At 37.0% G+C, this 144179-nt stretch overlaps 3 protein-coding genes and 1 long non-coding RNA gene across 13 annotated transcripts; 3 read left to right on the top strand and 1 right to left on the bottom strand.

Moving 5' to 3' along the window:
• The first annotated feature begins 20761 nt into the window (after nt 1–20761).
• On the top strand, nt 20762–22412 carry LOC126720069 (trans-resveratrol di-O-methyltransferase-like). Its single transcript, XM_050422529.1, has 2 exons — nt 20762–21554; nt 21930–22412. The coding sequence occupies exons 1-2, from the start codon at nt 20775–20777 to the stop codon at nt 22230–22232; spliced, it is 1083 nt and encodes a 360-aa protein (XP_050278486.1). The 5' UTR covers nt 20762–20774; the 3' UTR covers nt 22233–22412.
• A 9759-nt stretch (nt 22413–32171) lies between these two features.
• LOC126719436 (uncharacterized) lies at nt 32172–32927 on the top strand. Its single transcript, XM_050421986.1, has 2 exons — nt 32172–32369; nt 32460–32927. The coding sequence occupies exons 1-2, from the start codon at nt 32172–32174 to the stop codon at nt 32925–32927; spliced, it is 666 nt and encodes a 221-aa protein (XP_050277943.1).
• Nucleotides 32928–55392: 22465 nt separating this feature from the next.
• Nucleotides 55393–135423, top strand: LOC126717572 (trans-resveratrol di-O-methyltransferase-like). 10 transcript variants are annotated; one of them, XM_050419387.1, is made up of 5 exons: nt 70030–70633; nt 122648–122838; nt 123388–123477; nt 126030–126094; nt 126184–126489. In XM_050419387.1, the coding sequence occupies exons 1-5, from the start codon at nt 70567–70569 to the stop codon at nt 126278–126280; spliced, it is 510 nt and encodes a 169-aa protein (XP_050275344.1). In that variant the 5' UTR covers nt 70030–70566; the 3' UTR covers nt 126281–126489. The 10 variants fall into 10 exon arrangements, 7 of the variants coding, with proteins under 7 accessions (XP_050275343.1, XP_050275341.1, XP_050275339.1 ...); XM_050419386.1 differs by lacking the exons at nt 70030–70633; nt 122648–122838 and adding an exon at nt 55393–56232; XM_050419384.1 differs by lacking the exons at nt 70030–70633; nt 122648–122838; nt 123388–123477; nt 126030–126094; nt 126184–126489 and adding exons at nt 55393–56232; nt 85428–85517; nt 135111–135423.
• On the bottom strand, nt 55535–70339 carry LOC126717574 (uncharacterized). Its single transcript, XR_007652655.1, has 2 exons — nt 70245–70339; nt 55535–55651 (listed from the first exon to the last, which is right to left on the bottom strand). It is a non-coding gene; the product is annotated as an uncharacterized LOC126717574 (long non-coding RNA).
• Nucleotides 135424–144179: the final 8756 nt, after the last annotated feature.

Below are 144179 nucleotides of genomic sequence, written 5' to 3'. Positions count from 1 at the left end.
CTTCTGAATGGGTGTGGTCCCAATATCTGCTTTCCTAAGGAATTCAAGCAAAGTACTAGATTTCCACGGCAAAAATCCAGCGAGATGCCACCTTACTTTCACTTCAGAAATTAGGCATCGCTTGCCTTAGGTGACATGTTCTGTGACAATCACACTAGAAGGGGCAAGTAAATATATATATATATATATATATACATACACCATGCACAATGCAAGCACACAGAGTAGGAAAGTAAATACCTACATCCGTAGAGCATGGCCCAAAATATAAGTGCAAGAAAATAAACAAGGGTCGCCATACTCTAGAGATGAGGACGAATGGTACACGGCATGATATACCTAATACAAACCATCTAGGGGAGAAAGGGAGGAGGAAGGAAAGGGCTTAAAAGAGTGCATAACCAAAAGGGAGAAGCGAAACTCCTAAACCTACTGACTATAGCTGCTTGGCTTAACCACATGCTTGTGTCCGCGTCCCTTTTGCTTGAGATTGGGAAACCGTGCCCTAGCTCCATGCGTCCTCGCTCCATGTGTGTACATGCAAAGGCAAAGACAAGAAACCAACGAACAAGTAATGGAAGGAAAAGATGCAAAGAGTATATGAAAAGGCATAAAACAAATGAGCGTGATAGACATGGCAAGCATAGTAGGAAAGTAAGCAAACAAGCAACAAAATGAACAAAAGGTGGTGCCCACGAAGGACAAATGTAGGTTTAGATCGAATGTCCATAACTTCATTGTATTGAAGCATGGACAACTCATGCATGGACATGTAAGCAAGCGTGTAAAGATGCATATAAAACCAACGGGTGGCACAAACAAGCATCATAGCAAGCATATCGTCGCACGGAGCGAAAAATGGGAAAGGTATGCACGAAGCAACCGGCATCATGGTGATGCATCCCAAGTGGTTACATCCAAATAGGGCCTCATGGGCGTTAGATGTAACCACACAACCACACGCCCGCTAAAGGCGTCAAGCATGGCAAAGCCTAGAATAAGAGAGGCTAACACAAGCATAAAGCATAGAAGCAAGCAAACATAGTCGTGCAAATAGGATGATCCAAACCCTTTTATGTGGGCCTTGCTGTATGGACGATGAAAAAAACCACAGAGTCTAGATCGGGTCCTAACCATTAGGCCAAAACATAATAAAGAAAGACAAAGCAACAAAAGGGCTACAATAGCACATGGCATGACAAACATAGCCAAGGTCTAGGCATACAAACATGGCATGGAGCGCACAAGCACATGGATGATGGCATAAAGCATATAGAACATATAAGCAAGGAAACAAGCATGCGGAGGCATAAGCATAGGCATAGGAGCATAGAACATGCATACAAACATGTAGATCTAAGCAAGGCATAACCATAGACATGATATCAAATATGTGAGCATGTAACCCTAACATTAACATAGAGCAAAAGAGGAACAAAACATAGGAAAATACGGCATAAAGCATAAAACATGTAGGAAAGACAAATAGACATGTAAACAACCATAGAAATATGTGGATCTAGCCAAACAACACATGGGAAAAATAGATCTAAGCACAAACACATGGTATGAGACATGGAGGCATGTGGATCTAACAAAAAACATAGGAAAGAGAAGATCTAAGCATAGAAAGCATGAAAACATGTAGATATAAACATTTAGGCATGTAAGGATGTTGATCTAAGCATAAAACATGGCATAATGCATAAAAAGCAAGGAGATTTAAGCTAGAAGCACAAATAAAGCAAGGAACATGCTAAAGAAAGCAATAAATCATGTTATTCAACCAAAAAGAAAGGATAAAAAGCTTGATGAAGCTTTAAAGAAAAAGGGGTATGGATAATAGCTAAAAAGCTACATCCATACCCCTTAAACCTCAAATCCAAGGTATGGAACCAAGGAGAGGAAGATGGAGGGGATGAACACTACCTTGTTTTTTGGAGAAGAGAGAAGAATCAAGAAGTTTTGATGTGTTTTTTGCTTTCTGGGAGAGAAATATGGTGAGAGAGAGAGAGAGAGAGAGAGAGAGAGAGAGAGAGAAAAGGCCCAAAAACACCCAAAACAGCTTCCAAAAACCTAATTTTTCAGTTCTAGTCCAATTTGGGGTGCCAGGGGCTATTTATAGCCCTTGGCATGCTTCTCGAGGCCCTATGCACCTTGTAGGGCCGCCGGGTTGGGTCGGATGCCCTTTAAGGGCCACCGTTGATGTCATTGTGACATCAGCAAATTATTCCTGTAGCACTTTTTCAGTTTTAACTTTGGATGCGCATTTGGAGGTCTTCCCGGACTCAGATTGAGGCAATCTTGTGTCACTGGAAATCTCTTGATGTATAGTTTTCATAAAGCAAAAGAAATTAAAAATCCAACGATTGGATCAAAAGTTACGACCACGAGAAGCATGCTAACGCGCTTTTCAATATCTCAACCGTTTTAACTCCGATATCGACCCATGAATAGTTGTTGGAATGAGAATTTGATTATATTCACAATGGAATTAGTTTCAACCCATTCTGATGGCCAGATCAAATTACGGTTTTTGGGCCCACCCGAAGTCAACTTTGGGTCAAACTTAGTCAAAGTGGCTAAAAACCTCCGAGAAGCTTGAGTTTGATGAAAAACTATGAAAGGTGTTATTTTGTGTGGATTTTGACCTTGTTTGACCTTCAGTCAACCCTAGGTTGAGTAGAGGCATTTTGGTCTTTTTAGCTAGAAAAGGCACTTTGGGTGCTTCGGTGTCCGAACAAGTTGTGCCACGTCATTCTGGATGTTCTCGCGGCCCCATGGAGAGAACATGATATTTTTGGGTTTTTCAAAGTCCGGCACGCAAATTGAGGGAAGACAAAATACGGTATCAACACACACATTCTTGTATCTTAAATCTCTAATTGTAAAATAAAAAATAAGAGAAGAGTTTGTTTTTAGAAAAGAAAAAGGTTTTTTGGTGATGAGATTTGCTTATATATTTTTTGAAATATATGCTCGAATGCTAATAAAGTTAATGATATATATATATATATATATATATGACACAAAAGTTGAATAACAAAAGAAAGAAAAAAGGAGACATTAATTATTTTTTTTTTTTTTTTTTTTGAGAGAGCATCAAAATTTTAGATAAGTGGTCATAACGTAGTAGATTTTTTTATTATCATTATTTTTTAATATAAGGGGGAAAGTTAAGTAAAATTTGCACCTAGCATAAAAATTTAGTATTAAAATAAAGGGTGAGGGTGTTTAGCATCTTGCATCTTGCTCTCTCTTAAGGCATCTCCAATAGATGCTCTATATCTATTTTTTGGAAAAAAAAAAAAAAACACTACTATTCACACTCCAACAGATCCTCTAAACACAAAACTTTTCCAATTTTTTTTTTGAAGTTGCTATAGTCATTCTCTTTATCTAGAGAAGACTATAGCAACTCCAAATGAATTTTTCTACTTAAACAAATCATACAACTCAATAAAAAACAATTCTTTCTCTCTCCTCTCACCAAAGCTACAAACATTCACAACGGCTACAAACACAACAATCCTTTCTCTCAAACCTCTCTAAACTCAAGCATAATCAAAATACAAACTCAAAAACATAATCTTAAAATTAATCAAACCATAACAGTAAAAGCAAAAAAAGAAAAAGAAAAAAAAAAAAAAGACACAAGCCATCTACCATCTGGGCTGCGTTGGGGAGGAAGACGAGTGGCGGTGGTGGGGCGGAAGGCGCAGCGGCATAGAGAGCGGAGCGGGAGGCGCGGCAGAGCGGAGCCATCTAACCCATCTGTTCTTTCTCTCTCTACCTCTTTCTCCGTTTCTTATCACAGAGAGAGCTGGATAATGTTTTGGAATCAAGTAAAAAAAGAAAAAAAAAGTAGAGAAAGAGAGAGCTGGAGAAAGAAAGAGAGAGGGAGGTTCTAGAACCAAGTGGAAAGTAGAGAAAAAAAAGGAGAGGATGGAGATATATTGGAATACGTGTGTGGTGGAGAAAAATCAAGAGAGGAAAAAAAAAAGGAAACGTATGGATGATAAAAAGAAAGAAAGAAAAAAATAATATAAAGAAAAAGAAATGACAATTTAGAAATGCTACAACAATATTTTCACAATATTTTCACAATAAATTTTAAGTAACATATTGTTATTAGCTAATATTGGTGAGTAAAAATATAATTTCAGCGATGAGTTCAAATTAGAACTAGTAACAACTTTTCACATAAGATTTTGATGTGATTCTTGTGAAAGTATTGCAAAAAATGTTATGAATATAACACTTTTCATTAAAAAATATAATTGTTGGAAATGAATATAGAAAGAATAAATGATGATAAAAAAAGAATAAAGAATGAATGAAGAAATAATATTTAAATGAGATAAAGAATGTGATAGAGAATCTATTAAAAAGTGTATTTGAAAAAGTGAGTAATTAAAAGATAAAAGTCACTATTCATTCTCCAAACAGTACAAAATTTTGGAGAATCTATTGGAGATGCTCTTAACAAAATTAGAGATTAACTTAAAACTAGATGAGGAATAGGTGTGGGTGTCTTTGATTGCTAAGGAAATGGACAAGTAGTACATCAAAGAACAAATCGCCGTAGAATTTTTACTTTTAAGAAAGATGTCATTGACATAAATCAAGAAGTAGAGAGTGATGCTGATAAAAGATGAGTAAAGTGTCTTTCTTAAGGCGACAAAACCATAGATGTGAAGGAAATAGTCGAGGTGATGGTACCAAAACCATGGTCTCTTAAAGTGTCTTTCTTAGATATTTTTTTTCGAGAGAAAAACATGATTGGGTTTACTATCCTATCAGCTGAACCATGTGCACTGTTCCATCTAATTGGCCATGAAAAAAAGCATTTTGAATATCCTGCTGAATTTGCCAACCATGCATTACAATAATTGAGAAGACACCATGATTGGTTATTTTAACAAAGTTTTACAAATCTAATTTGTGCAAAATTCTATCTAAAAAAAACTATTTAAAAAATAAAATAAAATAATAAAAAACCCCAAAGATTTAGTATCAAGTATCTACACTAGTCTATGGGGAAATTTTTGGTAATGCCTAGTACAATAATCTAATCATGGCCCTACTAAAGCCCCACGGACAGATCCTTCCCCAAGGATGCAAAAATCCATTCACACATCAAACTCAGGAACCTTACCATAACATGGTCAAAATTTTTAGTAACTCCAAAATTGTATTTTTGCCTAGGTACGTAATTATTGTTGATTTCGTAGGGTTATATTAGTCCTTATCTCATTTTGAAAGTCTTCCTCTATATATATATATATATATATAAAAGGTTTCTCTAAATTATTAATGTTCTATAATGAATTGTGAAAAAAAAAAAAAAAAAAATAAAGCCATTAGTTATTTTTAGAATAATCTTTTAAAGAATTTTCCAAAATTTTCCTACCCACTAACTGTTTATTAGCTACTTTTATAAAAAAAATATTTATATATATATATATATATATCTTTCTCAAGAGGAATTTTCCAAATCAAATAGCTATTAAATTAATTATTAATTGACTAAGAAAGAAGGCTTCTCAAGTATTTATCAAGTAAAAAAAAAAAAAAAAAAAGGTTTTCTAATTTGATTTTTCAATAAAACAAAAATGAAATGTAAGAGACTGCACCCTGGACTCAAAACTTTTTGGGATTCGATTTGGCTAACCCACGTGAATGAGTGAAGTCGTGTTGGTGCTTGTCAAGATTGGAGGTTCTATTAATGTTATTATTCATCCTAGGTTAATAGTTTTACAATGTAGTTGCCATTTATTTAATTGAAAAATAAGAATACCAAAATTGAAACCATACATCTTTATTGTTGAATTGAAATTGTACATCTCATGAAAATAACTAGAAAATAGTTGGCTTTGGTTCTAGATACAATCTAAGAAAAATACATGGCTTTAATTCCTAGTTACGATCTAAAGATTGAAAAGTATAAGGAAAAACATAATCTACTAACCTCTGGTCTAAGTTTGGATGCTAGGTTATAAGATGAGAGAGTATTAGGCACCCACCTTATCTGGTGAAACCGGTCTTCTAGACTTTGGTGACCAATGATCATATCACATTATTCAAATAGTTTATATCATCCAAAAACATGTAATTGATAAGTTGAAATGAGCATTCAAGGACATGATGAAATCCTTTTCTAAGCATGCAAAGATTGATTGAACATATTGTAATTGAAAAACATGTTGAATATGTGTGTAATGTGTGATAAACCCTAATCTAAGAAAATATGAGCATGTTATTTAAATTGAAAATCCTAGAACATACAAAAGCTAATGCTGCAACTTAAATAATGCTCCCAAGTACAGGATTATTGCGAAGTAATAAATTGATAAGTCTAAGGTAAAGTCCACAGGGAAAAGGGAATTGATTAGCAAACCACAAGAGAACAAAACTAAAACAATACAATTATATTAAAGAGAAATTTTGATAGTTTGGTGAAGGTAATTTTGAAGGAGAGAAAATAACAATATATTAAGGCGCTAAGATTTTGGGATCCACATACAACACATCTATTGGTAGTCTTAACTATATTTATTTTATCACTCAACTAAAATTCATACGAAGAATGATCTTAGTCGGATGATTTAACAATAAGAACTCAAGAATTAATTTTCTAAGGTAGTTTCATGAAATTGATTGATTTTAAGCAAAACAAAACTAGTGAATTAATTCACAGGGAATACTAAGCATTTAACAGGCCCGGAGTCTATGATAAATCAAAGAATTATACCAAGCTAAAAACTTTTCTGGATGATTAAATTAATCAAAAACATAAAAATATAAGCATTAAAACCATTAAATAATTGTTGAAAATATACCAATTAAAATGCCACAAACTGAATGACCCCTTGCGATAGAAATTAATTAATTTATTAGCCAAGTTATTTATTAATCAATTTATCATGCAAACGCGTGGTAGCACAAAAAAATCACCAATAAACTAATAATGCAGTGGAAAATAAATAACACGGTGATTTGTTTACGAATGGGGAAAACCTAATGGCAAAAAACGCAGCAAGAACTCTTTTTTCTGTAGGAGGAGGCTTAGGGTTTCAAAAAAAAAAAAACCTTATGAAGCTCTCTAGGGTTTTGTTTTTCTTTTTCCACCTCCTTTAAATAGGAGTTTAATGGGCTCTCCTATTCCAAATAGGTTTATACAAACATTGGGCTTTCCTAGTCCTATAAGGATTATACAAAGTCATAAACAAATAGCCTTTTAGAATAAAACGTTTCTGGCTATAATCTGAAAACCCGTAAGCTCGATCGATTGAGGCATCTGTCGAGCTTTAATGAATCTCGACAGATCGAGCTTCTATTGAGCAGGTATCAAGACTTGCAGATTGCACTTTTCTTGAGCAGTTCTTGAGTAATCTTCATGTCTTCAATTTAACCACTTGTAATGATCATCTTGAACCTACTTAGATTTACCCAAATACAAGTAAAGTGCGTTTTGTCAAAAGATATGCCAATTATATAATAATATGTCCCTAACAATCTCTCCCTTTGGCAATTCGTGACAAAACCACAAGAGTACATTGAATGTCCTAGAATACATTCTACTCAAGATTACAAAATAAATAAGCCTAGTCTAAAAGATCTGAACCTTGGAAATTGCTGTAAGAAGAACGTTCGGAATCTTGACTTGGCTTTTAACTTGTCTTTCCTGAAGGCACTAAACAAAACACATCAAGGTACCATGTGGAAAATAATGACAAGTTAAATAAACAAGAAATATGTGTATAAAGAGAGAAAAGGAACAACACATGTGAGATAAAGAGTGAAACACATACATCATCATCAAATATAGAAACAACACATGATGTATGTAAATGGTTACAAAACCAAAAGATACACAACACAAGAAAAATATATCAATATCAATGTGTATCAAACTAACTCTCCCTAATTTAATTACAACAAAAACTTTCTTCCCTTTAACATGAAGTTCTCCCCCTAAGTCTATTACTCCCCCTGAGGAATGACATTCAATTCTCAAATTTCTCCCCCTTTTTGACACGATTGTCAAAGGGCATAAAAAGCCAAAAGACATGACAGGAGACCGAAAAAAAACAGACATAGAGAGAACGAGGAGAAAAAGGAACCATAGACCTACAAGAAAAAGAGAAACAAGATGCTATGGACACAAAGATAATCAAAAATATGCAAAACATGTGAAAAATAATGCATGCAAGAGGATCTCGATCGATCGAGAGGTGGTGAGACAAGTGTCGAGCATAATAGACGTCGACAGATGCAGCTGTCGAGGATCTGTCGAGGGACAAATCAACAAAAAGCTAAAAAGATCTCAATCGATCCACCAGGTGTCGAGAAACTATCGAGGAGACAGGAGCTTTCTCGATTGATCCACTTGGTGTCGAGAAGCTGTCGAGATTGCGATTAGAAAAGGTTGAAGAAGCTCGACAGACAGCAAGGTATCGAGGAGGTGTCGAGCCAGCATTTAAAACTAGTTTTTCGAGATGTGAAAAACGCAGACATGAATGCAATCCAACATGCAACTCAACCAATGATCCAATTAACATATTAAGCTCTCAAAATCATCTCTCAATGATAATTTTAAGCACATGGATCACAAAAAGAAACACACACACTAAACAAGTCTAACCAATTTTATATTTCAAAACCAAGTCAAGATATTTTAGTGAACATACATTAACACGTGTAAAACCTTGTGATGGCCAAATTACATTGTGCCTGCACATGTATCAAGAATAGCAAATAATATTGCGTGTTGTGTGTGAAAAACATTGCAAGATTGCATAAGTGTATGCATATTATGACGATTTGAGATATGAGAAAATCACTTTAACTCACACACAATCATAATTGCTTGATGGGGACTATCACCTTTGAGGTGTATCCTATAACTCACACATCTCCTAGAATACATGTTTACAACCATTTTTAAAGCATTTTTGATCTTTTTGCTTTTGATTTTTCTTTGCATATTTTTCTTTTAAGCATATCATGCATGAACATATTAGAGAGAGAAAAAAAATACCCAATGATATTTGATATTCCAATTTTGTTATGCCTAAGCACATAAATGTCATTGACACTGCACTTTTGCTATGCTTACAGGTCTCATATTATGATTGGTGGGCAATAATGGTGAGATGGTTATTTATGCATTTCTCTTAGGATTTCTAATCCTTCCCGTTAAAAAGAGTGATATGAGTGTTAAGTATAAGAGACAACTTAATCTTACTCATCATAAACACGAGCCACAAAGCTCACTTGCTTAGTTGTGCATAGAAATGCTCATCTAAGCTACAAATGATACAAAGTTTAGAAGACTTTGTTTCAATGGTCATCCAAGGTACACAAGTACCAATGTACACAAAACACGCACTGTTTTTTTTATTTTTCTGATTTTTCAATTTTTTATTTATTTATTTTTATATCAAAAACAAAATAAACAAAACTGAAAACAAACAAACAAACAAAAACATGTTAAACAAACAACATGAAAGCATGAAAGAAATATGTATATACATGAAGGCATGATTCCAAAAGCAGATAAGAAATCAAGCAAAGAGAGTCCTACTTTAGATAGAAAGAATTAAAGTAGAGGACAAACAGAAAAGACAATTAAGTTTTAGGATCCTTTATCACCCACACAGCACGAGTCTTTGGCCGTGAAGATGAAAAGGCACGTGTCCTAGTATGACTACTATAGGACATAGAGGAATTAGAATTCCCCAAAAATTGAGTTAAAGAGTTCAAAGCTTTTAATAACTCACCAAGAATAGGTACAAAGCCTTTAGACAAGGGATGTGACCTATTTGACACTCGCTTATGAGGAAACAACTTGAAACAATTAGGACGACTGTGACCGGAAGCATCACAATGGTGACAAACATGAGTAGTTTTCGAACTACTATGCTTCCTAGAAAGAGGTCTAACCTTAGAGGTTAACAAATTAGGACAATTTGGCCTAATATGACCAACAATATGACAATGATGACAAGTGGGGACAAATTTAGAATTTTCATTCTTCCCAGGAGGAGTTTTATACATAGGTTTAGAAACTTCAGTGTTAACATCAGAATTTTTACCTTTGTCTATCCTAGCAATATTAGCCTTCAACTCTTCATTATTCCTTTTAAATGGAGGAATACAAAAATCATTTTCTTTTGAGTAAGGCTCAACAACAAGTTTGGCAGTAGTTAATTTTTCAACTTCAGTTTTAGATTCAACTAGTTGCTCTTCCAAACTTTTAATTTTGTCCACCTGAGATGAAATTTGATTTTTAAAATTCTTATTCAAATTATTGGCTTCATCCAATTTTGCAATCAAATCATCTTTTTCAAGCTTAACCTTCTTAAATTTAGCTTTTAATTTTGTAGAATATTCAAGAGATTTCATACAAAAATTATAAAGCTTGCAATAGGCATCTTGAATCTCATCATCATCATTCAACATAAGATCATGCAAATCAAAACAATCAAGAGTTTCCATGACAACAGGGGTCAATGGATCACATAGCAAAGATTAACCCTAATCAGAGTGTGCCTGCTCTGATACCACTTGAAAGGCCACAAACTGAATGACCCCTTTGTGATAGAAATTAATTAATTTATTAGCCAAGTTATTAATTAATCAATTTATCATGCAAACGTGTGGTAGCACAAACAAATCACCAATAAACTAATAATGCAGCGGAAAATAAATAACACCGTGATTTGTTTACAAATGGGGAAAACCTATTGGCAAAAAAACCCCATCGGGTGATTTTCAGGTCATCTCTCCCGAAACTCCACTATTACCACAACAAGCGGTTACAAGTAAAGGAATCCCAAGTACCTTACCAACCTACAGTTGAACCCTTACCCCAATACTCACTTGGACTTGTTCTATAGTGACAGTTCCCCTTTCTGATGCACGGCTCCCAAGTACATGACTAACCAATTTGATCGCGGATCTCAGTACGCGGCTTACTCCTTTGCATGAATCCTAGTACGCAACTAACTCCACAGCAACCCTTTGATTGTTGTAGTTGATTTGTAGCAGCTTCACATGGAAACACCAATAAGATCTTCAATGTTGGTGCAAGAGACTTTGCTTGGTTACAGAACCCAAAGGCGTATAAGAAACGCAGCAAGAACTCTTTCTTCTATAGGAGGAGGCTTAGGATTTCAAAAAGAAAACCTTATGAAGCTCTCTAGGGTTTTGTTTTTCTTTTTCCACCTCCTTTAAATAAGAGTTTAATGGGCTCTCCTATTCCAAATAGGTTTATACAAACCTTGGACTTTCCTAGTCCTATAAGGATTATGCAAACCCATAAACAAATAGCCTTTTAGAATAAAACGTTTCTGGCTATAATCTGAAAACCCGTAAGCTCGATCGATCAAGGCATCTGTCGAGCTTTAATGAATCTCAACAGATCGAGCTTCTATTAAGCAGGTATCGAGACCTGCAGATTGCACTTTTCTTGAGCAATTCTTGAGTAATCTTCATGTCTTCAATTTAATCACTTGTAATGATCATCTTGAACCTACTTAGATTTACCCAAATATAAGTAAAGTGCATTTTGTCAAAGGATATTCCAATTACATAAAAATATATTCCTAACACCAATAAGCCGTTGGGTTTCACCCCTTACCTTAGCAAGGCTTCTAGCAAGCCATAACACAAATAAAATTCTAAAAATTGTGAAGAAACTTTAAGAAAACCTAAATTAAGTTCTATGGCAGCTCTCCCTCTTGAATTTTGCCCTAAGGGGCTTTTAAATAAACCTAAATTGGACTTTTGGTAAACTACAAAGTTGTAGCCCTTTAATTTAACTTTCCATCTTAAGTTAAATTATCTCAATTGGATATCTGAGCCAAAAGTTATACTCAAAATACTAATGTGTGCGCAAGCTGTAATCCTAGTCCGAATTGGACTAGGATTTGGTGCAAATTTCCTTTGATTCCTTACTCCAATTAGACTCAAATTTCATTGGGTTGGCCTTCTTTAACTTCATTATGGCACTTGTAAAAGTAAAGTGTATTAGCTTTCTTCTTTACACAAATCTGCTCATTTAATTCTTTTCTCCTACAAAAGACAAATTCACATATTAAAATTCAATTAAACACAAAATTGATTATTCAGCATTATTCCAAAAGCAAACATATAAAATGCATGAATTGACTCAAAATAAGTATGATAATGCTTTCTAATAATGATAAAAATATGCAAAATTAAGCTATTATCAGCTAAGAAAAACCTAGATCTAACATGCTAACAATCAACATATGAAGAACTTGAAAAGAAAATATGCTTGAATCTAAATAACTAGGGCATAATTAAAAAAAAAAAAAAAAAAAACCCTACCTGCATGCACTACCACTCCCAAGCACTCCAAGTAAGAAAGCTTCTCTAAAGTGGGGCTTCATTAACAGCAAGTTGATAGGTTGGGACAAAGAGAACCAAGCTACCTCTTCTAGTGAGTTGAGACCAAAAGGACCAAAACCATCTCGGAATTATATCCTTAACCATCTTGGAATCCATCTCAGATACAAATGAATTTCAACATTTTTTGTTGACTACCTATGTTCTGAAATTTAGCAAATTAATTCCAAATATATCCAATTAATTAACTAATTTTTACCAATTTTTCTTGGAATAAATTAATGTTTTGTCTCTAGATTGAATTACGTGCACGCAACCTTGACATAAATTATATCCTTAACCAATAATATTATGACACATCATTTAATTTAAATTGGACTAAAAATAGACCAATTAGAATTAAGAATTCATGATCACGTATGGTCAGGACCCAATTCATACAAATTCAATTTACTGTTAAAACTTGATTTTTTTAATCTCTTTCAATCTGCTTGTCCAATTAAGGCTCATGAACTACCTTTTTTATCGTTATGACTTCAAGATTTATATCATGCAACTAAATTAGAAATCCAACAGTCAAAATGAGTCGTATCATGTTGGGTGGAACCAAGAGAAAGAAAGAATGGTGGGCAACCATGCATTTACAACTTTTCCCTATAATGTGATGTGCACTGGCATACAATTGGTGCAATACAAATAAGGTTAAACGTGAGTTGCAAAATGCAGTGTCTACATGAAGATTGCCAAAACCCCTTTAAGCTTTAGTTAATCTTCAAAGAAAAATGAGGGAGGATGCCATAAATGAAAAAAAAAAAAAAAAGATTAATTAATTAATTGATTACTTTATCTGTCTGGGTCAACCATCCCAAACCAATTTTGAGTCAAATCCAAATTGATTCATCTAGACCTAACCTAAGTAACATCTATGCAAGTATATTTAGGCCCAATTTAGTTCATTTAACATGTAAACTTAATCCAAAGCCCAAAATGAAAGAAAATAATATGTTATTTTTAAATTCATTTTATTTTTAGAGTTGTATTTTTTTTTTCCTAATGTGACACTTTATAATTTATTAAAATGCTGAGTGGCATTTTTTAATATTAATTAAAAAAAATTATTAATAATTTAGCCAAAATGGAAAACCCACCCTCTAAGTTTCACCACTTTTTATTTCAGTCCTCTAAATTTCATTCATTCTCAATTGAGTCATACATTAGTGTTTAGTTCATTTCTACCATCATCTTACCAAAATGATACCATTTTAGTCTTTAGTTAATACTAGTCGCTAACCCATGCGATGCATAGGAAAGGTATTGAGTACAATATAAAATTTAATCTTGGTTTATTTTGCTACAACACCAAAATTGAATTTGTAAAATAAAATCATGTAGCTAAAACATTTGCTAACAGCTATACATTTCAGACATTTATCAACCTGATCAGAGATCTTAGATTTAGTGGAAATCTCACCAGATCTAGCGAGATCTCACCAGATCCGGTGAGATCTCTACTGGATTTGGTGAATTTTTGCTTGGAAAAAACGATTTTGATAGATTTTTCCACTATGGACAACCCGACCGTGCCCGATTGCTTTCCGATGCCGATACAACTCTCTCGTCGATTGGTGGTGGGTTTGAACTTTCACCACTTGATTCTATCAGGTTAGTCGCGAGTTAGGTACAAACCCGACCCTGACTGACCCGTGGACACCCCAACCAAGAACCATCTGAAAGTGACAACATTGTCTCAACACATATAAACGTGATGAATATATCATCGTTCATTATAAATAATGTGACCTATAGGCTACAACTGCAACCCATAATGGAGGTCAAGAGGGCTATGAGTGCAAGGACAGAGAACCAGTGCACAAAGTATAGGATCACCAATTCAAATAAGCAAATCCAAAGAAAATTTAGAAAATATAAATAAGATTAAACCAGAAGGCATGTTAGTTGTAGGGTTCATATTGAAAATCTCAAAGAGAAATTTTAGGCAGGGTTAACCGACCATAGGCTAAAGCAATACAGGCCACAGTAAAAGGTTTTTTTTTTTTTTTTTTTTTGGAGAAAGGTTGAATGTTTCAGTAAAGCAGACCATGCAAAATCAATACATCAAGTCATTTTGGGTAGCCCATAGTGAAAAGGTTAACTTAGTAGAACTACCAGGGAAAGAGAAAAAAAGAGCCATTAAAACCAGACAGTGGACAAGTACAGGCATGCATCAAGAAAGCTTCCACAGCTGAAAATTGAAAATACTATAGCAAAATAATTTTTAAATGTGTGAATAGTACCGTGGGACCCATTTTTAATGAAAAAGTTGCTGAAAAGTGAGATTTGTGGGTCCCATGCACTGTGCACGGGACCCACTGGTGTGCACTATTCATACAGAAAAGTCAACAATCACAGCTAAAAAAAATAAAGAGGAACCACGAATGCAAAATGCGGTGCCTTTTTTAGCTATCCAAACCGCACCGTATACAAAACCAGTAACACTGCCAAAAACATGAGAAAACAACAAGTGGACAATCATGCATCCATCAAATAAAACCAATACAACAGGTGGACAATCATGCATCCATTAAAGAAAACCAATACACACGTAGACAAAACCAATAACATTGCCAAAAACATGAGAAAACAACAGGTGGACAATCATGCATCCATCAAATAAAACCAATACACGTTGAAAAAAAAAACCCAAATTCTAAGAATATTTAACACCAACTATTCGTTCATCACCTATTTTGTAAGGTTAGCTGTGTATTCTCAACAGAAAACAAAACACCTTCTAATGGTAATTACATTATTGTAAGAAAAGTTTAAATAATTTGTAACATAAGCTTCAACAGATTAAAGGACTCTTTGTTTCCTCTTCCTCTTTTGTCAATCTGCAATAGGTGTGAGCTGTACATCAATTGCATCATTTGTAGGATTAGCATCTTCTTCACTTGGTAAGTTGTTGACAGAATCATAAACAAAGTATTTATAGAAGATCAAATCATAACTATTTTTGTATAAATCAAAGATAGCAAATAGACGTTAAAAAATGGAATATTCTTTCAAGCATGTATTTATTGTTAATTAGCATTTTTCTGGAAATTTAAAAATATAGTTATGTGGACTTTAATTGCTTTCAGTAATAATTTTTTATGTTGTAAATTTTTGTTGAAGATAACATTAATAATAATTCTGAATATGTAGAAAAGAAATGCAACGTAAACTTAAAAAAAAGAAAAAAAAATAGAGCAATTGTTAACAAACCTAGAGTTGACACGGTTAAGTATGCAACTCTTTATCCAAAAATGAGAGGACCTAAAAAATAAGTTTTTTTTTTTTTTTTTTAACTTTTTAATTTTAAAATTTAAACTATCAATTAGGTTCATAAGCCATGTTCACCCAAATCCATTCATGTTCATTTGATCTGCTTAGAAACAGCCATTTGCTTTCTATCTTTAATGCATTATAGATATGACATGGCTTCAAACCATTGGTAGGAAGAGTCACATGTTCCAAAAGAAACTCATTTACGAAGCATTGAAAATATCAATATGAATACCAGGCTACTGCATTATTTGGAAAAAGAAAAGAAGAAAAAAGACTGTTCAATGCATTGAATTAAATACCTTAGAAACAAAGTTCTACCAAGCACCTATCTAAATTTGAATGCTTGAAAGTTGAAAGTAATGTTCACAAACTACGCTTTGACCATAAGGCTGTTATTATAAAAAAATTTGAAAAGAACAACAATCCATCCTTCCATTATTTCTATATCAATTGAAAATCTAGCAATTGAAATCAAATCTACTGATTAAGTGCATTGTCTATTTAGCAGAACTGACATCTAAGAGTGTCTTCATCCTTTAATATAGACAGCAATGACTTGGGCAAACATATTTTTTTCCGGTCATTGGGTACAAATAGAATATTTTTGACATCATCATAACTTATGATTGAATGCACAAACCATAAAGTGGCTACAAACTAATGCAAGAGTAAGCAAAGTATTTTCTCAAACACATGGTGTGCACAAAATATTTCAATGCCTTAGTTATAAAAATTAAAAATTAAAAGCAGAAAACAATAGCATGACTGTGAAGAAAAGAATTACCAATAGATGTAGCGTCAAGGGTACTCTGTTTTTTTGTCCACAACCTTCGCTGGGTTTGTTCTCACATAGGGGAGGGGGGGGGGGGGGAGAAAACGAAAAAAAGAAAACAAAAAGTCAATAGTGTATATAAACAGTAATAAGTAGTTACCCACTGAAACGGTGTGGGTTTGAAAGAGTTTGACCAACGGTGTGTGGATGAGGGTTCTAAGAAATTATTGGAAAGACACAATTGTTTTCGCAGCAGGAAAAAAAACAAAAAACAGAAAAATGGAAAGAAGAAAACAAAAAGTAAACAGTGTATATAAACAATAATAAGTAGTTACCCACTGAAACTAAATAAGCAAACCACCAAAAAGACACAATTTTTTAGTGTTTTAAAGTGAACATGTCAGCAATTTATGTAGTCACGTGGCGGAATGAGAAGTGGTCAACGAAAAGTCAAACGTTTTGGCTATTAGTTATTACTAGTATTATGTCTGTGTGATGCACGGCTTAATAAAAAATATTTTGATAATATAATTAAATTTAACAACAAATAAAATGAAAAAAGAATTAATTCAAAATTTAAGATTAAAAAATAAATTGTACTTGTACACTTAAAAGAAATTTAATTTTTATTTCTTATTTTGATATTTAAATCATTTGTTTTAGTGTTGATTTCATTTAAATGGTTATAAGTTATATTAACCCTAAACCTGCATATGTATCCATATGTAACATTCTAAATTAATAATAAATAAAAATATAATACTCTAACTTAATGTAACATTCTAACTTACTAATAAAGAAATATAACACCCTAACTTAAAGTAATGTTTGTAATTGAATTGTGTTTTAGCCTTTAAGAACACATTTTTTTTTTATTATAAAAAAAAAAAAACACAGATATTAATATTACACAAGAAAAAATAATGAATTCAATAATTGAAACGGTTGAAAACAAAATTAAGCCAAAACCTCAATTCATTAATGAAAAAATATCCAAATCTTTGAACTTAAAAAAAAAAAAAAAAAAAAAAGGTTAAGTAAAGATAGACTTACATAGAAATTTGGATGGATGGATTCTATTGTATCCAATTTCATGTTTGACAACAAATTTTGCTTTTAATTAAAGAATATAGATTACATGGAACAAAGCACCAAACAAAAGCCATTACAAAATAAATCCATTATAAAATATTGATGTCAACAACAAATAATCATGTAATAAGAAATTAAAAAATACAAATATATTGCTTGCTATATTGGCTTCTAAAAAAAAATACTAAAAGGTGTGATCAAACATAGAATTTCAGCCTATCTATAAAACTTGTTGATAAAAATCATATTATATGTAATAAAAAAGCAACAAATACACAAAATCTATTCAATTTGATGAAAGAAAAAAAAAATTACCTGCAAGGTTGTAGGTAGGATAGAAAGGAGAAAGGAAGAATATACCAAATAATTGTAAAGTACGTAGTAGAAATAATGAGACACCAAAAAACTGTGAGTATATATAGTGAGAATTTTAGGTTGTGAAGAAGATGATATAAACAAAAAGAAGTAGTTTAGGTGAAACTCAAATACCTTTTTTTTTTTTTTTTACTTTATTATTAGGAAAAAGATGACATAAGATGCAAATTTATCCACCAAAAAAAAAGGGGGGGGGGGGGGAAATGCAAGTTCTATCTTTTTTTCCTTTTATGTTTTTTAAAGAAACGTAGGAAAAAAAAATGCAAATTTGTTCTTTTTTTTCTTTTACGTTTTTTTTTTTCTCTCTTTTTTATTTAAATTCTATCATTAGGTAATTCTATTCTATTGATTTTAGGTTTTGTTGATAACATTTTAGATAGACAGAACTGTTATAGTTGTAAATTAAATACTTATTTCATTACTTGATTTGTCATATTTATCCAAAAAATATGTATATGTCTATTCTTAAAATCTAAAAATTTATTAAAATTTACAAAAAGAAGTAGTTTAGGTGAGACTCAAATACTTTTTTTTTTTTTAACTTTATTAATAGAAAAAAGATGACATAAGATGCAAATTTATCCACAAAAAAGAAAATAAAATAAAATACCTTAGGGAAAAAAAATGCAAGTTCTATCTTCTTTTTTTTTTACGTTTTTTCTAAAAAAAACGTAGGAAAAAAATGCAAATTCGATCTTTTTTTTCTTTTACTTTTTTTTTTATCTCTCTTTTTTATTTAAATTCTATCCTTAGGTAATTCTATTATATTGATTCAAAGTTTTGTTGATAACATTTTAAATAAGCACAACTGTTATAGTTGTAAATCAAATATTACTTTCTTTCATTACTTGATTTGTCATATTTATCCAAAAATATGTATACATCTATTCTTAAAATCTAAGAATTTATTAAAATTTCTGCAATTTGATGAAGCCACTTGGTGCAACCACAACGTCTAAGCCAAACTTTTATTATATATAATATGATATAGATTTATTTATATATTTTATTTCTTAATTTCACAAAAACGTTAATTAAAAAAAAAAGCATAAATCTATAGAGAAAGAGAGAGAAAGAGAGATCGGGAGAGGCCAGGTTGGTAGGGTGCATCTGAGGCCGAAATCTACTTGTTCCCTGGACGAATTTGTTCACTGTAAATTTGGCTAGCTACTTGAAGATTAATGGTTTCCACTCCCTTCCATTTGACTCTATTCTTTGTGGAAGAACCAGGTCCATAATTTTGGTACTCAAAGTAAAATATGGTGCTTGGGGCTAATGTGCCTACCCATAGGCCATGGTAACCATCCATTGGGGTTGATTAAGCTCCCTAGATTGCTTTGGAGGAACACTGTTGTTGAGTAATTCTTCCACGGACATCCAAGGTATGTTTGGACAGAACTCAAGTTCCCATAAGGAGATATGGTGCAACCTCTCTCTAATTGTTTTTCAGTCATGGGGGAGGGAACATTGTCGTTCACCTCCAATTTAATTTCTGTTTTTTTTTTTTTTTTTTGTGTTTATTTATTTAACGTTTTTGTGAAATTAAGAAATAAAATAAATAAAAAAATATTAACTAAAGACGAAAATAGCTTTGTTTTGGTAAGTTGACGGCAACAACTAATAGAACACTAACAGGGAGACTCAATTGGAAATGAATGAAATTTAGAGAACTAAAATAACAAAACCCAAATTTAAATGACTGAAATGAAAAATTATGAAACTTAAAGGATAGATTTTGCATTTTGGCCTATTAATTTATAAGTCATGTTAGTTTTAAGTGGGTCAACAGTGCACGCATATTGTTTGCCACACAAGAATTTTTTGTTATTAAGTTGACGGTGGGGATTAAATTAATTATTAGTTAAAAAAAACAGGAACTAAATTGATTTTTATCAAAATGTAAGGATCAGATTAATTGTAACTCTATAATAGTAAGATAGAATTTCTACTCTAACCTAATGTAAATGTATATGTGTGTAAAGTTCCCTCCTTTAGACTTGAATCTCGACTCTTACCTCCCACACCCCACAAGTATTTATACTTATGAAGTAACCATCGCATTAAGGATATGCGGTGGTAGTGTTAGGTATACTGAAATTAGGTTGTATTCACCCCTTTTTTTTTTTTTTTTTTTTTTTGAGAATTGGTTGTATTCACTTTTAAATAGTACACTTTTGATCCTCAAATTTGGCTAGATTGAGAAATAAGGTTGGCTTTTTATTCCTTTTGTATGCTGAGTTGCTTGAGATGACGAAGAAGCACGGACTGTAAGGTCTTGGTCGTCAAGTCATTTCATCAATGTGGCGGAAATGTCAGGGGCTTTGAAGTGAGCATTTTGCAAATTATTTATATTTAAAACTTATTTTATATAAGGTAAGACAAAAAGTTAAAAATGTAGTTTATTTTGTATAGGACATATTAATAATATATTATTTAAATAAAGAATTAACTTATGATCTGTTGCTAAATGCACACATAAATTTCAAAAATTTTTTTTTTTTTAAAGTTCACAAAAATTTGAAAAATAAAATTCAATTACACTTATAATTTTTAACATTATTGATTTTTTGGACCTCATTCAAGCAAGTGAATAGTGTTAGAAAACTTACATGTGTCTAACATGGAACATGGTCGACAAACCCAGAATGGGCCCCCTGCCCCCTCCCAAAGGCCCAAACCACGTTTCCATCTAACTCTTGTTAATTTGTCCTGTAATGAATTGGGCACGTGTGTACTGTAATCTAATCTACAGCCATCTATAAATAAGAAGCAGCAGCTGGACCTCATAAAGAAGTGAAATAAGCTTAGAATTGAAGAGATAAGCACTAAGATGGATCTCATTCATGGTGAGGGAGTGAGTGAGTTATTTCAGGGTCAGTGTCATTTGTTCAACCACATTTTTAGCTACATAGATTCCATGTCACTAAAATGTGCAATTCAGCTAGGCATTCCTGACATAATCCACAACCATGGCCAACCCATTACTCTCCCAGAGCTAGTCTCTAAGCTTCATATTCATCCCAACAAAACTAGCTGTGTGCACAGGCTTATGCGACTGTTGGTGCGATCTGGCTTCTTCACTAAAACAATAGTTCATGAAAACCAAGAAAAAGAAAAAGAAGAAGAAGCCTATACTCTCACACCTTCTTCTAGGCTCGTCCTCAAGGATAATGGCCCTAGCTTCTCAACATATGTTCTGGCAATGCTTGATCCTGTTACTTTAAGCCCATGGCAGTTCCTGGGAGATTGGTTTCAGGGGAGTGAGCTCACACCCTTTAAGAAAACACATGGGAAGGGTTTCTGGGACCATTGCAACCAAAGCCCAGAATTCAATGACTATTTCAATGAAGGAATGGCCAGTGATTCCCAAATGATGAACTTGGTTATTAAGGACTACAAGCCCATTTTTGAGGGTTTAGGTTCATTGGTTGATGTTGGAGGTGGTACTGGGACAATGGCAAGGATTATTTCTGAGACATTTCCTCACATGAAATGCACTGTGCTTGACCTCCCACATGTTGTTGCAAACTTGCCAGATAGTAAAAATCTGAAATATGTTGGTGGCGATATGTTTCAGTATATCCCTCCTGCAGATGCTATTCTATTCAAGGTATATGACATACTTTTTTTTTGAGAATGTGGTATATGACATACAAATGTGTCTTTAATATTTGGAATAGCATCATCTCAATATCACTTAAATTTGAGAGAGTTTAATTAGTTTCATGGTTAGTACTCTACTTTCTGGGTTTGACAGACTAAAATGTATCATGTTATTTAAAATTTTATGATGTGACAGTGCATACACTTTTGGATTATATATAAAGAGGTAATAGGTAGGTAACTGCATGTGAACGCAATAAATGATAATTTTCCAGACTTCCATAAGGATATTTTGAGGTTAGCTAAATTTAAAAGAAGCTGAAGTCTAAAGATATGAAGTTCTCAATTTGGATTGTTATAAATTTATAATACTTTTTGGCAGTTTATTTTACATAATTGGAGCGATGAGGAATGTGTCAACGTACTGAAAAATTGCAAAGAGGCTATCATGGGCAAAGGTAAGGAAGGAAAGGTAATTATCATGGACATCATGATAAATGAGGAGAAGGATGATCATGATGTTACCACAACAAAGCTCCTCCTTGATGCAGTAGTGATGGTTTTGCTCACTGGAAAAGAGAGAAACCAGAAAGAATGGGAGAAGCTGTTCTTGGAGGCTGGCTTTTGCCACTACAAAATTGTGTCATCATTTGGCATGAAGTCCCTCATTGAGGTTTATCCTTAAGAAATAAACACATACATGTGTACGTTAAGCTGGCAAAGATTGTTGACATATAGTTATTATGTGTTAAGCATGATGCCTTAGAATAATGCTTGCGAGCATAGGAATTAAACTTCTATCAATCTTGAATCTGCCTATTATGGTAAGATATCATAATTAAGCATAATAAATTGTGCTTTAGTATCTTCTTATTATCTTAACTAGCATTTGACACACACTATGTACGGGTAACTTCCTTTTATATTTTTTTAATTGGCAAGAATTTTCACCAATACAAACCACACAAATAGATGGTAGAAAACTAAATTCATAGTACATGAGCTATCGTTTAGTTGTGTTAAAACTAAGTACAATAATTAAAACAATTTTTTTTCTTAATTTAAAATATTAAATAAATGATACTTGAATAAAAATTATTAAAAAACATGTTTAAATACACTTTTATCTCAAGTCCTGAACTTCCACAAGAAGTTTTAACTTGAGATTCATTTTATATAATATCTGCCATGCATGATGTATTCAGAGCTGTGTGCAAGTGACTTCTACCCACCTATGAAAGGATATATGAAGATCACTGAACACCTAGAACATAACAATCCAAAACATAGAAAGTATTAAACATCCATCATCCCAAGCTTAGAGTATGAATGATATGAAAGATTAATGAACATTAAAAATAGCATCAATCATAAATTCATAATAATCAAAATTCAAGAAAGCATGCAATACCAGATTATCATTAGCTAAAATCCACAATCATGATTTTTATTACAGTCATTGTCGTTCAACAAAAAGTTTTTTTTTTTTTTTGGTAAAAGCCATTCAACAAAAAGTTAATTGCAAGGCTTAGGACATATTCAATATGTTAGAAATTTGACGTAACCAACTTGACTTATGGGCAGATCTAGCAGCAAATATTGCTCAGATAGAAAATACATACTAAAGTAAGAAGTTGTGTTCTAGAACCGCATATATATATATATATATATATATATATATTTACTAGAGGACCATCCTTAATGAATTTTGAAAAAATCTTTTTCTTTTTCTTTTGATAGATGTGAGTGTTGAAAAACTCTTTAAAGAGAGCTTCCAAATAGATGGCTTTGCAGGCATTGTACAAAATATGAAGAACCTAAATGGCAAGTTCTTTCCTTTGCAAATTAGTTTTTTTTTTTTTTTTTTTTTGAGGGGGAACCTTTGCAAGTTAGTTGCCTTATTATAATAGCAACCTTATAGCAATACATAAATTATTGTTTAGTAGCTCATGTGATATTAGAGCCAAAAGCGTAAGTCATATCAAAAGTCAAAGTGATTAGCCAAAAATATTACTACCATCTAAATCTTTATCAATAGATATTTCACAAACTATAAACAAAGCTGAATCGAAAAAGATAACAATGAAATCCCTTAAACTGGAAAGAATTAATCAGAAACCTGTTTTCCTATAACTAATTGATTAGAAATATACCCCATCCCTTTTCATTTTAGAAAAGCAAGTCTTCTTCAATAATGACAACGAGGCCCCATACAAATGTTTCTTCTAAAGTATTCCAGGGATTAATATAATAAATTCCCCTTAGTTAGACTAAGCCTCATGGCATATCCCATGTTAGAGAAGGAAAGCAGAGAACAATGTGCCCAAAATTTTCCATGATCAACGTATCATAAATTCATAATGCCTAAAAAATGACATGAAAGAAACAGATTTTTTATAATTGTCACCGACCATAGTGGGTTTTTTTATGTGCCCTAATCGCATAGCATTTTTATATGTATAAATCTATTTGTGTCGACATGTGTATATGTAAATTATGACACATTTCGATAAATTTCATTACATAAGATTAAAGGTGGATTATAATATTTAAAATATTACTACTGCCATCCGAAATTCATACTTTGGGAAATGATCATATGTATTTGTACAATGATCATCTATTCTTCATGGAGGAGATCGATTAATTGCCTTCTGTCAAGTGGAATGTTTAATGACACTGTTGCATTGCCATTTATTTCAAAGTTTTATAGGACATTAAGGAATTCATGAGAATGTGCACATATTTAGACAATATGGTGGAGAAGCACGTGGATATTTAACACTTCTAAGAGATATAAAAAACTCAATAAATCTTCATACTGGTCTTGGAAAACATAAACAGAGAAATCAGGATTTTGAATCAGGAATTTTTTTTTTTTTTTTTTAATCGCATATCGGAATTTCGATTTCCAAAAGACAAGAATTCAAAAATACTCCCTGTGAAAAAATTACCCAAAACCAATCTAAAACAAATCCAAATCAAAACAAATACTTTAAATAGAAACCAATTCTAACCTAGTAATCATAATCAAATCCAAATCTAATCCAAATGTCTAAATTGAAACCTATCCAACCAAACGACCAAACATAAATCATAGTTCTAGCGAAATTTAAAAAATTAAAAATAAATAAATAAATAAAACCTATACCTGTAGCTATTCCAGATGTATAACGGTGGAGGGTGGCCATATTTTCGACAGTTGAAGACCAACAGTGGTGCCTGCTCATAAATATCTTTCTCTTTATATATCTCTGTAATTGAAAATTGAGAGAGGTCGTGAGGAAAAGAGTGAAGATTTCCTTGTACCCATATTTCCAGCCCCTAACTTCAAAATTGTGAGAATGCATCCTGGTTTAATGGGCTTTTGCTCTAAAGTTTAATAACAAAAGTACATAAAAACAATAGGTCCTTAAACTTCAAACCACGGTCAGCGAGAAGAGGAAATTAAGAGAGATCGTAAGAAAGAGAGGGAAGGCTTCCTTGTATCAATATTTCCACCCCCTAGCTTCAGAATTGTGAAAATATTAGCTAGTTGAATGAGTTTTTGCTCTAAAGTTTCAACTATGTGGGTAAAATGTGGTTAGCTTTGTTTTGAGCTGAAGGCAAAGTTTTATAGCATCCTTTAGGTGTCCTTATTGACTGGTTTTTAGGCTAAAGATGAAGCTATGGACCTCCTAAGAGCCAAATTTATGTTTGGTTCAGATTTGCTTTAGTTGGGTAAAAGAGTTAACTTGCTTTATGCATAATTTGGAAAAGATTTGACTAAGCCTTCATTAGCTCCTCATTTATAGTAGTTTCGGACTCTTAGGAGGCTCACCTAAGTGGGGGCTAACAGCTGGAGTTGGCCAATAAGAGCTAACTATGTTTTAAAGACAAAAATGGCTTATGATAGAAACTTTGGATCACAGTTAGGCAGTGCATAAAAGTTCTTTTGGGGTAAAAATTTAAGGTACAAGACCTCCTCCCTAAGCTTGAGGTGCTACCAATGTCCCTTACCCACTTGGTAGCATGCATGGACTGGACTCATTCAAAAGTCTCGAAAGAAACCCACACATACCCTCCAAATCACACTTCCTTAATTTCCCTAATATGTTGCATAGGCTTGGGTCATGCTCAAAAAGAATAAAATATAATATAATATATAAATTAGGCCCACAAGAAGGTTGGGATTGGTTAGGTCAGGCTTATAAAAAATGTATTGCAAAAATATGTATCATTGCAAAACTGATAATATAAAAAAGTCAAATGGCTAATTCAAGTAGCTAGACTACAATAAAAATATATATTTAGTAAATTAAGTTTAACACAATCACTTTAATTATCTTAGTCGTGGGAATTCTCCTAAGAAGTTTCTCCATAATATTTTAATGGACTATTTCGTGACCCTTACCGGACTGATTCATCTAGGCCCAACTCGAGTAACACCTATACACATTTGTTTAGGCCCAAGGAAGTTCACTTAACAGGTAAACTTGATCCAAATCCCATAATTAATAAACAAAAAAAGAGGCCCGAACCCAAAATAGCAAAACAGGTAAACTTGATCCAAATCCCAAAATTAATAAATAAAAAAAGAGGCCCGAACCCAAAATAGCAATACCCAAAGGTCCCAAACCTAATCTGTAAATACCCAGGCCCAGTACGATTCACACAGTCACCAAGCCCATGGAAATTATAGAAAATAAATACACTAAGCCTAAAATGCAACCCAATTTGTCTAGACTTTAGCCTGACCCATCTATAAAATCCACAACGTCCCTTCCCTTTTGAATTTACAAAATTACCCCTCAACATTGTAAAATTTTGAAAGTAGCCCTAACCTTTCCAAAATATCAACATTTCCCCCAAAATTTTTTAAAATATCCAAATTATCCAAACTTTCCAAAATTCCCAAGTAATAGTTTTTTTTTTTTTTTTTTTTTTGGAAAAAAAAGGTAAGAGGGGGATTAAAGTGACTTTTCTACCTGAGCATTACCATAGTAAAACCCTACTTATTGTGCTATAATTGTTATACCAACGACAAGAGAATACTAGTGAACATTGAATAATAGAAGTGGTGTGTAATAGTCTCTACTTGAAACTTATCCTAGATCACATAATACAAATGTGGAAAGTGATTAGAGTGACTTTTCTACATGAGCATTACCATAGTAACACCCTATTCATTATGCTATAATTGTTATACCAACTATTGGGGATTTCACCAAATTAAGGAGTAATAGTGAAAGAACAAATGAACACATCAAGTAATTAGAAATTAGTGATTGACTTGGAGGCACAATTGAATGTTATCCTAAGACAATATTTGTTTTCATACGCAAGTTGCTAAAGGATTTCTACAAACTTGTCCCTAGGATACAACCAAGTTTATTGGGTTCTACAAATAGCAATTTTGGAGAATACCCACAGGGTTATAATTTTCAAGTGAACATTGATCTCTATTTATACCCATAGAGTTATAACCCTTCAAAAGGTACATATGGAGAGTTACGATGCCTTAAAAAATCGTTTACAAGATTTAAAACCTTTCCCAACGTTCAAAATGGTTACCACAATTCTACAAAAAATTCTACAAAACGGTTTTTACGATGCTCGATCGATCGAGAGGAATCAAGCATCAATCGAAGGCTCTTTTCAATAGATCAAACAGGAATTGAGCATCAATCAAGTTAGGTAGAAGCTTTAGATCAATTTTCTTGATCAATTCGATCGATCGAACAAAAGTTTTGACCGATCAAACATCTTGAAACTTGAATTTTCACAAAGAAAATTCCATATCTCGAAATTCAATTTTATTCATTTTACAAATGAATACTCTCCAACCTTTTATCATTATTACAACCTATCCTTGTATATACCTATATATACAATAGTCCCACACTAGGTTGTAATAATATATGGCTCACTTAATTGATGTTTTATCATGCATAATGGAAGGTGTCTTTCAACTTAAACCTTCTTTTAGTGTAATTGCTCAAGAAATCAACAAAGTTAATGTTGGCTTAGTGCTTAAACCAAAACTCTTATGTGTTGAAATCGGAAACAACAAACACATGAGAATATCCATAACACATTTATAAATCCAAGTTATTAGTACTATTATGGTCTTATGCTCTTCTCGGTTTAGTGAACATGTACAAGAGAAAACTCTTTTACTCTTGCTAGAAGTGGCATCACTCCTATGTTCACAAAGGCAAAGTTCCTTCTTATGTCCCTATTACACAGACATTTATGATTTATGAATTTCATTAAGAGTTTAAAACTTATCCTCAATTTCATCATAACAGTCTGCACTAATCCATCCTGAATGAGACACAAATTTTGGTGCTCTTATTAACCACGTATCAATAGCTTATTGTTACCCTTTAAACCTCTTAGATATAATCGGTTCAATGTTGGGTTCCCACTATTTGCGATTCTCTTAAAAGAAGGGTTTTAGTCCTATTCCAATGGATGTTATCCTTACCAAGTCTCGAGACACACTTTGGTAAATGACCTATTTTATATAAAGAATTACGTAGGCAATAGACTAGTCCAATCACATTTGACTTGCCTTACGTATTCTTGTCTTAGACTTTTAAGTCTAAGTTCACTTTGTATACAACTTATGCATACCATACACATTGTGGTTTTACAACTACAGTGTAAGGAATGGCTTACTATGGTTGTGGCCATGACACTTTATCAAAATCTTAGCCAATTTCTTTCCTTGCATGTTACCATTATAATCAATGCTCTCAATTTAAATCTATAATAGAGTAAGAAATACATCTTATTTCTTTAATGCTTACACATAGCACCCTTACATGTAGTGATTATATAACTAGACATAAATATTATCACTCACATCAATAATAGAATTAAACTTGAATATTCTATGTAATAGATATTCATCATAATTAAGTACTTTCTAGTGATCAACCTCAAGTTTTAGAAATTTTGAAAGTCTACATACTGTGAAGGCAATGTCTAGTTTAATTCCATACATGATACGCAATATATACTGAATTCACTAGCAAACTTGAGCTGTGCATCCACCCTTCTAGTAATTTCTTTATTTATTATTGGGATCAGAGTGTATTTTCCTCTTTAAAGATATTAAAATCAAAGAAGTAAGTTCTCAACATTAATCTCAACACAATAAGATAACACAATTCCCAATAGATTGAGAAATCACTAATCTTAACGCAATGAGACTACTCAAATCTCAACAAAATGAGATAACATAAATCTCAAAATGAGATTAATATAGTTCACATCTCCACTATGTTTCTTTACTTGATTCTCATTCATAAAATACTTTTATTTAATTAATTAAGGAAGTACAAACCCATAGGTCTTTCAAGCAAACTTCCTTACCAATATCACTTTTTTAAGAAAGTCACTTCATATCTATATGATGCATACTCAAATTATATGGAGACACAATCCAATATTTCATTATTGATCCTTGAATGTTCAATTAATGAACTCACTTGTACTCTCTTTATTTCACAAAGAGATACTTTCAAATAGGATCACCATATGTGCTTGTTTAAACTTGAGACATCTACCACACATGGCAAAATTTAATAACAATAAATTTAGCATCTCTAGATGTTAATTCTCAATACCTTTAACAAGCACATCTTTGATGCATATTTGCATTCTTATGAGTCCATGACTCGTTCAAGGGTTATACCCCCACACTTCTTAGATATCATAATTCCACAATTTGAGTTTTTAAACCCCACAATTTGGGTTCTCAACCAATCCAAAATTCACATATATACACATATTGTAATTACATATATCAAACGTAATAATTAGACATAGTGAATTTCTTTAAAATTATATGAATGATTTTAACGATACAAACTAATAACACAAATAGTTACTAGTGTATAAATATCAAAATTCTATCATTTCCCTTTGTTTCAAACCTTTTACTAACCTTAAACCAAAATATTTTATATCTTATTCTAATACCCACTCACAACCAATTGGTTTTGAAACTAAAAATAGATCCACTAAGACCCACTTATTATTAAATAATATCAAGTTTATCTTATCATTAATAGCTTTTACAATAGAAAGTTACATCTTTTACAAGCACAAAGTTTTCTCAAACTTTAGGATCACTTCCCTCAAAAAGTACTATGGGTATTTAATTAGGACTACACTTTTATTACCTTTAACAAGGTAAACAAGAGCTTTAGATTAAATAAAATTTGGATTAAGATCCATTTTATTTCTTACACTTTGACTCCACCTTTGTTCACTTGGTGAACCACATTTAAATCTTCAATATCATTTGATGTGATATTTAACATTAGAGTCATTTATTCGTGTTTAAGTAGGTATTGGAGTATCCTTAAAATCATCTTTGAATTTAAACACTCAATAAATTCAATATCCTTTGATTTAACTTTTATATTAAACATTAAGTCTAATAAACTACATACCCTTAAAATTTACTCAAAACCTATGTAGAAACTCTGGTCTCTCACAACCTACATATACACTTTGTATAGCTCTTTGACTAATTAGTCCTCTTTGGTCTATCATTATACAAAAGGGAAAACACTCCCACAATTTAAAATGATAAGCATTTGGTCACTTTCTCATTTCATAACACATATGAAATATCTTTGAAATGAAACTCTATTATGCACATAGCATACACTAAGCAAATGTTCTTCCCATTGATTAGATAAGAACTTAGTTGATTGCATTGCACTCAAGATTATGGCATTCATCATATCAAATAGAGTTCTCTTCCCTTTTCTTTTGACCAAACCATTTTATTAGGGTGTATTAGGGACTGCACTTTGGTGTATTATTACATGTTCCTCACAAAGAAGAATGTACATTTAGAAATACTCACCATCTGTAGCTAATACACCATATAATGCAAATCATCATGCTTATATAAATTATATCATGCTTTGACATTAATTTCAAGAATTTGAAATTTAAAAGTTTCAATCTAGCATGCCACAAATAAATAATCAACAATATAAGCACAACCAAAACACATTGATAAATAACACTCAGACAATAGCATATCTATTGCCTACTAATATCCCATTCTTAGACAAGACTATTCTTAAATAAAAAATTGGCTTTTCTTTATAACAGGTACACGAAAAATATTGGTCAAGAGAACTTCTTGCCAAAACTCAATTTCACTTCAACAATACACTTTCCATGAACCTTTGCCTTATTGTGGATGCCCACAAGCACCTTTAGTTTTATGGAAGACTTCTCATTAGTCTTGAATTGTGCTTTGCAGTTGCACACATGTAACATTGCACTTGAATCAAAACACTAATTGGAAGGATTTATAATTATAGCCATATGAAATATAGTGATCTTTATTACATACATCACTTATCATAACAATAATGTCCTTAATGAAAATTGCTTCATTGGCATTTCCATCTTCATCCTTCTTATTCGTTAAGAACTTACATTCTCAAATGTAATGGTCTTTGTATGGCACCGAGGTACCCAAACCCAATTAGGCCCCGGGTTCAAGCCCAATAGCACGACCCCATTACTCAAAACTCTGCTTAAAACTATCCTCTTAAACTACGAGTTTTGAATCTCGTCCCCTAACCGATGCTTGGCATAAATTTCCTGAACAACTAAGAAAGTCTTTTATCCAGACGTACCATAGGGTGCTCGGCAGTTCCCAGGAAACATCACTACCGAGCATATTAACTTAAATTAGAACCAAGTTCCAAAGCCATAATCTCAGCATTCCACTCTCGCCTAAACACCCACTTACAATAGATAATATTGGACCTTTGATTGCACTAACAATGGTAGTAATCATGACCTTCCCACTAACTTAGAGTTATAAATAGTAGAAGTTGGGGAAGAAAAGGGGGTTCAGAAACGGAAAGAAAAAACAAAGGAGAAAGAGAGAGAAAGAAGGAATTTCATTTTGAGTCTTTGTGCCGAGAACGACCCAAAGTAAGAAATCTTCAAACCCACCTCGTAAATAAGTTGTGAGCCCAAGTGAAGTTAGGCCCAATAATTTCATTTCCGGCGCACACAATTGGCGCCCACCATAGGGCATTCCTGCGAAGCTGTGGTTCAACTAAGACTCAAACGAGGGAAATGTCCTGAAGGGCATTCGGGAGGCCAAGCCGAGAGCAGATCAATAGGATCTTCTCAGGGTTCCACATGGCGGGAAAAGAGACAGAAAAGGCGTGAGGATAGGGAGCGTGTACGAAGAGAAGAAGAATCTGACCTGGGAGAGGGATCAGACCAGACTCACCGAACGATGTCGGATGCCTCAGGACACGAGCAGCGTGATGGTAGAGACCTAGAACTGGAGCGGTTGCGCAGACTAGCGATGGATCTATAGTTGGAAGCAAAGGGTCGGCGTTAAGGAAGGAACTGAAACAACCGACAAAGGAAGGATGATAGTATGGGAAATCGAAGTGAAGAGGGCTCTAGCCAATCCGGTCCGCAGCGATTCCAGGACTGGTCACTTTCTCGAGAATCACTCCGACGTAGGAACCACTCACACTCCCGAGAGACACGTCATCACTGGAATCGTTCACGTTCACATGGATACGATGACTGAGACTCGGATTCACCAGAGGAACGGTGAACCCATAATGCTGCCATGGATGCCATGAACCGGGCCTTACGAAGAGCTACTCAGTCACCATTCTCAAATGAAATTGAACAGGCCCCTATGCTGAGTCGATTTACATGGCCACCATTCAATTCCTACGACGAGAAAATGGACCCTGTGGAGCATGTTAGTCATTATATCCACATGATGTCCTTACATGCACATAATGATGTGCTAATGTGTAAGGTATTCCCCTCTAGCCTCGGCTCCACGGCCCTGAGATAGTTTAATGGGTTACAAAAAGGTTCCATTCGCAGTTTTGCCAAGTTGATCTAGGAGTTCGACGCTAAATTCGTGACGTACAGTCGAGTGCCGCAACTGGTGGATGCGCTACTTTCCATAAAAATGAGGGTCGGTGAAACCCTTCGGAGTTATGCCAATCGATATTGGGAACTATACAATGAGATCGGTAGGGGAAATGAGAAGATAGTGGCAAGCACCTTCAAGATGGGGTTGCTCGAGGGTTCTGAACTACGGGAGTTGCTGACAAAAAGACCTCCCGAGGATATGAGGCAACTTATGAGGCGTATTAAGGAGTATAAGCGTCTCGAAGATGATCAGTTACAGAATAAGGGGAAGGCCCCATTACTCGGTAGATCCCGACAGGGCAATATTTCGACAAGACCAAAAAAGGATTTCAGGATGCAGGAATTAGAAGCGCAAATTGAAGGGGTGAATGTGGCGTTCAAAGAGTCGGTGCATAAAATTCTAGATCGGATTAAGAACGAGTCGTTCTTCAGGTAGCCGAATAAGATAGGGGGTGACCCATCTCGGAGGAATCAAAACTTGTACTGTACATACCACAGGGATAAAGGGCACACTACTAAGCTGTGCTAAGTATTAAAAGATCATCTGGGGCAACTAGTAAAGGCAGGGTATTTGAAAGAGTTCGTAGTGGATTCTGTTAACCAAGATGCCCGCCAGGGTGTTCAACAGAAAAGGAATCCCCTCTCGCCACCGCTGGGAGTGATCGAAGTCATCCACGCTACCCCGAGGGGTGTGGCCACAGTTAGGGGAGTATTGACAGTAGCTTGTGCGGAGGGAGAATCACCCGAGAAGAGGATGAAAGTTGGTCGGCTGATGATCTCTTTTGACGAGGAAGATTTGGAGGGGACGATCTAACCTCATGATGATGCGTTGGTAGTAATAGCACGGATAAGCAGCTTCTTGGTGAAAAGAGTGATAATAGACCAGGGAAGTAAAGCTGATGTAATGTACCCAGATTTGTTCGAGGGGCTCAGATTAAAGAGTCAGGACTTGGCAAAATATGATACGCCACTGGTATCGTTTGACAGAAGAGTCATGATCCCCGAAGGTCAAATCTCTTTCTCGATGGACATGGAAGGCAAGGAAGTAATGGCGACCTTCATAGTAGTCAGGTCGTTCTCGCCGTACACTGCAATCCTGGGAAGGCTGTGGATTCACGTAATGAACGTTGTTCCTTCCACCCTGCATGTGAAAGTTAAATTTCCCACCAAGTAAGGAGTTTCCATGGTTCGAGGAAACCAGCGAATGGCTAGACAGTGTCTGGTCGTCACGGTCAGGTGGAAGGGCAAACAGGTTGGACAAACAGAAACTACCGAAAGAGAAACTTTATAGCAATTACAGAAGCCCCGAGGAGAAACAGGGGCAGATGTTGCCGAGGAGGTTTTGAAGGTTAGAATTTTTCCAGATACTGACAGGTATTTCTAAATAGGCACGAGCATGAATGACCGAGAGAAGGTAGAGATGTTGTTATTCCTTTTGCAGAATGTGGATGTCTTTGCTTGGAGTTCGTACGAAGTGCCTAGTGTAGATCCTGAGTTCATTGTCCATAAGCTTAACGTGGACCCATCATTCCCCCCGAAAAAGCAAAGACCGATAAGAGCGTCGAAGGAGCATGTTGACGCGATAAACTTGGAAGTCCAAAGGCTGAAGGAAGCAGGAGTGATAAGAGAAATATTCTTCTCGAAATGATTAGCAAATACAATGGTAGTAAAGAAAAATAACGGTAAATGGAAGATTTGTGTGGATTTCACAGACTTAAAATGGGCATGTCCTAAAGATCCGTTCTCAATGCCCAAGATTGATCAATTGGTAGATGCCACAAATGGGCACCTGAGGATAAGCTTCTTGGACGCTTTCCAGGGGTATCACCAGATTGCCCTAGCACCTGAGGACCGATAAAATACAACATTCATTTCCCCGGGTGCAAACTATCACTATGAAGTCATGCCATTTGGGTTGAAGAATGCCGGAGCCACTTACTAGCGGATGATGACGAGGATATTCCGAGAGAAAATTGCGTGCACGGTAGAAGTATACATTGATGATATGGTGGTAAAAAGTAGACAGGAATCATGACATACAGAAGATCTCCGGGGAGTATTCGAGGTACTTCGGCAACAAAAGTTGTGGCCTGAACGCCGAGAAGTGTACTTTCGATGTGGGGGCTGGTAAGTTATTGGGGTATCTGATCTCTACTCGAGCGATAGAGGCCAATTCCGACCAGATAGAAGCCGTGAATCGCCTTAGACCACTGAGCAATCCCAAGGAAGTACAAGTATTAACCGGGATGTTAGCCGCCCTAAATCGATTCGTCTCCAAATTTGCTGATCACTGCAGATCATTTTATCAACTTCTAAAGAAGTGGAAGGGGTTTCAATGGGATAAGGAACGTGACAAGGCCTTTCGAGACCTGAAGGAATACCTGGCGCAAGCACCCATGTTAATGGCCTTGGAGTCTCGAGAAGATTTGTTTGTGTACCTCTCGATGTCTAACCACGCCGTGAGTGCTGTATTGCTAAAGGACCGAGGAATGTAGCAGTCGATGTATTACATAAGCAAAACCTTAGTAGATGCTGAGACGAGATATCTGCCCTTGGAGAAGTTAGTATCGGCACTGGTGCATGCAACGAGAAAACTGCCGCATTACTTTCAAGCTCATACTGTGTTCTTCCTTACCGAGTATCCCCTGTAGTCATTGTTAAAAAGATTTGACTTCACAGGCTGGATAGCCAAATGGGGAACTTGGTTGGGTTCGTTCGACCTAAGGTACAGGCCGTAAAGCTCGATGAAGGGATAGGTTCTTACCGATTTCATTGCAGAATTCACCCCCAAGAATGATGGGAAGATAATTTGTAACGTAAAGAGTCGCCTATGGAAGGTGTCAGTGGATGGCCCTTCGAATGCTATGGGGGCCGGAGTCGGTATTGTCATAACCACCCCAGAGGGCATACGACTAAAGCATTCCTTCAAATTGGGATTCCAAGTCTCTAACAATGAAGCCAAATACGAGGCCTTTCTAGCCGGATTGAGGGCTGTATTGTACCTGGGCGTGAAGGATATGGAGATTTATTCAAATTCTCGGCTGGTTGTTTATCAGATCCTAGGAAGCTTTAAAACTTGGGCTCTCGGATGAAAGCTTATCTGAGTGCAGCTAAGCAAATCATTAGCAAGTTTGGGATAGTGAAGGTGGCCCAGATAGGTCAGGCATAAAACAGACTCGCCAACTCGCTGGCCACGTTGGCCTTGTCGACTACCGAGGAGATTCCTCAGCTCATCAAAATAGAACTTATAAAGGAGCTAAGCATCGATATGGAAGATAATTGTAACCCTGCTGGGGTTGAGGTGGCCGTGGTATCAATAGCCAATCCATGCTGGATGAACCCAATCATAGATTTCCTAACCGAGGATAAAGTTCTGGACGATGAAAAAGAGGCTAAAAAGATTCATCGAGTGACTCCCCGGTATTGGCTATCGGCAGACCGCAAATTGTACCGGAGGTCTTTCGCAGGCCCGTACCTTTTATGCTTACATCCCGAGAAAGTAAATGAACTTCTGATCGAGCTGCATGACGGAGTGTGTGGTGGTCATGTTAGGGGGGGGGGGGCATCGTTAGCACACAAGGCAATGACCCAAGGGTTTTGGTGGCCACAGTTGCAGAAGGATGCAGCGGAATATGTCCGGGGGTGTGAACAATGCCAAAAACACGCCCCTCTAATCCACCAGCCGACAGGTCGTCTAAACCCCGTCACCAGTCCATGGCCATTTGCACAATGGGGGCTGGACATCCTCAGGCCTTTTCCCCGAGCAACAGGTAACCGCCGGTTTGTGTTGGTGGCAGTTGATTATTTCACATAATGGGCGGAAGCCGAGGCCCTGGTCAATGTCTGAGATGTGGACGTGAAGAAGTTCGTATGGAAAAACATAGTCATAAGGTTTGGGGTGCCGGACTTACTGGTATCAGACAATGGCTTACAGTTTGACAACAAAGCTTTTCGAACCTTTTGCAGCGATCTCAGCATTAAGAACAAATATTCTACTCCAACGCACCCTCAAAGCAATGGCCAAGCTGAAGTAGTGAACAAGACGATTTTGAATGAGTTGAAGAGAAGGTTGGACAGGGCAAAGGGGAGGTGGGTCGAAGAGTTACCTAACGTTTTGTGGGCTTACCGCACAACTCCCAGAAGATCCACGGGTGAGACCCCGTTCTCCTTGACATATGGGGTGGAGGCCGTGATTCTAACCGAAGTGAGTTTGTGCAGTGCACGGGTCGCGGGATTTGACCCCATCCAAAACGCCGATTTAATGATAGAGCACTTGGATTAGTTGGAAGAATGCCGAGATGTAGCAACCATACGGCTCACGGAGTATCAATAGAGACTCACCCAAAGATACAACCGAGATATAAAAGGTAGGGAATTCAGCGCCAGGGACTTGGTACTGAGAAAGGTCGTGGGAAACATGCAGGACGTAGGTGCAAGGAAGTTGGCTCAAACGTCGGAGGGACCGTACAGAGTTACCGCCATCGCAGGCGCAGGGGCTTACTACCTAGAAGACCTTGACGAAAGGCCACTCCCCCGGCCATGGAATGTCCACAACCTAAAGAAGTTTTACCTGTGACCATCCATACACGAGAACGTAAGTCCAAATCTTGTACTCCACTATAATCAAGTCAATGATAAAGTTACTTGTTGAAAGTTCAAAAACGTGTACAAAAACACTTTTGAACGTTTAGACCCCCAAAAACCAATTTAATCAACACACGCAATATGTTAAACAACTAGTGTGCGGAAACTTAACATATGTTATAACATGAAATTGATTAAACAACTATCTAAGCCACATCAAAATAAACCACAACAGATTAATGTAAAGGCAGAGATAGAGAGGAAGGAAGATGCAAACACAGCGATAACACCAGATATGTTATCGAAGAGGAAACCGAAGACCTCGGCGAAAAACCTCTCCGCCGCCCTCCAAGCGGTAATCAATCCACTAGAAAATACAGTTGGGATACAAGGACAGCAATAGACCCTCCAAGCCTAATCTACCCAATGCACCTAAGCCCTCCAAGCTTCTTGCTCCAACGAGGTTGCGCCGAACCTTTTTCTTTTCTAGCTTTCCGGATTCCGATACTACACCGTAGCATCCACCAATAAAGATTGGCTCCTTCCTAACTGCTTCCCAGAACTCCAAACGTCTGTCTCACAGAGATGATAATGGTGAGAACCAGGTTTGGTATAAAGGCCTCTCAAGGATTTGACAATGGAGAGGAAGAGAGTGAGGGAATTTGATGAGACTCTAAGGTAGAGATTGTGGGTGAAACAATCTGGTTTTTCTTTAGGGTTTCTCTCTCAAAATTCTCTCTGGAAGCTCTCTTTCAATCGTGGGTTAAAAGGGTATTTATACTAAAGAAGAGTGGAATGCGAAACGTCAGGTTTTTCCAAAACAGGGGTGGCTCGCGGCTTGACCTCGCGGCTTGACTAAGTCGCGAGTTCCAGTCGCGAGATAACCGTATGGCCAGTTGTTCCTGTTTTGTCCTGTAGTGCTCCAGCTAGCATGACTGTTCATCTTCCAGCATGCTTGGCACGTGTGCATCTTCTGGCGGGTTGAAGCCGCGAGTCCAACCGCGAGTTCCAGCCGCGACACTCTGTTTTCTTGCACACTCTTGAGCAATCTTCACACTATCTCACTCACTACCCTTACAACAATCCCACCTAAATACAGGGTTACTAAATGCTGAATTACAAGCAAATTTGGCACGGAATAAAGCCAATTAGATGGTTGAATAAATTCAACCTTACAATCTCCCCCTTTGGCTATTCCGTGACAAAACCCTAAAACAGACTCTAGACTTAACATGTGAGTTGGGAACAGTTGATCAAAACTCACTCACACCTAATTCTAGAAGCTGTGAAGCACTTGAATCATATGAACATAAACTCCTGAAACACAACAATACACCATGATCATTGTAAGCAGAAAATTATAAATGCATATGAAACAGGCAATATAAGATCAAGCATAAGATGGAGTTAATGAACAAACCATGGCTTGATCAACCAAGTGAACACCACAAGGTAGTGATCACAATGTTCATTCACACTTGGAATGAACACAAGGACATACAAGTTAACAAGCACAAGGCAAGACACTTGTATGTACAACACTCAACCAATGCATAGCACACAAGGCATATGCATCTAGGAACAATCCTACAAGGGCACAAGAGTGACAGTACAACAATCACAATGCAGAACATTTAGATTAAAGTATTGATTTCAACATAGCATAAAGGCTGCACTTAAGCATGGTACATACCACAAGGCCTACAAACTATGCATAAAACATAAACCCTCAAAGCTTACAAAAGCATATGGGTACAAACCAACAAAAACCTGAATAACATCATCAAACATATATAAAAGTTTATCCAAGAGTATATGAAAAGATTTAGAAACAGTTATACACCAAAACCCAGTGTATTAAAACCATAAAAACACTAATTACTCCCCCTCAACAAATTACTCCCCCTCAAGAGCTGCTTTTCTGCTTCAATTATCAATGAACTTTCTCCCCCTTTTTGACATGGAATGGCCAAAGGGTCACTGGTCATGCTGAGTTGTGAAGCTGTCAAGTGTAGCAGCCAAGACATCAATCTGGTCTTGCATGGCTCTCATCCTGTCAGAATGCTCAGTCTGGACTGCCCTGATCCCATCAAGCCTTTCCAGAATGATCTGGAAAGCATCTGGAGGTGCATCTGCAGAAGTTGAAGCTCTGGACCTCTTGCCACTCCTCCTTGGTGTTGAGGTGGATGCATGCCCTGCTGCCTCTGCATCAGTCTCCATTGGGACTTCCTCTCCTTCATCACCTTCATCTTCTTCTCCTGGAAGCCTAACACTGATCCTTTTGCAGGTAAGTTTGTTGATTGCAGAGGGTGTGGACATGTGACTGATGTCTTGAGGAATTTGAACACCCTTCCTTCGAAATATCCTCATTAGGAGACTGGGAAAGATCAGTTTTGGTCTAGATGTTGTTCTTGTCTCATCCACAATGATGTCAAAGATGTGGGAACTTATATCTATGAAGTTCTTCTCTTTGAGATCCATCAGAAAAATTGCTCTAGCACAATTGATTGTGGTCAACTTCTTAATAGGATAAAGGTTAAACATCATGATTATGGTTAGAACCCTCATGTCCACTGGAAAGGCAGTGGTATTCAAACACTTCCCTTTTCTCTGCCCACCTATCCTCTGTTGAACTGTTTCAATAGAGACACTCCTATCCTTGAAATTGATAAACTCCTTATCATCCAAACCCTCAAGCCCTAGTACATCATCTATGACATGTGCATCCAAAATGAATTCTTTCCCTCTAACCCAGCAATTTAACTCATTCTCCTTTATCACAGCATTTGAATAAAATTCTCTAATCAGGGGTTCACACACCAAAGGGAAATCACTCAAAAGTTTGTCCCATCCTCTTCCTTCAAAACAACTGGGAATAAAAGTTTGCCTTAAATCTTCCAAATCCACAAATCTCTCTTGAATGATTCCTGCATTCAAGAAGTTATCCTTGTATCTCTCAAAATGATGAACTGACCTAAACAGTCTAGGATCCATCTTAAGTCTTTTGTCAGCTCTTTTAGCAGTAGATTTCTTCTTCTGGGGTGAAGGAGCCATCTGGAACTCGACGATTTTGGGCTGTAAGGATGCAACACAAGAGATTGGAAAAGGGAGCACGGAGTGTTTGGGAGGGAGAGTGTTTAGAGAGAAGATGAACAGTCACAAAAATTCGAGGGAAAAACTGAAAAAGTTTAAAAACTGCTCCTGTTTCTGCAAAACACGCGATTTTCGCGACTGGTTCAAGTCGCCACACAGTCGCCAGCTCAAGCCGCCAAAGCACACAAGAGGAAAATTTTGAAAAATTTTTCTAAGTGTTTTCCGCGACTGGAAGGTCTACCCGCGAGTGAGTCGCGAGCTGAGCCGCGAAAATCTCTGAGTGAATCTCGCGACTGGACCTTCCACTCGCGAACAAGTCGCCAAAACTGACCAGCGAAGATGCGACTGAGGCTCGCGACTTGACATACCCGCGACTGAGCCGCCAAAACAGGGCAAAACTGTATTTTTGAAATTTTCAGATTTTTCCAGCAAAATACTTCCCAAAAACACCTAAAACACTCAAAAATCTTTTTGTGCTTGAATGAACAAAGATTGAGCATGTGAAAACACATTTTATCAAGTACAATCACACAAATGAATATGGCATTTATCAAACATAAACTTGTGTGTTGTGTGTGGATATCAACCATGAAATAGTCCTTTGTCTAATGTGAAGCTTCAATGATCAATTCAACCAAGGCATACACAATTAGCACTAGATCATGTGACCAATCTCAATTATAGAAATATGAATATATGACTTCCCACACAACTTGATAACATAACTAGGAGCCTTTCATTTGACTCCACTTTCAGCCATAACATTTGATCTTTTGAGGCAATCATCTCTCATTGTGAGAGGGATAGACAACACTTTTCTTTGAAGAACAGGCCTTTGGCCTTTTTGAAAGAAATTTCACTTTTGATATAAGGTCGCTTACCCTTTTTCCTAGTCAAATACTAGAATGTGCGACAGGCTTTTGCAGCTCAATATCTCTTTTCATTTGGAGATTTACATTTAGTGAGCTCCTTTTAGCAAAACAAAAAATAAAAAAATGGGAAGAGATATAGACACAAGACTATGCATGTTTCAAGATCAACATAACCATTCACTAATCATTCATGACAAGTTTGAAGATCTATTTACAACAATCACATAGATTTCAAGATTTTTCCCATAGTGATATGAGTGCATGAAGACAAGCAATGCTCGACAATGCACAAAGCCATTAGCACAAAGGTACACGGCAAAACGAGTTTTAAGACAAAACTCAACAAAGCCAATCAAGCTTTTTGATTTTCAAATTTTTATGTAATTTTTGGATTTTTGACTCAAGAAACAAAAAGATTGATAAAACACAATTAAGAGATATTCACAAGTAGACAAACAAACAAACGAAATCAAAACCACCAAGCATACCAAACAAACATAGTCACAAAGCATAGGAAGCATTAATGCATGGACATGTTGTAATGCTTATGCATGAGTACCCCTTTTCACCCACACGACACTTGCGTTTGGGGTGATTTCCTTAGAGGATTGGGTACGGGAGTTAGGGCTTTCAAACCTTCGTGAGAAGCTTTCCAAGCAGTTGGTGAATGCACCAATCATCTTCATCACGTCCATCATTCCGGGATCTCCGTTTTGCTCTCTAGGTTGATCCCCTGCCCACGTTCTCCTATCAACTCTTGGTCCTCCTGACCTTTGAGGAGTAGCACTGTTCTTTGCTCTCAGCTTTTGGCAATTTGGTCGAGTGTGCCCTTGAAGTCCACAGTAATGGCACACATACATTCCTCTAGGACCTCTTTGTGGTCGAGGACGTGACTTGGCACGAGACTCAGACCTGCCCACATACTGATTATGATGATTCAGCATCCGTTGGTCCACCACATTCTTCTTCTCCTCCACCTTGAGCTTCACACCAGTAGAGTCAGCTACAACTGGATCTTTGGCTTTGACAAACTTCACTTCTTTGGTGACATTTCCAGTTGAACTACTTTCTCCGCTATAACCCAGTCCGGATTTGTCTGAGAAGCTCTTTTGAGAAGATATAACATCGTCTAGCTTCTTGGTGGTGACCCTTTCTATTTTTGCATTTGCTTGAACAACCTCACTTTCAAGAAATCTCACTTTAGTGTAAGCTTCGGAGAGCTCACCATTCAAGGTTTCAATCTCGCATTTGGCCTCCCTATACCGGATTAGGAGACTTTTGTAGTCTTCCTCAGCCTTCTTCATCTTTCTCACAGCAGCCTTGGCTACCCTTGTGTATTCACCTGATTTCTCCAAAAGTGAGTTGTAATTTTCTTGAAGAGTTGCTGTGCTTTCTTCTTCTTCAGCTTCAGATTCTTCAGCAATTCCTAGTGAGTCATCCTCACTATGTTCTCCAAGGTCTTGAACAAGCAAATTCAATTCATCCGAAGACTCAACATGAGCAATAGTCATGAAAGCTGAGTAGTTCCCTTCTCCATCACAGCTCTCTTCAGATTCTGAGTCGGACGAGTCTGAATCATTCAAGGTCGTGGCATACACCTTGCCTTTTGATTTCAAATAGTTAGGACATTCCCTCTTGAAGTGTCCATGCCCGTTGCATTCAAAACAAGTAACACCTTGTGTGGATTGGGATTCTTTTCCATCTTTCCTTTGGAAATCCCTCTTCTCCCTTCCAGAATTTTGGAATTTTCTCTTATCATCAAATTTTCCATTGTTTTTGAATTTCAAAAACTTCTTGAAATTTTTAACAAGATAGGCTACATCCTTGTCCACCATATCTTCTCCTGACGAGCCTTGATCTTCCACCTTCTCATTAACGGTCTTTAGAGCAATGGATTTACCCTTCCGTTGATTTGGCAGTGACATTTCATAGGTCTGTAGAGAACCAACCAGCTCCTGCACCTTGATGTCGTCAAGATCTTTGCTCTCTTCAATGGCTGTCACTTTAGCACGGAAGCTTTCCGGCAATGATCGAAGGATCTTCCTTACAATCTTAGAGTCCTCCATCTTCTCCCCCAAGTTAAACTTACTGACAACCACTTCATTCAACTTCCCATAGAAAGAGTCGAAAGACTCATCCTCACTCATCTTGAGCTCCTCAAACCGAGTGGTCAGCATTTGTAACTTGGTATCTTTCACCTTCTTCGTGCCTTCATAAGTTGTTTCCAGAATCTCCCATGCATCTTTGGCAATAATAATGTGAGAAATCCTGTGAAATTCATCTGGAGACACACCACAGAAAATAGCATTTAGTGCTTTACTGTTAGCATTAGATGCAGTAAGTGCTGCCTTATCCCATGTGGATTTGGCTGCTTCAGGTTTGGTCCAACCCATCTCAACAGCATCCCACACGGATTCATCAATAGAGCATAAAAAGGCTCTCATACGAACCTTCCAAAATGCATAATTACTTCCATCAAAATATGGAGGTGCATTAAGGGATTGAGACCTATCCATCTCAAAAAGAAAGGGAGTCAAGGATCACACAATGGTAATGAAACCAAACAGCTGTGTACCCGCTCTGATACCAATTGAAAGTTCAAAAACGTGTACAAAAACACTTTTGAACGTTTAGACCCCCAAAAACCAATTTAATCAACACACGCAATATGTTAAACAACTAGTGTGCGGAAACTTAACATATGTTATAACATGAAATTGATTAAACAACTATCTAAGCCACATCAAAATAAACCACAGCAGATTAATGTAAAGGCAGAGATAGAGAGGAAGGAAGATGCAAACACAGCGATAACACCAGATATGTTATCGAAGAGGAAACCGAAGACCTCGGCGAAAAACCTCTCCGCCGCCCTCCAAGCGGTAATCAATCCACTAGAAAATACAGTTGGGATACAAGGACAGCAATAGACCCTCCAAGCCTAATCTACCCAATGCACCTAAGCCCTCCAAGCTTCTTGCTCCAACGAGATTGCGCCGAACCTTTTTCTTTTCTAGCTTTCCGGATTACGCTACTACACCGTAGCATCCACCAATAAAGATTGGCTCCTTCCTAACTGCTTCCCAGAACTCCAAACGTCTGTCTCACAGAGATGATAATGGTGAGAACCAGGTTTGGTATAAAGGCCTCTCAAGGATTTGACAATGGAGAGGAAGAGAGTGAGGGAATTTGATGAGACTCTAAGGTAGAGATTGTGGGTGAAACAATCTGGTTTTTCTTTAGGGTTTCTCTCTCAAAATTCTCTCTGGAAGCTCTCTTTCAATCGTGGGTTAAAAGGGTATTTATACTAAAGAAGAGTGGAATGCGAAACGTCAGGTTTTTCCAAAACAGGGGTGGCTCGCGGCTTGACCTCGCGGCTTGACTAAGTCGCGAGTTCCAGTCGCGAGATAACCGTATGGCCAGTTGTTCCTGTTTTGTCCTGTAGTGCTCCAGCTAGCATGACTGTTCATCTTCCAGCATGCTTGGCACGTGTGCATCTTCTGGCGGGTTGAAGCCGCGAGTCCAACCGCGAGTTCCAGCCGCGACACTCTGTTTTCTTGCACACTCTTGAGCAATCTTCACACTATCTCACTCACTACCCTTACAACAATCCCACCTAAATACAGGGTTACTAAATGCTGAATTACAAGCAAATTTGGCACGGAATAAAGCCAATTAGATGGTTGAATAAATTCAACCTTACACTTGTCTAAGCTATTTTCGATTTCGCTTTAAGTAAATTGCATATTAAGTACAAATACAAAACTCTAAGGACAGAAACTTCATTCTCGGTTTAATCAAAATCACTGAGCAGGTGGAAACCTTATCGTTCTTACAAAAAACTCTAAGGACAAAAACCTCATTCTCGGTTCAATCAAAATCGCTGAGCAGGTGGAAACCTTATCGTTCTTACAAAAAACTTAAGAATGGAAACCTCATTCTCGGTTCGATCAAAATCGCAGAGCAGGTGGAAACCTTATCGTTCTGACAAAAAACTCTAAGGACAGAAACCTCATTCTTGGTTGGATCAAAATCTCCGAGTAGGTAGAAACCATATTGTTCTTACAAAAAACTCTAAGGAATAAAACCTCATTCTTGGTTCGATCAAAATCGCCGAGCAGGTGGAAACCTTATCGTTCTTACAAAAAACTCTAAGGACGGAAACCTCATTCTCGGTTCGATAAAAATTGCCGAGCAGGTGAAAACCTTATCTTTCTTACAAAGACTCTAACGTCAGGAATTTCATTCTCGGTTTGATCAAAATTGCCGAGTAGGTGGAAACCTTATCGTTCTTACAAAAAACTCTTAAGGACAGAATCCTCATTCTCGGTTCGATCAAAATTGCTGAGCAGGTGGAAACCTTATCGTTCTTACAAAAAACTTAAGGACGGAAACCTCATTCTCGGTACGATCAAAATCGCCGAGCAGGTGGAAACCTTATTGTTCTTAAAAAAAACTCTAAGGACAGAAACCTCATTTTCGGTTTGATCAAAATCGCCAAGCAATTGGAAACCTTATCGCTCTTTCAAAAAACTCTAAGGACGGAAACCTCATTCTCGGTTTAATCAAAATCGTCGAGTAGGTGGAAACCTTATCGTTCTTACAAAGACTCTAACGTTAGGAATTTCATTCTTAGTACAATCAAAATCGCCGAGCAGGTGAGAACTATGCACTAGGTTTTGAGGCACCGTGCCATTTACACTCTCAAGAAAACGAACATACGTGGTATAAACACAATATATTGGGGCATGATTTAACAAACTGTGCAGGCAACTCCCGGCCAAACATGAAAAGAATAAATTGCAACAATAAAAATAGATGAAGAAAGGCAGCACTAAAGATCAAAGTAAAGCACTCATAGGCATGATCCAAATGATCACACAATGAATAAATAGTCATTCAAATAAAGTTAAAAAAAGAATTACTGTCTCATCGCCAAAACTCAACAACCGTTTACGGGTCATCCCTGCGAAATAAGAAAATTGTTTAGTCACCACAACCCGATGACATAGGCAAATTTACCAAGAAAAAAAGAAAAAGAAAATGCAATAAAAAAAAGTAAAAGCATGAGAAAAGCGGTACAGCAGGTAACTTAGTCAAGTGGAGGGTCTAGTCTGATCTGCTGCTGCTAGTCGGCCACGGGAAAGTGCAAGTCCCCACCGAGCTGGTAAGCATTCGGGATGCTGACGGCCTCCATTTCATCTGGCTCTACATGAGCATCGATCTGTTCCACCAGCTCCCTCATACTTGTTGTTTCTTCCTCGTCAATGGGTACTGGGGGATATTGCACGGTAGTAACAGAGCTTGGAAAGGGAATCTGGCTAGGATCTTTTAGAAGGGAATCCTCGGGAACCCCTAAAACTTGCAGAGCGGCAAACCACCCGGCCTCAAAACCCAGCCTTCGAGCTTGGTTCACCACTGGTTCCGCAGAATTCTCGACACCGGCAAACCCTTCATTGTACCATTTTTCTTTGCAAGCCTCCAAAGCTACCTTCAGGTAGGCAAGTTCCTCGGCTTGGGCTGTGTTTTAGCTAATTTCTTGAGCCAGCTTCACATCTGTTTCATTCTACTTAGCTAGGAGCTCCGCACACCTCTTCTCCGCTAAAACTCTATTATTCTCCTCAGCAGCAGCCTTCTTCTCGGCAGAATCAGCTGCCTTTAGTTTTTCCTTCGCCGTTTTGGCAGCCGTCTCCTGTGCCTTCCTCTTACGATCAACCTTCTCGGCAAGATCCTTTGCACGACTAGCCAGAATATGGGCCAATTGAGTAGCCTGACAAAGACAGAAATTAGTATGGCAACGAAATGAAAAGAATGATAAGTAATTGACAAATAAAGAGTTACCACGATAGTATGCCACTCTAACCGACGCCCCACAGACTCCTTCGACCCGTCTTCAAAGGCATGTACGTCATCGGGCAGAAGAAGACCTGTGGTCGGGGTCTGAGCAATGCGACCCCCCTCGCCTTTCTCCCACATCCGCACACAGGCAGTTGAAGGCAAAGGCCTGCCATCTAGTAGAAACTTAGGCTTCCACGCTGGCGTGGCTTGAGAGAAGGATGCAACACCCGGCCCGACCTGGGTTTGTGGCTCGTGAATAACGATACCTTCTGTTGGCCGGGGAGGAGTCTGAGTGGCTACATCTCCTAGACTCGTGGGAGGTTGATCGGTGGCCCTCTGCCTTTTCCGGGCTCGTCCAGCTTGAGGAGGAGGTGGAGGGGGAGGCGCCTAGGTTTGACTCTGAGAGGGTAGGGGCTAAATGGCCTACCGTGCTAGGTACGAAACGATCAATGGTCATGGTTTTCCTGGTCACCATGTCTTTGTCGAGAAGGGGATCGATGACCGATAAGTTGGTTACATCAACTGCAAGATGCTCGACTTCCTCAACAGGGACCTCGGGTTCAATAGGGTTCTCGAGGTGAGCGGGTCCTTGAACAAGAGCTTCTTCTTGGATAGCCTCGTGAGCTAACTCTTGGAGACACCGAGACACACGCTCCGTAAACTCATCCCGCAGAGGCGCTAGTTCGTCCGAGCAGGTGTAATGCTTTCCGAATTCCCTCGCCTCGCCGGTCGTAAGCTTCGGCGGTAGAAATTTGCGTACCGAACATCTATATATGACAAAAGTGGGCTGTCAACTAATAGTGCCTGTTTGAAGGACTGCTAGGTAGAATAAACGGGTTCTACTTCGAGGATCAGATGCGAGGCTCAGAGCTGTCCATCCCAGTGCACAAATATCTTGGAACGAAGGATGAAATTCAAGTCTCTGACGTGGACTGTTCTAATGTCCGAGACGAACAATTTACCGTCTGCAAAAGAACGAGATGCAATATCAACAACCAGTAATAAAAAGCTACTTAAATAAAAAGAAAAGAAGAAACAGTTAAGTCAGAGATTGGTACAAACCCACTTCACGCCGTAAAAGGGGGCAGGGGACCTCCCCAGCAAACTAGTTGCCGCACACCCGGACAAACTCCCCGACAGAGTTCCTATTCGAATCAGGTAGGCATGATATCAGCCATACCCGATTATCCCTAGTTTTTAGGTAATAGTTGGAAGTTTTATTCCTACAAAGACTGTACATGTGGTTAATATCATGGTGATCTAACTGTAAATCAAAAGTGTGATTTAACCTACTAACGCAGCTAACTACCCGGTAAAAATTGGGAGGGAGCTAGTCGAGACACAGCCCGTAGTACCTAAGTGTGTTGGTCAAAAGAGAGTCCACGGGGAACCTAACCCCACCCTCTAGAATTGCCATTAAAGGAAAAAAAGGTTGTACCATGCTTTCTATGGAGAGCAATTTCGCTCTCGTGGCAGTAAGCCACTTCCACTTCACCGGGGATATCAAACTTTTGCCTAAAGGTGGCCAAAGCCGCTGGGGCCTCCAAGAGATAAGAGTAACCTATTTTTGAAATCTAATACTGTGAGAGGGAACTCGTAGAAAGAAGTTGAAGAAACAAGAAAGGGAAGAGAACTTACTTTGGGCTCTAAGGAAGAAAGGGACTCTAGGCTGGTGAGTAAGCGCTCAAAGGAGTGATTCGTAGAGAGTATGCTCAAGAAATAAGAAGTGAAAAAGTGAAAGAATGTTCTAAAGAGAACTATTTATAGGAGCGGAAGAAGACATGGGAACGTTTAATTAGCAATAAATGGGCACGATTCACGAAAGATCCTACAAATGCCAAAGATAACCAACACGCGTGTCGCTTCAGTTTACAAATCGTCAGGCAATAATGACAATTGAACCTGGCTTTCTGGAATAGCACGTCTTTTAAGAAGAGCACCAATGGGAAGCCATAACTGCATGAGTCCCTAGCTGTATGGCTTTCGAAACAAGAAGGCTTGGTCGGTTCCTTAATTCTTCCCGGCAGCCAGGCATGAATCAAGGAGGGGCTAATGTACAGCACCGAGGTACCCAAACCCAATTGGGCCCTAGATTCAGGCCCAATAGCATGGCTCCATTACTCAAAACTCTGCTTAAAACTACCCTCTTAAAATACGAGTTTTGAATCTCGTCCCCTAACCGGTGCTAGGCATAAATTTCCCGAATAACTAAGAAAGTCTTTTATCCAAACGTACCATAGGGTGCTCGGCAGTTCCCAAGAAACATCACTACCAAGCATATTAACTTGAATTAGAACCAAATTCCAAAGCCATAATCTCAACATTCCACTCTCACCTAAACACCCACTTACAACAAATAATATTGGATCTTTGATTGCACTAACAATGGCAGTAATCATGACCTTCCCACTAACTTAGAGTTATAAATAGTAGAAGTTGGGGAAGAAAATGGGGTTCAGAAACGGAGAGAAAAAACAAGGGAGAAAGAGAGAGAGAGAGAAAGAAGGAATATCACTTTGAGTCTCTGTGCCGAGAACGACCCAAAGTAGAAAATCCTCAAACCCGCCTCCTAAATAATTTGTGAGCCCAAGTGAAGTTAGGCCCAATAATTTCATTTTCGGCGCGCACAGTCTTTCTTTCAACAAAGGAAACATGACAAATTCTACTTGTCATTGTTAGGATCCTTGGAGTTGTTCTTCTAAAACCATTCACACTCTTATTCACATTCAAGTGTTTATTGGTCTTACTAGAACTTCCAATTTTAACATTGTTCACATTTACTTTAGAATTGGTGCTAGTTACACCTCTAACCGGACTTTCCTCTTCAATTCATTGATGTTGTCTAAATTGATCTAAAGTGAGATCTTCTGACATGTTATTTAATGTTTTCAAATAATTTAGAAAATCACTTAGGAAAATATTCACATACTCTATCACTTTAAGAGTTTAAGTTCCCATCCTTTAGATTTTCTACTTCACTTTATAACATTTAAACATGTCAAAATTTCATTCTTATATCTCAATTCAAATAAATTCGCAACACATACAAATATTCTAACAAAGAAACTCATCAATCAATTTGAAATTCAAATTGTCCATGAACAAGAAATTTGTACCTTCAATGTTCAAACTATGAACGTGGCTTTTAATGCATTCACAATGTGAAAGAATCATCACCTTGTCTGGCCAACAAAGAAACTTGTTTCTTTAAGCCTTGTTCCATTGAATCTTCATCATGATCGATTCATTATTTGAAGAATTCTTCAAATCCAAGCCAATTTCACAAAACCATGGTTCAACATCTTCAAAGTTGTACCATCATTTACTCCTTGTCTTGTAGCAAATATTGTCTAAGATTGTTAGGGATTTCACCAAATTAAAGAGTAATAATGAAAGAACAAATGAACACATCAAGTAATTAGAAATTAGTGATTGACTTAGAGGCACAATTGAATATTATCTTTAGACAATATTTGTCCTCATACACAAGTTGTTAAAGGGTTTTTACAACCTTATCCCCAGGATACAGCCAAATTTATTGGATTCTACAAATAGCAATTTTAGAGAATACCCACAGGGTTATAATTTTCAAGTGAACATTAACCTCTATTTATACCCATAGGGTTATAACCCTTCAAAAGGTATGTATGGAGAGTTACGATGCCTCAAAAAACTGTTTACAAAATTTAAAACATTTCCCAATGTTCAAAAATGGTTACCACAATTTTGCAGAAAATTATGCAAAAATGGTTTTTACAATGCTCGATCGATCGAGAGGAATCGAGCATCAGTCGAAGGCTTTTTTCAATCGATCGAACAAGAATCGAGCATCAATCAGTTAGGCAAAAGCTTTGGATCATTTTTCTTAATCAATTCGATTGATCAAACAAAAGTTTCGACCGATCGAACAACTTGAAACTTGAATTTTCACAAAGAAAATTCCAGATCTCAAAATTCCATTCTATTCACTTTACAAATGAATACTCTCCAACCTTTTATTATTATTATAACCTATCCTTGTATATACCTATGTATACGACACCAACCACATGAGAATACTAGTGAACATTGAACAATAGAAGTGGTGTGTAATAGTTTCTCTACTTTGAGACTTATCCTAGATCACATAATACAAATGTGGAAAGTGATTAGAGTGACTTTTCTACATGATCATTAACATAGTAGCACCCTACTCATTGTGCTATACTTGTTATACCAACCACATGAGAATACTAGTGAGCATTGAACAATAGAAGTGATGTGTAATAGTTTCTCTACTTGAGACTTATCCTAAATCACATATACCAATGTGGAAAATGCATCCCATAAGATATGTTCTTCATTACCAGGGCGTCCCCCATGGGACGAGTTCTACATGACTCATTATTTCTTGGGACAACAGAATTCTAAGATGCATTTTTTTATTTTTTCCCCCCCCCCCCTTTGATTGATTTGATATTTATATTACTTTATTCTAAATCATACCTACTGAAATTTTGACTATACATAGTGTCTTAATATTCAATTGTATTTTTGTTTTGAGAGATGACCACTAAGCATTAATCAATTGATTGGTTTAAGCACGTTATATTAATTGACACAGTACCCGTTTGGATTCAAATGATTTTGGCGTTTGCATTTTTGTTCTGCGTTTTTCTCTTCTTTTTTTTTTTTTTTGTTTAGCCCGCAATAGTTGACTTTTCCACGGTGAACAGTGCACCCGTGTACTGTTCACGAACCCACAAATTCCACTTTTTAGCAATTTTTTCATTAAAAATGGGTCACACGGCACTATTCACATATTTAAAAATTATTTTACTACAGTGTTTTCAGTTTCAGCAAAAATAAAGTCAATCCAAACAGACCCATATAGCATAAACTTCATGGACTAAAACGATAATTTACCCCAATTTTTTTTTTCTTCCCTTTCTTGATAATTAACAATTTTTTAAATTAATATTGAAACTTATTGAAAAACTTTTTTGTTGTTCTAGAAGAAAAACTTGAGAAACGATTACACGGATATCCTAGAACACATGATAGATATTAGTCTCATAGGATATGCATTTGTGCTGTGATGATTTTTCATTTCATTTTAGTTTCTAATTGGGATTCATTTTTCATTTCTCATATTTCCTTTGAAGGTAAAATCTTTTATGTTTGATTCATAATTTTTTGAGATAAGAATAAGGAATGAACTAGGAAGCATTGGCAGTAGCAAGGGTTGGTTGAAAGAAGAAAGTCGAATCTTAAGCATGTTGAAAGGTCTTGAGGCCTCAATGGGTTTGTCAATTCAAGAAAAAAGCAAGTCATAACAAAGTTGATAAGTATATTGTGAGGGCGTGTGTTAAGTCCTAGCTACTTCCATTTCAAGTGTTTAACAAATTGAACCAAATTATATATGTAATTATGAAATGATCAAATTATAGCTTGACTAGATCTTCAGAGGTATAGCGAATTGCAGACATTATATTATAATATAACTATTATTGAAAAAAAGCGTTTGATTTATTTCACGTTTTCACTTTTCACCACCAGTAGCCAGGTAGTAGTAGGTACACTTGGCGCTTCTAGTGTTAGGTATACTAACTTTCTTAGATTGAGAAATCTGGTTGGTTTTTTAATCCTTTAATGAAGTTATCTTTTTCTCTCTCTTATAATGTGTTTTCCACACGTTATGAACGTGAACGTCCAGAAACATAAGCAAAATAAAGGAAGGTGTTGCTTCATTTTCTATTTCGAGAAGTAGGTAGGATCTTATCAACGGTGTACGTAGATCACTTTTTGCAATTCTTAAAAACTTAGTGCATAAAAATATAGCGATGCGATATTTCTTTATTCTCTGATATAATAGTAGATCTCACTAATTAATTCATGTTGAAATGCAGCGGTAGAGTCAAGATTACAGTTTTGAAGGACAAAATTGAAATGAAAAATAATTTAAATAATAAAATGGATACTAATAACAAAATAGATAAAAATTTATACACTAATAATTTTTAAACAAATCTAATATTTATGTAAGCTTTAATTTATTTATTTTTAATACCTAGTTTCACATATACTAATAACTCTAAGTATTGTTACATCACTCAATATTTTTTAATTAGATATGAATTTTGACAAATCAACCGTTGAATTACATTTTCTTCATATATTCTCCACGCTTGCAAAATTTCAAGGTGTTCAAAGATCAATAATTATGTCATCTATCAATTGTATAAATTTAATTAAGTTTTTGTAGTTTAAAATAATGCATAAAAAATGAGTTTATAGATCAAATGGTAAATAACATCCAATTAGTATGAAAATTGGCATGCATGTTTAGAACATATAGAACATGTAATCCAACAGTGGGATTTTAAACTCACTAATTAATTCATGTTGAAATGCAATGGTAGAGCCAAGATTACAATTTTGAAGGACAAAGTTGAAATGAAAAATAATTTAAATAATAAAATGGATACTAATAACAAAATAGATAAAAATTTATACACTAATAATTTTTTTAAAAATATAATATTTATGTAAACTTTAATTTATTTATTTTTAATACCTAGTTTCACATATACTAATAACTCTAAGTATTGTTACATCACTCAATATTTTTTAATTGGATGTAAATTTTGACAAATCAACTATTGGATTACATTATCTTTGTATATTATTCACGCTTGCAAAATTTTAAGATGTTCAAAAATCAATAGTCATGTTATCTATCAATTGTATAAATTCAATTAAGTTTTTGTAGTTTAAAATAATACATAAAAAAAAAATGAGTTTATGGATCAAATGGTAAAGAATATCCAATTAGTATGAAAATTGATATGCATGTTTAGAACATATAGAACATGTAATCCAATGGTGGGATTTTAAAAATATAAATTTATTAACAAGTTATTGGGCGGTATAACATTACTTAGAGTTACATCAAGTGTAACTTGAACCCAACCCATTTTTTTTATATCATCAAAAAAAAGTAATCAATTTATAATTAATAACAGTCACATTAAGAGATTAATCTAAATATACATAGAATGCTATTAAGAATAACTATAAAACTATTAAGAATATTATAGCAGTATAACTATAAAGTTGTATCTTTACTACCTTGAATGCTATTAAAAAATTATGCATAATTTAACATTTCTTTCTCTATTCTTTTAAGTATTTAAAATTTAACTTCATAGCAAAAATATAGAGTTTGAAACTTTGAAAAAGGGAAAAAGTAGTGTTACTGTTATAAACTTCTTTTTCTTTTCTTTCTTTTTTTTTTTTTTTTTTTTTTTTTTTTTTAAATTTTTTGGAGAATATATTGTTATGAACCTAGGATCTAAGATAGCCCTTTTTTCAAAGTATGGGACGTTTATGTCAAGGGCCAAAATGCTTTGTATTGTAATAAATAGGGGTTATTATATAGGATTTTTTTCCCCATCACACCCCCTTTAGACAAGGTAGTTTGGCAATAAAACTTTCAAACTCCTCCTATAACTTTTTATTAGATGTGAATTTTGAAAATCTAATCATTGAATTGAATATTCTTAACACTTATGTCAAATTTCATTCCAATAGGATGTTATTTAATATTCAATCAATAAAATTAATTTTTATGCATAATTTTAGATCACAAAAATTTGATATTTAAACATTTGATTAATAACATAATTATTGATATTTGATCTTCTTAAAATTTTTCAAGCACAAAAGATATAATAAGAGCATGCAATCAAACAGTCAAATTTTCAAACTTCATATCCAATAAATAGATATAGAAAGAGTTTAATTTTTTTTCTTCTCTAAACTAGTATTTAATGGTGAGAAATAATTTTCTTCAGTTTCTTTCCCTTTTTAGTTGGATGTGTGACATGTGACATTTATAATTAAATTCATTATGGGATTAACCATTCATGTGAAATGAAATAATATCTCAACGAATACTAAATAATTTTCCAAAGTTTTAAACTTATAATATACTATTCTACTCTTTTACTGCAGGTATGAGGTACCTTTAGGAAAATATTGTAGATACTTAGAATTTTATATGATATTCTACTCTCTTAGGGTTCTACCCTTACTTTTACTCCTTTACCTAACTATTTTTGTTAGAAAAAATTATTGCTGACTTGGCTTTTTTGGGTTTCTTGTAATTGAGTAGACAAGTTCCAGAGAGAAAAACTCTTCTTTATTGCTGACGTGGGGTTTTACATTCTAATGAAGACAAGGTTTTAAAATTTGTAACTGTAGTATTACTCTTTTAGTAATCATGAAAATAGTTTTTGTCGCAACTTAAGTAAGAAGTAACATCTTATATCTATTTATTGGATATGAATTTTATTACACACACTCACTTATACATTTCTCTAAAATTATTATTTCCAAAACTTGGAATGCCCCTCTCCCCACCCAAAACGACGTACGTTTCTAACTAACTCTTATTTGTCCTGTAATGAATTGGGCACCAACATACTGTGCATTGAAATGCAGCAGTAATCTACAACCAATCTATATATAAGAAGGCAGTTGGACCTCATGGAGAAGTATAAGAAGCTTAGAATTAAAGAGATCAACACTAAGATGGATCTTATTCATGGTGAGGGAGTAAGTGAGTTATTTCAGGTTCAGTGTCATTTGTATAAACACATTTTTAGCTACATAGATTCCATGTCACTTAAATGTGCAATTCAGCTAGGCATTCCTGACACAATCCACAACCATGGCCAACCCATTACTCTCCAAGAGTTGGTCTCTAAGCTTAACATTCACCCTGAAAAAACTAGCTGCGTGCACAGGCTTATGCGTCTATTGGTGCACTCTGGCTTCTTCGCTAAAACAATAGTTCATGAAAATCAAGAAAAAGAAAAAGAAGAAGAAGCCTATACCCTCACACCTTCTTCTAGGCTTATCCTCAAAGAAAATGTCACCAGCTTATCACCATTTGTTCTGGCAATGCTTGATCCTGCACTTGTAAGCCCATGGCAGTTCTTGGGAGATTGGTTTCAGGGGAGTGAGCTCACACCTTTTGAGAAAGCACATGGGAAAGGTCTCTGGGACTATTGCAACCAAAACCCAGAATACAATAACATTTTCAATGAAGGAATGGCCAGTGATTCCCGACAGATGAACTTGGTTGTAAAGGACTACAAGCCCATTTTTGAGGGTTTAGGTTCATTGGTTGATGTTGGAGGTGGTACTGGGACAGTGGCAAGGATTATTTCTGAGGCATTTCCTCACATGAAATGCACAGTGTTTGATCTCCCACATGTTGTTGCCAACTTGCCAGATAGTAAAAATCTGAAATTTGTTGGTGGCGATATGTTTCAATATATCCCTCCTGCAGATGCCATTCTGTTCAAGGTATGTGACATACTAATGTGTCTTTAATATTTGAAATAGTATCATCTTAATTTCACTTAAATTTGAGAGTTTATTTGATGGTTAGTACTTTATTTTCTAGATTTAATAGTGTTCACAAAGTATCACATTTTTAAAAATTTTATGATGTACACTTTTAGACTTATAATATTTATTCTAAATAATGAATTGGGTGTGCATTTATTTAAGTTGCGTCCAATTGTTAATTTTGGCAGTTAATATTGACTATAATAGGGCCTTTTTTTTTCTTGGCTCGAAGGTGGTAATAGGAATTTTTCTTCATGTGTGCGTGGATGTACCATTCATATGATGTGAAAAAGCTTTTTAACCACAATTACTTTCCATATGTGTTTACAAACAGTTAGAAAGATAATTAAGCAGATATTAGGTAGGTAAATCTGAACAATATAAATGATAAATTTCAAGACTTCCATAGGTGAAAGAATTTTGAAGAATTATTTAACATAATTTTGAGGTTGGCTAAATTTAAAAGATGCTAGAGATATGAAGCTCTCAAATTTGATTGTTATATTACTATTTGGCAGTGGATTTTGCATGATTGGAGCGATGAGGAATGTGTCAAAATACTGAAAAATTGCAAGGAGGCTATTACGAGCAAAGGTAAGGAAGGAAAGGTAATTGTCATAGACGTAGTGATAAATCAAGAGAAGGATGAACATGATGTTACCACTACAAAGCTCCTCTTTGATGCACTAATGATGGTTTTGCTAACTGGAAAAGAGAGAAACAAGAAAGAATGGGAGAAGCTATTCTTGGAGGCTGGCTTTAGCTACTACAAAATTGTGTCATCGTTTGGCATGAAGTCCGTCATTGAGATTTATCCTTAAGAGATAAACAAGTATCTATGTGTACTAAGCTGGCAAAGACTGTTGACAAAAAAATATATAGAATAATGCTTGCCAGCATAGGAATTAAACTACTATCAATCTTGAAACTACCTATTGTAAGATATCATAATTAAGCATAATAAATTGTGCTTTAGTATCTTCTTATTATTTTAGTATGGTTTCGGTGTAAGGTAGCTCAAAATTTAGGAATTTCTTCTAAATTATTTGACCTTGATTTTCGCCTAGCAAAAAAAAAAAAAAAAGTATTAAAATTGTTAAATATTAGCATTGATACACCATGTTGAATATACTAGTATGAATGCGGAAGCAAAAGCATAAAATATAGAACACAGTAACACATGAGAGTTACGTGGTTCAGCCTAATGGCCTACATCCACGGAGGAAACCTTAAAGTGCTACATTAATAATATATTAGAATGTAATACAAATCCTGTATTATAATGAATCATAACATGTGTATATATAGTAAACTAAATCCCAGACTAATAGACTTCTAGTACAAGTAGGAGACTTGACTTGCACACGAAATAGAATTAGGTTTGGACATATGCTAATGAGCTAATATATCTCTAACAAAAATAAAGGGGGAGGGGAAAGTTAAGGGCCATAGCCTGCGTTTGGTTGTGGATTTGGAGTAATCGACATTTTTCTATTACACATACCTTAATAACAACACTTTTGACCTTCTAATCTATGTTTTTTTCTTTTTTTTGGAGAATTAGATAGTCTAGGTGTTTGGATAGACCTTTATATTGCTGAAGGCATATAAGTATTAGAGAGAAGCTCAAGTTTTGATGAAGAAACAAACACGCGTGATTGGTTTTGGATTTGGAGTTATCAAGATTTTTTTTTTCATTACTCATACCTTAAAATCAACACTTTTGGCCGATCTTTCTATTACTTAAGGCATATGGGTATAAGAGAGAAGAACAACTTTTGATAAAGAATCAAACCATATTAAAATAATGGGGGAGGGGAAAGCCAGGTAGCACCTAGCTCCCACTCCTCTCCCTCTCTCGTTGGATGTGTTTACAGCCTTAGCATATGGCATGATCTTGCTCTTTGTGGGAAAATTAGAGATTCACTAAAATCCAGATGAAAAATAGGTGGCTACAATGTTGACAAAATAAAGTGTCTGTCTTAAATAGAGTAATGCTGATAAATGAAGAGTGAATGAAGTCTCTATCTTAAGGCGACAAAACCATAGACGAGAAGGAAATAGTTGAGATGGTGGTACCAAAACCATGGCGACTCTTTAAGCCCATTTAGAGATTTTTTTTTTCAAGACACAAACATGAATGGGTTTATTAGGATCATGAAATCCTGGCAGCTGAACCATGTATACTAGTCTTCCATCTAATTGGCCTTGAAAAATGACGTTTTGAACGTCTTGCAAACATAACCTCTTAAAAATAGAAATGAGCATCCTTGATCAAAGCTTTGTCGTACTCTAAATTGTGTGGGTCGAATTGGATTAGCTTGTGTGAGTGTATGTTACGCGATATTGAATTGAGTTTTATATAGAGAATATACTAGGAAGATTTAAGCTATATAAGTGATTACAAATAACCTTAATTATACTTTCACTGGTAATTTAAGGTATGATTCAAATATGGTTAACACTTTCCTCAAGTCATGAAAAATGATATTAGAACCAATCAAATAACAATTGTGGTTTAAGCCTTGAGGACATTACAGTGCAAGCTTGGCCCTTGACGAGAATTCTCCACTTTAAAAACATTTTCTTCGGACGATTGAGTTTTTTTTTTTTTTTTTTTAACGGATTTGTTAATTATTAGGTTGATTATGTTCTTTTTTTTTTTTTTTTTTAAAGGATTTGTTAATTATTAGGTTGATTATGTTCTTGGTCCGTATTTAAATGACACATTGCATATACCCATACCTCCTTGATTCGTAGCCTGGCTTTAATTTATTGTTAATACCTAGTTTCACGTTTACTCAATTGCAAGATTTGCAAATATACATTGAAACAAGGTTTTTTATTTTTATTTTTATTATTTTTATTTTTTTAATTTGAATTGAAATCATTATTATGATTGGGTTTCTTCATAATCTCAATTGATTGTGTGTGTGTAGGGGCCTTTTTGCACCTTAGGCTAAGGCTTTTTGTAGAGGGTAGGAAAGTTGGGTCTAGCTCTCTCTGCGGAATTCCCCCGGAACCAGTCTTTGCACATGACCAAACACTTCAAAAAATGAGAAATATATACATATATAGTAACAGCAGAATAATTGTTAATCCAAAATGTTAGCAGTAGAAATAAATAGTAATAACAGCAAACATAATGATAAAAGTAAATGGGTTCTCCATAGGATAATACTAAAAAAAGCCCAAATTCTAACTTACTTAACCTTATTACCCTACAAGGTCATAAACTCTCTATCCTTTTGATTGAGATGACAGAGAGTATGGTTTTGTATGAGGAAGGGAAAAGATCGCCTAGTGATGCATGCTAGGTCTATTGTGTATCTACTATCTCAACTCTCTATTCTCCTATATGTATCACTTTCTTTTCCTTTTTCTCTCTTCTTTCACTTTCAACTTACTATTCTAATTCTCTTGGTTACTGGGTTGTTGTTCCCATTATTCTTCCTACCATTGTTACTATTCTCTCATGATTGATGTTGTGTTCTTCTCTCATTCTTGTTGCCATCCTCCCCATATTCATGGATATTGTTCATTTTATCCCCAAGAACAATCTCAGGTGATTTCCCCTTTTGCTCTTACTTTCACCAACTATTTTATCTGTTGCAGGCACTCAACACGTTCTAACCGTATATAGGTGGGTTCACTCCCACTATCTTCTGGCCGTTGGTAGTGGTTTCACTCCCACTACTTGCTTAGTGGAAAACTTCATTTCACTTTTGGGCAAAAGCCAATCCAGCCACAATACCACTATTTCTCTCTTTCTCTTAACGACAAACCCTTATTAATCTCTTCTGTCCTCACTCTCTAACATGCATTAGATGGTTCCCACCAATTTCTTACCCATTTTGATAAGTAAGCTTTCCTAGCAAACCACACCCTCTATTCCTCTTTAGTCGTGGGCCCTGCCTCCCTTGTATTGACTAAGTTATAGGTCAATAGGGCTCCAACTACCCCATTTCCCATTCTTTGGCTTCTTCTTCTTCATGCGTTTTCTGTGGTTTTTGATTTTGTCTTGTTTCCTCTTCACGTGTTTACTACCACTTTTAATTTTCTCTTGTTTCTTCATGTATTTCCTGCTGCTATGGCTTTGTCTTGTTTCTTCATGCGTTTCTTGCCTCTGTGGCTTTATCTTATTTATTTGCATGTATCCTGCCACTGTGGCTTTGCATGGTTTCAGTTTGCTTTACTTTCGCAAAATCAAAATTCATCCTTATCCCTTTATACAAGGGCATTATGGGCTTTCTGCCATATATTGGGTTGGGCTTGCTAACCTATTTTGCTTTCTTTTCTCTTCATTTATTCACTACATTGGCCCTTTTGCTTTTGCTTTTCTTTTCTTTTCTTTTTTTTTTTTTTTTTTTTTTTTTTTTTTTTTTTTGGAGAATATATTGTTACGAACCTAGGATCTAAGATTGCACTTATGTCAAGAGTCAAAATTCTTTTTATTGTAATAATAAGGGGTTATTATATAGGATTTTTCCCTATCACACCTCCCTTTGGACAAGGTAGTTTGGAGATAAAACATTTCATATAACTTTTGATTTGATGTGAATTTTGAAAATCTAATTATTGAATTGGATATTCTTAATACACATGTCAAATTTCGTTGAAATTAAATGTTATTTACTATTCAATTAATAAAATTAATTTTTATGCAAAATTTTAGGTACAAAATTTTGATATTTAAATATTTGATTGATGACATAGTTATTAATGTTTGATTTTCTTGTAATTTTTTAAGCATTAAAGATATAATAAGAGAATACAATCCAATAGTTAGATTTTTAAAATTTATATCCAATAAAAAGATATATAAAGAGTTTAAAAAGTTTCTCTCTAAACTAGAATTTAATGGTGAAGAATAATTTCCTTCAGTTTCTTTTTATTTTTAGTTGGATGTGTGATACGTGACATTCATAATATATATATATATATATATATATATATAACCGAAACCTGAAACTCACACAATTTTCCATGACAACACAATATTTAAATAAAATTATTTTTGTTTAGTCCAAACTTAATAAGGAGTGAAACTCTATCTCTCTAACAAGTCCAACTTAAACTCAAACTCATCATTATCATTTTTTTTAAACAAAATTATTTTTGTTTAATCAAAACTTAACAAGGAGTGAAACTTTATCTCTCTAATAAGTCCAACTTAAACTCAAACTCAAACGTTGATAATCTATATAAAAACAAAAATTCTGATGGGACTCAAAAAAAAAAAAAAAAAAAGGAAAGAGAGAGACTCACGTTGAAAATAGGACTCAAAAAAAAAAAAAAAAAAAAAGTGACTCATGTTGTAAAATAAAAAAGAGTCACATTAGATTAAGAAAAGGAGAGAGAGAGAGAGAGAGAGAGAGACTCCTGTTAAGACTCTCTCTCCTCTCCTCAAAGTCCTAACAATTACTATCTCAAAACCCTAAACTTAACTTCACTTTAGGATTCCCAAAAAAAAAAAAAAAAAGACTCACGTAACCAAAAAAAAAGTTAGGATTAAGAAGAAAAAAAAAAGAGAAGAACTCCTATTAGGAGTCTCTTTTCCCTCCTCAAAACCTTAGCAATTACCACCTTAAAACCCCAAACTTGACTTAACTTTAGGATTTTTTTTTTTTTTTTTTTTTTTAAATACAAAGACTAACATAAAGAAAAACAAAAAACAAAAAATGCAAGCAATCTAATTCAACTTTCTTTTTTGATTAATGAATTTTATGTCGAATTTTTTTATATTTTTATTATTAATAAAATTTCAATTCAACATATGTGGATATTTGTTTATATTTTTCTTTCTATCGTATTTTTTTGTTATGTTTAGAATTGAATTTTTTTTTTTTTGAGTATTTGGGTTAATCTTCATATTTATATTGACATTGTTTTCGTGGGTTTGGTTTTTGGGTTGAAATTTCTACTAATTATATTTTTGGCAGATAAAGCATCTTTATTTTTTTGGAGAAAAATCAAAGCTGCAACCTATGTCTTCCAACCTAGAGAAAGATAAATTTTTATTTGGTATTGTAAGGACTCAATTTGTAACGACTCAAAATGATACTGGGTTCACACGTAAAAATGCCCAAACAATATCATTTGTAGAGCGTGAGTTTGAAAGGCTAGGCCTTGGTCACCGGACAGTGGTTAGTCGAGATGTTTATACAGAATTAAACCGTGTTCGCTCGAGGAGTCTTTCTCCTTGAGGCGGTCTGGGAGGCTCTGGTTCTTGGCCTTTTTTTCCCAGCCCCTTTTCCGAATTGCTTGTTTCTCCTTTTATATTAGTCTGTATTCCTTATCCTACGTCCACGTGTAAGATCGACTTTCCAGGACTGATACTTGTCCCATCAGCCCATACCCAAAGTGGTTGGGGGTGGTTGTAAAAGTTGAAGAGTATAGCTCTGTCAAGTGCAGAGTATTCAATGGCAGTAATGGCAGCTTTCCCTTTGTCCTTGGTCGTTATACTATCCAGCGTCCCCTTCTCTATTGACATAGATATTTTAGGTTTTTCCCAAAACGGTTCCTGTACCGTTCTTGCCCTTTCTTTCAGGGGGACCTCGGATATGTCGAGGACAGAATTATCCTCGGCTATATCTCAAGACTACTTGGACTTTTATTACACGTCCTCGGCTATACCCCTCCTCGACTTGGGTCTTGGGCCCTAATGCAAAAATGGGCCAGGGCCTCAATTTCTTGGGCCCCACAATAGCCCCTCAAAATCCTGCTGTCCGACCTCTCAGTCGGAGAGGAGGGTTTTGGTGATGCCAAGCCTTTATTATAGTCTGTTTAGCTCTAACCTTCATTAGTGTTGGTGTCCCTTCGTCTATTTAGTAAATGCGCCGGGTTACGAGACATTCGTCTAGATTTTCACACGGGGCGTTCCTGCCGTTTCAGTGTACGAAGCGCACCTTTAATAGATTTACACTACAAGACCGATCAAATCTGACGGTTATAGATGACATTGGGGAGTTGAACAGACGCTACCTCATTTGCAAATCTTTTTGGAAATCTATACGGATTAAATGCCACTGAATTTACCTTCCATATAAGAAGTCAAACGAGAGGGTATTCCCTTCGCGTACAGACTCTTTGACCTTTCTAAAGTCTTAAACCTTAAGCTGTGCTCAAAGTCTTCCTTATCAGCATAGCCAAATCTTATAGTGCGACGCATTTGAAGTAGAAGCGGGGATGAAAAGATCACATCCTTCTCAGAAGCGTTATGTCCCTCCGAAACTTAAGATGGCTCGGTCAGGGCAGGGTTGGCAGAGACTCAAGATGCTTCCCATCCTCCTTTAGCCAAAATCCGAAGCAGGTGTTAGTCGCACCAAGCTTTTGGTGCGATTGAGCTGGGGTTACCCATTATTAGTACCAGCCGCTCTCTTATGAGCATAGCTAATATGGCACTAGTGTGTTAGGAGTCAAGGCTGACGCAGGGACTAAGTATCCCTGCTTCCTCCTCTGTTCCTTCACTAGTGCCTCCTTTTGCTTCCCCTTCTTCTTCTTTCTCATCACCAGATCCATCCTGGTGCTTTTACTTCTTCCTTTTCTTCTCTTCTTCTATCAAAAGGGGTTCTCCTCTCAATATGGTAGCTACTAGAACAGAATTTAGAAAGACTTCTTTTTGTTGTATTTTTTTTTATTCTTGTTTTTGTAACTTGTTTCCTATATAGGCTTGTTTAAGCCCTTCATTGTACGCTGTACTATTTCTTTACATTAATAAAAGTTGCCATTGTTTCATTCTATGCATTCTTTCTTTCCTGCAATGGTTATGCCGTGAATGGACATACTACCGTATGATTTCTTTTCATTTTTATACTCTAAACGATGCTTAGGGCCGAAATCCCTGTTAATAAAAAGATCTTATTCTGCGCTTATTGAAACTATCCAGCACTATAATACCGATTTGAACAAATGATACTTAGGGTCGAAACCCTTACTAAGAGAAAAAAAATGTTATTACGAACTTATTAGAGCTGCTCGGCATAATAATGCCGACTTGAGAAAACGATACTTAGGGGCGAAACCCTTATAAAAGATGTTATTATGAACTTATTGAAACTATCTTGCACAATAAGACCGACCTGAAAAAGGGTTGTATACCCCAGACTAAACGAGATGATGGCTGAATGCTCGGTGCTGGGTAGGAAGTAATCATCCGAGGATATGTAACCCAAAATGAACAACCCCTGCAGGTCGTTGAGTAATAAGGCGTTTCGCTATCTTTCTAATGACCTCTATAGCCTTAGTCTTCTCTGGTATTTGGTCTGAGGACTGAGCGACTTAGAATTCTCCTTAAATGGTTGATTTTTCCATAGGTTTAAATCCAAGGACCATGCAATACCTTGGTTCTGTCCAAAACTTAGCTTTTTAAGTAGTTGGTTTCCCTATAGGTTTGAGTCCGAGGACCATGCAATACCTTAGTTCTGTCCAAAACTTAGCTTTTTAAGTAGTTGGTTTCCCCATAGGTTTGAGTCCTCCGAGGACCATGCAATACCTTGGTTCTGTCCAAAACTTAGCTTTTTAAGTAGTTGGTTTCCCCATAGGTTTGAGTCCGAGGACCATGCAATACCTCGGTTCTGTCCAAAACTTAGTTTTTTAAGTAGTTGGGGGAATTAACCCCTCGGCTGTGGCGTGGGACCTTGGTTTAGGGGGATTAGCTCCTCGGCCAAGCCCCTAGAACTATTCGTGCTGCTGACATCACGAAGCGCAGCCCCTAGTGGAACTTTACGCTAGAACACTACAACCGGCTGTTGGAAATGACGGGGGGACTGTCTCAACCCACCGCCTGTGCCAACACACAAGTCTTTCCCACAGACGGCTCCAATTGTAAGGACTCAATTTGTGACGGCCCAAAATGATAATGGGTTCGCACGTAAAAAAGGCCCAAACAATATCATTTGTAGAGCGTGGGTTTGAAAGGCTAGGCCTTGGTCACCGGACGGTGGTTAGTCAAGGTATTCATACAGTATTAAACCGTGTTCGCTCGAGGAGTCTTTCTCCCTGAGGCGGTCTGGGAGGCTCTGGTTCTTGGCCTTTTTTCCCAGCCCCTTTTCCGGATTGCTTGTTTCTCCTTTTATATTAGTCTGTATTCCTTATCCTACGTCCACGTGTAGAATCGACTTTCCAGGACTGATACTTGTCCCATCAGCCTATACCCAAAGTGGTTGGGGGTGGTTGTAAAAGTTGAAAAGTATGGCTCTGTCAGGTGCAGAGTATTCAATGGCAGTAATGGCAGCTTTCCCTTTATCCTTGGTCGTTATACTATCCAGCGTCCCCTTCTCTATTGACATAAATATTTTAGGTTTTTCCCAAAACGGTTCCTGTACCGTTCTTTCCCTTTCTTTTAATGGGACCTCGGATATGCCGAGGACAGAATTATCCTCGGCTATGTCTCAAGACTACTTGGGATTTTATTACACGTCCTCAGCTATACCCCTCCTCGGCTCGGGCCTTGGGCCCTAATGCAAAAATGGGCCAGGGCCTCAATTTCTTGGGCCCCACAGTAATGCAAACCCCAATATTGTTTTTTAAAGCCGAGTAGAGGTATGAGCTTTTCTTATGTTATTTTTTTTTCCTCTACTTTGTTAAAAAAATAAAAATATTTTATGGTTTTTCATGTATTTTTTAAAAAGTAATTTTCGTTCATGAACCACCAAACTCTCTTTAGCCATTTTTTACAAGATAAAAAAGCTTGCAATAATTGAAATTATTCTTTTGAATGTAACTCATCTTTCTTTTATATTTTTTCTATTATTTAATCATATATATTTTGTTTTGTTTTAATAATTTCTAAGTAGTGAATCATCTAATTCTTTAATACTTTTTGGTCTTTCAAAAGTTTTAATATATGAATTTTTGAGTTATTTTTTTGCAGAATCTGAAATTGTCTGACAAATTTTTTTTTAAAACCATTGTACGTTCAAACAATAACTTCTTCATCAAATTGTAACACAAATTAAAGTTATACAAGAACAAATCATGCAATTGTGTAGTTTCTTAATCAATTTAAGATTGGCAAAAATGCACTTTTAGTCCCTACATTTTGGGTCTATTATCAATTTGGTCTCTAAATTGATTTAGCTCCTAGGTCAGTCCTTAATTTTTAAAAATTATTTTTAAAATAATCCCTGTCGTCAACCCAGTGACAAAAAATGCTGAGGTGACAAACGGAATGCACTGTTTGCTGACGTGGCTAATAAAATAATAATAAAAATATATATTTAACATTTTTTAAATGCCATGTCAGCATTTAAATTAATAAAAAAAAGCCAGCCCTGTGAAATTTTTTTTTTAAAAATGTAAATTAAATTTTTTTAAAAAAACCTTAAATCTAATTTAAACTAAAATTATTTCTTAAAAATAAAAATTCATAATTCTTTTTGTTTTTGTTTTTGGTTAACCTCATCAGTTTTAAAAAAATTCTTCTACACTCTCTACCTAATCTCAAACTCCCTCTCTCTCTCTCTTCACCCTACACTCTCTATCCCCACTAAGCTCACAAGCTCAGCCTGCTTCTCCACCAGGCGCTGAAGCTCACAATCTCACAAGCAGATCATGGCGTGAAAATCGGTGACCGCTGCCGCTGTTGGCATCGGACAACGTGATCTGCTTGTGAGTCCGTTGCCGTTGATCTGATTGAGTCGGCACAAAACCTCGAGACGGAGAATCCGCTGCCGTTGTTGGCATTGGACGGCGTGAGAATCTTCGCGAAGGACAAGATTTTGTCCTCACCTGCAGCGGCGACGTCGTTTTGGCTCCTAGAAGGCTCCGATGGACAGTCAACGAAGTTCTGTTGAGCATGAATAGGATGGAGGAGGAGCCTGGCAAAAACCTCGTCAATAACCGGATCGGTGAGGAAATCAAATGTTCTGGGTTTTTTTTCTTTTTTTTTTAATAACGATTTGTATATTTTTCTGGATTTATGGGTTTGATTTCCTAGAGGTTTCTATGTTGATTGTTTTGGAATCTTTTGTGCTGAGATTGATTTTTAGTGGGTTAGTCAATTGGGTTTGTCTTGATTTGGAGAAGAACATGAAGATTGAAGTTCATGTTCTAGGTTGTATGTTTCTGGGTTTGACATTTTTTTGGGTTAGAGGATTGATGATTTTTCTGGGTTGGTTTTCTCATGTGGGTTTGGGTTTGATGGTTTTTTCATGTTCTGGAGGTTTTGGTGGAGGATAGGGATTTTGTATGAAATTGTGCTCTTGTTCTGATTGTTCTTGGATTCGGGAAGAACATGTTCTTTGTGTTCTTACCTCCTAAAAAATAATGAAAGCAATAATAATAATAATAATAATAATAATAATAATAATAATAATAAAATTAGATTTAAAAGTTTGTTTTTTTAATTTAAAATCTGACATGGCTTTTTTAATTCAGAAAATGCTGACATGTCATTTAAAAAATGTTAAATATATTTTATTATTATTATTTTATTAGCCACGTTAGTAAACAGAATATTCTGTTTGCCACCTCTGCATTTTTTGTGACTGGATTAATGGTAGGGACTATTTTAAAAACGATTTTTAAAAATCAGGAACTGACTTAGGAGTTAAATCAATTTAGGGATTAAATTGATAATAGGCCTAAAATGTAGGGATTAAGAGTGCATTTTTACCATTGAGATTTTATAAAATTATTTTAGTCTATTTCACAAATAAATAAGTTTCCGTATATAACACGGGTTAACAACTAGTTAAATTCATTGTGGAATTAACCATTCGTGTGATAGGAAATAGTATCTCAAGGAATACTAATAATTTTTCCAAAGTCTTAAACTTATAATATGCTATTCTACTCTTTTACTGCGGATATGAGGTACCTTTAGGAAAATATTGTCCATACTTAGAATATAATATGATATTTCTACTCTCTTAGGGTTCTACGCTTACTTTTACCCCTTTACCTAATTATTTTTGTTCGAAAAAATTATTGCTGACTAGGGGCTTTTTTGGGTTTCTCGTAATTGATTAGACGAGTTCCAGGGAGAAAAACTCTTGTTTATCACTGACTTGGGGTTTTACTTGTCATTCTTTCTTTTTCTTTTTCTTTTTTCATATGACAAATCTAATAATTTGGTTTCCTGTGTGGATAGGCCAATCACCCGAGTAGAGAAGCGACTTTAGTTGCTCCTCCTCGGCTCCTACTATTCTTGTTCATAATTTTTTTTTTTTTTTTTAAAATGTAGATAGGAAAATTGAAACTCGAACCAAAATGATTTTTTCCGTTTCCTAAATATCTCTATGGAATGTTTCGCAACTCATGAATTTTGTTCAAATTAGTTTCAAATTAATTCCAATAAATAAATCAATTTAGCTGTAGATTTGTTTAGGTTCATATGTAATTTGTTTTATCTAGAGAGTAAATTGCTTTTTCTGTTTGATAAACCCATGATTTGATTAATTCTAGTTCTAATTTTTGTTTTAAAAAATAATATAGGAATTAGTTTCCTATTAATTTTATAAATTTTACCAAATTTTGAAAAATAAAATTCCATTACACTTTCTCAAAAAAAGCATGGTCGACAATCTGTCGTGTATCCTCAAAAAAAGAGCATGGTCGACAATCTGCCGTTTATCCCCAAAAAAAAACATGGTCGACAATAACAGTTCAACCGTCTAATCATATACTTTCAAATTTTAAGTCAGTTAATTTTGTGAACCTGCATGTGAAGTTTTTCTTTAATTATACATCTAAAGAAATGGATATTTTAACTTTACACTAGTTCAACTTTTGATTTACTCTGGGGACAGTTTAAATAGAACTTATTTTGTTGAAATTAAAATTGAAAATACTATAATAAAATAATATTTAAATGTGTGAATAATATCGTGGGACTCATTTTTAATGAAAAAGTTATTAAAAAGTAAAATTTGTAGGTCTCATGCACTGTTCATGAGATCCACAGAACTGATAAAGGGCAAGAAAAATCAACAAACTACGGCTACTGATAAAGGGGAGGAAAAGTCAACAAACTACGGCTACTGTTCATTAACAATAGCATGAACAGTAGCCATTGTCCCCCCTAAACGCGTGTGACAGGGGAAAAAAAAAATACAAACGTGAAACACAACCTCCGGATCCAAACCGGCATCTAAGAGAATTAAAGTAGGATGTAAAAACCTTCTTCTCTCCTCGTATGTATGTTAAAATATTTAGTATTCTAAAAAAAAAAGTGTAAAAATAAAACATAGAAACACATGTATAAAGGTCTTAATTTGTTTTACTTGAGACAAAGTTAGTGAACCGATCATGAGAAGCAAGATATTTTTTATTTGTTCAACTTTATTATTGTATACAACAAAATTTATTGAATGTGGAGATTGGTTATTATTGATAAAAAAAATTAAAAAAAAAAAAGATATTTAAGTAGTGGGTTTAAATGAGACTTGTAAATATTTGTCACCTCAATAGTTTGTAAAAAATGTTATTAAAAAATTTGTGACAATAATATTACTCTTTTAATAATCATGAAAATAATTTCTGTAGCAACAACTTAGGTGAGAAGTTACATATCATATATCAACAGCAATAAAATTATTGCACACGCTCAGAGTCACTCACACTCACACATACGAAACTGGGAAAGCCCCACTCCCACCCAAAATGACGTTTCTATCTAACTCTCATTTGTCCTGTAATGAATTGGGCACCAACGTACTGTACATTGAAATGCAGCAGTAATCTACAACCAATCTATATATAAGAAGGCGGTTGGACCTCATGTAGAAGTAAAAGAAGCTTAGAATTAAGGAGGTCAACACTAAGATGGATCTCATTCATGGTGAGGGAGTGAATGAGTTATTTCAGGTTCAATGTCATTTGTATAAACACATTTTTAGCTACATAGATTCCATGCCACTTAAATGTGCAATTCAGCTAGGCATTCCTGACACAATCCACAACCATGGCCAACCCATTACTCTCCAAGAGTTGGTCTCTAAGCTTCATATTCACCCCAAAAAAACTAGCTGCTTGCACAGGCTTATGCGTCTATTGGTGCACTCTGGCTTCTTCGCTAAAACAATAGTTCATGAAAATCAAGAAAAAGAAAAAGAAGAAGAAGCCTATACTCTCACACCTTCTTCCAGGCTTATCCTCAAAGATAATGTCACTAGCTTATCACCATTTGTTCTGGCAATGCTTGATCCTGCACTTGTAAGCCCATGGCAGTTCTTGGGAGATTGGTTTCGGGGGAGTGAGCTCACATCTTTTGAGAAAGCACACGGGAAAGGTGCCTAGGACTATTGCAACCAAAACCCAGAATACAGTAACATTTTCAATGAAGGAATGGCCATTGATTCCCGACTGATGAACTTGGTTGTTAAGGACTACAAGCCCATTTTTGAGGGTTTAGGTTCATTGGTTGATGTTGGACGTGGTACTGGGACAGTGGCAAGGATTATTTCTGAGGCATTTCCTCACATGAAATGCACTGTGCTTGATCTCCCACATGTTGTTGCCAACTTGCCAGATAGCAAAAATCTGAAATTTGTTGGTGGCGATATGTTTCAGTATATCCCTCCTGCAGATGCCGTTCTGTTCAAGGTATGTGACACACTAATGTGTCTTTAATATTTGAAATAGTATCATCTCAATTTCACTTAAATTTGAGAGTTTATTTGATGGTTAGTACTTTATTTTCTAGATTTAATAGTGTTAAAAGTTTCACATTTTTTAAAATTTTATGATACACACTTTTAGACTTGTAATATTTAATGTAAACAATGAATTGATGTGCGTTTTTTTAAGTTGCGTCCAATTGTTTATTTTGGCCATTTATATTGGCTATAATAGGACCTTTTTGTTTCTTGGCTCGGAGGTGGTAATAAGAATTTTTCTTCTTGTGTGCGTGGATGTTGAACTTGGATGTACCATTCATATGATGTAAAAAAGCTCCTCAACCACAATTACTTTCCATAACATGTTTATAAATAGTAGAAATATAATTAAGTAGATATTAGGTAGGTAAATCTGAACAATATGTTAGTACATTTTAAATTAAATATGTTAAAACTCAAAATAACTGAAGATGAATAAAGAGATAAGTTATAATAAAAGTTGTTAAAGAAAGAGTTGTTAAAGAAAGAGTTACTTGTATGTAAGTTAGATTAAATAAATTAAGAGAAGTTTTCTAAATTAATAAATAACATGTAGGTTATATGAAGGGTTGGAAGACTATATATACGGCTATGCTATGGACTAATTTCATATCAAGAGTGAATGAAGAAAATAATTAAAAGCAAAGTGTATTGTGTGAGAGAGTGAATTCTATAATATTCCTAAATACTTAAGAAATTTCGGGCTAAAGAAAGGTGTTCTTCTGGTGGAGCTTTGGGCTTGAACACTTTGTGCAGAAGTTGTTCTAGTCATACAACATTTGTTGGGCTGTTGTATCCTGGGGGAGACAAGTCAGAGAAGGTCTGCACCGGTTACAAAGTTTAGCCAACCAAGGGCTTGAATCTCCTTAAAGAGAGCGAGTGCCGCGCCTCAGTCCAAATAGTGTTGTGTAATTTTTCTCATTGAATTAATAATATTCAGAAGTACTATTCAGTTTCTCTTTGTGTGTTATTTCCATTATTATTGTGTTTGCACCAACAATTTTAAGGAGATTCAACACATGGAGCCTACACAAGAGAAACCAAATGAGCCTGTTGGAGATCTCAACAAGCCCTTTCACTTTAAGGGAGCCCATTTCAAGAGGTGGAAAGGAAAGGTCCTCTTTTACTTGAGTCTTCTCAAAGTCTCCTACATCCTCACTAACAAGAATCCGTCAAAAGTTCCTACCGATGAGATGAGTGAGGAAGAATATATTCTCCATCAAGAAAAAATAGATAAGTATACAAAAGATGAATATAATTGTCGCTCTTATCTATTGAATTGTCTTGCCGATCATTTCTATGATTATTATGATACAACTTACAATTCTGCCAAGAAAATTTGGAAAGCTTTACAAAGCAAGTATGATACCGAGGAGGCTGGTGCAAAGAAGTATGTTGCTAATAGATTTTTCCGTTACCAAATGGTGGATGGAAAATCGGTGGTGGATCAAGCACAAGACTTCCAAATGATTGTAGCAGAATTGAGATCCGAAGGCATAAAGATTGGAGACAATTTGGTGGTAGCTGGCATAATTGATAAACTACCACAATCTTGGAGGGAGTTCCAAAAGACTTTGTGGCACAAACAAAAGGAGACATCCTTAGAGACTTTGATCACACGCATCCGTGTGGAGGAGGAGGCTAGAGGACAAGATGCACTTATGACACAAGAGAGCAATGGTAATTCCACCACAAAGGTAAAACTTATTTCATCCAATAATAATATGCCCAAAAATCATTTTCCTAGAAATGTTCAATTGAAGCCTAAAAAAAGAGCCTTTAAAAATAATAATAGACCTCAAGGAAGGGGAAACCCAAATAAAAATTACAATAAGAACTAAGGACCCCCTTCACAAGATCAATTTAATAGATCATGTTTTGTCTGTGGCAAGAGTGGGCATATTGCTCGTTTTTGCAAATTTCGGAAACATGAATCTGTCCCACAGGCTAACGTAACCGAAGAGCCTTTAGTGGCTATGATTACAGACATCAATATGGTGCAATATGTTGAAGGGTGGTGGGCAGATTCCGGTGCTAATAGGCACGTCTGCTATGATAAGAATTGGTTCAAATTGTACACTCCTTTTGAAGAAGAAAAAACTGTTATGCTTGGTGACTCTAGTAAAACCAAGGTTCTTGGGAGTGGTGAGGTTGAATTGAAATTCACTTCTGGACGTGTGCTAACATTGAAAGATGTTCTTTACACTCCGTCCATGAGGAAGAATTTGATGTCAAGTTTTTTGCTTAACAAGGCTGGCTTCAAGCAAACTATGGAATCTGATAATTATGTAATCACTAAAAAGGGATTATTTGTGGGCAAGGGTTATGCTTGTGATGGAATGTTTAAATTGAATGTTGAGAATAATAAAGCATCCACCAGTTCAATTTATATGCTCTCTTCTATTAATTTTTGGCATGCTCATTTATGTCATATAAATAGTAGATATGTGAGAATCATGAGTAGTTTAGGATTAATTCCAAGACTGTCAAAAGATTTTGAAAAATGTGAAACTTGTAGTCAAGCTAAGATTACAAAAAGGCCTCATAAAAATGTTGTAAGAAATACTGATTTGCTTGAGTTAATTCATTTCGATTTATGTGAATTTGAGGGAATTTTAACTCGTGGAGGAAATAGATATATTATCACTTTTATTGATGATTTCTCAAAATATACAACTATTTATTTGTTGAAAAATAAAAGTGATGCTTTTGAAAAATTTCAAGATTTTTTAAAAGAAGTTGAAAATCAATTCGGTAGAAAAATAAAAAGAATAAGAAGTGATAGAGGTCGTGAGTATGAATCAAGTGCATTCAACTCATTTGTTCAATCTTTGGGAATTATCCATGAAACTACTGCACCATATTCACCTGCTTCTAATGGTGTGGCTGAAAGAAAAAATAGAACTTTAATTGAGTTAACAAATGCCATGTTAATTGAATCTGGTGCACCTTTACATTTTTGGGGTGAAGCTATTTTAACTGCATCTCATGTTTTGAATAGGGTGCCACATAAAAAGTCACATACCACACCTTTTGAGATGTGGAGAGGACATAAGCCAAATTTGGGATATTTGAGAGTATGGGGTTGTCTTGCTTATGTAAGGCTTACTGACCCTAAAATACCTAAATTAGGTATAAGAGCTACTACCTGTGCTTTTCTTGGTTATGCGATTAATAGTGCAACTTATAGATTTTTTGATCTCGAAAACAAAATAATTTTTGAATCTGGTGATGCAATTTTTCATGAAGAAAAATTTCCTTTTAAATTGAAAAATAGTGGGGGTGAAGAAAATATTTTGTCACAACGTAGTTCTTCTACTTCACATTTACAAAATCAAGAAAATTTTGAAATGGAACCTAGAAGGAGTAAAAGAGCTAGAGTTGAAAAAGATTTTGGTCCTGATTATTATGTTTTTAATATTGAGGAAAATCCCCAAAATTTAAAAGAGGCTTTAACATCACCTGATGCTATATTTTGGAAAGAGGCTGTAAATGATGAGATGGAATCTCTAATTTCTAATAGAACTTGGAAATTAGTTGTAAGGTTGAATTTATTCAACCATCTAATTGGCTTTATTCCGTGCCAAATTTGCTTGTAATTCAGCATTTAGTAACCCTGTATTTAGGTGGGTTTGTTGTAAGGGTAGTGAGTGAGATAGAGTGAAGTTTGCTCAAGAGTGTGCAAGAAAACAGAGACTCGCAGCTGGGACTCGCGGGTGGACTCGCGACTGCAAGCCGCCAGAAGCAGCACACGTGCCAAGCATGCTGGAAGATGAACAGTCATGTTAGCTGGAGCACTACAGGACAAAACAGGACAACTGGCCATACGGTTAACTCGCGACTGGATCTCGCGACTTGGTCAAGCCGCGAGGTCAAGCTGCGAGCCACCCCTGTTTTGTAAAACCTGACGTTTCACATTCCTCTCCCACTCCAGTATAAATACCCCTTTTACCCACGATTGAAAGAGAGCTTCCAGAGAGAATTTTGAGAGAGAAACCCTAAAAAAAAACCAGATTGCTTCACCCACAATCTCTACCTTAGAGTCTCTTCAAATTCCTCAACTCTCTTCCTCTCCATTGTCAAATCCTTGAGAGGCATTATACCAAACCTGGTTCTCACCATTATCATCTCTGTGAGACAGTTGTTTGGAATTCTGGGAAGCAGTTAGGAATGAGCCAATCTTCATTGGTTGATACTACGGTCTAGTAGCGGAATCCGGGAAGCTAGAAAAGAAAAAGGTTCGGCGCAACCTCGTCGGAGCAAGAAGCTTGGAGGGCTTAGGTGCACTGGGTAGATTAGGCTTGGAGGGTCTATTGCTGTCCTTGTATCCCAACTGTATTTTCTAGTGGATTGATTACTGCTTGGAGGGCGGCGGAGAGGTTTTTCGCCGAGGACTTCGGTTTCCTCTTCGATAACACATCGCGTGTTGTCTTTGTGTTTGCATCTTCCTTCCTCTCTATCTTTGCCTTTATATTTATCTGCTGTGGATTTTATTTTGTTATGGCTTAGATAGTTTATAACCAATTTCATATTATAGCATGTGTTAAGTTTCCGCACACTAGTTGTTTGACATATTGCTTGAATTGGTTAAGTTGTATTTTGGGGGTCTAAACGTTCAAAGGTGTTTTGTACACGTTTTTGAACTTTCAATTGGTATCAGAGCGGGTACACTGCTATTGGTTTCATTACCATTGTGTGATCCTTGACTCCCTTTTGAGATGGATAGGTCTCAATCCCTAAATGCACCTCCATATTTTGATGGTAGTAATTATGCTTTTTGGAAGGTTCGTATGAGAGCTTTTCTGTGTTCTATTGATGAATCCGTTTGGGATGCTGTTGAGATTGGTTGGACCAAACCTGAGGCAGCCAAATCCACATGGGATAAGGCAGCACTTGCTGCATCTAATGCTAACAGTAAAGCACTCAATGCTATTTTCTGTGGTGTGTCTCCAGATGAATTCCACAGGATTTCTCACATTACCATTGCCAAAGAAGCATGGGAGATTCTGGAAACAACTTATGAAGGCACGAAGAAAGTGAAAGACACCAAGTTACAAATGCTGACCACTCGGTTTGAGGAGCTCAAAATGAGTGAGGATGAGTCTTTTGACTCTTTCTATGGGAAGCTAAATGAGGTGGTTGTCAGTAAGTTCAACTTGGGGGAGAAAACGGAGGACTCAAAGATTGTAAGGAAGATCCTTCGATCATTGCCGGAAAGTTTTCGTGCTAAAGTGACAGCAATTGAAGAGAGCAAGGATCTTGATGACATCAAAGTACAGGAGCTGGTTGGGTCTCTGCAGACTTATGAGATGTCGCTGCCCAATCAACGGAAGAGTAAATCTCTTGCTCTAAAGACCATTAATGAGAAGGTGGAAGATCAAGACTCATCGGGAGAAGATGTGGTTGACAAAGATGTAGCCTACCTTGTCAAAAATTTCAGAAAGTTTTTGAAATTCAAAAATAATGGCAAATTTGATGATAAAAGAAAATTCCAAAGTTCTGGAAGGGAGAAGAGGGATTTCAAAAAGAAAGATGGAAAAGAATCCCAACCCACACAAGGTGTCACTTGTTTCGAATGTAACGGGCATGGACACTTTAAGAAGGAATGTCCGAATTATTTGAAATCGAAAGGCAAAGTGTATGCCACGACCTTGAGTGACTCAGATTCGTCTGATTCAGAATCTGAAGAGAGCTGTGATGGAGAGGGGAACTATTCTGCTTTTATGACTATTGCTCATGTTGAGTTTTCGGATGAGTTAAATCTGCTTGTACGAGACCTTGGAGAACATAGTGATGATGAATCACTAGGAATTGTTGAAGAATCAGATGCTGAAGAAGATGAAAGCGCAGCAAATCTTCAAGAGAATTATAACTCACTCTTGGAGAAGTCGGGGGAGTACACAAGGGTGGCCAAGGCTGCTGTGAGAAAAATGAAGAAGGCTGAGGAGGACTACAAAAGTCTCCTAATTCGATATAGGGAGGCCAAATGTGAGATAGAAACACTGAATGGTGAGTTGTCCGAAGCTTACACAAAAGTGAGATTTCTTGAGAATGAGGTTGTGCAAGCGAATGTTAAAATAGAGAGGGTCACCACCAAGAAGCTAAATGATGTTATATCATCTCAAAAGAGCTTTTCAGACAAATCCGGATTGGGATATACCGGAGGAAGTAGTTCATCTGGAAATGTTACTAAAGAGGTGAAGTTTGTAAAGGCCAAAGATCCAATTGTAGCTGACCTTACTGGTGTAAAGCTCGAGGTGGAGGAGAAGAAGAATGTGGTGGACCAACGGATGCTGAATCCTCGTAATCAGTCTGTGGGCAGGTCTGAATCTCGTGCCAAGTCACGTCCACGACCACAAAGAGGTCCTAGAGGAACTTATGTGTGCCATTATTGTGGACTTCAAGGGCATACTCGACCAAATTGCCAAAAGTTGAGAGCAAAGAACAGTGCAACTCCTCAAAGGTCAAGAGGACCCAGAAATGACAGGAGAATTTGGGCAGGTGATCAATCTAGAGATCAAAATGGAGATCCCGGAATGATGAATGTGATGAAGATGATTGGTGCATTCACCAACTGCTTGGAAAGCTTCTCACGAAGGTTTGAAAGCCCTAACTCCCGTACCCAATCCCATAAGGAAATCACCCCAAACGCAAGTGACGTGTGGGTGAAAAAGGGTACTCATGCATAAGCATTACAACATGTCCATGCATTAATACTTCCTATGCTTTGTGACAATGTTTGTTTGGTTTGCTTGCTGTTTTTTTTATGTTGGTTGTTTGCTTATCTACTTGTGAATATTTTTAATTTTGTTTTATCAATCTTTTTGTTTCTTGTGTCAAAAATCCAAAAATCACATAAAAAAATTAGAAAATCAAAAAGCTTGATTGACTTTGTTGAGTTTTGTCTTAAAACTTGTTTTGCCTTGTACCTTTGTGCTAATGGCTTTGTGCATTTTCGAGCATTGCTTGTTTTCATGCACTTATATCACTATGGGAAAAATCTTGAAATCTATGTGATTGTTGTAAATAGATCTTCAAACTTGTCATGAATGATTAGTGAATGGTTATGTTGATCTTGAGACATGCATAGACTTGTGTCTATATATCTTCCCACTTTTTATTTTTGTTTTTGCTAAAAAGAGCTCACCAAATGTAAATCTCCAAATGAAAAGAGATATTGAGCTGCAAAAGCCTGTCGCACATTCTAGTATTTGACTAGGAAAAAGGGTAAGCGACCTTATATTAAAGTGAATGTTCATTCAAAAAGGCCAAAGGCCTGTTCTTCAAAGAGAAATGTTATATATCACTCTCACAATGAGAGATGATTGCCTCAGAAGATCAAAAAGATCAAATGTTATGACTAAAAGTGGAGTAAAATGTAAAGCTCCAAGTTATGTTATCAAGTTGTGTGGGAGGTTATATATACATATTTCTATAATTGAGATGAGTCACATGATCTAGTGCTAATTGTGTATGCCTTGGTTGAATTGATCATTGAAGCTTCGCATTAGACGAAGGACTATCTCATTGTTGATATCCACACACAACACACAAGTTTATGTTTATTAAATGCCATATTCATTTGTGTGATTGTACTTGATGAAATGTGTTTTCACATGCTCAATCTTTGTTAATTCAAGCACAAAAAGATTTTTGAGTGTTTTAGGTGTTTTTGGAAAGTATTTTGTTTGAAAAATCTGAAAATTTCAAAAATACAGTTTTGCCCTGTTTTGGCGGCTCAGTCGCGGGTATGTCAAGTCACGAGCCTCAGTCGCATCCTCGCTAGTCATTTTTGGCGACTTGTTCGCGAGTGGAAGGTCCAGTCGCGAGGTTCACTCAGAGATTTTCGCGGCTCAGCTCGCGACTCACTTGCGGGTAGACCTTCCAGTCGCGAAAAACACTTAGAAAAATTTTTCAAATTTTTGTTCTTGAGTGCTTTGGCGGCTTGAGCTGGCGACTGTGTGGCGACTTAATCAAGTCGCGAAAATCGCGTGTTTTGCAGAAACAGGAGCAGTTTTTAAACCTCTTTTCAGTTTTCCCTCGAACTTTTGTGACTGTTCATCTTCTCTCTAAACTATCTCCCTTCCAAACACTCTGTGCTCCCATTTCTAATCTCCATTGTTGCATTCTTGTAGCTCAAAATCGTCAAGTTACAGGTATGGGTTTTCAGTTTTGCACCCTTTTATACTTGATTTTGTGCTTTTCCCTTTGATTTTTCGCATATGTTTGTGATTTAGAAATGGGTTTGTGTTTCGGATTTTACTCCTTGTTCATGCTTAGCTTGCGAATGCTGCTGCTAGTATTTGATGTGATCTTAGTTGTTTCCTTATTGCTCTTCATCTTGTGCTTAGCTAAGTGTTACTTTTATTTTAATCTGATCTTTGAGCTGTTGAGTTGTTTCTATCTGTTCATTTTGAGGTTGTGAGTTTTACTGTACTAAATATGCATGTTTTATTGTGTTAATCTGTTGGGAGCTTCTGTTAGTCTCATAATACTGATTGTGTGTCATGTCATTTTTTTTCATTATATGTCTCAATGACATATATCTGCCTTTAGGATAGTTTCTCCATGTTGTTCATGTGTTTCCTATCTTAGGCTTGGTTTATCCATGTGATTGTTTAAGTAGCTTATTGTTTAAGTGTTCAAAGTTAATTTGTATGAATGATATCTCTTTGTTAATTACATGGTACTGACTGGTTCTGCACATATATTGTTTTATGCTGTTGTGGCCTTTTCTGATTGTTCACAGATGGCTCCCTCACCTCAGAAGAAGAAATCTATTGCAAAGAAGGCTGACAAAAGATTAAAGATGGATTCTAAACTGTTTAGGTCAGTTCACCACTTTGAGAGATACAAGGATAACTTCTTGAATGCAGGAATCATTCAAGAAAGATTTGTAGATTTGGAGGACTTAAGACAAACCTTTATTCCCAGTTGTTTTGAAGGAAGAGGATGGGAAAAGCTTCTGAGTGGTTTCCCTGTTGTGTGTGAACCCCTAATTAGGGAATTTTACTCAAATGCTGTGATAAAGGAGAATGAATTAAGTTGCTGGGTGAGAGGTAAAGAATTTGTCTTGGATGCTCATGTCATAGATGATGCATTAGGGCTTGAAGGATTAGATGATGAAGAATTTATCAATTACAAGGATAGGAGTGTTTCTATTGAAACAGTTCAACAAAGGATAGGTGGGCAGAGAGAAGGGAAATGTTTGAATACCACTGCCTTTCCAGTGGACATGAGGTGCCTTACAATAATCATGATGTTTAACCTCTATCCCATTAAGAAATTGACTACAATCAATTGTGCTAGAGCAGTTTTTCTGATGGATCTCAAAGAAAAGAATTTCATAGACATAAGTTCCCACATTTATGACACCATTGTGGATGAGACTAGAACAACCTCTAGGCCTAAATTGATCTTTCCCAGTTTGCTAATGAGGATTTTTAGAAGGAATGGTGTTCCAATCCCTCAAGACATCAGTCCCATGTCCACACCCTCTGTAATTAACAAGCTTACCTGCAAAAGGATAAGTGTTAGGCTTCCAGGAGAAGAAGATGAAGGTGATGAAGGAGAGGCTATCCCAATGGAGACTGAAGCAGAGGTAGCAGGGCATGCATCAACCTCAACACCTAGGAGGAGTGGCAAAAGACACAGAGCTTCAACTTCTGCAGATACACCTCCAGATGCTTTCCAAATCATTCTGGAAAGGCTTGATGGGATCAGGGCAGTCCAAACTGAGCACTCTGACAGGATGAGAGCCATGCAAGACCAGATTGATGTCTTGGCTGCTAAACTTGACAGCTTCACAACTCAGCATGACCAGTGACCCTTTGGCCATTCTGGTCAAAAAGGGGGAGAAATTATGTCATTGATGATGAAAAGCAGAAAAGCAAATCTTAAGGGGGAGTAATGTGTTGAGGGGGAGTTGTCATAGTTATCAAATTCAGAAACTTTGTTTATATATGCTTATGTTTTTGGGTATTTTGTGTATAGCTGTTCCTAACTCATAACTTATACTCTTGGTTTAAACTTTAATATATTTTGATGATGTTATTCAGGATGTTTTTGTGTTTGTACCCATGTGCTTTTGTAAGCTTTTAGGGTTATTGTTTTATGCATAGTTTGTAGGCTTTATGGTATGTACCTTGCTTAGTGCAGCCTTTATGCTATGTTGAAATCAGTACTTTAATCTAAATGTTTTGCATTTTGGTTTATGTACTGTCACTCTTGTGCCCTTGTAGGATTGTTCCTAGATGCATATGCCTTGTGTGTTATGCATTGGTTGAGTGTTGAGCATACAAGTGTCTTGCCTTGTGCTTGTTAACTTGTATGTCATTGTGTTCATTCCAAGTGTGGATGAGCACTGTGATCACTACCTTGTGGTGTTCACTTGGTTGATCAAGCCATGGTTTGTTTATTAGCTCCATCTTTGCTTGATCACATATTGCCTGTTTCATATGCATTTATAATTTTCTGCTTACAATGATCATGGTGTATTGTTGTGTTTCAGGAGTATTATGTTCATATGATTCAAGTGCTTCACAGCTTCTAGAGTTAGGTGTGAGTGAGTTTTGTTCAACTGTTCCCAACTCACATGTTAAGTCTAGAGTCTGTTTTAGGGTTTTGTCACGGAATAGCCAAAGGGGGAGATTGTAAGGTTGAATTTATTCAACCATCTAATTGGCTTTATTCCGTGCCAAATTTGCTTGTAATTCAGCATTTAGTAACCCTGTATTTAGGTGGGTTTGTTGTAAGGGTAGTGAGTGAGATAGAGTGAAGTTTGCTCAAGAGTGTGCAAGAAAACAGAGACTCGTGGCTGGGACTCGCGGGTGGACTCGCGGCTACAAGCCGCCAGAAGCAGCACACGTGCCAAGCATGCTGGAAGATGAACAGTCATGCTAGCTGGAGCACTACAGGACAAAACAGGACAACTGGCCATACGGTTAACTCGCGACTGGATCTCGCGACTTGGTCAAGTCGCGAGGTCAAGCCGCGAGCCACCCCTGTTTTGTAAAACCTGACGTTTCACATTCCTCTCTCACTCCAGTATAAATACCCCTTTTACCCACGATTGAAAGAGAGCTTCCAGAGAGAATTTTGAGAGAGAAACCCTAAAGAAAAACCAGATTGCTTCACCCACAATCTCTACCTTAGAGTCTCTTCAAATTCCTCAACTCTCTTCCTCTCCATTGTCAAATCCTTGAGAGGCATTATACCAAACCTGGTTCTCACCATTATCATCTCTGTGAGACAGTTGTTTGGATTTCTGGGAAGCAGTTAGGAAGGAGCCAATCTTCATTGGTTGATGCTACGGTCTAGTAGCGGAATCCGGGAAGCTAGAAAAGAAAAAGGTTCGGCGCAACCTCGTTGGAGCAAGAAGCTTGGAGGGCTTAGGTGCACTGGGTAGATTAGGCTTGGAGGGTCTATTGCTGTCCTTGTATCCCAACTGTATTTTCTAGTGGATTGATTACCGCTTGGAGGGCGGCGGAGAGGTTTTTCGCCGAGGACTTCGGTTTCCTCTTCGATAACACATCGCGTGTTGTCTTTGTGTTTGCATCTTCCTTCCTCTCTATCTTTGCCTTTATATTTATCTGCTGTGGATTTTATTTTGTTATGGCTTAGATAGTTTATAACCAATTTCATATTATAGCATGTGTTAAGTTTCCACACACTAGTTGTTTGACATATTGCTTGAATTGGTTAAGTTGTATTTTGGGGGTCTAAACGTTCAAAGGTGTTTTGTACACGTTTTTCAACTTTCATTAGTAGATCTTCCACCGGGTTGTAAGACCATAGGTTGTAAATGGGTCCTTAGAAAAAAGTTGAAACCGGATGGATCAATAGATAAGTTTAAAGCTAGACTTGTTGCAAAAGGCTTTAAACAAAAAGTTGATCTTGATTTCTTTGATACATTTTCTCCGGTAACAAGAATTACATCTATTAGATTGTTAATTGCTATTGCTGCAATTTTTGATTTGAAAATTCATCAAATGGATGTAAAAACTGCTTTTCTAAATGGGGACTTAGAGGAAGAGATTTATATGGACCAACCTGAAGGCTTTGTAGAGCCTGGACAAGAAAGCAAGGTATGTAAGCTAACTAAATCCTTATATGGCTTAAAACAAGCACCTAAGCAGTGGCATGAAAAGTTTGATTCCTGCATGATTGAGAATGGTTATAAATCAAATGAATGTGACAAATGTATTTATTCTAAATCATGGAATAATCTACATGTTATTATTAGCCTCTATGTGGATGATATGTTGATTTTTGGCTCAAATATGCATGTTATAAATGAAACAAAAAATATGCTTAAAAGCCATTTTGATATGAAAGATCTTGGTGAGGCTAATTTTATTTTGGGCATGAAAATTACAAAAACATGTGATGGAATATATCTTGATCAATCACATTATGTTGAGAAAATATAATTTTCATGATCACAAAAGTGTAGCTACTCCTTTTGATTCTAGTATTCATTTATTTCCTGTGAATAATAATGATGAGATTTTTAATCAAAAGGATTATGCTAGTATCATTGGTAGTTTGCGTTATGCTACTGATTGTACTAGACCTGACATTGCATATGCAGTAGGAGTGCTTAGCAGATTTACTAGCAAGCCTGGTAAAGATCATTGGCTAGCTATTGAGCGAGTCATGAGATATTTAATTGGTACCAAAAACTATGGCATATTTTATAAAAAGTACCCTGCTGTGATTGAAGCTTTTAGTGATGCCGATTGGAATACTTTGTCAGGTGATTCTCTCTCTACTACTGGTTATATTTTTACCTTAGGTAGTGGTGCTATTTGTTGGAAATCTAAAAAACAAACAATAATTGCTAATTCAACAATGGAAGCTGAATTAATAGCATTAGCTTCAGCTAGTGAAGAGACAAATTGGCTTAGAGATTTGTTATATGAAATTCCACTTTGGGAAAAGCCAATTCCACCTATATTAATTCATTGTGATAGCACTGTCGCAATTGGTAGAGTTAAAAACCGTTACTACAATGGTAAATCCAGACCTATAAGAAGAAAGCACAGTACCGTGTGATCTTATTTGAGTAGTGGCATCATAACTGTGGATTATATTAAATCTAATGATAATCTTGCAGATCCATTTACCAAGGCCTTGGCAAAAGATAGAGTCTGGAATACATCGAGGGGGAGGGGACTAAAGTCCATAGAATCATGAGCCATGTATGAGGATACCCAACCCAAGGACCAGAGATCCTGAGAATTAGGTTCAATGGGAAAAACGAATCATACGATGGTCGTAAGAAATGCACTATTCATTTTTTTTAATTATTTATTCTGTAAATAATTTTTTAATTGTTCATCCCTATGATGTAAGTGCATTTATCCTGTAATGTGGAGAGGTTGAGTAAAAAAACTCTTAATGAAATTTGTAACTCGTATGAGTGGGGTGTCAGAATTACAGGAGCACCCTTGACAAAATTTCACCTATGTGAGTGTGGGGGTGGGGCCGCTCCCTATGAGATTTGGACTTAATCTCAAATACACTCATGAAACTGGGATCAGCACACGGCCGTAAAGTGCTAGCTATAAAAGCTCATGTCAACACCTGGATCATTATGTGTGAGCATCAATACTTTATTTCCCTTAAGCAGTCATAGTTCAAGTCGGAGACCACTACTGACTCTGGAGTAGAGATTGTTGTTTCACTAAGTGAAGGTTCAATGCAGAGCACACCTTCATGATGCATAATAATCCCTCTTTGCCCGGTAATCTCTCATTTTCCAAATTTAATATTAAAATGAGTGGGGGAATGTTAGTACATTTTAAATTAAATATTTTAAAACTCAAAATAACTGAAGATGAATAAAGAGATAAGTTATAATAAAATTTGTTAAAGAAAGAGTTGTTAAAGAAAGAGTTACTTGTATGTAAGTTAGATTAAATAAATTAAGAGAAGTTTTCTAAATTAATAAATAACATGTAGGTTATATGAAGGGTTGGAAGACTATATATACGGCTATGCTATGGACTAATTTCATATCAAGAGTGAATGAAGAAAATAATTAAAAGCAAAGTGTATTGTGTGAGAGAGTGAATTCTATAATATTCCTAAATACTTAAGAAATTTCGGGCTAAAGAAAGGTGTTCTTCTGGTGGAGCTTTAGGCTTGAACACTTTGTGCAGAAGTTGTTCTAGTCATACAACATTTGTTGGGCTGTTGTATCCTGGGGGAGACAAGTCAGAGAAGGTCTGCACCGGTTACAAAGTTTAGCCAACCAAGGGCTTGAATCTCCTTAAAGAGAGCGAGTGCCGCGCCTCAGTCCAAATAGTGTTGTGTAATTTTTCTCATTGAATTAATAATATTCAGAAGTACTATTCAGTTTCTCTTTGTGTGTTATTTCCATTATTGTTGTGTTTGCACCAACACAATATAAATGATAAATTTCAAGACTTCCATAGGTGAAAGAATTTAGAAGAATTATTTATCATTATTTTGAGGTTGGCTAAATTTACAAGATGCAAGAGGTATGAGGCACTCAAATTTGATTGTTATATTACAATTTGGCAGTGGATTTTGCATGATTGGAGCGATGAGGAATGTGTCAACATACTGAAAAATTGCAAGGAGGTTATTACGAGCAAAGGTAAGGAAGGAAAGGTAATTATCATAGATGTAGTGATAAATCAAGAGAAGGATGAACATGATGTTACCACTACAAAGCTCCTCTTTGATGCACTAATGATGGCTTTGGCTACTGGAAAAGAGAGAAACAAGAAAGAATGGGAGAAGCTGTTCTTGGAGGCTGGCTTTAGCTACTACAAAATTGTGTCATCATTAGGCATGAAGTCCGTCATTGAGATTTATCCTTAAGAGATGAACAAGTACCTATGTATATTAAGCTGGCAAAGCCTGTTGACAAAAAAAAAAAAAAAAAAAAATTATAGAATAATGCTTGCCAGCATAGGAATTAAACTACTATCAATCTTGAAACTGCTTATTGTAAGATATCATAATTAAGCATAATAAATTGTGCTTTAGTATCTTCTTATTATTTTAATATGGTTTGGGTGCAAGGTGACCCAAAATTTAGGAATTTCTTCTACATTATTTTACCTTGTTTTTCGCCTAGCCAAAAAAAAAAAAAAAAAAAATATATATATATATATATAGTATGCGTTTGGATCCGATGTTTTGCCTTTTTTTTTTTTTTTTTTTTTTTTTTTTTACAGGCGTTTCAGCTTTTACTCGACAAAGTGCACTGTTGAACACTAAATTAAAAACTCTTCACGGGACCCACCACCACTTTATTCAAAAAAAATATTAAAAATGGGTCCCACGGTACTATTCATACATTTAAAAATTATTTTGCTACAGTATTTTCAATTTTCAATTTTCTGCAAAATAAACTATATCCAAACGAACCCCTATTTATGTAAAATCAAGCCAATTCCCCTGGACCCAACTCAGGTAACACCTGTTTATGTATTTAGGCCCAACCTAGTTCACTTAATAGGTCCACCTAGTCCAAAGCCCAAACTCAATAAAAAAGGCCGAAACCCAATATAGATATACCCAAGCATAATCTGCAAATGCCCAAGTCAATCCGATTCACACAATCCAAGCCAATCTCTTACCCAAATAAACCCAAAATCCAACCCAATTTGCCTGGCTTGACCCATTATAAATTAGCCTCAGCCAATCAAATCAACCTGGCCCCATTTTTTGTATCCTAAGAGCACCCACATCAGTGGTTGCAAAAATGTGCAAAATACAAAAAACACTCACATCAGTACTTGTAAAAATATGCAAATATACACAACTGCTTTGCAAATGAACAGTAACCATACATATATGCACGGTTATTGTTCATGTGCAAATGATTTTTTTTTTATTCTTTTTTTCTCTCTCCTCTACGTTTACAACAACCAATAGCTTCCCCAATGTCTACAACACCCCAACGCTGCTATATAAGAAGAAGGAAGAAGAAAATATCCACCTAACCACCAAACCCAGCACCACCACCAAACACTGCAACCTAGCACAGAAAATTAACCCAAAATCAATGGAAAAGCAATTAGAAAACCCAACTCAAAATCAAGACAAACTCACTGGAAAACCCAACTTAAAATCAATCAAACCTCACCGAGAAACCTAACCCAAAAACAGTCCAAGCCCACTGAAAAACCCAACCCAAACCATACTCAACGGAAAACTCAAGTGAAAAGCCCAACGAAGCCAGATATGACGCCCGATCTGCTGCCGTCAGGTTTTCCATTGCTATCGTCAGTTAGGGGTGGGAGGCTAAAGGTCAATGGTGGAGGAGAGAGGGAGGGGCAAAGGAGAGACGGAGGGCGAAAGCGAGAGGGAGGCCAAATCGGCAAAAGGCTGAGGTGGCGACAGCGATGAGCTAGATCAGTGGCGATGGCGGGCTAGGTGAGGCAGCTGTGAGGGAGAAAGTGAGGGAAAGAGAGAATCGGGTGAGAGAGCTGAAAAAAAGAGTGGGAAGTTAAAATAATAATAATAGATAGGTATTAATAAATAATAATTAAAGAAAGAATAAATAATATTATTTAAGTAGAATAGATTTATAAAATAGATAAACTGATGTAGGTGTTTTGGAAATATGGTAGTGTAACATAGAAACAGTAGGTTTGTAGTGTAAAATAGATGGAAAAATTTGGCCGGACTGATGTGAATACTCTTTTTTTTTCTTTTTTTTTTAGATACAATAGATTTTCAATTTATGTCATTTACTATATGATAATTGTTCTTTATCATCCCAAAACACATGTTGGACGAGAAAATATTTTACTAGCTAACTAGAATTTACCAATAAAACACCGTTAAGTGAACATCATAAACACTATTAGTCAATAGCAACAAATAACTCTATGGGCGGCACCCAAAAAAACGCGTCGTCCCTCCACTTTTTAGATTTTACAAAATTACCCTTCCACTATAAAATTTTGAAAGTAACCTGTAAGGTTGAATTTATTCAACCATCTAATTGGCTTTATTCCGTGCCAAATTTGCTTGTAATTCAGCATTTAGTAACCCTGTATTTAGGTGGGATTGTTGTAAGGGTAGTGAGTGAGATAGTGTGAAGATTGCTCAAGAGTGTGCAAGAAAACAGAGTGTCGCGGCTGGAACTCGCGGCTGGACTCGCGGCTTCAACCCGCCAGAATCTGCACACGTGCCAAGCATGCTGGAAGATGAACAGTCATGCTAGCTGGAGCACTACAGGACAAAACAGGACAACTGGCCATACGGTTAACTCGCGACTGGAACTCGCGACTTAGTCAAGCCGCGAGGTCAAGCCGCGAGCCACCCCTGTTTTGGAAAAACCTGACGTTTCGCATTCCTCTTCACTCCAGTATAAATACCCTTTTAACCCACGATTGAAAGAGAGCTTCCAGAGAGAATTTTGAGAGAGAAACCCTAAAGAAAAACCAGATTGTCTCACCCACAATCTCTACCTTAGAGTCTCATCAAATTCCCTCACTCTCTTCCTCTCCATTGTCAAATCCTTGAGAGGCCATTATACCAAACCTGGTTCTCACCATTATCATCTCTGTGAGACAGACGTTTGGAGTTCTGGGAAGCAGTTAGGAAGGAGCCAATATTCATTGGTTGATGCTACGGTGTAGTAGCGGAATCCGGAAAGCTAGAAAAGAAAAAGGTTCGGCGCAACCTCGTTGGAGCAAGAAGCTTGGAGGGCTTAGGTGCATTGGGTAGATTAGGCTTGGAGGGTCTATTGCTGTCCTTGTATCCCAACTGTATTTTCTAGTGGATTGATTACCGCTTGGAGGGCGGCGGAGAGGTTTTTCGCCGAGGTCTTCGGTTTCCTCTTCGATAACATATCTGGTGTTATCGCTGTGTTTACATCTTCCTTCCTCTCTATCTCTGCCTTTACATTATCTGATGTGGTTTATTTTGTTGTGGCTTAGATAGTTGTTTAATCAATTCCATGTTATAGCATATGTTAAGTTTCCGCACACTAGTTGTTTAACATATTGCTTGTTTTGATTAAATTGGTTTTGGGGGTCTAAACGTTCAAAAGTGTTTTTGTACACGTTTTTGAACTTTCAATTGGTATCAGAGCGGGTACACAGCTGTTTGGTTTCATTACCATTGTGTGATCCTTGACTCCCTTTCTTTTTGAGATGGATAGGTCTCAATCCCTTAATGCACCTCCATATTTTGATGGAAGTAATTATGCATTTTGGAAGGTTCGTATGAGAGCCTTTTTATGCTCTATTGATGAATCCGTGTGGGATGCTGTTGAGATGGGTTGGACCAAACCTGAAGCAGCCAAATCCACATGGGATAAGGCAGCACTTACTGCATCTAATGCTAACAGTAAAGCACTAAATGCTATTTTCTGTGGTGTGTCTCCAGATGAATTTCACAGGATTTCTCACATTATTATTGCCAAAGATGCATGGGAGATTCTGGAAACAACTTATGAAGGCACGAAGAAGGTGAAAGATACCAAGTTACAAATGCTGACCACTCGGTTTGAGGAGCTCAAGATGAGTGAGGATGAGTCTTTCGACTCGTTCTATGGGAAGTTAAATGAAGTGGTTGTCAGCAAGTTTAACTTGGGGGAGAAGATGGAGGATTCTAAGATTGTAAGGAAGATCCTTCGATCATTGCCGGAAAGCTTCCGTGCCAAAGTAACAGCCACTGAAGAAAGCAAGGATCTTGACGACATCAAGGTTCAGGAGCTGGTTGGTTCTCTACAAACCTATGAAATGTCGCTGCCAAATCAACTGAAGGGTAAATCCATTGCTCTAAAGACTGTTAATGAGAAGGTGGAAGATCAAGGCTCTTCGGGAGAAGATATGGTGGACAAGGATGTAGCCTATCTTGTTAAAAATTTCAAGAAGTTTTTGAAATTCAAAAACAATGGAAAATTTGATGATAAGAGAAAATTCCAAAATTCTGGAAGGGAGAAGAGGGATTTCCAAAGGAAAGATGGAAAAGAATCCCAATCCACACAAGGTGTTACTTGTTTTGAATGCAACGGGCATGGACACTTCAAGAGGGAATGTCCTAACTATTTGAAATCAAAAGGCAAGGTGTATGCCACGACCTTGAGTGATTCAGACTCGTCCGACTCAGAATCTGAAGAGAGCTGTGATGGAGAAGGGAACTACTCAGCTTTCATGACTATTGCTCATGTTGAGTCTTCGGATGAATTGAATTTGCTTGTTCAAGACCTTGGAGAACATAGTGAGGATGACTCACTAGGAATTGCTGAAGAATCTGAAGCTGAAGAAGAAGAAAGCACAGCAACTCTTCAAGAAAATTACAACTCACTTTTGGAGAAATCAGGTGAATACACAAGGGTAGCCAAGGCTGCTGTGAGAAAGATGAAGAAGGCTGAGGAGGACTACAAAAGTCTCCTAATCCGGTATAGGGAGGCCAAATGCGAGATTGAAACTCTTAATGGTGAGCTGTCCGAAGCCTACACTAAAGTGAGATTCCTTGAGAATGAGGTTGTTCAAGCAAATGCAAAAATAGAGAGGGTCACCACCAAGAAGCTTGATGATGTTATATCATCTCAAAAGAGCTTCTCAGACAAATCCGGACTGGGATATACCGGAGGAAGTACCTCAACTGGAAATGTCACTAAAGAAGTGAAGTTTGTGAAGTCCAAAGATCCAGTTGTAGCTGACTCTACGAGTGTGAACCTCGAGGTGGAGAAAAAGAAGAATGTGGTGGACCAACGGATGCTGAATCATCGGAATCAGTCTATGGGCAGGTCTGAGTCTCGTGCCAAGTCACGTCCTCGACCACAAAGAGGTCCTAGAGGAATGTATGTGTGCCATTATTGCGGACTTCAAGGGCACACTCGACCGAATTGCCAAAAGCTGAGAGCAAAGAACAGTGCTACTCCTCAAAGGTCAGGAGGACCAAGAACTGATAGGAGAACTTGGGCAGGGGATCAACCTAGAGAGCAAAATGGAGATCCCGGAATGATGGACGTGATGAAGATGATTGGTGCATTCACCAACTGCTTGGAAAGCTTCTCACGAAGGTTTGAAAGCCCTAACTCCCGTACCCAATCCTTTAAGGAAATCACCCCAAACGCAAGTGCCGTGTGGGTGAAAAGGGGTACTCATGCATAAGCATTACAACATGTCCATGCATTAATACTTCCTATGCTTTGTGACTATGTTTGTTCGGTATGCTTGTTGCTTTTGATTTTGTTTGTTTGTTTGTGAATTTTTCTTTATTGTGTTTTATCAATCTTTTTGTTTCTTGAGTCAAAAATCCAAAAATTACATAAAAAATTGAAAATCAAAAAGCTTGATTGACTTTGTTGAGTTTTGTCTTAAAACTCGTTTTGCCGTGTACCTTTGTGCTAATGGCTTTGTGCATTTTCGAACATTACTTGTTTTCATGCACTCATATCACTATGGGAAAAATCTTGAAATCTATGTGATTGTTGTAAATAGATCTTCAAACTTGTCATGAATGATTAGTGAATGGTTATGTTGATCTTGAAACATGCATAGACTTGTGTCTATATCTCTTCCCATTTTTTATTTTTTTTGCTAAAAAGAGCTCACTAAATGTAAATCTCCAAATGAAAAGAGATATTGAGCTGCAAAAGCCTGTCGCACATTCTAGTATTTGACTAGGAAAAAGGGTAAGCGACCTTATATCAAAAGAGAAATTTCTTTCAAAAAGGCCAAAGGCCTGTTCTTCAAAGAAAAATGTTGTCTATACCTCTCACAATGAGAAATGATTGCCTCAAAAGATCAAATGTTATGGCTGAAAGTGGAGTCAAATGAAAGGCTCCAAGTTATGTTATCAAGTTGTGTGGGAAGTCATATATTCATATTTCTATAATTGAGATTGGTCACATGATCTAGTGCTAATTGTGTATGCCTTGGTTGAATTGATCATTGAAGCTTCACATTAGACAAAGGACTATCTCATTGTTGTTATCCACACACAACACACAAGTTTATGTTAGATAAATGCCATATTCATTTGTGTGATTGTACTTGATAAAATGTGTTTTCACATGCTCAATCTTTGTTAATTCAAGCACAAAAAGATTTTTGAGTGTTTTAGGTGTTTTTTTTTGGAAAGTGTTTTGCTGAAAAATCTGAAAATTTCAAAAATACAGTTTTGCCCTGTTTTGGCGGCTCAGTCGCGGGTGTGTCAAGTCGCGAGCCTCAGTCGCATCTTCGCTGGTCAGTTTTGGCGACTTGTTCGCGAGTGGAAGGTCCAGTCGCGAGATTCATTCAGAGATTTTCGCGGCTCAGCTCGCGACTCACTCGCGGGTAGACCTTCCAGTCGCGAAAAACACTTAGAAAAATTTTTCAAAATTTTCCTCTTGAGTGCTTTTGGCGGCTTGAGCTGGCGACTGTGTGGCGACTTGAACCAGTCGCGAAAATCGCGTGTTTTGCAGAAACAGGAGCAGTTTTTAAACTTTTTCAGTTTTTCCCTCGAATTTTTGTGACTGTTCATCTTCTCTCTAAACACTCTTCCTCCCAAACACTCCGTGCTCCCTTTTCCAATCTCTTGTGTTGCACTCTTACAGCCCAAAATCGTCAAGATACAGGTATGGGTTTTCTGTTTTTCACTCTTTTCTACTTGATTCTGTGCTTTTACCCTTGATTTTTCGCATTTGATTGTGTTTTTGAAATGGGTTTGTGGTTCGGTCTCTGCTCTTTGTTCTTGCTTTGCGTGTGGATGTTGTTGATATAGGTTGTGTTAATGATAGTCTTATTCCTATTGCTTTTGTGCTTAGCTAAGTATTCCTTTCATTTCAATCTGAACTTTGAGCTGTTGATGTTACTCTTGGTTCTGTTTGAGGTTGTGAGTTTTCCTTTGCTAGATTTGCATGTCTTATATTGTTAATCTGTGGGAAGATTCTGTTAGGCTCAATATATTGTGTGTATGTCATATCATTTTCCATAATCTGCCTCAATGTCATTTTTTTGCCTTCAGGATAGCTTCACCATGTTGTTCATGTGTTTCCTATCCTAGGCTTGGTTTATCCATATGTTTGAACTAAATTGCTTGCTGTTTAAGTGTTTGAAATTCACTTGTTTGACTGATATCTCTCTCTGTTAACTACATGGTACTGACTGGTTATGCACATATATTGTTATATGTTGTTGTGGCCTTTTCTGATTGTTCACAGATGGCTCCTTCACCCCAGAAGAAGAAATCTACTGCTAAAAGGGCTGACAAAAGACTTAAGATGGATCCTAGATTGTTTAGGTCAGTTCATCATTTTGAGAGATACAAGGATAACTTCTTGAATGCAGGAATCATTCAAGAGAGATTTGTGGATTTGGAAGATTTAAGGCAAACTTTTATTCCCAGTTGTTTTGAAGGAAGAGGATGGGACAAACTTTTGAGTGATTTCCCTTTGGTGTGTGAACCCCTGATTAGAGAATTTTATTCAAATGCTGTGATAAAGGAGAATGAGTTAAATTGCTGGGTTAGAGGGAAAGAATTCATTTTGGATGCACATGTCATAGATGATGTACTAGGGCTTGAGGGTTTGGATGATGAGGAGTTTATCAATTTCAAGGATAGGAGTGTCTCTATTGAAACAGTTCAACAGAGGATAGGTGGGCAGAGAGAAGGGAAGTGTTTGAATACCACTGCCTTTCCAGTGGACATGAGGGTTCTAACCATAATCATGATGTTTAACCTTTATCCTATTAAGAAGTTGACCACAATCAATTGTGCTAGAGCAATTTTTCTGATGGATCTCAAAGAGAAGAATTTCATAGATATAAGTTCCCACATCTTTGACATCATTGTGGATGAGACAAGAACAACATCTAGACCAAAACTGATCTTTCCCAGTCTCCTAATGAGGATATTTCGAAGGAAGGGTGTTCAAATTCCTCAAGACATCAGTCACATGTCTACACCCTCTGCAATCAACAAACTTACCTGCAAAAGGATCAGTGTTAGGCTTCCAGGAGAAGAAGATGAAGGTGATGAAGGAGAGGAAGTCCCAATGGAGACTGATGCAGAGGCAGCAGGGCATGCATCCACCTCAACACCAAGGAGGAGTGGCAAGAGGTCCAGAGCTTCAACTTCTGCAGATGCACCTCCAGATGCTTTCCAGATCATTCTGGAAAGGCTTGATGGGATCAGGGCAGTCCAGACTGAGCATTCTGACAGGATGAGAGCCATGCAAGACCAGATTGATGTCTTGGCTGCTACACTTGACAGCTTCACAACTCAGCATGACCAGTGACCCTTTGGCCATTCCATGTCAAAAAGGGGGAGAAAGTTCATTGATAATTGAAGCAGAAAAGCAGCTCTTGAAGGGGAGTAATTTGTTGAGGGGGAGTAATTAGTGTTTTTATGGTTTTTATGGTTTTAATACACTGGGTTTTGGTGTATAACTGTTTCTAACTCTTTTCATATACTCTTGGTTTATTCTTTAAATATATTTGGATGATGTTATTCAGGTATTGGTTAGTTTGTACCCATATGCTTTTGTAAGCTTTGAGGGTTTATGTTCTATGCATAGTTTGTGGGCCTTGTGGTATGTACCATGCTTAAGTGCAGCCTTTATGCTATGTTGAAATCAGTATTTTAAATCTAAATGTTCTGCATTGTGGTTTATGTACTGTCACTCTTGTGCCCTTGTAGGATTGTTCCTAGATGCATATGCCTTGTGTGCTATGCATTGGTTGAGTGTTGTACATACAAGTGTCTTGCCTTGTGCTTGTTAACTTGTATGTCCTTATGTTCATTCCAAGTGTGAATGAACACTGTGATCACTATCTTGTGGTGTTCACTTGGTTGATCAAGCCATGGTTTGTTCATTAACTCCATCTTATGCTTGATCTCTTTTTGCCTGTTTCATATGCATTTATAATTTTCTGCTTACAATGATCATGGTGTATTGTTGTGTTTCAGGAGTTTATGTTCATATGATTCAAGTGTTTCACAGCTTCTAGAATTAGGTGTGAGTGAGTTTTGATCAACTGTTCCCAACTCACATGTTAAGTCTATAGTCTGTTTTAGGGTTTTGTCACGGAATAGTCAAAGGGGGAGATTGTAAGGTTGAATTTATTCAACCATCTAATTGGCTTTATTCCGTGCCAAATTTGCTTGTAATTCAGCATTTAGTAACCCTGTATTTAGGTGGGATTGTTGTAAGGGTAGTGAGTGAGATAGTGTGAAGATTGCTCAAGAGTGTGCAAGAAAACAGAGTGTCGCGGCTGGAACTCGCGGCTGGACTCGCGGCTTCAACCCGCCAGAATCTGCACACGTGCCAAGCATGCTGGAAGATGAACAGTCATGCTAGCTGGAGCACTACAGGACAAAACAGGACAACTGGCCATACGGTTAACTCGCGACTGGAACTCGCGACTTAGTCAAGCCGCGAGGTCAAGCCGCGAGCCACCCCTGTTTTGGAAAAACCTGACGTTTCGCATTCCTCTTCACTCCAGTATAAATACCCTTTTAACCCACGATTGAAAGAGAGCTTCCAGAGAGAATTTTGAGAGAGAAACCCTAAAGAAAAACCAGATTGTCTCACCCACAATCTCTACCTTAGAGTCTCATCAAATTCCCTCACTCTCTTCCTCTCCATTGTCAAATCCTTGAGAGGCCATTATACCAAACCTGGTTCTCACCATTATCATCTCTGTGAGACAGACGTTTGGAGTTCTGGGAAGCAGTTAGGAAGGAGCCAATATTCATTGGTTGATGCTACGGTGTAGTAGCGGAATCCGGAAAGCTAGAAAAGAAAAAGGTTCGGCGCAACCTCGTTGGAGCAAGAAGCTTGGAGGGCTTAGGTGCATTAGGTAGATTAGGCTTGGAGGGTCTATTGCTGTCCTTGTATCCCAACTGTATTTTCTAGTGGATTGATTACCGCTTGGAGGGCGGCGGAGAGGTTTTTCGCCGAGGTCTTCGGTTTCCTCTTCGATAACATATCTGGTGTTATCGCTGTGTTTGCATCTTCCTTCCTCTCTATCTCTGCCTTTACATTATCTGATGTGGTTTATTTTGTTGTGGCTTAGATAGTTGTTTAATCAATTCCATGTTATAGCATATGTTAAGTTTCCGCACACTAGTTGTTTAACATATTGCTTGTTTTGATTAAATTGGTTTTGGGGGTCTAAACGTTCAAAAGTGTTTTTGTACACGTTTTTGAACTTTCATAACCCCCTAACGCTTCCATGAATATCAATATTTCTTTTGAACTTTAAAAAAAATATATATCCAAATTACCCACAAACTTCCTTAAATTCATGAGTAACAGTTTCTCTTCTTCTTTTTTTCCTTGAAAAAATGGGTAGAAGAGGATGATTAGAGTAACTTTCCTACCTGAATACAAGCATAATAGCACCCTACCTGCTCGATATAAGCCTATAAACAAGGAAACAATTCATCTACAAGTCTATAACTATTAGAGCATCCACAATAGTTGAGCTATTTTTTTTAACTATATGGCACCACAAAAAGCTATTTTATCTATTTTACAAAACATCCAGCAGTAATGGATCTATTTTAGCTTTCAACACAATAAAATAATATAAACATCACAATAAAATAATATATCTATTATAATAAAATAATACATCTCACTACCAAAAAAACACCACAAACCAATCAATGGCACAATCCACAACCACTGCCAACCAAGAACAACCACCCAACAACAACTAGCAAGCCAACAACAGCCACCCACAACCACTGCCAAAAATCCAAATTAGCCAAAAACTACCACACAAACCACCACCCAAAAAATAAATAAATAACTTTCTTGTATTTCCCTTCAATTTCTCATCAACCAAACAACAAAAAAGAGCTAAAAAACCAAAAATGACATACCCAAAAGAGAAGAGAATACATCTGGCTAAAAGTCTGGTGATCCACATGATTCTAGACCTCCAAACGAGCATAGGACTTTGCTTATCTTTCAAACCATTAAGAGTTACATTGGTGGCCACAAAACCAATCAACAAGCAAACCCCAAAAAGGACGAGCCTAACTGCCGCAATAGGTAAACAAACCGCCAACTTCAACCATTCGTATAGCCCTTCGATCCAACCCGTCTTGTTGAAGAATGGGTCAACTGTGGATGACCCACATACCTCCAGACCCTTAGACCCTAGAAACTCATATGGTTTTTCTCTACTACTAACAATAATACTGTTGCCATTGTCGTTGCCATTGTCATTGTTGTAGTGAGAGTTTTGATGAATGTGATTTATAGAACTCTCTCTATTGTTGTTGTTGTTATTGTGAGAGAGGGAGTCGTGGATGGTGAGGATTAGATTAGGGGGATCGGAGTGGGGAGGTGAGGAGGCGGCGTGGAGGACTGGGCGAGATGGGTCTCGGCGATGAGGGAGAGAGAAAAAAATGAGAAGGAAAAAAGGAAGAAAGAAGTGAAGCCAGAGAGAGAGAGAAAAGAAAGAAAATGTATGAACGTTAAGACCCCTAATTTACAAAATACCTACACAAGCTTATAATAAAAAAATGTATGTGCGAAATATGAAAATAAGCTAAATCAGAATTGGTAAGAGAATCTAAACCGAAATTAATCACAACCACAGCAGTAATTAAAAGGCAAAGATTAAGGAAAGAGAGTGTAAACACATAGACAACACAGCGATGTGTTATTGAAGAGGAAACCTAAGTCCTTGGTGAAAAACCTCTCCGCCGCCCTCCATGGTGAAAAACCTCTCCGCCGCCCTCCAAGCGGTCAATAATCCACTAGAGAATAAAGTTAGGATACATGAATAGCAGAAGACCCTCTAAGCCTAATCTACCCAGTGCACCTAAGCCCTCCAAGCTTCTTGCTTCAACAGGGTTACGTCGAACCTTGTCTTCTCTAGCTTACCGGATCCCGCAATCGCCCATTGCATCAACCAAAATGAATTGGTTCCTTCCGAATTGCTTCCCAAGTACCAAAATGCCTCCTTACAGATATGGTATGGTGAGATAAGGATTTGACTAATGTACCTCTCAAGGATGTAACAATGGAGAGGGTGAGAGTAGAGGAATTTGGAGAATCAAAGGATAAAGATTATGGATGAGTCAATCTTGTTTTTCTCTAGGGTTTCTCTCTCAAAATTCTCTTTGGAAGCTCTCTACATTTTGTGGATATAAAGGTATTTATAGTAAGGTGTGTATGGAATGCGAAGAGTCAGTTACAACCAAACAGGGTGTTTTGGCGACTCGAGCTCGCAACTGGAACAAGTTGTGAGTTTGAGTCACAAGCTAATTGCCTGGCCAGACTAGAAATTTTGTCCTATAGTGCAACAGTTGGCTTGACCCTTCAACTCCTCTGCATGCTTCACATGTGTGCCACTTTTGGCGACTCGCAAGTCGCGAGCCAGTTACGAGATCCAGTTGCGAGGCTCTTTTTAAGTACACACTCTTGAGCTTTTCTTCACATTCTCTCACACACTATCCTTACATGATTCATACCTAAATACAGGGTTTCTAAATGCTGAATTACAAGGAAATTTGGCACGAAATAAAGCCAACTAATGATTGGATAAATTCAACCTTACAAAATATTTTTTTAATGAGAGAAGAGAGAGAGTTTAATAAAAAAATTTAGCTGTAGCACCATTATTGTAGCATGTATTTTAAGTATTAGTGGTGCTAAAAAATAGCAATATAGATATTTAGCACCACTATTGCTAGTGCTCTTACTCCCGACTCTTAGTATCACCAAAATACTAATAGACAAAAAATCAGGGGAGGGTGGCATGGGGGATAACAGTTTCTCTGGTTGAGACTTCCTAGACCACATGATATAAATGTGGAAAATGCACCCATTAAATCATAATCAATTGTGCTTTAGTATCTTCTTCTTATTTTAATATGATTTTAGTGGCCCAAAATTTAGGAATTCCTTCTTAACTTGTATTTTTATGCTTGCAAAGACTGTTGAAAGAAAAATAATTATTGTGTGTTAATGTTGCTGATTCAACTTTCAACTTCAATAATAGTGAATTGTGTTCGTATTCCCTACTTGACCATGAACTAGAGATCGCACAAAGTCTTACCCTAGCTAGGGTAATCCACTTTTTTTTTTTCCATGGATGTGACAGATGGATGAGTATGACTAGGAAAAAAACATTATGGATTCTCATAATTGTGTATGCTATTTTACTCTGTAAGGTTGAATTTAATCAACCATCTTATTGGCTTTATTATGTGCCAAATTTTCTTGTATTTCAGCATTTAGTAACCCTGTATTTAGGTGGGTTTTGTTGTAAGGGTAGTGAGTGAGACAGAGTGTTGATTGCTCAAGAGTGTGCAAGAAAACAGAGACTCGCGGCTTGATCTCGCGGGTGGCTCGTGGCTGCAAGCCGCCAGACGCAGCACACATGCCAAGCATGCCAGAAGGTGAACAGTCATGCTAGCTGGAGCACTATAGGACAAAACAGGACAACTGGCCATATGGTTATCTCGCGACTGGATCTCGCGACTCAGTCAAGTCACGAGGCTAAGCCACGAGCCACCCCTGTTTTGAAAAACCTGACGTTTCACATTCTCCTCTCACCTTAGTATAAATACCCCTTATACCCACAAATGAAAGAGAGTTTCCAAAGAGAATTTTGAGAGAGAAACCCTAGAGTAAAACAAGATTGATTCACCTACAATCTATACATTAGAGTCTCTTCAAATTCCTCAACTCTCTTCCTCTCCATTGTCAAATCCTTAAGAGGCATTTTACCAAAACCTTGTTCTCACCATATTCATTACTGTGAGAGGGCTGTTTGGTTTTCTGAGAAGCAGTTAAGAAGGAACCAATCTACATTGGTTGATGCTATGGTCTAGTAGCATAATCCAGGAAGCTAGAAAAGAAAAAGGTTCGGCGCAACCTCGTTGGAGCAAGAAGCTTGGAGGGTTTAGGTGCACTGGGTAGATTAGGCTTGGAGGGTCTATTACTGTCCATGTATCCCAACTACATTTTCTAGTGGATTGTTTACCGCTTGGAGGGCGGCGGAGGGGTTTTACGTCGAGGGCTTCAGTTTCCTCTTCGATAACACATCGCGTGTTGTCTTTGTGTTTGCATCTTCCTTCCCTTTTATCTTTGCCTTTTATTATCTGCTGTGGGTTGTGATTTTAATTTGGCTTAGATAGTTTATCCAATTCTATATTATAGTTTGTGTTCATTTTCCGCACACTAGTTGTTTGACACAAAGCTTGAATTCGTTAATTTGTAAATTGGGGGTCTAAAAGTTCAAGGGTGTTTATACACATATTTGAACTTTCATACTCTCTTACGGTTTTACCCCGGTACCTAAACTTTTTTGTTAGAAAAAAATTAACCAATTTTTACCAAGTTGAGGATTTTTGGTTATATCTTAATACTTATTTATTTATATATTCTATAAAACCGAAATTTTTGACCAATATTTGACTTTTTTTACTTTCTTAAAGCTTGCCACGCAACTCCACATTTTTTCACATCAATCATATTCAAAAATGATAGGCCAAGAATGTATTGACCCCTTAGGTAAATTAACCAATTAATTAGTCAAGTGAATTAATTAAGTTAATTAACATGCAATACATGTGGTAGCACAAACAAATCACCAAATAACTAAATGCAATGGAAATTAAATTTGACATGGGTGATTTGTTTACGAATGGGGAAAACCCCGAGGCAAAACCTCACCGGGTGAATTTAAGGTCACAATTCCCGAGAATCCACTATTTTCAAAATAAGCGGTTACAGGTAAAGAAATCTCAATACCTTATACTAACCTACAGTTAAACCCTTACCCCAATACACAATTGGACTTGTAATGTAGTGACAATCTCTCCTTTCAATGCACGGCTCCAAGTACATGACTAACCAATTGATGCACGGATCCCAGTACGTAACTAACACACCAACTTGAGAAGGATGTTGGCTGCAAATTTCTTCAATTTATCCACATGATAAAGATCAAGAAGCTCCTTGATTACAAAAACCTACAGCGTACAAATGCAGTAGCTTCTTCAAGAGAAAGATGAACTGGGGCAAATTGTCTCCGGTCACAATATGCATCAATAAAACATTTTCATCAAGTGAGACAACCCTTAAAATAATCCTTATATATGTCTAGGGTTGTGAGAAAAGAAACCCTACATAAATAACTTGGATATGCGTGAAAAACAGATCTGAAAATCTGAATTTTGTAATTCTCGATAGATACAGCTATCGAGCTATCTATCAAGATTCACATATTAAATCTCGATAGATACATTTGTCGAGCTATTTGTCAATCTTTAATGAATAGCACTTCTTCACTTGATTCTTAGACAGATTTGCAAGTTTTCAATACTTGAACTTGAACTCTTATTCCTTGAAGTATTAACACATCCTAGATCTACCCAATTACAAGTAAAGTATGTATTGTCAAAGGATTAGTCAATTCTAAATGACATATGTTCACAACAAGTTACACATATATCCTAACAATCTCCCTATTTGGCAATCCATGACAAAACCACAACAAACAAATGAAATATGAGAAAAGTCATAAATCACTCAACTCATAATCATTTGTTGAATATATTAAAATCTAATTTTAATACAAACTCTTGAAAAACTTTGCAAGAAGAGAGTTCATGGCATGATAGATTTTGACTAGGGATGGCAATTTTTGCCCGACCCGCGGATACCCGGTCCGGCTCGACCCTAATGGGCCGGATTTTACCCGGTCCGATTAGAAATAGGGTCGGGTATGGATTTTTTTTTAAAAACTCGAACCGGGTCTGGGTCGGGTTCGGATTTTATAAAAAAATCCGAAACCCGACCCGGATATAACCCGGTTACCATGAAATTACCAAAAAACCCCCTATATATATATAGCTATAACTAACCCAGTAACCCTAAAGTCCCTCATTTCTTCAGCAACAGCTCTCGCCTACCTTAGTCCCTCCTCACGCCTACCTCAGCAGCAGCTCAGGCCTCACACATTCTCAGTCACTGCCTCACGCACACGGCCTCCCTCACCCTCACTCAATGCCTCACCCTCACACAGAAGCACACTCACACTCACAGTCACGCTTACGCCTCACCTCTCAGCCGCTTCCTCTCTCTCTTTCTCAAGATCTCTGCCACCATCGGAAGATCTATGCAACCATCGGACGATCTATGCAACCTAGCCTCAGCTATACATGCCGCCGCGGAGCATATGTCGCTCGGCGACATCGACGCCGGTATCAGATACGAAAGAATCGAATTCGGGATTTATTGATTGTGTTTTCTGTTTGTGATTTGTGTTTTTTTTTTTTTTAGTAAAAAATTTGTATTAACAGAGAAGAGCAAAAAAAAAAAAAAAAAAGCTGTTTATGTTTGGGATTGTGATTTGTATTTTTTATTTTTTTTATGGTGAAAAATCTGTATTAGCAAAGAAGTGAAGGAAAAAAAAAAAGCTGATTTGTTTTCCTCTTTTTTTTTTTTTTTTTTTGTTTTTTACAAAAGAAAAAAAAAAAGAGGAAAAATCTTACACTTGCATATACTTATACTCAAGATCTTACACTATGACAATCCAGTGTTTGACAAGCTGATTTGGTGTAAGATTTTTCCTTCTTTTTTTTTTTTTTTTTTTTTTTCCTTTTCCTTCATATTTTAAGCTGATTGGGCCTATTTTTGGCATCTGGGCCTTGAAAAAAATTTGATTGTGATTGGGCCATGATTTGGTCCAAGAATTAGGCCCAAATTTGGCCTAGCTGGACGGAGCCCGGCAGGGGCGGGTCCGGGCCCCGAAAAAAAAACCCGTTTAGTAAACGGGTCGGGTTCGGGCTGCGGGTCTTGGCCCGCAAGTCAAGTCCGGGTATGGAAAAACCCGGCCCAAACCCGACCCGTTGCCATTCCTAATTTTGACAACCTATCTTTCTAAATTACTTTAGACAAAACTCATCAAGGCATCTTAGTGTGAAACAGAAATAAAAGATTGCATACAATAAATAAGAAACATGTGTATAGAGAGAGAAAAGAAACAACACATGAAGAGATAGGTGAAATGTGATAAAAACATCATAAAATATATATATATCAAGGATAAATACAATGTTTGCTATCACTAAGTGGTCACAAGACCGATGTACATAAAAAGATAATTTATCTAAAAGAGAAAGAAAAGAAAAGATACATAAATCCCCACTACATCCTTCATTAAATAAAAACACTCCCCTTAACAAAAAGGTCCTATGCTAAATCTCTTCCTAAGTACATGACTACTCATACTCAAAACTTCCTAAGTACATGACTACTCATACTCAAAACTTCCTAAGTACATGACTACTCATACTCAAAACTACTCCCCCTTTTTGTCACAAATGACAAAGGGCAAGTCACTAAGAAACAGTCATCTCCTCATCACTGGAAGAGCTTGCATCCTCATCCTCATCCTCATCTTCTTCATCATCACCGGAGCCATCATCATCATCCTTGTCCTCTAAAGCTTATGGAAATAAAGCGGGAGAAGCAATGAAGCCACCAAGGCAAGCCTGACGTCGTGCAATACACTAACTCTCCCCCTAAGTACATGACTACTCTCATACTTAAAACTACTTCCTCTTTTTGTCACAAATGACAAAGGGAAAGTCACTGAGAAATAGTTATCTCCTTATCACTAGAAAAGCTTGCACCCTCATCCTCATCATCATCATCATCACCGAAGCCATCATCATCATCCTCGTCCTCTAAAGCTTATGGAAATAGAGCGGGAGAAGCAACGGAGCCACCAAGGCAAGCCTGACGTCGTGCAATACGACCCATACGGGTGGTCACCTGACTCATCTCATCAGTGAGAGTGTTAAAGCGAGCATCCAAGCGTTGAAGTTGCACCATGATAGCCTCAAGCGTCACACCACCCATGGAAGAAGAAGAAGGAGTGGAGGTGGATGGAGTGGAATGGGTCAGAGGACTCGTCGTCTCAGTCTGTGGCCGCTTCGGTCAAAGCTAGGCCTCGCTCCGTCTAATGGACCCCGTGCTGATGTCACCCATAACGGTGAAGTGAGCAAACTCGGGACAAGAGACAGAGGAGTGGCGAATGATCCTTGTGATAGCAGAAGGAAAGATAAGCTTTATCACGGGTCGCTGTATCCTTATAGCTATAAGGGAGTGTATGAAGTGAAAGGGAAAGTCAATAGTAAGGTCCTCGATGAGGGACAACAAAAAGCGAGCACGAGGCTCAGTAATAGAATTATAGTGAGACAAGGGATGTAGAACAAATGTCATCACCATATTTAGGAACCTCAGACGTTTTGCAAAGCCCGAGCGTAAGGTGTTTTGACGGTCACCCCATGATGAAGTGTCTCACAAAAGAGAGACAAGAGTTCATCTTTGGACACAGTCTGCAGACGAGGACATTCGAGGTAATCAGTATGTGATTGCCTCGGAACATGTAGCACAGCGGAGATAACCTCTGGAGTAACTACTATACAAGTATCTCGAACAAAAGTGATGAAATAAGGTATAGAATAATCAAAACTGTGTATATTGGAGTAAAACTCATGTATGATCACGGAGGGACAACTCACAGGTATCTCATAAAGGGACTCCTAACCCCTCCTGTATATGACAGTCGGAAGAGTAGTATTGGAGAAGTCCGATAGGATAACATGGCGTTCTGAATGAATGCCAGGTTTAGAGAAGCCCATTTAAAAATACATTGTCTGACCTGGATTTTTTTTTTAAAAAAAAGTGGAACTCGAGTTTACTAAACTTGATTTCCAAGCCCTTCTTTTTCACTCCTCTTATGAAGCGTCCACCGCTTCTCACTTTCAAGTTCCAACAAAAAGAAGTCAAACCTATTTGAAATTTGAAGCACTGGATTGAATTTAGTCTGCATTTGGTTTCATTTGTCAAAAAGCAAATGACTAAAGCCTAACCTTTTTGAAATTTGAAGCACTAACTTTGACCGAAAAGAAAACAAAGCATGCAAAGAAACAGTGTGTTAGTATTTTGTCAATTAATTTTTACAGTCTAGAACTCAAGTTTAGTAAACTCGAGTTCCACGTGGTTTTTTTTTTTTTTTTACTCCACGTCAAACCTATACTAGTTGGACCTCGAGTTTGTGAAACTCAATTTTGAGTTCGAACTCAAGTTTGCTAAACTCGAGTTCCAAAAATAGTCTACGTAACTAAATAACTTCAAACACATGCTATTCACCTAAAATTTCCCTAAAAAGTTACTATTCAGCAAATTTGGTGCAATATCTAAAATACCTCACTAAATTTTGATGTCCAAAAAATTTTATTTGTGTATTTTAATTTATATGTGTTAGTTATACTTAGAAAGTTAAAATGGTGATTTATGGTATTCTATTTGTTACCTAAAGAAAATTAATTTATTAAAGGTTTAAATCTTCTAGATTTATAATTTTATCTAATAAAAACTTCAATGACATATGTCTTTTGCTATCTTGTTCTTTTTTTATTTGTTTTCTTGCTTAAAAGTGTGTTCATTAAAAATTAAGTAAGTTAAACATCGTAGTTAAGCTCGTAAAATAAGATAATAAAAAAGGAAGTATGAATGAAAAAAATATTCATTGTAAATGGTTGCAGGTATTCAATTTGATGAAGAGTTTCAATTGTAGCATATGTCATTATTTATTGCAAAAAAATAAATATTATGATAATATTTTATCAAAATTTTGTTGTTTATTTCTATCAAAAAAACAATTATTTGTTTATTATTTGGAAGATGATGACATTCGTTATCATTCATGGTGGAATTTTTTGTGAGTAGATACTACCTTTAGTAAATAGTTTCTAAGAAATTATCATAATAAATAGATATTCATATGTTAAATAACTATTCTAAATTTAAATATATGATTTCATACTACTTTAAAAAAAAAAAAAATTATGTCTTAATTTTTTAACTCAAGGGCAGCACGTGCCTTGCACATGAGTCCAAATTGGTGAATATAAAAGTGTTTGTTCACGCGTTCTACTCAACAAATGAAAATATCCCTCACCAATTGCCATGTTACTACATTGCCACAAATTTTCATGTATACTTTGCAATAACCACAATTCCTAAAAAGGGAGCCTTAACATGCGTTAATACTCCTTTGAACAAATCAAAATTAGAAGGAGTTGAAAGTCAAATATATATTCATTTGTCCAAAAACAAATTTAGAGAATTTTTATTCCACAATCTTTGCTAAAATTCTGAAATGATTGATTGTTAGTATTGAAGAGAAAATTATGAGTTTATGTGAAAGTGATTATTTACCATTTAAAATCGACAACATCATCAAATTGTGGCAAATGATATGATTATAGAAGAACCATTTTCCATATATACATTCATACATACATACATATATGTGTGTGTGTGTGTGTGTGTTGGGGGTGGGGGGGGGGGGGGAGTCCGAGGGCACTAGCCTTCTTGGGCGAATTCCGAGGAGCATGCAAGTCCAATTAATGATTAGCTTGATCCAAGTGGGTTGAGATAACTTGACAAAGAATTTTTGTGACCAAGGAGCTGGGCACCTGAGGAAGACCCTCAGATGGAGTCCACCTGAGGAAAACAAGATGAAGACCACTCCAAGCTAGAGCATGGGAGCTGAGGGCGGCCACACTGATCATTGTGGATGAGGGAGAATGGATGCTTTCCACGAACATTGAATTAAAATAGTTTTACCATTAGGATCTTTTATCTAGCATGAGGGTTGAGTTGGTACCCAACAATATGTAATAAACACAATAAATAAGAGCAAAAAGCTTGCTACCCTCATCCATATCATAACCAAAAGTTAAAATATTCAGGGTTAAAGCCTTAACAATATTAGGATCATCTAAAGGAAGAGAAATATCAGGATAACAGTAAAAATAAACAGGGCCATCATACAAAGATGAAGCAATAAAATCTTTTAGATCTAGCATCTCTTAAACACATTAACACAAAAGCATTAATACATTTTCTAGTAAGAGGTTTAACAACAACCTACACAAGTCCAATATGAAAATAACTGAATTTTTTAGCAAGAAAATCATTAATATTTCTTTTGGAAAACAGGCAACATTTTTCATGGGTTTTTGAAATAAAATATGTTTGTTCTACAGTTCTAACTCTGTACTGAGAACAAAAAGCATTTTCAATCCAAGTAGTCCTATAAATGGATATAGTATCAACTTTAGGAATAGTCCATTATTGGAAATCAGGGATCGCTTTGGTTCCATCAAAGCGATCCAATTTCACCAACTCATGATTCAACATCTTCAACGCTGAAACGTCACTTGTTCCTTCAATCGTAGGAAATATTGTCTAAGATTGTTGGGGATATTATACAAAGTAATAATGGGAGAACAAGGTTAACACAAAAGACAAATAGAAAATAGATAACTTGGAGGCACAATATCATTTTCCTTAGACAATATTTACCCCCCACACTATTGTTGCTAAAGGATTATCGCAAATTTGTCCTCAGGATACAATCAAGATGTTGAGTTCTATAGATAGCAATTCTGGAGAATGACCCAAGATTTCTTGTGTTTCTCTCTAACTTACTATTTTTGTGGAGTTAGTTATTTTTTAAGTGAACATAAGCCTCTGTTTATACCCATAGGGTTATGTTTCATCAAAAGGCACGTATTGAGAGTTAAAATGTTTCATAAAACCATTCACAGGGCTTGAAACCTCTTCAACCTTCCCGAACAGTCACCAGAAAAATTCTACAGAAAATTCAAATTTCGAGTTTCGATCAATCGAGAGGTTCTTTCGATTGATCGAATGTTCTTTTCGTTCAATCGAACAGGAATCGACTAGCGATCGAACTTGGCAGAAGCTCCAGGATTTTTTTATACCATTTCGATCAATCAAGCCAAAGCTTCGATCAATCGAAAATATTTAATCCAGAATTTTCACTTAGAAAATTTAGATCTTGAATTTTCACTTTATGAAACAATATTCTCTAAACTCAAACAATATTATTACAACATATCCTAGTATATACCTATACAACAGGATTAACCATTCATGTGAGAGGAAATAGTATCTCAAGGAATACTAATTATTTTTCCAAAGTTTTAAACTTATAATATGCTATTCTACTCGTTTACTGCGGATATGAGGTACCTTTAGGAAAATATTTGTCGATACTTAGAATTTTATATGATATTCTACTCTCTACTCTTACTTTTACCCCTTTACCTAATTATTTTTGTTAGAAAAAATTATTGCTGACTAGGGGTTTTTTTGGGTTTCTCGTAATTGAGTGGACGAGTTCCAGAGAAAAAAACTCTTCTTTATTACTGACTTGGGGTTTTACTTGTCATTCTTTCTTTTTCTTTTTCTTTTTCGTATGACAAATCTAATAAGTTGGTTTCCTGTGTGGATAGGCCAATCACCCAAGTAGAGAAGCGACTTTAGTTGCCCCTCCTAGGCTCCTACCATTCTTATTCATAAAAAAAAAAATGTAGATAGGAAAATTGAAACTCGAAGCAAAGTTATCTTTTCCGTTTTCATAGAGTCTGTTTGGATAGAACTTATTTGTTGAAATTGAAAACTGAAAACTGAAAACACTGTAGTAAAATAATTTTTAAATGTGTGAATAGTACTGTAGGACCCATTTTTAATGAAAAAATTAATAAAAAATGAAATTTGTGGGTCCATGAACAGTGCACGGATGCACTGCTTACGGAAGATCGGTCAAAAGTTGCAGTTAATGTTCATGTACCGTACATGAACAGTACCGCTTGTTGGGGGAAAAGGAGTGGAAAAAAAAATGGGAAAACGCAGGAAACTTAAAACGCAGCAAACGTAACGTGGATCCAAACTGATCCTAAATATCTCTATGGAATGTTTCGCAACTCATGAATTTTTTTTTCAAATTAGTTTCAAATTAATTTCAATAAATAAATCAATTTAGCTGTAGATTTGTTTAGGTTCATATGTAATTCGTTTTGTCTAAAGAGTAAATTTCTTTTTCTGTTTGAAAAACCCATGATTTGATTAATTCTAGTTTTAATTTTTGTTTTAAAAAATTGTAAGGACGCGATTTGCCACGAACCTTAACAGTGTTGGGTTCACACGTAAAAAGGCACAGACAATATGATTTGTAGAGCGTGGGTGTAAATAACTAGGTTAACTGTGGTCTTTTTAAAAAAAATTCACTCTCACGTATATTAAAGGTCTAAAGTTGGTTCAACGATCGTTTTCTCTAGTGATCAATACAATTCCTTTTCTCTACTTTTTCTCTCTTCCTTTTTGTCTGTGTTTTTCTCCCTTTTTCTTTTTCTGTTTCGATCCCCCTTTCTTCATGCTCTTCTTTTAGTTTATATACCCCCCTTTGTGTTCCATCCTCACCGCACACGTGTAGGTTGGGTCCGGAGGATTTTTTTCTGTCCCATCTAGCACCTCCTGGAACTTCCTATGGGCAACTGTAAGGCTGCTTCCTTACTGTTCAGGTATCACCTCCACATTAATGCGGCCAGAGAGTTGGTTGAGAGGTCATTAATGCGGAGGCAACTGTAGTTATAGATATTTGTTTGCCCTATCTCTTTCATCCTTGGTCGGTTATTCTATCCTTTACGGTGACCTAATTCTGAGGTCTGGTTGCAATAAGACCACGTCCTGATCGTCCTCGGACGCATACTGCCGAGGAGTATGGTGTCCTCGGACGGATATGCAGAACCCTACCCTTGTGATGTTAACTACCATCCCCTTCAGTAACTACCTTATGACCTGACTTGGCTTCCTCGGATGGGCCACGGGCCCAACAATCCTGAATCAATTCTGAACTTTATGGGCCTATTGATCGAACGGTCCCTACAATAGCCCCTCAAAATCCTACTTTTCGACTCCTCGGGAGAGAAAGTGGATTTTGACGTCATAAGCCTGTACTTGTGCGCGTTTTGGGGCAGGCCCCTGATGCTTCAGCATCCCGATTTTGGCAGCATTAAATTTTGACAACTCCATTGTCTCCCACGTTCGACGGTGAGATCTAAATCAAACGGCAGAGGGCTTCCCTTGTTTTGTGAGCGGGAATTCCACCGCTCACAACCCTCACATGACTATAAAGGCGTTCCCTAATTAAACCTGTACTTTACCTTCGATGATTATATGGTTCCAGAGCTCATACATTGAACCTGCCTTCTTCCAGTCTTCGTCATTCTCCTGGTGACTACAAATAATCATACGTTGTCCGAGGCCCTTCCTTTGAACCTGTAAGTCCTCTTGAAGTTTTTACCACTTTCGTTTCAAGCCCAAAAGTCTTTTCTACTAAGTTTTTTAGAAAAATGGGGAAACAGAAGAATCCATTTCGATGTCTCGTTGAATCCGAGGAGGGTATTAGAAACTTTCGCTCTAAGTACAAGATCCCCCCAACGATAGGGATGAGGTACGCAGCCCAAGGCGAGTGGGTTGATGCCAGGCAAACTGGGGAAGTAGTCATCCCCATGATCGCCTTTATTGAGGGCGGAATGACCATCCCCATGGGTAGTATCACTAGGAGTTACCTCAACTTCTTTAGGCTATCCCCCACCCAGTGTGCTCCCAATATGTTTAGGGTCTTGGGAAGCATAGACGCTCTGAATAAGAGAATGGACCTAAAGCTAACCCACCATGACGTGAATTGGGTGTACAACCTTCACCGCCTAGCTGACCAGGGCTATTATCTCAAGTCGAGATATCTTGAAGTAAGGCTAATTCAGTGCCTCCCCACTTCAAATAAGAACCTAAAGGAGGATTTCCTTATTTTTTATGGGGAATGGCACGATGGTTTACCTTGTCCGACAGTAGAGGGAACACCAGGTGGGCGCGAAGTTATAGATCTATACTATTTAGCTCGTGAACACATTTCACTTACTTTTATTATTTTTGTATCCTACAACTTTAACTTTAGAATCAACGGTTTTGCAAATAGGCGCTACACGAAGCCCAATCTCAGATTAGTCAATAAGGCGAGCCTAGACAGGTTATTGAAAGCTGAAATATACGTGAACGAGGCTGATGGTCAGCTCCGGGCAGCACATTTAATTCTTGTCTATACCCCTCTTTCTTTTGCCTTTCAGGCGCCGAAGTGCATGATTAGAGTACGTGATCCTCGGCTTCACCGTATCAGTGTTGCCTACGAAGGGTTTATCGTTCCAGAGGGTATTCCGCTTCCCCAGTACACACCTCGCACAGAGCCTCTTTTCGTAGCCAGCATCTCGGCGGGACCTTCTTCACCCTTACCTTCCCTCAAGAAAAAGGGAACAAAAAGGGGAAGGAAAAAGGGAAAAGGCGAGGAAACCGTTGTAACCCCTGACGAGATGGGGATACAAAGGAAACCCCAGAAAAGCTTGCTGGAGCTGATGGAAGATCAGCCAGGAAAGTCTGCACCTGCCAAAACAATACCATCCCAGACTTCATCTCTTCCAACCAGGTCTCCTCCTCCAGCTCCTCGCCACCCTCCTCGTTCATCTCCACAACCAGCGCTTCCCAGCGCTGCCGAGCAGAAAAAACGCAGGGAACAGAAGGGCAAGGAGGTGGCGGATACGAGCAAGTCTCGTCTCACTCGAGAGGAGGATGACCAACGAGCTGCAAAGCAGCAGAAAAATAAGCACCCAGCCACGCGGGGCCAAGAGAAATCTGATCCCCCACATCTTGAGCCACAAGCGTGGTTGCCAGTACCTATGCACGGTGGGGAGCCCCTGCGAGACGATGCCTCTATAAGAGACTTTAACGGCGGCATTGGGTGTCACGTAGCCTCGGCCATAGAGGAAGCCTTATTGCTCCCAAAAGATATGGCCGAGATAAAGAATATGAGGAAGAATGAACTCATCCTCGACAACAAACGATATTTGGGCATGGTGAGAAGCTGTCTTTTACCCTGTTTCATTCTATGACTGTTACTCACTAATACGCACTTTTCATTGACTATAATGTTAACTTCCCCCCTTTTTTCTCTTTTCTATTTTTTTACAGATCATCCAAAATACTTTCAAGCTAGATGAGATGCTCAATGCATGCTCCAATCAGCTAGATGGCAAAAGAAAAAGAAGGGTAATGGCTGTACAGACCTTGTCCAAATCTGAACAGGATTTGGCCGACGCAAAGAAAAACTACAGGCCGAAGAGGAAGCTCGCAAGAGCGCTGAATCGACATCAGAAGGCTACCAGAAGCAGGCCGAGGAACAAGCAAGGCTTCTGCGCGAGACGAATGCCGAGCTGAAGAAGACTCAGGAGCAAGCTCTTGTTCTTAAGAAGCACCTAGAGGAAACTCGGAAGCTAAGGGAGCAAGCTAAAAAGCTCAAAGAGCAAGCCGAGAAAGCGAAAATCAATGCCGAACAGGCAATGAACGAAGCCGAGCAGAGAGGCTACGAAGTTGGGATAGCTGAAACTGAGAAGGCTTTGAGAGCCGAGGTTCCGGAGGTATGCCGCATCTATTGCGCGAGAACTTGGAGCGAGGCTCTTAACCGTGCTGGGGTTGAAGCCTCATCTGAGCTACGTAGGCCAGAGAACGTATATTACCCCGAGGCGATACGCCCCTCAGCTCCTCAACCCTATCAGGCTGATGCTCCTTCTCCAGTTATTAACCTTAACGAGGAGGTTTTGCCTCGCAATTCTCCTCCTCGCGGCCAACCGAGACCGACTAAAGAGGGACTAGCCCCTCCAGCAGCTTCCCCAGACAAGATCACCACCGCTTCGGAGGCAGGGACGGCCTCCCAGGGTTTTCAACAGGAATTGGACTCCACGGTTCTACCAACTGGGGGCATTACCAAAGCCAAAGATGGAATCGTAACCTCAGAGGCAGACCTACCCGCCAGCCAGACCCCACCGATCCAGTTGAAATTAAAAAAGTAGAACCTGTTTTGTAACTTTAAATAGACACTTAATAGAGGACTTTTTTGCTCATTTTCTTATCGTTCTGGCGGCTCCATGTTATCTTTACACTCATTCACTTCGTCGTTGTAATTTTGTATGGGTTCATTTCGACCACCTTCTTTATTGAACGCCAATCTTGCGTCCGAAGCTCTCTCTCCGACTCCACAATGAATGTTATAGGGCATTATTTCCGTCAAGTTTATGATTAGTAGATTTATCACAACTCTATTACCATTCAATAATTCAATACACAACATAGAAGGTTAATTTCTACCGAGTTTGCGGTCCGAGGACCTGGCATAACTTAGCCCCTGTATCACGTTTTAATATAAATCATAGAATGTTAATTTCCACTAAGTTTGCGATCCGAGGACCTGGCATAACTTAGTTTCTGTTTAACAATTCAATGTAAATCGTAGGATGTTAATTTCCACTAAGTTTGCGATCCGAGGACCTGGCATAACTTAGTTTCTGTTTAACAATTCAATGTAAATCATAGGATGTTAATTTCCACTAAGTTTGCGATCCAAGGACCTGTCATAACTTAGTTTCTGTTTAACAATTCAATATAAGTGATAGGATGTTAATTTCCACTAAGTTTGCGATTCGAGGACCTGGCATAACTTAGTTTCTGTTTAACAATTCAATATAAGTGATAGGATGTTAATTTCCACTAAGTTTGCGATCCGAGGACCTGGCATAACTTAGTTTCTGTTTAACAATTCAATGTAAATCGTAGGATGTTAATTTCCACTAAGTTTGCGATCCGAGGACCTGGCATAACTTAGTTTCTGTTTAACAATTCAATGTAAATCGTAGGATGTTAATTTCCACTAAGTTTGCGATCCGAGGACCTGGCATAACTTAGTTTCTGTTTAACAATTCAATGTAAATCGTAGGATGTTAATTTCCACTAAGTTTGCGATCCGAGGACCTGGCATAACTTAGTTTCTGTTTAACAATTCAATGTAAATCGTAGGATGTTAATTTCCACTAAGTTTGCGATCCGAGGACCTGGCATAACTTAGTTTCTGTTTAACAATTCAATGTAAATCGTAGGATGTTAATTTCCACTAAGTTTGCGATCCGAGGACCTGGCATAACTTAGTTTCTGTTTAACAATTCAATGTAAATCGTAGGATGTTAATTTCCACTAAGTTTGCGATCCGAGGACCTGGCATAACTTAGTTTCTGTTTAACAATTCAATGTAAATCGTAGGATGTTAATTTCCACTAAGTTTGCGATCCGAGGACCTGGCATAACTTAGTTTCTGTTTAACAATTCAATGTAAATCGTAGGATGTTAATTTCCACTAAGTTTGCGATCCGAGGACCTGGCATAACTTAGTTTCTGTTTAACAATTCAATGTAAATCGTAGGATGTTAATTTCCACTAAGTTTGCAATCCGAGGACCTGGCATAACTTAGTTTCTATTTAACAATTCAATGTAAATCATAGGATGTTAATTTCCACTAAGTTTGCAATCCGAGGACCTGGCATAACTTAGTTTCTGTTTAACAATTCAATATAAGTGATAGGATGTTAATTTCCACTAAGTTTGCGATCCGAGGACCTGGCATAACTTAGTTTCTGTTTAACAATTCAATATAAGTGATAGGATGTTAATTTCCACTAAGTTTGCGATCTGAGGACCTGGCATAACTTAGTTTCTGTTTAACAATTCAATATAAATCATAGAATGCAAGTTTATAGGATGCATAATTGACGTAAGTTAAAAGAGAATATTTGAATTGAAACTCCTTTATTAATAATAATACCTCTTGAGATTATTTACATTCCAAGGATGGAGTACAGGTTTTTCATCTAGGTCCTCTAGATAGTAGGCCCCTATTCCTGCTACAGAAGTGATCCGATATGGCCCCTCCCAATTAGGTCCCAGTTTTCCCCAATTTGGATTCTTAGTGGCCCCCAGGACTTTCCTCAGCACCAGATCTCCTATGGCTAACGGCCTCATCCTCACATTGCTATCGTAGCCCTGCTTGAGTTTATGCTGGTAGTAAGCTAGTCGAACCATCGCGCTCTCCCTTCGTTCTTTAATCAGGTCTAAACTTTTCTCCAACATCGTATCATTATTACCCGAAGAGAATGTACTAGTACTTAACGTTGGGAATCTAGTTTCCAGGGGAATGACGGCCTTTGCCCCATAGGTCATGGAGAAGGGAGTTTCTCCCGTCGAACGTCGGGGTGTTGTCCGATATGTCCAAAGCACATGTGGCAATTCTTCCACCCATTTTCCTTTCGCGTCATCCAGTCTCTTCTTAAGCCCATTGACTATTACCTTGTTAACAGCTTCAGCCTGCCCATTGCCTTGTGGATAAGCTGGAGTGGAATATCTGTTTCTTATTCCCAGTTCTGAACAATATTCCCTAAAGGCATTGCTATCGAATTGGAGTCCGTTATCCGAGACAAGAGTTCGGGGAATTCCAAATTGTGTAACAATGTTCCTCCAGACAAACTTCTTCACATCTACGTCCCTGATGTTAGCCAAGGGCTCAGCTTCAACCCATTTAGTGAAGTAGTCTGTGCCGACCAGCAGGTACTTCTTGTTTCCTATGGCTTTAGGAAAAGGGCCGACAATGTCCAGCCCCCATTGCGCAGAAGGCCAAGGGGGAGAGAGGGTTAAGAACTCCTCCCAGTTGGTGGATATTTGGGGCATATCTCTGACACTGATCGCATTTCTTAACGTACTCCTGCGCTTCTCTCCGCATATTTGGCCACCAATAACCTTGCGTGAGGGCTCGGCATGAAAGAGACCTTCCTCCTGTATGGCTTCCACAAATGCCCTCATGCAATTCTTCCAGGATTGACTCTGCTGTCTCAAGAGGCACACAGAGCAAGTATGGCCTAGAGAAGGACCGTCTGTATAACTTTTTATCCTCGGATAACCAGTACCGAGGAGCTCTCCTTCGTATTTTCTCAGCTTCCACCTTATCTTCGGGCAATATGTCACTTTCGAGAAATTTTAATATGGGATCCATCCAGCTTGTCGACAAACTAACTTGATGGATTTGGCAAACCTCCTTTTCTAGTGAAGTGGGAGTACACAAGTCTTCGACGATAATCACCCGAGGGAAATTTTGTACTGAGGAGGTGGCAAGGGTCGCCAAGGAATCAGCGTGGGTATTTTCACCTCGTGGAATATGTAATACGTCGAAAGACTCGAACTCCGTTTGCATACGCCTAACCCGGTCCAGATACCCTTGCATCCTTAGGTCTCTGGCCTCCAACTCTCCGGTCACCTGGCCGACTACCAACCTCGAGTCTGAGAATAGTTTCATTGCCTTTCCACCCATTTTATGGACCATGCTCATTCCCATTATCAAAGCCTCGTATTCTGATTCATTGTTAGTAGCCGAGAACCCTAGTCTTAGCGACTTCTCGATGATGACCTCTTCGGGGGTTATCAGCACCAATCCCAATCCAGCTCCCCGTTGGTTTGCGGCCCCATCTACGTACACTTTCCATATAGACTCTCCTTGTGCGGATATCAGGCCAACCGATTTTTCATCCATGTGATCTTGATTCCTACTAATTTCCTCAGGGCACTCAGCGAATTCAGCCACCAGATCAGCGAGGACTTGACCTTTTACTGAGGTGCGGGGCATGTATTTGATGTCAAAAGCACCCAGGATCATGCCCCACTTGGCAATTCTACCGGTGTAGTCAGCACTTCTGAGTATGGACTTAAGAGGCAATTGGGTCAAAAAAACCACAGTGTGAGCTTGAAAATAGTGCGGAACTTTACGTGTTGCGTGGACCACCGCCAGTATGGCCTTTTCTAATGACAGATATCTCACCTCGGCTTCATAGAGGGATTTACTTACATAATAAACTGGCCTTTGGACACCATTGTCTTCTCGTATCAAGACGAAACTAACTGCGTGAGGAGCTATCGCCAAATAGGCATACAACACCTCATCCACTTCAGGGCTAGACATGATAAGCGGCCTGGACAAGTAATCTTTCAACTGCTGGAACGCTTCAGCACACTCCGCGGTCCATTCGAATCCTTGCCACTTATGTAACAGGCGGAAAAAAGGACAACATCTCTCAGTCGACCTGGAAATGAACCGGTTCAACGCAGCAGTCATCCCAGTCAGTTTCTGCACTTCTTTTGGATTCCGAGGTGCTTGCAGATCGTTAATGGCCCTAATCTGGTCTGGATTCACCTCAATTCCTCTATGGGTCACCATATACCCCAAGAACTTCCCGGAACCTACACCAAAGGAGCACTTTGAAGCATTCAAGCGCAACTTATGTTCTCTCAGTATCCCGAAGATACTAGTGAGGTCCTCCACATGTTCGGACACTACTTTACTTTTTACAACCATATCATCGATATAAACTTCAATATTTCTACCCAGTTGTGGCTCAAACATTTTCGTCATCATGCGTTGGTAGGTAGATCCAGCGTTTTTCAAACCGAAAGGCATCACCTTGTAATGTTAGTTCCCAATCGGGTCACGAAAGCAGTCTTTTCTTGATCGTCGGCGGCCAGCGGTATTTGGTGATACCCTTGAAAGGCATCCAAGAAACTCATCCTAGGGTGACCCACGGTCGCATCCACCAACTGGTCAATCTTTGGCATAGGAAATGGATCCTTGGGGCAGGCCTTATTAAGATCCGTGAAGTACACGCACACCCGCCATTTTTCAGTCTTCTTTTTTACTACCACCGTATTGGCCAACCATTGAGGGTAAAAAACTTCCTTGATAGCCCCAGCCTGTTTGAGCTTGGCAACTTCGCTTCTAACCGCCTCGGCATGCTCCTTCGATGGTCGCTGAGGAGGTTGCCTCCTGGGGACAATGGCAGGGTTCACGTTGAGTCGGTGACAAATGAAATTCGGGTCCACACCTGGGGCTTCGTACGGGTCCCATGCAAAAACGTCCACATTGGCTCGGAGGAACTCCAGCAAATTCGCTTTCTCTTGCAAAGGCAACTTGGCCCCAACCCGGAAGAATTTTTCTGGATCATCAGCAACAACTGCCTTTTCCAGATCTTCACACTCTACCCCATTGGTTGGCACGTCTAAGCCTGATACTGGGGACTTTAATTGCTATAACTCATTATCGGCAGTAGTCGAGGTTTCTGCCTCTGGCCGATGCTGTATAGCCGCTACTTGGCATTGCCGAGCAGCCGCCTGACTCCCTATTATCTCCAGCACTTGGTCTCTAGATGGGTACTTCACCTTCTGATGTAGGGTGGACGAAACCGCTTTAAGGGTGTGAAGCCAAGGTCTGCCCACAATAGCCGTGTACGGAGAAAAAACATCTTCGACAATAAAATCCACCTCCACCACATCCGTGCCTGACTGCACGGGCAGCCTGATTAGTCCCATAGGAGTGACCAACCTTCCCTCAAAACTCACTAGAGGGGAATTATAGGTTGTTAAGTCCTCTGGTTTCAAACCTAGCCCTTTGTACAAATCTGGATACATCACATCCACAGCACTTCCCTGATCAACCATCACTCTTCGGACATCGTACCCGCTAATCCTCAATGTTACCACCAAAGCATCCTCATGGGGCTGTATAGTCCCAACCAGATCCTCATCTGAAAAACCCAAAATCAAGGGGACACGCCTCTTGGCTCTCTTCAATGCCTGAGAATGATCCTCGACCGGGGATCGGGACACCGACAACACTCTCGAGGGGCAAGATCCAGTCCTTCCCGGGGCTGTAAAGATAACGTTAATCGTACCCAGGGGGAGCCTTGATGAAGCATCCCTACGCACCTCAAAACCTGCTTGGCTCGCCTTTCCGCTGGAGTGATGCAAGAGTTGCTTTAATTTCCCTTCACGGACCAACTGTTCCAAGTGGTCCCATAAATTCCTGCAGTTGTCTGTCGTGTGCCCATGATCCTGATGGTAATGGCAATACAAACTCGGGTTGCGTTTTCTAGGCTCTCCCGCCATCTTGTTCGGCCATTTGAAGAATGGCTCGTTCTTTATCTTCTCCAAAACCTGCTGAACAGGCTCCCAAAATACTGCATTAACAACTTGGGCGTCCGCCGAGCCCGACTGCCCAACAAAGTCCCTCCTTGGTCGGCTGTTATTATAACGATCCGACCTGAAATCCCTCCTCTCCTGAGGGATCATCTTGGTCTTTCCTTTCCCCTGAAGTTGATCTTCCTCTACCCTCCTGTACTTATCTATTATGTCCATCAGCTGGCGCACACTAGTGATAGGCTTACCCGTCAAGGATTTCCTCAAGTCGTGATCAGCTGGGAAACCAGCTTTGAAAGTGGTTATAGCCACGGGATCATTCTTTCCCTCTATTTCGTTAAACATTTCCCAGTACCTATCCGAGTAACTCTTGAGAGTCTCGCCTTCTCGCATAGACAACGTCAACAAGGATCCCAAAGGCCGAGGAGTCCGGCTGCATGTAATAAAGCGAGCACCAAAAGCCCGAGTCAGCGTTTTGAAAGATCCAACAGAATTGGCCCTTAAGCCATTGAACCACCTCATCGCCGTTGGACCCAAACTTGATGGAAAAATCTTGCACATCAAAGCCTCATCCCTGGAGTGAATAGCCATCTTCTGGCTGTAATAGCTTACATGTTCCACTGGATCTGAATGGCCATCATACAGAGAGAACGTAGGTTGATGGAACCGCCGAGGATGGGTAGCATCGTCTATGTTTCTCGTAAAGGGTGACTTGGAAATTTGACTCAGGGCTTTGTTCATGGCATCGTTTCCCAAGCCCCTGCTAGTTGGACTTCTACGCCTACGTCGATGGCGATGCTCCTCTTCATAGGAGAAAGTCTCGCTTTGCGGAGTTCTCGACCTCCGCCTGTAACTAGTTCCATCCGACTCCCCAAATGATGGTTCAGAGCAAGGTGGGGAACGTTCCCGCCGTGCATGGCGTAACTCTCTCTTCAAGTCTGCAATCTCACGTTGCAGATTCCCATCATGCTTCGCGTGGGAGACGTGACTCTTCCCCCATGAATGGCTCCTGGTAGTATGAGTTGTATGTATACTCCCCTCCCGGACTTCTCTCCGTTCGGGACTCCTTCGAGGGCCACCATGCTGAGAGCCCCTTGACTCCGCCTGATGCAGGCTGACATCATCCTGATGCGGTCCCACTGCGGGATGAGGTGGTTCCACTCCTTCCATCGGAAACGTTGTACCAGAAGTTCTATAAGCTAACACAAGCTCTTCCCACAGACGACGCCAATTGTAAGGACGCGATTTGCCACGAACCTTAATAGTGTTGGGTTCGCACGTAAAAAGACCCAGACAATATGATTTGTAGAGCGTGGGTGTAAAGAACTAGGTTAACTGTGGTCTTTTTAAAAAAAATTCACTCTCACGTATATTAAAGATCTAAAGTTGGTTCAACGATCGTTTTCTCTAGTGATCAATACAATTCCTTTTCTCTACTTTTTCTCTCTTCCTTTTTGTTTGTGTTTTTCTCCATTTTTCTTTTTCTGTTTCGATCCCCCTTTCTTCATGCTCTTCTTTTAGTTTATATACCCCCCTTTGTGTTCCATCCTCACCGCACACGTGTAGGTTGGGTCCGGAGGATTTCTTTCTGTCCCATCTAGCACCTCCTGGAACTTCCTATGGGCAGCTGTAAGGCTGCTTCCTTACTGTTCAGGTATCACCTCCACATTAATGCGGCCAGAGAGTTGGTTGAGAGGTCATTAATGCGGAGGCAGCTGTAGTTATAGATATTTGCTTGCCCTATTTCTTTCATCCTTGGTCGGTTATTCTATCCTTTACGATGACCTAATTCTGAGGTCTGGTTGCAATAAGACCACGTCCTGATCGTCCTCGGACGCATACTGCCAAGGAGTATGGTGTCCTCGGACGGATATGCAGAACCCTACCCTTGTGACGTTAACTACCATCCCCTTCAGTAACTACCTTATGACCTGACTTGGCTTCCTCGGACGGATATGCATCCTCGGATGGGCCACGGGCCCAACAATCCTGAATCAATTCTGAACTTTATGGGCCTATTAATCGAACGGTCCCCACAAAAATAATATAGGAATTAGTTCCCTATAAATTTTATAATGTTTACCAAATTTTGAAAAATAAAATTCAATTACACTTTCTTAGTTTTTGGTTTACTAGACATTAAGTATATTTTTAATAGTATTGATTTTTGGGACCTCATTCAAGTAAGTGATTTTTAGAGAACTTACACGTGTTTAACATGATCGACAATCTGCCGTGTATCCTAAAAAAAAAAACATGGCTGAGAATCTGCCATGTATCCTAAAAAAAAACATGGTCGGCAATCATAGTTCAACCGTCTAATCATATACTTTCAAATTTTTAAATCAGTCAATTTTGTGAATCTGCATGTGAAGTAGACATTAAGTATATTTTTAATAGTGTTGATTTTTGGGACCTCATTCAAGTAAATGATTTTTAGAGAACTTACATGTGTTTAACATGGTCGAAAATCTGCCGTGTATCCTAAAAAAAAAAACATGGTCGAAAATCTGCCGTGTATCCTAAAAAAAAAAAAACATGGTCAAGAATCTGCCATGTATCCTCAAAAAACACATGGTTGGCAATCATAGTTCAACTGTCTAATCATATACTTTCAAATTTTAAGTCAGTCAATTTTGTGAATCTGCATGTGACGGTTCTCTTTAATTAATACATGTAAAGAAATGGACATTTTAGGCCATTTAGTATACGAGCTCAAATATATATTTTCAATTTTTAAATAATATTATACATTTTTTTACTTATATGTATTTTTGAAAAAATTAAAAACTGTTATTTAAATACACGTACCAATCGAGCCCTTAACTTTTCACTAGTTCATAACTTTTGATTTGCTCTAAGAGAATTAAAGCATGGTGTAAAAATAAAACATAGAAACACATGTATAAAGGTCTTAATTTGTTTTATTGAGACAAAGTTAGTGAATTGATCATGAGAAGCAAGATATTTTTTATTTGTTCAACTTTATTATTTTATACAATAAAATTTGTTAGATGTAGCGATTGGTTATTGGTAAAAAAAAAAAAAAGTGATATTTAAGTAGTGGGATTAAATAAGAACCTGTAAATATTTGTCATCACAATAATTTGTAAAAATATTATTAAAAAATTTGTGACGGTAGCATTATTCTTTTCATAATCATGAAAATAATTTTTGTAGCAACAACTTAGGTGAGAAGTCACATATCATATACCAATAGTAATAAAATTATTGCACACACTCACTCACACATACGAAACTCCGAAAGCCACATTCCCACCCAAAATGACGTTTCTATCTAGCTCTTATTTGTCCTGTAAAGAAATGGCATCAACGTACTATAAATTGAAATGCAACAGTAATCTACAACCAATCTATATATAAGAAGGCAGTTGGACCTCATGTAGAAGTAAAAGAAGCTTAGAATTAAGGAGGTCCGTGCTAAGATGGATCTCATTCATGGTGAGGGAGTGAGTGAGTTATTTCAGGTTCAATGTCATTTGTATAAACACATATTTAGCTACATAGATTCCATGTCACTTAAATGTGCAATTCAGCTAGGCATTCCTGATACAATCTACAACCATGGCCAACCCATTACTCTCCAAGAGTTGGTCTCTAAGCTTAATATTCACCCCAAAAAAACTAGTTGCGTGCACAGGCTTATGCGTCTATTGGTGCACTCTGGCTTCTTCGCTAAAACAACAGTTCATGAAAATCAAGAAAAAGAAAAAGAAGAAGAAGCCTATACCCTCACACCTTCTTCTAGGCTTATCCTTAAAGATAATGCCACTAGCTTATCACCATTTGTTCTGGCAATGCTTGATCCTGCACTTGTAAGCCCATGGCAGTTCTTGGGAGATTGGTTTCAGGGGAGTGAGCTCACACCTTTTGAGAAAGCACACGGGAAAGGTTTCTGGGATTATTGCAACCAAAGCCCAGAATACAATAACATTTTCAATGAAGGAATGGCGAGCGATTCCCGATTGATGGGCTTGGTTGTTAAGGACTACCAGCCCATTTTTGAGGGTTTAGGTTCATTGGTTGATGTTGGAGGTGGTACTGGGACAGTTGCAAGGATTATTTCTGAAGCTTTTCCTCACATGAAATGCACTGTGTTTGACCTCCCCCATGTTGTTGCCAACTTGCCAGATAGTAAAAATCTAAAATTTGTTGGTGGCGATATGTTTCAGTATATCCCTCCTGCTGATGCCATTCTGTTCAAGGTATGTAGCATACGAATGTGTATTTAATATTTGAAATAATAACATCTCAATTTCACTTAAATTTGATGGTTAGTACATTATTTTCTAGATTTAATAATATTCAAAGTGTCACGTTTTTTAAAATTTTATGATATGATAATACATACACATTTAGATTTATAATATTTAATATAAACAATAAAGCAGGTGTGAATTTTTTTAAGTTGCATCCAATTGTTTTTTTTGGCTATTAATATTGCCTATAATAGGGGGTTTTTATTTTGGATGTTGTACTTGTACGTACCATTCATATGATGTAAAAAAGCTCTTTAACGACTATTAATTTCCATAAAACGGACATGTTTACAAACTACAAACAGTTAGAAAGATAATTAAGTAGATATTGGGTAGGTAATCTGAACAATATAAATGATAAATTTCAAGACTTCCATAGGTGAAAGAATTTTGAAGAATTATTTAACATTATTTTGAGGTTGGCTAAATTTAAAAGATGCTAGAGATATGAAGGCTGAATCTCTCTAATTTGACTGTTATGTTACTATTTGGCAGTGGATTTTGCATGATTGGAGCGATGAGGAATGTGTCAACATACTGAAAAATTGCAAGGAGGCTATTACGAAGAAAGGTAAAGAAGGAAAGGTAATTATCATAGATGTAGTGATAAATCAAGAGAAGGATGAACATGATGTTACCACTACAAAGCTCCTCTTTGATGCACTAATGATGTCTTTGGTTACTGGAAAAGAGAGAAACAAGAGAGAATGGGAGAAGCTGTTCTTGGAGGCTGGCTTTAGCCACTACAAAATTGTGTCATCATTTGGCATGAAGTCTGTCATTGAGATTTATCCTTAAGAGATGAACAAGTACCTATGTATATATTAAGCCGGCAAAGACGGTTGACCAAATATATATATATATATATATATATATGTGTGTGTGTGTAGTTAAGCTTGATACCTTAGAATAATGCTTGCGAGCATAGGAATTAAACTACTATCATTCTTGAAACTGCCTATTGTAAAATATCATAATTAAGAATAATAAATTGTACTTTACTATCTTCTTATTCTTATTATTTTAATATGGTTTTGGTGCAAGGTGGCCCAAAATTTACGAATTTCTTTTAAATTATTTTAATTTGTTTTTTGCCTAGCAAAAAAAAAAAAATTAATAATATTAAAATAAGGGTCTTGCTAACGAGTGTCCTTAGGACACTGGTTAAGAATCCAATTAAAAAAAATTTTTATGGGGAAAAAAAAACAATTAATATTTTGACAGCTTTTTTTATTTTCCATAAAAATGATGTTAAAACTTTATTTAATTAGATTCTTAATCAGTGTTCTAAGGACACTCATTAGCATTTCCTTTAAAATAAAGGGTAAGGGGAAAGCCAAGGCCATAGCCTGCATTTGGTTGTGGATTTGGAGTAATCGACATTTTTCTATTACCCATACATTAATAACAGCACTTTTGACCTTCTAATCTATGTTTTATTTTGGAGAATTAGCTAGTCTAGGTGTTTGGATAGACCTGAAATTAGAGATTCACTAAAATCCAAATGAAAAATAGGTGGCTAGAATTAATTGGTTTATTAGGAAATAGGTAAGGTGGTGGTACCAAAATCATGGCAATTTTTAAGCCCATTTAGAGATTTTTTGCAAGAGACAAACATGAATGGGAATAGGATTCATATCCCGTGCAATAGCTTTAATATCAGCCATAGATTAAATCCAATGCTCAAAATATTGACACGTTATCTATCCAAGCTGGCAATCTGCGTGCTTCAATTTCTCCCATCTATTTCTCTTTTTCACTTAGCAACAGTTTAGTTTAACCCCAAATGATTTCAGGAAAACTCTCTCCCCTCTCTTATTTTTCTCTCACTCTCTCACTTCCACCAGGGGTTTTTCTCTCTCTACCTCCCTCTCCCTGACGCTCCTCTCAACCCCAACTGTGCCTTCAGCACAGCCATTGCTCCGCCTCGCCAGTTTTGACAAGAACGGGTTTGGTCTGTCGGATTACCCTGAAACCCACAAATCTCTTTCCCCACTACCGCCCACACTATGCTTTGAAATCTTCTAAAAGCAATAGATGGTGTCAATCAACTGCTTGTTGTTTGTCTCCGTTGAAGTTCGACTGTTTTGGGTATGGTTGATTGGTTTGGATTTTTGGGTTTCAAATGAATGGCAGTTGGATGGTCGTTTACAGACTTGGGGGTTGATGTCAAAATGGGTTTTGATATGAGCATGTGTTTTATTGTGTAAATACTAAATACATGTCATTGTGTGCGGCGTGAGTGATTGAGTGTGAGTGAAATTTGTATTTATGCTTAAATTAGTGTAAACACATGGAGTAGACTGCTGGCCTTAAAATTTGGGTATGTAAAGGGTTAGTTCTATGTAATAACCTTGTTGTTGTTGTTTTTTTTTTTCCTTTGCTCTGATCTTTGTTATTATCTTGCTTCTTTGTTAATTCAGTCTTGTGCTGCTCTTTCAATGGCGGAGATAGGACCTTAGGGTCTTTTATTTTTGGACGGGGGTGAGGTTAAAATGTGAGGCGTTTGATTAAAAAAGTAAAAAAAAAAATGGTTTAGTTTGGTTTTTAAACAATTTTTAGAATTACTTTATTTGATTTTGAACTAGTTTAGGTTTATATTCTTTTTGTTTAGACTAAGTACATTTTAGTTAGCTTCTAAATACAATCATACACAAGGACCTTAGAGGCTATGTGGATTATGCATATTTAAGTTCAATTTGATATAGTAAAGAAGCTTGGCCTAAGAAAATTAGATGCAGCAATGGAATAAAGATGAATTTGCACAAATAATATGAAGAGATAAGCAAAGAAAAAGAGAATGTTCACCTTTTTAATTTTTTTTCTCCTTGAGGGTTGATTTAGGGATGTAATCTCACAAGTAAGTAAACTTGTTTTGGTGGTCCTAGTTTAAAAGAGGGGAAAAGGAACACACACACGCAGAGAAAGAGGCTTTGGAGAGAGATTGTGTGTATTTCATGATAATATGCATAGGGTATTTTGTGACAGCGTTGAGACTTATTGAAAATGACAAATTGGGTGATAGTGTTACTTTAATTATGACTACTGTATTGAAAATGACAAATTGGGTGATAGTGTTACTTTAATTATGACTACTGTATGGTTTCTGAAAAATTACTTTGATATTGATTTCACAGGTTATGGTGTGTCTTCATATGATATTGGAACTAGTTTCGGTCATTTTGCTATTGCATCCCCAGATGTAAGTTTCATTTTTATATTATTGGAAGATTGTTGATGTAATTTCTGTTTTAGTGTTGAGGCTGAATTATGCATTCCTTGAACATTTAGGTTTACAAATTGGTTGAAGATATCCGGGCCAAGGGTGGTTTTGTCACTAGAGAGCCTGGTCTTATTAAAGGTGGACAATCTGTTATTGCCTTTGTGAAGGATCCTGATGGTTATGTTTTTGAGCTTATCCAAAGAGTTCCAACCCCTTAGCCACTGTTGGCGATTTGGAAACTGCTGGCACCACCTATTTTAAGTGAATCTTTGCCCATGGATGTGTATATTTTATTAGAACTCTTGTTATTATTATTATGTTCTTGCAATCAAAGTTTACATTTCAATAGAAGTTTTTTTCATTCTTGGATCAAATCCTTTTCTTGTTTATCTTTTGTCTCATGTATCGGTTTGTGATTCTAATGCAACATCAAAATTGTTCTACTAGTTCAACTTGAAGCATTAGAAATTAAAAATAAAATCACACAATCAATTGCATTCTCAAAATAATATCATGAAAGGATAAAACATGTTAGTACATTCTCTTGGTTTGAACTCTACATTCTTGTAAGATTGTTGTATAAATAAATAAGGAAATTCTTGCGTCAAAATTAGAGAATACATTCAATGTTAATAGAAAATTTTATTCAAAGAAATGTAAATCTGTATACAAAGGTAAATAGCTTGGGCACACACCCCAAGCTAGGCTAGGAGCCACACAAAGATAAAAACTAGGCTATCCCTCAACCAAACAAAAACCTTTCGATGAAGATACAAGCCCAGGTCGTAAATAACTATAGCCCCATATTTAAAAATGTGCATGAGTAGCTGATAGCTTGTGCTATGTCTCCAACATCACTAAAGCTCCCTCCAAAGATGGCCTTTGGTTGTGTCTAAATTTTCTCGAAGTAAGCTTTATTCTTGCATTCCAGATTAGCCGTAGTGGCCCATTGTTCTAGCTCCCTTTTTGACAGTTTCTCCACCATCACCAAAAAGCTGGGGAGAAAAAAAAAAAATAAAAAATCAAGCACTCCATTGCTGCATTAGCCTAGGTTGACTTCAGGATACATGGTGCTTCAATTGATCATGGAATGTTTCAAAAGCTTTTCTCAAAAGATACATTAAACTTTTGGCCAATAAAGGCTAACTTTTTTTCCTATTAACAAGAAAACAAGGGACATATGGTCATTACTCCATATAACATTTCAGCCTCATTAAATGAAAACATAAAACAAACTAGGCTATTCACATGATCAACTATGCCTAATAAATTAGTTGCAATTCTTGCTTTATTGTACAAATCAGAACCATATTTGAATAACATAGAAATGTCCAAGTAGAATCAAAGTTCATTTAGAAATACTTGATGTTTTATTAGAAGAAAAATAGAATCACCAAATTTTGGAAGATTATTTCGAATCAAAAACCCAAAATATTTTGGACATGCACTAACAAACATATAAAAATCTGTAATTTATTGCTTAACATTTGGGCAAAACTTGTAAAGTATGACTGGTGACAATTCAAGACAACAAAAAGTTTCCTCACAAGTTCACCTTTCAAGAGCCATAGTTTGTATGTATAAAATGAACTACAACATGCCAAATATATTATCCTACTAGAATAATACACAGCTGGATAATCAATCCAAATTTAAGGAAAAAGAACATGTACTTAAGTAAACTTAGAAGGACAAAAAAGAAAAATATTTTTTAGAATACCTCATGACCAAGCAACAGAATTTCTAGCTAATGTCAAAGTGGAAAAACCTCCTAAAATTGCTCAAGAGGTACCAAAAACAAAAGGCTCAGTGCAAAAGAGGTGATGAAGTGATTTTTTCTATTTCCTTCTAATCAACTACATCTTAATCCGAATTAGCAAGGTTTAAAATCTTTGTAAAGAATCAAAATAGCAAAACAAATATAGAACCATATAAAATCAATATTTCGAGGATTCTAGTCTTTAAGTACTTACAATTGAGCAACTTCTGTTGTCTTCTTCTTCCCAAACACATAGCTCCCCAGAACATCCTCCATTCCTACATCACAGCAATTAAGCAATTAAGATTAAAGAAATTAACCTTCAAGTTTAAAGCAATTAAGCTTCATTTTACGAAAAGTTATCAAATTTACAACAAAAGCCCAGATTTTTCTATGTTTAGTTTTCTTGAAGCAAAAATTGAATTTTCAGCATAAGGCCAACCACTACTGATACTAGGACAAAGAAAATGAAAATAGAGTAATTTTTATCATATGGGACACTTCAAAAATTAACGATTCCACTTAATTAGACTCCAAAAACTTCATTGCCTATTTGAAATTCTTCTTCACTACCATTAAATTATCTTATACATAACGATTCTCAAAAAAAAAAAAAAAAAAAAAAAAAAAAAACCCTTATACATAACAAACACGCACACAAATATATAGGAAGTGAAAAAGGGAAAAGGGGTACCAGAAAAAGGAGGACAAAGGGGATTTTGGGGATTTTCTGACGATACAATGGACAAGTATGGTCAGAACCACCGATCCAGCTAGTGGCTTCTTTGCTTCAGAGAGACCTTCACTCCATGAGAGTTGAGACTTGGGACAGCTTCACACACGAGAAAGAGGGAAGCAGTTTTTTTGTTAAAGAGCAAGAAGGGTCTTCTTAGTCAGCGTTGGAATCAGATGAGCTTGAAGCTTCGCCAGAGCTTTGGAAGAATAGTAACTCTACTAGGTTCTCTAAGCTATGGAGGTTCAGAAAATTGGTTCATCGAAGCAACAGTGATGGCAAAGAGAGAGGCTTGGCGTTGTGTGGACTACCGGGCTGCTGTGACAATGGATTGAAGGAGAGGCAGAGAATGGGTTGAAGGAGAGGCAGCTGCGCAGGGGAGAGAGAGAGAGAAAAAAAATGAGGGTACGTTTGGTACACTGAATGAGAATTACAACATGAATTGTAATCTTTATTACCAGTAATAAAGTGTATTGTAATGTAATAAGTAATAACTAAACATATTCATTAGTTTGGTTGTGAGTTATAATATTAGAATAAAACTTAACATTTATTTTTAGGAAATATCTTACTCATACAATTATTCTCCTTAAAAATTGTTATTTTTAAATTTAAGAGAGATATGTGTTATTTTTTATGATTTTTTATTTTTATACTTGTTAGATGTATATAGAAAGTTTGTTTATTTGGAAGTATATTAAGTTTTGAAATTATTACACTTACTAAGGAATAACTAATACAATCTTTTAAAGAGGAATAATTATTCCTCATTTTGAACAATAGCTATTCATAGAATCATAAGGAATGACTATTCATTGTAATAAAAATATAACCAAACTAAAGAATAACTAAACCATAGGAATAACTATTACATTACAACACCTATTACAGTCTACCAAACATGCCCTGAGTTTATGAAAAGCTAGGGCTGAAACTGAAACAGTGGGCGGGTGAAATTCTTTAAGGGCAAAATAGTCTTTTTATTATTTGTTGAGGTGTCAAATATTTAAGTCATTAGATTAAATCTATGGCTGAGAATTTAGCTATTGCACCGTGATGGAGAAACCCAAAAAAATAAATTTGTGTGTACCAAATCTATATTGTTTCACGTTAAAACGAAGAAATCCGTTGTACGTTGGAGTATTGAAATGCCTTCCACCACTTAGCAAGAGTCCCACTCAATCAAAAAAAAAAATAGTTGCACGACTTTACTAGGAAAGTAGACTTGCTTCAAAGCTCTAATGCAATGAAACAAAATTGAAATAGAACTCAAATTATAGAACTCTTAAACGTACTAAGACACTAAGAGAGAAATATCTATAACACTAAGAGAGCAAATATCTTAAACGTACTAAGACACTATGAGAGAAATATTTAAAACGTATATTCAAATGAATAGATAAGAGTGAAATAGTGTTTGGGTTGCCATTGGTTTATCTTATCTAGAGATCTCAAGTGGGATATTTAAAGACCCACAAAAGTTACCAACGTTTATTTCAATTCCTACAAATTAGGACATGAATGTTAAAGTCTCTAACGTTTATTTAAACGTTAAAATCAAATCTCTTATCCACCTCACTGCCCCCATTCACAACTCATTATCCCTAAGAAATCTCAACTGAATATTTGACCATGTTAAACCTCACACAACCAATCATGGCCAAAACATGCAATTCCATTATTCAAACAATTTTATTAATAACTAGCCTCTTCACACGCGCTTCACACATGTGGTGAGATTTTTTTTTTTTTTTTTTTTTTTGGGTTTAGTGAAAACGTTGAGCTTAGTGGTCCTATTTCATAGGAAATAAAATTGTGTTTGTTTTTTATATATATTTTTTATTTTGAAAATCTAATTTATAAATGGATAAAACAATTTGAAAATCAATAGGAAAGGAATCCTATTTTTTAGGCAATGTTTTAGTGGAAGTTAGGGTTGTATTTTTACCAAATTGTCTTTTAATTTTATCATTGGAAAAACATAGGGGTGTAGGAATATTTTTGAACAAAAAAAAATGAGGATCCCAAACAGAGAAAGCCCTTTAAATAATAGTATACAGTATAGATAATCATCTTGTTGAGGTACAAATTTTCGGGCCTTGATTTTATTGGCCCACTCACAAAATACCCACATAAGCCCACATATTATTTAAAACCTATATAAATATTTCCCATATATATTACCCAAATATTCTCCATATTATTGGGCCTTCACAAATACTCCGTACTCAAGCGCATAAATTGTCATGGGCCCTCTCACAAATATTACCTATTATATCTCACATATCATCCAACTTAAATTCTCCACAAAATATGCTCATCATATCACTACCAAAATTGGGCCGCAAATTACACTATCCTCACAAAAAGCCCAACATCACTTGGCTTGTGGGCAAAACTCAAAGAAAGCTCAAATTCCAAGTCCCACTACGATGTGGCTAATTCCAAAAATACCACAAAGATGTGGCAAATTCAAAGCCCGCTACGATGCGGCACTATTTACAAAAACTGCTATGATGCGACACTATTTACAAAGCCCATTGCTACACGGCAATACTTTACAAAATCTCAAAATCATTTTCACAAAACCCAAATTCCTATTTGGCATTATTTTTCAAAGCCCAAATTCTCATTTGGCATCTATTTTTCACAAAGCCCAAAATCCTAATTTGGCACTATTTTATAAAACCCAAATATTATTTTGGCAATTTTTTCGTAAAGCCCAAATACAAATTTGGCAATTATCTTATGCTATTTTTATAAAAGCCCAAATGTTAATTTGGCATTCATTTTACAAAACCTAAAATCATTCTGGCAATTATCTTACAAAACCCAAAATAGCATTTTGGCAAAAGCAATTACTTTACACTCAAAGCCCAAATGTTAATTTGGCACTTATTTTTGCAAAGCCCAAATAATCTTTTGGCAACTATTTCATGAAGCCCAAATGCTATTTTGGCACATATTTACTAAATTCAAATATTATTTCAATATTTGTTAAATCCCCAACTCATGGGAAATACAAATTATTCATTTCTCAAAAGAATCTCTTTGACAAAATTTTATGGGAACCATGTCTATTATTTTCATAACCAAACTATAAAGCCCATGAATATCACTCATGGCAAAACTACTCATTTTGTAGGGTTAACAAAGCCCAAGCAAGTTTATCAACAAAGCCCAGCTAGATCAGACCAACCCATAAGCAAATTTCAACAATTGAAAAACACGTGAACTGGTCAGCCAAATTTCAGCAATAAATAAATAGTTGGAGCTCCCTCACATCAGGTCCCAACATGTCTAATCAATCAGAAAACAAACATGTGTCCACCAGGGGATGAATCATTCCTCCACAAGCTGAAATCCCATCATCTCTCAAGTGACATAAAGCTAAAGGTGATGTCACAAAAAGCTGGGAAAGCTAGGAAAGCTTCAGCCGGCTGTTACTTCTTTCTCCTCTAGCTCATTCAGTCAAGAAAACAAAGCTACCATGACCAGACCAGTGAAGCTCCTGAAACGACACAAAATCAGCTCATTTTTCATACTAAAAATATGTATTTTCTGGTTCATGAACCAAGCACATGAACCCCAAATGGGGAAATTTAGGGAAATATGGTTTGGAGGGCACCAAAGGGGATCCCAGCAGAGTTCTCAGCAAGGGCTCCAAGGTTGACACCTGGCTTGGGGTGGTCCAATCTACCCTTGGGAACTCTGATTCTAGTTACAGCATATCCAAGATCATTAGCCTAAAGCATGCTCTAATCCCATCAGCCAAGGCTAATCAGCATTCAATGCTAAAACCAGAAACCTAGCTGTGATTACCCAAAATAGCAAAAAACTTCTAAAGTTAAGCTTACTACTCTTAGCTAAAAATCTTAAGAACGATTCTCTAAAGATTTTCTGGAAATTAAGGGAGATTTAGCAAAGATTATTTGCTAATCACCCCCTGAAAACCTTAATATAAATGAAGCTCTCCATTAATGCTTCAACAACCAAGAACACACTAAGGCTTACACCAGAAAAGTTTATGCCTTAACCTCTCTGTTTAGGCTTTCTTTAAGCTCTGAAAAGTCTCTGAGTTCTTAGTTTCAAGCATAGAAACTAAGTCTTCTAGCTCCTAACTCACAAATACTTTCTCATAGCTCTACTCATAAACACTTACTTGCCCCAGTAGAATATTCTAGCAGTACTACTATACACTCTTACTCATTACTCATACCACTCACAAATGATTCTCTCTACTCAATACATATATTATATTCATGAGCATGCCATGGCACCATAATGATCTTGCTGCGCTAGTTGGAATCTCTCTCTCTCCCTTCATCTCACACTAAGTCTTCTCCATTATTTGTTATTATGGAACCTATGATATTTATCTACTCATTTACTATCAATGGTTATGATGTGATTGTCACTATGAAGTTTTTCCCTCATATTGTTGTATTAGAAGATTCCTCTCCAGAGCTAACGAATGATGAGTCTGAAAACATAGATGTTTCCCTTAGTCTGTAAAGTAACTAATTTCGTTTTACTTTACTGCTGGGTTATTTTTTGCAGGAGTACCTTAACAGCTGGGCCCTTTTCTGCAGAAATATTTTTACTGCTGGGCTGTTTCCTGCAGAAATACTTTACTGCTGGGTTATTTCTTACAATATATTTTTCGACCGTGCTGACGTGTTCGCTGTAGGGATTGTTCATGGGCCACTCTTGATAGTTCCAATCTAAGCCCAAGGCATAAAATATAGTGGACTTCTTGAATCTTCATCGATAGCCTTTGGACCATGCATCAAGCCCATCGTCGAGTTTCGGTTTAGACCCTTCGACCCAACATAAATCTTATTTGTCGGGAAGGAAACTTTTTCGCCCCTGACACATCTCATATACAATATTGTGTAAGGTAATTTCTTTTGAGAATTACACACATACACATTGTGAGATATTTAACCACACATTTCAACATCTATATCGTGGGCTATTTGGCCACACAATCCAACAATCTATATATAAGAAGGCAGCTAGACCTCATGGAGAAGTAAAATAAGCTTAGAATCAAAGAGATCAGCACTAAGATGGATCTCATTCATGGTGAGGGAGTGAGTGAGTTATTTCAGGTTCAGTGTCATTTGCATAAACACATTTTTAGCTACATAGATTCGATGTCACTTAAATGTGCAATTCAACTAGGCATTCCTGACGCAATCCACAACCATGGCAAACCCATTACTCTCCAAGAGTTGGTCTCTAAGCTTAATATTCACCCCAAAAATACTAGCTGCGTGAACAGGCTTATGCATCTATTGGTGCACTCTGGCTTCTTCGCTAAAACAACAGTTCATGAAAATCAAGAAAAAGAAAAAGAAGAAGCCTATACCCTCACACCTTCTTCTAGGCTTATCCTCAAAGATAATGCCACTAGCTTATCACCATTTGTTCTGGCAATGGTTGATCCTGGACTTGTAAGCCCATGGCAGTTCTTGGGAGATTGGTTTTAGGGGAGTGAGCTCACACCTTTTGAGAAAGAACATGGGAAAGGTCTCTGCGACTATTGCAACCAAAACCCAGAATACAGTAACATTTTCAATGAAGGAATGGCTAGTAATTCCCGACTGATGAACTTGGTTGTTAAGGACTACAAGCCCATTTTTGAGGGTATAGGTTCATTGGTTGATGTTGGAGGTGGTACTGGGACAGTGGCAAGGATTATTTTTGAGGCATTTCCTCCCATGAAATGCACTGTGTTTGATCTCCCACATGTTGTTGCCAACTTGCCAGATAGTAAAAATCTGAAATTTGTTGGTGGCGCTATGTTTTAGTATATCCCTCCTGCAGATGCCATTCGGCCCATTCTGTTCAAGGTATGTGACATACTAATGTGTCTTTAATATTTGAAATAGTGTCATCTCAATTACACTTAAATTTGAGAGTTTATTTGATGGTTAGTACTTTATTTTCTAGATTAATAGTGTTCACAAAGTATCACATTTTTTAAAATTTTATGATTTACACTTTTAGACTTATAATATTTATTCTAAACAATGAATTGGGTGTGCATTTATTTAAGTTGCGTCCAATTGTTTATTTTGGCCATTAATATTGGTTATAATAGGGCCTTTCTTTTTCTTGGCTCAAAGGTGGTAATAGGAATTTTTCTTCATGTGTGCGTGGATGTACCATTCATATGATGTAAAAAAGATTTTTAACCACAATTACTTTCCATATGTGTTTACAAACAGTTAGATAATTAAGTAGATATTAGGTAGGTAAATCTGAACAATATAAATGATTTTCAAGACTTCCATAGGTGAAAGAATTTCGAAGAATTATTTAACATAATTTTGAGGTTGGCTAAATTTAAAAGATGCTAGAGATATGAAGCTCTCAAAATTGATTGTTATATTACTATTTGGCAGTGGATTTTGCATGCTTGGAGCGATGAGGAATGTGTCAACATACTGAAAAATTGCAAGGAGGCTATTACGAGCAGAGGTAAGGAAGGAAAGGTAATTGTCATAGACGTAGTGATAAATCAAGAGAAGGATGAACATGATGTTACCACTACAAAGCTCCTCTTTGATGCACTAATGATGGTTTTGCTAACTGGAAAAGAGAGAAACAAGAAAGAATGGGAGAAGCTGTTCTTGGAGGCTGGCTTTAGCTACTACAAAATTGTGTCATCGTTTGGCATGAAATCCGTCATTGAGATTTATCCTTAATAGATAAACAAGTACCTATGTGTACTAAACCGGCAAAGAATGTTGACCAAAAAAAAATATAGAATAATACTTGCCAGCATAGGAATTAAACTACTATCAATCTTGAAACTACCTATTGTAAGATATCATAATTAAGCATAACAAATTGTGATTTAGTATCTTCTTATTATTTTAGTATGGTTTGGGGTCAAGGTAGCCCAAAATTTAGGAATTTCTTCTAAATTATTTGACCTTGTTTTTCGCCTAGCAAAAAAAAAGTATTAAAATAAAGGGGGAGGGGAAAGTTAAGGGCCATAGCCTGCGTTTGGTTGTGGATTTGGAGTAATCGACATTTTTCTATTACGCATACCTTAATAACAACACTTTTGACCTTTTAATCTATGTTTTTTTTTTTGGAGAATTAGCTAGTCTAGGTGTTTGGATAGACCTTTATATTGCTGAAGGCATAGAAATATTAGAGAGAAACTCAAGTTTTGATGAAGAAACAAACACGCGTGATTGGTTTTGGATTTGGAGTTATCAAGATTTTTTTTTTTCATTACTCATACCTTAAAATCAACATTTTTGGTCGATCTTTCTATTACTTAAGGCATATGGGTATAAGAGAGAAGAACAACTTTTGATAAAGAAACAAACCATATTAAAATAATGGGGGAGGGGAAAGCCAGGTAGCACCTAGCTCCCACTCCTCTCCCTCTATCGTTGGATGTGTTTACAGCCTTAGCATATGGCATGATCTTGTTCTTTGTGGGAAAATTAGAGATTCACTAAAATCCAGATGAAAAATAGGTGGCTACAATGTTGACAAAATAAGCCATGTCTTTAATTGCAAAGGCAATGGACAGGTGATATACATCGCAGAACAAATGTCTGTAGGAAATAAACGAGAAAGTCTGTCTTAAATAGAGTAATGCTGATAAATGAAGAGTGAATGAAGTCTCTATCTTAAGGCGACAAAACCATAGACGAGAAGGAAATAGTTGAGATGGTGGTACCAAAACCGTGGCTACTATTTAAGCCCATTTAGAGATTTTTTTTTCAAGACACAAACATGAATGGGTTTATTAGGATCATGAAATCCTGGCAGCTGAACCATGTATACTAGTCTTCCATCTAATTGGCCTTGAAAAATGACATTTTGAACGTCTTGCAAACATAAACTCTTAAAAATAGAAAAGAGCATCCTCGATCAAAGCTTTGTTATACTCTAAATTGTGTGGGTCGAATTGGATTAGCTTGTGTGAGCGTATGTTACGTGATTTTGAATTGAGTTCTTATAGAGCATATACTAGGTAGATTTAAGCTATATAAGTGATTACAGTAAACCTTAATTATACTTTCACTAGTACTTTTAAGGTATGATTCAAATATGGTTAACACTTTCCTCAAGTCATGAAAAATGATATTAGAACCAATCATCAAATAACAAATGTGGTTTAAGCCTTAAGGACATTACAGTGCAAACTTGGCCCTTGATGAGAACGCTCCACTTTAAAAACATTTTCTTTGGATGATTGAGTTTCGTTTTGCTTTTGCTTTTGCGCTTACGCTCCACTTTAAAAACATTTTCTTTGGATGACTGAGTTTCGTTTTGCTTTTGCTTTTGCTTTTGCGCTTTTTTTTTTTTTTTTTTTTTTTTTTTTTTTCTTTTTAAGGATTTGTTAATTATTAGGTTGATTATGTTCTTGGTCCATATTTAAATGACACATTGCATGTACCCATACCTCCTTGATTCGTGGCCTGGCTTTAATTTATTTTTAATACCTAGTTTCACATTTACTCAATTGCAAGATTTGCAAAATATACATTGAAACAGGGTTGTTTTTTAATTTGAATCGAAATCATTATTATGATTGGGTTTTTTTCATAATCTCAATTGATTGTGTGTGTAGGGGCCTTTTTGCGCCTTGGGCTAAGGATTTTTATAGAAGGTAGGAAAGTTAGGTCTGGCTCTCTCTGTCAGATTCCCATGGAACCAGTCTTTGCACAAGACCAAACACTTCAAAAAAAGAGAAATATATATACCTATATGCATATAGTAAAAGTAGAATAACTGTTAGTCCGAGAATATTAGCAGCAGAAATAAATAGTAATAACATCAAACATAATGATAAAAGTAAATGGGTTTTCCACAAGATAATACTAAAAAGAGCCCAAATTCCAACTTACTTAACCTTATTATCCTTCAAGGCCATAAACTCTCTATCCTTTTGATTGAGATGACAAAGAGTATGGTTTTGTATGAGGGAGGGAAAAAGTCACCTAGTGATGCATGCTAGGTCTACCGTGTATACTCTACTATCTCAACTCTATAGTCTCTTTTATGTATCACTTTCTTTTCCTTTTTCTCTCTTCTTTCACTTTCAACTTACTATTCTAATTCTCTTGGTTACTAGGTTGTTGTTCCCATTATTCTTCCTACCGTTGTTACTATTCTCTCATGATTGATGTTGTGTTCTTCTCTCATTCTTGTTGTCATCCTCCCCATATTCATGGATATTGTTCATTTAATCCCCAAGAACAATCTTAGGTGATTTCCCCTTTTGGTCTTACTTTCACCAACTATTTTTTCTATCGCAAGCACTCAACACATTCTAGTAGTATACAGGTGGGTTCACTCCCACTATCTTCCGGTCGCTAGTAGTGGGTTCACTCCCACTACTTGCTTAGCGGCGAACTTCTTTCCACTTTTGGGAAAAAGCCAATCCAGCCACAATACGACTATTTCTCTCTTTCTCTTAACTACAAACCCTCATTAATCTCTTCTATCCTCACTCTCTAACATGCATTAGATGGTTCCCACTAATTTCTTACCCATTTTGGTAAGTAAGCTTTCCCAGCAAAGTATCTCATAAAAAGGGTCTTGGCAGGATACCAAAACTAGGTCTTTTTCCCTCTTCACCAAACCACACCCTTTATTCCTCTTCAGTTGTGGGCCCTGCCTCCCTTGCATTGGCTAGGTTATAGGTTGATAGGGCTCCAGTTGCTCCACTTCCCTTCTTTGGCTTCTTCTTCTTCATGTGTTTTTTGTAGCTTTTGATTTTGTCTTGTTTCCTCTTCATGTGTTTCCTACCACTTTTGATTTTCTCTTATTTCTTCATTTGTTTCCTACTATTGTGGCTTTGTCTTGTTTCTTCATGCGTTTCTTGCCATTGTGGCTTTATCTTGTTTCTTTGGGCGTATCCTACCGTTGCAGCTTTGCACGATTTCACCTTGCTTTACTTCCACAAAATCAGAATTCATCCTTATCCCCTCATACAAGGGCATTATCTTTCTGCCATATATTGGGTTGGACTTGCTAACTTATTTTGCTTTCTTTTCTCTTCATCTATTCACTACATTGGGTTGGCCTATTGGGCCTTTTTCTTTCTTTTCTCTTCTTTTATTCATTACATTGGCCCTTCTGGCTTCTTCTTTTTTTCTTTTTTTCTTTTTTTTAAGAATATATTGTTATAAACCTAGGATCTAAGATTGAACTTATGTCAAGGGTCAAAATTCTTTCTATTGTAATAATAAGGGGTTATTATATAGGATTTTTCCCTATCACACCTCCCTTTGGACAAGGTAGTTTGGAGATAAAACATTTCATATAACTTTTTATTTGATATGAATTTTGAAAATCTAATTATTGAATTGAATGTTCTTAACACACATGTCAAATTTTGTTCAAATTAGATGTTATTTACTATTCAATTAATAAAATTAATTTTTATGTAAAATTTTAGATCACAAAATTTTGATATTTAAATATTTGATTGATAACATGGTTATTGATGTTTAATCTTCTTGAAAATTTTCAAACATTAAAGATATAATAAGAGCACACAATCCAATAATTAGATTTTCAAAATTTATATCCAATAAATCGATAAAAAAAGAGTTTAAAAAGTTTTTCTCTAAACTAGTATTTAATGGTGAAGAATAATTTCCTTCATTTCTTTTTATTTTTAGTCCGATGTGTGATACGTGACATTCATAATTAAATTCATTGTGGGATTAACCATTTATGTGAGAGGAAATAGTATCTCAACGAATACTAATTATTTTTCCAAAATTTTAAACTTATAATATGCTATTCTACTCTTTTAGTCTGGATATGAGGTACCTTTAGGAAAATATTGTCGATACTTAGGGTCTGTTTGGATACAACTTATTTTTCTAAAAACTGAAAACACTGTAGCAAAAAAATATTTAAATATGTGAATAGTATCGTGAGACCCATTTTTAATGAAAGTTTTGTTGAAAAAAAAGGTTTGTGAGTCCCATAAACAATGCATGAGACTCACTGACAGATACATTCCTGTGAAATATTTGCTAGTCATAGAAGTAGTGGGTCCCATGCATAGTGCATGGTACCCACTAACAGTACTGTGTCCCATGTGAAATGTAGGTCTCAATAAAAAATTAAAAAAAAAAAAGAAGGAAAATGCAAATGCAGCATGGAGAAGCGTCAATCCAAATGCATACTTAGAATTTTATATGATATTCTACTCTCGTAGGGTTCTACTCTTACTTTTGCCCCTTTACCTAATTATTTTTGTTAGAATAAATTATTGCTGAGCAGGGGTTTTTTTGGGTTTCTCGTAATTGAGTAGACGAGTTCCAGAGAAAAAAAAAACTGTTCTTTATTACTGACTTGGGGTTTTACTTGTCATTCTTTTTTTTTTTTTTTTTTTTTTTTGTTTCCATATGACAAATCTAATAATTTGGTTTCCTGTGTGTTGATGTGGGCCGTATGGCTTGTATTGCCAAGCCCATGTCAACACAAGTTGACCGTGTTATATTAGGAGACTAATGTGGCTGACTTAACATATATTTCTATATATATGTTATTAGTTACGGCAATAGTGATTATTACTAATAACCTAGCAAGTGCAGCCGTGTGAGAGAAATTCCTAAAAAACCTAGCAGCTGCAGAAGAAGAAGAATAGAGTTTTCTTGTCTTGTGGGTGAGAGAGAGTTAGGGTGTATTGGGATTTGGATTTCTTGAGAGTGTTATTGTGCACTATTGTATCTCCCTAATTTTATAGTGAAATTTCTCCGTCGTCTCCGTGGAGGTAGGCAATTTGCCGAACCACGTAAATTCTTGTGTTCTATTGTGTGTGCTTGTTATTTAATTTCCGCTTATTTACTGTTATTGATTTGAGTCCTGGGGTGCTATCTGCACAACAAGTGGTATCAGAGCCAGGTTAGGATTCAATCCTTTGAATACAGTAAAGATGTCAAGCACAAAGTATGATGTAGAGAAGTTTTGTGGTAAGGGAAATTTTTCACTTTGGCAAAGGCGGATGAAGGATCTCCTAATTCAACAAGGAGTTCATAAGGCCTTACTTGGGAAGGAGAAGAAACTGGAAACGATGAAGGATGTAGAATGGGTAGAGATGGATGAGAAAGCAGCTAGCGCTATTCGTCTTAACCTAGGTGATGAGGTCATTCACAACATCCTAGAAGCAAAGACCGCAAAGGAGGTTTGGGAAAAACTAGAAGGTCTTTATATGAGAAAGAATCTGACGAACAAGTTGTACGTGAAGAAGCAACTGTATAGTTTGCATATGAAGGAGGGTTTTGATCTGTTGGAGCATCTCAACACGTTTAACATGTTGAACACCCAACTGTCAAGTTTTGGGGTGAATTATGAGGACGAAGATAAAGCGTTACTCTTATTAGCGTCGCTTCCTACTTCTTTTGATCATCTAGTGACTACGTTGATGTACGGGAAAGAGACTATAGTACTCGAGGAGGTGACTAGTGCTCTCTTGTCACATATAAAGATGAAGCAAGATGGTAATGGTTCTCAGGCTGATGGACTTATTGTAAAGTCTGAGTCAAGCAATAGAGGTAGAAGCAGGTCAAGAGGACGGAACTCCAACAGGAACAGATCACAGTCTAAATCACGTGCAAAGAAAGACGTAGAGTGCTTTTATTGTCACAAGAAAGGGCACTATAAGAATCAGTGTAAAGAGTTGAAAGAGCATTTAGAGGAGAAGAAGAATGGAAAGAAGCCCCTAGAATCAGCTAGTGTTGCTGAAGAAACATCAGATGACAGTGAAGTTGGTGCAGATTTACTTTCAGTTTCATCAAGTAACAATGTTCTACTGGAATCTTGGGTTTTAGATTCAGCATGCTCGTATCATATGACTCCAAAGAAAGATTGGTTTGACACGTATAAGTCTTACAATGGTGGTATGGTCCAAATGGGTAATGATGCTACATGCCCGGTTATTGGGATTGGTACCGTGAAGATCAAGATGTTTGATGGAGTTGTGAGAGTTCTTAGTAATGTCAGACATGTTCCAGATCTTAGAAAGAATTTAATTTCTTTAGGAGTGTTGGATGATTTGGGTTATTCATACTCATCAAAGGGTGGAATCATGAAGATTACCAAAGGTGCTTTGATGGTGATGAAGGGACAGAAAATAAGCACGCTTTACAGATTGATTGGGAACACAGTTGTAGGAAGAGTTGCAGTCACCACTCCGGTGGAGTCCAGCACTGACGACACAAAATTATGGCATATGCGACTTGGCCATATTGGTGAACGTGGTATGTTAGAGTTGCACAAGAGAAATTTATTGAAAGGGGTGAAGACATGCAAGCTAGACTTCTGCAAGTATTGTGTGTATGGGAAGCAGCATAGAGTCAGTTTCAAGACAGGCTCTCATACAAGTAAGGGTGTTCTTGACTACATTCATTCAGATGTTTGGGGTCCAGTATCAGTTTCTTCTCATAGCGGTGCTCAGTATTTCGTCAGTTTCATTGATGACTACTCTAGAAAGGTATGGATTTATTTTATGAAGCATAAGTCTGATGTGTTTGGCATATTTAAAAGGTGGAAAGCACAGGTTGAGAATCAGACTGGCAGGAAAATAAAATACCTTAGAACAGATAATGGACTAGAGTATAGTGAAAGTTCAAAAACGTGTACAAAAACACTTTTGAACGTTTAGACCCCCAAAAATTAACTTAACCAACACAAGCAATATGTTAAACAATAAGTGTGCGGAAACTTAACATATGCTATAATGTGAAATTGGTTAAACAACTATCTAAGCCATAACAAAATGAAACCACAGCAGATAAAATAAAGGCAAAGATAGAGAGGAAGGAAGATGCAAACACAAAGATAACACCCGATGTGTTATCGAAGAGGAAACCGAAGACCTCGGCGAAAAATCTCTCCGCCGCCCTCCAAGCGGTAATCAATCCACTAGAAAATACAGTTGGGATACAAGGACAGCAATAGACCCTCCAAGCCTAATCTACCCAGTGCACCTAAGCCCTCCAAGCTTCTTGCTCCAACGAGGTTGCGCCGAACCTTTTTCTTTTCTAGCTTCCCGGATTCCGCTACTAGACCGTAGCATCAACCAATGAAGATTGGCTCCTTCCTAACTGCTTCCCAGAACTCCAAACGACTGTCTCACAGAGATGATAATGGTGAGAACCAGGTTTGGTATAATGCCTCTCAAGGTTTTGACAATGGAGAGGAAGAGAGTAGGGAATTTGAAGAGACTCTAAGGTATAGATTGTGGGTGAAGCAATCTGGTTTTTCTTTAGGGTTTTTCTCTCAAAATTCTCTCTGAAAGCTCTCTTTCAATCGTGGGTTAAAGGGGTATTTATACTGGAGTGGAGAGGAATGTGAAACGTCAGGTTTTAGCAAAACAAGGGTGGCTCGCGGCTTGACCAAGTCGCGAGATCCAGTCGCGAGTTAACCGTATGGCCAGTTGTCCTGTTTTGTCCTGTAGTGCTCCAGCTAGCATGACTGTTCATCTTCCAGCATGCTTGGCACGTGTGCAGCTTCTGGCGGCTTGCAGCCGCGAGTCCACCCGTGAGTCCCAGCCGCGACACTCTGTTTTCTTGCACACTCTTGAGCAATCTTCACTCTATCTCACTCACTACCCTTACAACAAACCCACCTAGATACAGGGTTACTAAATGCTGAATTACAAGCAAATTTGGCACGGAATAAAGCCAATTAGATGGTTGAATAAATTCAACCTTACAATCTCCCCCTTTGGCTATTCCGTGACAAAACCCTAAAACAGACTCTAGACTTAACATGTGAGTTGGGAACAGTTGAACAAAACTCACTCACACCTAACTCTAGAAGCTGTGAAGCACTTGAATCATATGAACACAATACTCCTGAAACACAACAATACACCATGATCATTGTAAGCAGAAAATTATAAATGCATATGAAACAGGCAATATGTGATCAAGCAAAGATGGAGTTTAATAAACAAACCATGGCTTGATCAACCAAGTGAACACCACAAGGTGGTGATCACAGTGCTCAATCACACTTGGAATGAACACAAGGACATACAAGTTAACAAGCACAAGGCAAGACACTTGTATGCTCAACACTCAACCAATGCATAGCACACAAGGCATATGCATCTAGGAACAATCCTACAAGGGCACAAGAGTGACAGTACAAAAACCAAAATGCAAAACATTTAGATTAAAGTACTGATTTTAACATAGCATAAAGGCTGCACTTAAGCAAGGTACATACCATAAAGCCTACAAACTATGCATAAACTATTAACCCTAAAAGCTTACAAAAGTACATGGGTACAAACCAATAACTTCCTGAAAAACATCATCAACATATATTAAAGTTTAAACCAAGAGTATAAGTTTAGAGTTAGAAACAGCTATACACCAAAACACAGTGTATCAAAACCATAGAAACACTAATCATAAACATATATAAACAAAGTTTCTGTTTTTGGTAACTCCCCTTCAACTAATTACTCCCCCTTAAGAGCTGCTTTTCTGCTTCTCAATCATCAATGAACTTCTCCCCCTTTTTGACAGGAATGGCCAAAGGGTCACTGGTCATGCTGAGTT

The sequence above is a fragment of the Quercus robur genome, chromosome 3 (genome assembly GCF_932294415.1).
Source record: "Quercus robur chromosome 3, dhQueRobu3.1, whole genome shotgun sequence".
NCBI lineage: Eukaryota > Viridiplantae > Streptophyta > Magnoliopsida > Fagales > Fagaceae > Quercus > Quercus robur.
This window is presented reverse-complemented; position numbering and strand designations above follow the sequence as displayed.

Bases quoted from the DNA above. Each gene is read 5' to 3' on its own strand.
- LOC126720069 (XM_050422529.1), top strand. From the start codon at position 20,775: ATGGATCTCATTCATGGTGAGGGAGTGAGTGAGTTATTTCAGGGTCAG. The intron at 21,555-21,929 runs GTATATGACATA...ACTTTTTGGCAG, and splicing joins CAGATGCTATTCTATTCAAG to TTTATTTTACATAATTGGAG.
- LOC126719436 (XM_050421986.1), top strand. From the start codon at position 32,172: ATGGATGCCATGAACCGGGCCTTACGAAGAGCTACTCAGTCACCATTC. The intron at 32,370-32,459 runs GTATTCCCCTCT...AAGTTGATCTAG, and splicing joins ATGATGTGCTAATGTGTAAG to GAGTTCGACGCTAAATTCGT.
- LOC126717572 (XM_050419383.1), top strand. From the start codon at position 55,408: ATGGAGAAGTATAAGAAGCTTAGAATTAAAGAGATCAACACTAAGATG. The intron at 56,233-135,020 runs GTATGTGACATA...ACTATTTGGCAG, and splicing joins CAGATGCCATTCTGTTCAAG to TGGATTTTGCATGCTTGGAG.